This window comes from Myotis nattereri (genome assembly GCF_964212035.1).
Source record: "Myotis nattereri genome assembly, chromosome: 12".
NCBI lineage: Eukaryota > Metazoa > Chordata > Mammalia > Chiroptera > Vespertilionidae > Myotis > Myotis nattereri.
In genome coordinates this window covers 53,240,147-53,369,537 of record NC_138087.1, presented here as the reverse complement: position 1 = coordinate 53,369,537, position 129,391 = coordinate 53,240,147, and the positions used below count along the sequence as shown (strand labels likewise).

The following is a 129,391-nucleotide window of genomic DNA, read 5'->3' as shown; positions in this document are numbered from 1 at the left end:
TTGAGAGCCTGGGTCAACCCTGACCCACCAGCCGCCCACCCAGGGCTTGGGCATCAGCAATCTGGCCTCCATTAGCAACATGGGAAAGCAATTATGTGGGGCCTGGGGAGGAGGAGGAGGGGAGAGGGCCTGCTGGAGCCTGGGAGGCTGATGGAAAGGAGGACTGGGGCATCTCCCTGCCCCCCGCCCCGCGAGAGACCAGCCCCTTCTCACGCCTCAAGGTGGCTGGAAGGCCAGTGCCATGCCTCTAACCAGACCTGGCCTGGGCCTGGAGGATCCCTCCTTGGGGGTCCTGCCCTTGACCTCCCAGAGGCTGCTGGCCTTGGAGGGGCTGGACTGCTATCTGCTGCTGCCTGAGTGCTCTTCCTTCACGCCCAGTATTTCCCATGTGGTTCTGGGGAGCTGGGGTAAGTGCAGACGTCGTTTTTTGGGAGTAAGTCTGAGTGTGAAGAGGGCTGCTGGGGGAGGGTTGGATCCCAGGCCCAACGTGCGTAGCAGCCCAGCCTCTCAGCTCGCTAGTTCTGTTTTCCCTCGGTGCTCTGGGAATGGGGACCCCCACCCTTCTGTGCCCCATTCCTATAATGCTAGTTTGCCTCTGCCCCTATCCTACCTCGCTGAATCCATTCCTTTCTCTGTCTCTGTCTCTCCCATCCCTACCTCTGAATATGTCTTTTTCCGGTCCCTATGGCGGCGTTTCTCTCCTATCTCTCTATCCCATCTCTATCTCGATGTCTGCATCTCCTACCTCAGCTGCCCTCTGCCTCTCTCTAGCCATCTCCATCCCTGTCTTTGCCTGTTTCTCCTCTTTGTCTCTCAGTCTTCCCTTTTTCTGCCTCTCTCCCTGCCTCTGTGCCCATCACCATCCCAGAGTCTCTGCGTCTCTGTCTCTTGCTGTATCTCCATCTCCATCTCTGTAACTCTGTCAGTCCCTCCCTCCGTCTTTGCCTTCCTCTGTGGGTTCCTGCGCCGGTCCAGACCCCAGCCTGTGGCCACTGTGCCTCTCTGACCTGAACTGGGGGCTGTACTGGCTTCTGCTGCCCCCTCTCGGCCACCTGCCTGCCCTTCATTCCTGCTCCTGGACAGGCGTCTATCCGCAGCCCCCCCCCCCCCCCCACACACACATCTGCCTCCCAGCAGCAGCCCGGAGGGAGGGAGAGGGAGGGAGGTGGTCGGGAGACACTAGGCAGGAATCCCTCCTGAGTAGCCTCCGGCCCTGAGAACACCCCAGAGCTGCTGAGCTCACTAACTCCCTGGGCTGGGACTCGGAGGAAGTGCTCTCTCACAGGGAGAGATGGAATGTTTGGCGCCAGTCCCCAGCTCTGCACCCTGCACCTGTGCCTCTCCGTTTTGAGGCCCACATGTTCACTGTGCCCACAGCCCAGAGCTACTGAACCTGACCCTCGGGTGGTAGCACTTGTTTGGGGGTGCGGGGCTAAAGCCCTGGGGGCAGAAACGGGGGGGGGGGCGATCTTTACATGCTTCCCGCTCCTGGAGGAGGGCAGAGGCGGGGAGGAAACTGGCGAGGGGGGAGAGAGCCAGTCTGAGGAGAGAGGCCGGAGGGGACCCTCTCGGACAGGGTCACTGATGAGGAAGGCTAATGTGAAGGTGAGCGGGTCTGAGAGGGCCTGTGTGACACGACACTCTGAAGCGAGGCTGGTCTGGGACGTGCTGCTGAAGGGCTCTTGTTCGGGAGGGCCAGGCTGAGGGCCAGGCCACTCTGGAGAGGGTCAGAAGGCTCCAGTCTGAGGAGAGGCCACTCTGAAGGCACGTGGGTCTGAGAATAGGATCACCAACTAGCCCTAGGTTGCCTGGACTTTCTCGGTTTTAGCACTGAATTCTCAAGTCTTGGAAAGCCCCTCAGTCTCAAGCAAACCGGGAGAGTGGCCACCCTATTTGAGAAGGCCTGGCCTCACAGCGCCGTCTGATGGGGGAGGCCGGTCTACTCCATTCAAGGGGGCCTGGTCTGACAATGCCAGTCGGAGGGAAGAGGCTGTTCAAAGGTAGAAGTTCCTTTGGGCAGAATCAGGCCCAGAAGCGGGTGGATAGTTAGGGTCCTTCCAGAAGGGCAGTGGCCTGGGGAGTGGCCACCAGGGGGCAGGGCAAGCTCTCAGGAGAATCAGAGGCCACGGCCCCAGAGCAGGAGCCCGACAGTGTGCCACGTGCGCCTGCAATCGCGTGTGTCACTGTGCTGTCGCGTGCTAGTGTGTGGTGATGGTATACAACTGTGTAATTATGTTTTTTGCGTGACTGGGTGGCCAGGGGCACACCTGTGGTGTGTTAGTATGTAGCCTCTGATGGAGAGTATACCTAGTGTGGTCACGGCAGAGGCCTTACCTGTGATTCTTTTTTGTTGTTAATCCTTACCCAAGAATATTTTTCCATTGATTTTTAGAGAGAGTGGAAGGGAGGGGGAGAGACAGAGAAAGAGAAACTTCGATGAGAGACACATCAACTGGTTGCCTCCTGCATGTGCCCCAATCAGGCCGGGTATTGAGCCTGCAACTGGGGTGCGTACCATTGACCGGAATCAAACCCAAGACCCTTCCATCTATGGGCCACTGAGCCAAACCAGCCAGTGCTTCTTTTTAAAAAAATTTTTTTAAAAATTGATTTCTGAGAGGGAGGGAGAGAGAGATAGAAACATCAATGATAAGAGAGAATCATTGATTGGCTGCCTCCTGCACACTCCACACCGGGGATGGAACCCGCGACCTGCGCATGTGTCCTGACCAGGAATCGAACCGTGGCCTTCTGTTCATAGATCGACGCTCACCACTGAGCATCTTGGGAAACCAGGACAGGGAGGCAGTGGGAGTGAGGCAGTCAGAGAAGGTTCCCTAGGAGAGGGGCTGAGATGGAGAGGAGACAGGATCCCGGCTTCCCTACCTGTGCCTGCCCCTGCACTCTCCCTGAGAGTCCAGACACAAGAGCTAAGTGCTTGCTCACACAAGGGGCAGCCCCAGGCCAGTCTCCATGCCTAGGCCCGGCTTCCTTCCTCTCCAGCTTCTCTCCTCCCTTCAGCTGGCGCTCTGCCAGCTGAACTTCCTCCTCCCCGCCTTGTTCCTGTCTCTCCTACTTCCACACCTCGGTGCCCTGCCCTCCCTGTGAAGCGTTTGAGTCCCTCTGATATTGCCTTCATGAAACACTCCCTGCGCATTCCCGCTTTGCCACGGACTGAACACCCGCCATGTGCTGGGGCCTAGTCCTGTGGGCCTCTCTCCCCCCAGGGACTTGAAAGGGCTGGGGGCTGGGAGCTGCTAAGCTCCTGCCCAGTGGAGGGCCAGAGAGGAGAGGTGTGGGCCAGCCCAGGCCAGGGATCTTTGGGTTAGGACAGCAAAGTGAGCCAACACAGAATCACTCCACCCCAACCTACCCCCACTAACAAAATGAACAAGAGCCAAACAAAACAAAACAAAAATGTCCACCCAAACAAGAAAATTCTTTTTATAAACCTTAAAAATGTGATAGCCAACCCTGGTCAGGTGGCTCAGTTGGTTGGAGCATCGTCCCGTATACCAAAAAGTTGTGGGTTTAATTCCAGTCAGGGGACATACCTAGGTTTTGGGTTTGATCCCTGGAAAGGATCTCTCTCTCTCTCTCTCTCTCTCTCTCTCTCTCTCTCTCCCTCTCTCTAAACATATCTTCAGGTGAGGATTTTAAATAAAGCCCGGCTGGCATGGCTCACTGGCTGAGCATCAACCTATGAACCAGGAGATCATGGTTCGATTCCCGGTCAGGGCATGTGCCTGGGTTGTGGGCTTGATCCCCAGTGGGGAGCATGCAGGAAGCAGCCAATCAATGATTCTTTCTCATCATTGCTGTTTCTATCTCTCTCTCCATTTTCCTTCCTCTCTGAAATCAATAAAAATATATATATATATATTTTAAAAGACACACTGCCCTAACCGGTTTGGCTCAGTGGATAGAACATTGACCCGGCAGACTGAAGGGTCCTGGGTTCTCTTCTGGTCCAGGGCATGTACCTTGGTTGTGGGCTCGATCCCCAGTAGGGGGCGTGCAGGAGGCAGCTGGTCAATGTTTCTCATGGATGTTTTTAACTCTCCCTTCCTCTCTGTAAAATCAATAAAAATATATTTTAAAAAATAAAAAAGACACACTGATTTCATTACCAAACTTTGAGGATAAAATAAGAATTTGTTTTTATGCCTAGGTTTAGGAACCTAGGCATAAAATGCAAGTCACATACAGGGGGAAATTCAGTCTGATCTCAGATTTCTCCAAGGTAACATTCAACAAAGATAATGAAGAAGATATATCTATCTATCTGTCTATCTATCTATCTATCTATCTATCTATCTATTTCTTTTGGTTTAAGGCAAGATCACTTTACCTCCACAAGCCTCAGATTCCTAATCTTCATTCTGGGGGTAACAAGATTTACTTTAGAGGATGATTTGAAGATGGTGAGATAATATGCCATCCCCCCTTGTGGTAGGCTAAGTAATGGCCCCCAAATATGTCAGCGTACTAATTCCCAGAACTTGTGAATGTTAATTTACATGGCAAAGGGATTTTGCAGCTGGGATTAAGTTAAGGATCTTGACATAGGAAGATTAGTCTGGATTATCAGGTGATCCCAATGTAATCACAACCAATCTAATAGAAAAGAGGCTGGAGGAGATGATGAGATGATGGAAGCAGCAACTGGAAGATGGAAGGAGGGTCCGCAAGCCAAGTGCTAGAAGCTGAAAAGGCAAGGAAATTGACTCTCTGCTCAGAGCCTCCAGAAGGAACGAGCCCCGCCCACACCTTGACTCTGGAACCCAATGAAACTGGGCTTCAGACTGTAAGAGAAGAAATCTGTGTTGTCTGAAGCCAATAAATGTATGGTAACTTGTTAAAACAGCAATGGGAAACTAATACACCTTCCTAGGAGCTGTTCCCTTGGCCCAAGTTGACCTCCCCATGCACCTCTTTCATTCCAACTCCTACTTGTTCAACATTTGATTCAAGTTTCCCTGACACCACCTCCCTTCCAAGGTTGCCCAGGGGTGGGTCCCCCAACACAGCGCTCACCACCCTGTGTTAGAGTTGCTGATGGATAGGTCTCTTCCTCTCCGTCTACCTAGCCCAGCAGAGGACCCAGCTTCTTGACTATTAAATGAACAGATGAGCCGAAACCGGTTTGGCTCAGTGGATAGAGCGTCGGCCTGCGGACTGAAAGGTCCCAGGTTCAATTCCGGTCAAGGGCATGTGCCTGGGTTGCGGGCACATCCCCGGTGGGGGATGTGCAGGAGGCGGCTGATCAATGTTTCTCTCTCATCGATGTTTCTGACTCTCTGTCTCTCTCCCTTCCTCTCTGTAAAAAATCAATAAAAATATATTTAAAATAAAATAAATGAACAGATGAGTAAATGAGGGCTGGGTAAGTAGTTGCTACAGTATAAAAACTATTACTCTCTCCTTGCCATCAGGATCTCTCCCTTCTCTCTCTCTCTCTCTCTCTCTCTCTCTCTCTCTCTCTCTCTCTCTCTCTCTCTCTCTCTCCAGCCTGTCTTCCACATATACACACTCCCCTATCTCAGAAAACTGACCTGTGTTTTTATCTCTGACTTCTTTCTTCAGTCATTGGTCCAAAATATTCACTGTTGTGTAAGTCTGTCAGTAGGTTCCCGTGTGTGTGTGTTTGTGTGTGTGTGTGTGTGTGTGTGTGTGTGCGCGCGCGCGCGCGCGCGCGCGCGCGCTATGGAGACCTATGAACTCCTGTATGTGTATTTTCCTGGATATGTGACATGGGTGTAGTGAGTGTTAGACATGTGTATCTCTATGTGTGTCTTTTCATTTGCATGCCTGTGTCTGTGGGCAGACTTGTTGTTCCTGTATACATGTATCTTTGCTTGTGTGTATGTGGGTCCTTGCCTTGTGGCCTGTGTGTATGCAGGGTAGTTTGTGTCTATATATTCAGTGAAGGATACCTTTTGATTTCTGCCCCCAGAGATTTGACCGCCTGAGGCAGGAGTTGGTGTGCTGGGATAACTTCCTGCCTGTCTTCCCTTTCCTGTCTCAGTTAGAAGGCTGGGCCTTTTTGTCCCTCTTGGGATGAGGGTCTCAGGCCCAAGGCAGAATCAGCCACAGACATCTTTCTGATTCTGGCCCCTAGAAGCCTAAGCTTCTTGAGGGGATTATGCTACGGATAGGGGACATGTGGCAAAGCAACCAACAGAGTCCCCCCAAATGAAGAGGGGGTGTGTTTGCATGGACAGGTGGGATCCACAAGCATTCCCTCATGGTGTGCTAGGAGTGGGGTCAGGGTGGGCTTGGTAGGGAGGATCCTGGACATTGAACTCCCAATCCGGGCATCTGAGCAGGGATCACGTGAATCACAGCATAAAATATCCAGGACTTCTGCACATCTGGGGAAGATGGGGTGAGGAGGAGCCCACAGAAATGACCTTCCTGCTGGCTCCGGGAACTGGGGCGTGGGAGAGGAATTATACCTAGTTTTGTTTTACTATTTTAACCATTTCTTTTTTAAATATATTTTATTGATTTTTTACAGAGAGGAAGGGAGAGGGATAGAGAGTTAGAAACATCGAAGAGAGAGAAACATCGATCAGCTGCCTCCTGCACATCTCCTACTGGGGATATGCCTGCAACCAAGGTACATGCCCTTGACCGGAATCGAACCTGGGACCTTTCAGTCTGCAGGCCGATGCTCTATCCACTGAGCCAAACCGGTTTTGGCTATTTTAACCATTTTTAAGTGTACAATTCTATGGTACTATTTATATTGTTGTGCAATATATATTTATCTAGCGTATATATTTTTTATAAAACAGAGAAGCCTGAGCACACCCACCACTGGGCTCAGTGTCACTGGAAAAACACATACCAGTGGGTGAGGGGGGCGCTGTGGAGAGGCAGAAGACACCTGCCCGCTGGGGGAAGAGCAGGGAAAGGATGGGAGGTGAGGGCTTTCCTGTGGCCAGTCCTACAGAGTGGCTGCAGAGGAGGTGGGGCCAGGCAGTCTGGGCTTTGCAAATCAAGGGCTTCTGCCCAGTGCCAGGGGGCCCTGGGGGCTGGGGACACCTGGTCAGATTTGTGTTTGGAAAGATGGTTCTGGGGGCTGTGCAGAGGAGGGTAAGGAGGGAAAAGAATGTGGAACGCTTGGTGGCTGAGAGCACGAGCAGGCCTGAATGAGGTGCTTTTTAATGGGCAATGTGGGAGGCCTGAGAACTAGGGCCCGGGCAGTGAAAATAATGCTTTTTCAAGCACACAGTCACCAAGTCTTGATGAATGTGGGGTCGGGAGAGAAGAGAATTGTACAGCCCTGTTGACTGAGAGGTGGTAGGACTGTTTATTGATCTCGTTAGCACAGGAGGACGACAGGTTTTGCAGAAGTTTATAATAACCATGGCTCAGACATTCAGTCACTGGCCTACAATCACAGAGCAAATAAGGCGCAGATGATCTCAGAGGTAGATGTGTCAAGTGTACCTCTTGGGGTGCCTCTTGGTGGAAGTCATCTGGTCAGTAGTTAAAGGAACGGATGCTGAGGTCAGACAAACCTGGGCTCCTGTTGACTTTGGATAAGTTAATTAATCTAAGGTTTAGTTTCCTTAAGTGAAAAATTGGAAGACAGTACCTACCTCATAGAGTCATTGCAAGGATTAATGAAATGATATATATAAAGAAATTAGAGTGGTGCCTGCCATGTTGAAAACACTCCATAAATCTTAGCTCTTCCAATAACCATAGTAGCAGCAGCAGCAACAGCAAATACCAGCCTGGGACTTGGGAGTGAGGTCTGGGTTGGTGTGAAAGCGTTGTCAGCACAAAAATGGGCACTGCAGCCACAATGCAGAGGAGATCACTTAAGGAGATGAGAAGAAGGTGGGTGCAGAGAGCACAGCCACCAAAGAAGCTGAGGAGGAACCAGAGAGGCAGAGACAGACAGCGTGCTTGAGTTAAGGGCAATGCAGCAAATTTGGGTTTTAATCCAGATTCTATTGTGGCTGCTCTGGGCACCTTAGAAAAACGCCTTGAGCCCAGCTTGTGTGGCTCAGTGGTTGAGCATCGACCCATGATCCAGGAGGTCACAGCTCAATTCCAGTCAGGGCACATGCCCAGATTGAGGGCTTGATCCTCATTAGGGGGCGTGCAGAAGGCAGCCAATCAATGATTCTCTCTCATTATTGATGTTTCTATCACTCTCTCCCTTTCCCATCCTCTGAAATGAATAAAAACTTTTCCTTTCTTTCTTTTCTTTTCTTTTCTTTTTTTTTTTTTTTTTTAAGAAAAACGCCTTGATTGCCTTGAGCCCAGATTCCTTCATCTGTTCCATGGACCTGTCTTACATGCAGATGAGAAATATCTATGGTGATGTAAAACTCTGACAGGCAGCTAATAAACAATAGTTGCTTTAGAAGGAGAAATAAATGTTCCCAGAGAGGGTGGAAAGCAAGGGAAGATAGAATTTCAAAAAGAGATCAGCAGCCTCAATGCTACCAAGACGTCAACAAAGATAAGGCTTAAGAAGTATTCATGGGATGTGACACGGAGGTGAAAGTGACCTTGGTTATCCAGCTTCAGGAATGGTGAGAGCAGCGGGCGGGGGCAACGGCTGAGGAGCGATGGGCGGTGAAGAAGTAGAAAAAGGAGGTGACAGCTTTGCAGGGGTGAGGAGGAGTGGGCACGTGGGCTGGGGCAGGGATAGGCACAGTTTTGAGATGGGGAAACTGACATGGCAAGTTTGCCTGTGCCAGAGTGTAGCTGCTTTGTGTCCACCCTGGCCCCACCTGCCGAAGATTGGCTCCAGCCCTGGGACTCTGTTCTCCACACAAGGCCTTTCTGTCTAGGGATAGACCGTGGTGCAGGCCCAGAGCCCTGGGTCACCCAATGCCGAGGCCGGCACCTCCTCTCTCTGCCCTACTTTCTAGTGTGGCCTGGGAAAAGTTGAAACGTTTCACACCTTCTGCTGAGATCTTAGCTTCTGTCCCTCTCCTTGCCTGCCTATGTCTGCACAGCTCAGGAGAGATGGGCAGTCATATTAAAAGGAGCTATCCATTATATTCTTTCTCCTGGTTCCTTCCCGCCAGTACTTAAACATGGCTACATAAGAAACATACAAGAATTTTTAGAAATGAAAAAACTTCCTCTGACTCCATATTCTTCCAATCCTTCCATATTTATTCTCCTTCCTCCTAATAAAAAATATTTTTATTGATTTCAGAGAGGAAGGGAGAGGGAGAGAGATAGAAACATCAATGATGAGAGAGAATCATTGATCGGCTGCCTCCTGCACACCCCTATTGGGAACCGAGTCCACAACCCGGGCATGTGCCCTTGACCGGAATGGAGCCCGGGACCCTTCAGTGTGCAGGTCAACCCTCTAGCCACTGAGCCAAATCAGCTAGGGCGGTATATTACATCTACTTTTTACTTGCTCTTGAAACTACTAAAATCTGGCATCTACCACAATCCCACCTCCACTGCCCACTGCAACTACTACTTGCCAAGACAATCGAGAAGCTCCTTGCTCTTAAGTCCGGTGGTCCCTTTTATATGGAACTACTGGACCTCTCTTTGACATCTTGGATTGCTGACTCCTCCCCCCTTGAACCCCTGTCCTTTCTTGGCTTCCCTGAAACTATGTTGCCTCCCGGTTTTCCTTCTGCCTCTCTGACAGCTCCTTCCTTATTTACCTCGCAGATTTATCTTTTCCCCTGTGTCCATGAGGTTAGTATGGTAGACTACTTTATGTCTGGTTTGAATTGCCCTCCCTTCTGGTGGGAACTACTTTTCATGCATATGATTATCATGGGAACCACCATCTTATGACCCTCCCCTCCCAACAGGGATCATTGGTGCAGGGAATGGCATCTGACCAAAGTCAGGCTGCTGAGAGCAAGTCCCTAGGAATTTTGGAACTGGAACTGAGAAGGATGAGCTGGAACTAGAACTGAAAGAGATGAGCCAACACCTTGTTGGGCATCTGGTTTAAGCTGTAAAGTTAAGGATCATCAGAAACTGGGTTAATTAGTGGAAGGACTGGAGAAGCTTAGGAAGCTTGTCTGGAGAGAAGAAAAGCAGAGAGAGGAGGCAGGGTGAGGACAACAAGCAGGGCTTCCTCATCAGGCCATCAACAGAGAGCAGCCAATAAACTCAGCTTCTGCCAGTCAGCAAGGCACCTATCAGGACTGAAACACATTTCCTTATCCAAGTTAAATATTTACTCTGTTGTGGCCATGCTTACAGACCACCCATTTGGATGGCCTACCCTGCCAGGCGAATGTGATGGTGTCTCCCACCGTAAAGCGAGCTGACTGGAACGTGAGTGAGGCAAGGGCACCATTCCAGGGCAGGTTGAAGAAAAGCTACCAGCCCTGTCACTCCAGCCAGTGATTCCCTATGAAGCCAGAAGCTATCGTCAGAGGGATTGGAAAAGCCCCTAGACATAGCGCTTGAAAAGAAAAATCACTCCTCTGAGAGCTTGGGCAGGCCCTGTATCTTCTTGGCAAATCTGGAAATTCAGAGAGCATGGTTCTACAAAATTCTAGTATTGATTACGGTCATAGAAATATACTGTATTCATGGATGTCCTTCACCTTTTAAATAGTTTTCCTATAAGGGGAAATTCTCATTTTAAAATACAGCCTCCTCAAGCCTGGCTGGTGTGGCTCAGTTGGTTGAAGTGTAGTCCCAGGCACGGAAGGATCATGGGTTCCATTCCCGGTCAGGGCACAACCCCAGGTTGTGGGTTTGATCCTTGGTTGGGGTGTGTACAGCAGACAAATGATTGATGTTTCTCTCCTTTCCTGTCTCTCTAAAATCAATAAAAACAGATCCTTGGGTATAGATTTTTTTAAAAAAAAATTAAGAAAAAATAATCCAGCCTCCTCAGTACAGAAGTCAGAACTAAAGTTCCTGGCATCCCTTGCAGCTCGTTTACAGGCATACTACTTCCCCCGTGCGAAACTTGGATGCAGAAGTGAGTAAACATCGCCAAAGTTCTCTAGTAAGGTCTGTAACTGCTGTTACCTAGCTAATCCTGACTGATATAGGAAGGAAGCAGGTTGGACATAGGGCTTTGATTTCTGCTCTTGCTGGTAGTACCACAAGTGTCCTGCTGTTGGGCGTGGTCGTGGTAACAGCGGTAGTTTCCCAGTGGTTGCAATATTGAGTTCCTACCACAGACGTGCCGTAGAGCTTGTAAAGTTGGCAAATTGAACTCTTGGTGCTTATTTGGAATGTCAGTGGTGTGGTTTCCTCATCAGGTTGTGTGGTATGGTTTGGGTATTGTTCCTAGAAATTTAGCCTCAAGTCCATTTTCCCAGCCCTCCTAAAAATTCTGAGCTAAGTAATATCTTTTAACAAATCCCTTTTAAGCTTCAACTACCCAGAGTTGATTCTATTATTTGTGAAAAAGAACTCTGACGGGTAAAATTACTATATTTAAAAAAATCTCATGTTCCATCAATTATAAGAGTCAAGTTATTTTATGAACTACTAAGAAAAAACAGGCTAAAAAACCATTATATGCCATTCATTGAAAGACATATTCTGATTTCAGAGTTGTTTAAACTAGGGAAAAAATGTGCTTTAGGGCCAATGAAATATGTTATTAGCAAAAGGAATTCTCCCCAAGATGAAAATGACAGCTGATTATGGCTTCTTTCTTTTCTTTTTTCTTTTCTTTCTTTTTTTTTTTTTTTTACTATGGTTTTAGAAGAACTGTATCATCTGGGAGGAAAAATAAAACCACACCCAATCCTCATAAATGCAGAGATCTATGTTGCTCAACCCCAGAACAATCTCTAAAACACCATCAGGAAGTGTAGTACTAATCAGTACAGTGCCCCACAGAGAACTTCTCCACAATGGAGCTCTCAGAACACTGGAGAGGGGATCTCATCCTTGCAGGCAAGACCCTGGGGCAGCCAATCAGACACTCCATCGCCAAAGAAGTATGTCAACAAACAGATGCCAGGAGAGTTCCTAGTCCCATCATTTTCATTGTTATTTGTGGCGAAAAGAATATACATGCTGCTTGGGATCAGTGACCACTGTACAATGCTTTCTTTTTACTCCATTTTATTCTCTATTTCTTCCATCTCTAAAAATTAGGAGGTTTGGGGTTTTTTGGGGGGTGTGGTTTAAAGGTAGTTCAAAGACAGTTTAAACAAAGGTAATAGGGTTATTAGAAGCCATGTTCACACCTTGTAGAGCTTAAATTATAACTAGAGCACAAATGGACATTACCCAGAAAACCTATATTTGAAGAACAGTGTCCTATGAGATAACTTCCAGAAGCAATAGCTGGATGTGTCACTGAGCTGCCCTCGTTAGGAGAGGAGGTGAATTTACTGGCATATGTATGTAGGATAGTTGGATCATGTATGTAGGTGAAGGCATTTTTGGAGATTTTATATATATATATAACAATATTTGTGTTGGGCAAAGGGTGAACACCTGCCATTCTGCTTTTTGAGGATCTCTCTTCTCCTGGGAACCCCACCACCATCCCAATGTTCCATGGGGTTATCTTGTGGGCCCTGTTAGGCAATTTGATCCTCATACATTCCTTGACCACAGTTGTTTGGTCCCAAGTTGGCCTAATTAAGCTGAGCCAATCAGAGGAATTTGCAAACTGCAACCAAGAAAAAGAAGTTAGTGAGTGTCTGGTTGGATACCTCAACAATAAAATTTTAAGCTTTGGGATTGTTTGAAGTCAAGACTTTCAGAAGAGCATTGGAAACCAGTCTGTGGGTAGGGATGACAGGGGCTGGGGTGGGGGCAGGGGAGGGAAATGAAGGCGACAAAAAATAATAGAGATGACAGGTGGAGAGAAAACCTAGTGGCTTTCAAGTCTATTAGTTCCACGCCTTCCTGAGGCATCCCTGTCTTTAGGTTTCAGTATGTGATCACAAATGTATCATTTTTGCTTAAACCAGTTCTTAATTTTCCTGGGTGAGCTCATCCACTTTTCTGGTTTGACTACTACCCTTTGCTGTTAACTCACAAAATGTTAAATTCAGCCTGGATCGCTCTCCTGAATCTCAGACCTGTTTATCCAAATATCGAATGAACATCTGAACTTGGGTGTCCAATTGGTACCACAAATGCATCATATCTAAAACCGAACTCATCTTCCCTCCTCCCCCAGCCCCTGCTGAAACTCACCCCTTCTCATGTGTTCCCTGTCTCAATAAATGGCATCACAGGACCTCTAGTCATCAACCTGGGAGTTATCCCACATTTCCCCATCCTCTTACCCCCATATCCTATAGGTGTAGGTCTCTAAGTTCTGCCAATTGTTTTTTTTTTTGTTTGTTTGTTTGTTTTTAGTCCTGCCAATTGTAACTCCCAAATCTCCACAATGCTCTCCTGTTCTCTCCATTCCTACTCCCCTACATCATTTCAGTCCCTGTCATTACTCATTGCCTTCACTCTCAAGCGCTTTCAATCCTTCCTTCCACAGAGCGGCTCAAATCATCCTTCTAATTTCTGTATATGATCACATTACTTCTCTGCTCAAAATTCTTCAGTGCTTCCCCACTGCTTTCAGTATAAAATCTGAACTCCTGTAGCTGGGTCGCAGTTTCACTCACATTACACTCAGATGCACAATGATCTAAGTCCCCTGTTTCCTAGAACTGGTTTGATCTTGCTCACAATGCCCCCACCCTGCTGGGTAACAGGGGCAGCAGAACTAAAATTAATCCACTCTAGTGAACTCAGTAGGGTAAAAAAAAAATTTTTTTTTAGACAGCCTCTAAGTAATTCAGGTTTGGATGACTCCATATTTCAGATTAGTTCACCCTTCCCATTCTCATTTTCAAGGTAGCATTTGGATTTATAGGAATCTCATGGCATTTGGGGAAGGGGTTCCTTAGCCATGTAGTCCTTGGGGTTGTGTCAGTTGGCATTTACTGAAAAGTGGTTGGTCTGGTGAATATGAATTAGTGAATTACAACCCTGATAGGAGCTATTATTACAACCGTTTTACAGACGAGGAAGCTGAGTCCAAAAGAGGTTAACAGCCCTGGCCAGATACCTGTTGGTCAGAGCATAGTCCCCATGTGCCAAGGTTGCAGGTTCCATTCCCGGTCAGGAAGCAACCAATGAATGCATTAACAAGTGGAATAACAATTCAATGTGTTTCTCTCTCTCTCTCTCTCTCCCTCCCTCCTTCCTCTTTCTAAAATTATCATTATTTTTAAAAGGTTAATAACTTGTCCAAAGTCACAAAGTTGGGCAAGTGGCAGAACCAGGAATCAGTGCCCCCCTGAGTCTGGCAGGCACTTGCATCTGAGCTGGATCTGAGGGCACTATCTTCACGGTAGCTCAGGGGTTTGCTCATCCATGAAGAGCACGCAGAATGGGGTGAGAAGACGGTCCAGTTCACAACACTTAGGGTTGTAGGCAGGGGAGGCAGGCATGCCTGGTAGCGCCTAAGCTGATCTCTCGCTCAGGACAGCCTCTAGGATGCAGTCATGCCCGCCCCCGCCGGCGCTGAGCCACCGCCCAGGGTACTCCATCCCTCTCTGGGCCCGGCTCCCCCACGGCAGCGCAAAGCACAGACCTCACCGGTACTGGGTGGGAATTCAGTAAATGTGTCCGAGAACTTTGGCTGGACTTGAGCTGCTCACCTCTCCTGGGCACAGACCCTCTGGAGTGGGGAAGCGGACCCCACGCCCAGGTGGGAGTGGACGTGAGGGACCATAGGGAGCCGTGGGGAGGCAGAGACCCCTACCGAACGTGGAGGGCGGTCTCCTCGGATCCGGGGCCGCAGAAGCTTTGGCCTTTTCCCGATGCTGGGCGTGGAAGGTGCAAGAAGTCCTGGCAAACCGGTGGGCCTCGCCGCCCCGCCCGCCCCCTGGGGAGAGGATGGGGGGGGCAGAATCGCCCTCGGCACCCCCTCCTTCCCGCCCCCACCGCCCCCCCACGCGCCCCCCGCCCGCACCAGGCCAGTCCCGCCCCAGCGCAGGGCCAATGGCACGTGGGCCTGGCGCCGCCAGCCAATTGAATGGCGGCAGCGGCTGGGGATGGCGGCGTCCCCCGCAGGCCGCCGGCCGCCAGCCTCCCGGGAGGCGGGGCTCTCGCGGCTTTCGCCGTCCGCCGAGCCGGGCCGAGCCCGTCCGAGCGCCGCGGAGCCCGGCCGGACCGCGTGCCCGAGTCGCCGCCGCCGCCGCCCCGCGAGCGAGCGGCCCCGCGGAGGAGGCGGCGCCCCGGGGGAGGAGGCGCCCGCTCGCCGCAGACCGCCCGCGGCAGAGGCCACCGGGTCGCGCCGCGGCGGGAGCGGCCGGCGGAGGCGGCGTGGCCGAGGGGGAGGGTCGGGGGAGGAAAACGTCGCCCCGACCCGCCTCCCCCACCGCCCGCCCGCGGGCTCTGAGCCCCGGTCGGCGCCCAGCATCTCGCTGCCCCGGACCCTGCGGCGGGCGCGCACCGGGCTCCGCTCAGGTAAGGGGGCCCCTCTCCCGCGGCCGCGGGGGCCCAGACCGGAGACCCAGAGACGGAGATCGAAAGGCAGACCCTCGCAGAGCGCGGAGGCACGGCCGGGGAGACAGACACAAAGACGCACGAGAGACGCACGGAACCACAGAGACGGACCCCGCAGAGAAGGGGAGAGAGACACGTCTGCAGGGGCAGAGGGACACACAGCCATACAGGAGACCCACACACACAGAGACAGGGAGAAAGACACCCAGAGTCTGGTGCAGAGACACACAGAGAGACAGAGACAGCCGGGAGAGAACCGAGACATGCAACAGACACTCACAGATGAGCACACAGACACACACAGATAGAGGTGGGTCTGCAGAGGCCGAGACACAGACACACACACCTGACCTCAGAGACAGCCCCACACAGAGGTCACACCTCGGCGCACAGCCGTGGATGCACAGACCCACGCACGCCTGCCAGGGCCTCCACCAAGTTCCCTCTGTGTGAGCCGGCGCCTCCGCAGGTCTCCTGGGCGGGCCGGCCGGCTGGCTGGGGTCCGGGGAGTGGGGAGGTGGCTAGGCCCCACTGAAGCTGGTCACCATCCCCATCCTCCCAGGCCTGGGCTACCTGGGCACACCCACTCACCCAGTGCTTTAGAGGGTCGGTCGCTGGGTGGGCAGGGCCGGAACATGCCCACCTGTTCTAAGGGGAATGATACAGGCTGCTGCTCCAGCTGCCCCCTGCGGCTACACCCCCCACTCCAGGTGCCCAGAGCCAGGCCTGAGCATGGGGTATCGGCTCTGTGGAGTACTGGGGCCTACTGGGACCCAGTCCTCTGCCAGGGAGCTGGAGATGTGGGAGGGGGCTCTTTTGTCTCCTCTCTTAGGCATCACCCTGTCCCTTCTCACCACCCTTTCTTTTACTCTGCACCCCCCACAGGCTCGGGACTGTAGGTGGACATCTCTACTGCCCAGGAATCACTCAGAGTGTGGACAGGACAGCCTCCCCAGAAGACCGGCTCTACCAGAGTCCCACCTCGGCATGGACCTTGCCATTGAGTCAACCCCGCTTCTGGCTCCGCTGTCTGTGCTGGTCTGAGGGTGCTGCCCATCATGGGGGCAGCCATATCCCAGGGCGCCCTCATCGCCATCGTCTGCAACGGCCTGGTAGGCTTCTTGCTACTGCTCCTCTGGGTCATTCTCTGCTGGGCCTGCCACTCCCGCTCTGCCGACATCGACTCGCTCTCTGAATCCAGTCCCAACTCCAGCCCTGGTCCCTGCCCCGAGAAGGCACCCCCGCCCCAGAAACCCAGCCATGAAGGCAGCTACCTACTGCAGCCCTGAAGGCCCCTGGCCTAGCCTGGAGTCTGGGACCTAAGTCCACCTCACCCAGAGCCTGGAATCAGGATCCCAGGATCCAGCCAGCCTGGGGTCCAGAACTCAGAGTCCAGCCTGTCCGGAGCTGGACCTAGCAACCCAGAGTCTAGCCAGCCTGGCTCTAAGAGGGGCTCTGGTGGCTGTGGGTAAACAGGCCCAGGGTGGGGGTTCATGAGTTGGTGCTAGGGCCTGGGCCATCTGGACTCTGCTCCATCTCAAGGGCCAGGGGCTGGGTCCACTCTCTCCTTAGGCCTAGCGCCTCTAGGACCTCTCAGTTGGGAAAGCAAACTGGAATCCTTGGCAATAATGGGAGGGCGTCCAGGCTGGGCCCCTCCTCTGGTCCTCCCACTGTTTGCTGGATAATAAACGGAACCATGGTTCTACCCTGAGATTTTTCTCCTCTTCCTGAGGGCCCTGCAGTAGCAAAATTAAAGGTGGGGGTGGGTTTCCAGACAGGTTTATTTGTGCAAAGTAGGAGTGGATATTGGTGATTGAGGGCCAAGTGATGGGATGAGGTGCTGGGACCAGGGCTGAAGTGGGGACCCGATCCGGGGTGGGGTCACATATTAGGAGCCAAGGCTGGACTTTGGTACCAGGGTCAGGGGCTACAAGCACTGGGTTCAAGAAATAGGACAGGGACCTCAGGTTTTGGGTTTCACTTCCCTCACCAGGTTCAGCAATTTGTCCAATTTTGCGATCTCCACAGCTGGACCCTTCTGCACTTCCTGCCCTTTCTTTTCCTGGAGAGAAGGGAAGTACATGGGGAGGAACGGTGAGGGATGGGCCACCTCTGTCTGGTCCTAGCAGTGCCTTGCCCCTCCCCTGCCCAGTTAGGTTCCAGATCCTGCCTTCCCCACCCCTACCTGATCCCCACCCCTACCTGATCCTTCCCCAACTCAAGATAGGTGACACAATGGCCGGCTGAGGCATGCAAGAAGCATCCAGATCTGGCTCTGAGCCTCACCTGGACATAGGGTCTCAATGTCGGGGGCAGTGGGGGAGGGTGTCCACCCACTGGCCCTCAGGGGAACAAGCCCTTAAGCCAGGGGGAGCTGAAAACCTGGGAAGAGGTAGAGCTTCTGACCCTTGGGACCACCCTTCCCATAGGAAGGTCCCTGACTGAGTTCTGACAAGGAGCTAAGCGGTGTGTGTTTTTGAGGGAGAGGGGTGTGAGAAAACCACAGGCACCCTTCACCTAGTACCCTAAGCCAATGCTTTAGGTCAGGTTCGGAGTGGGGTGCTATTTGGAGCCAGGCCTGCTGTGTTAGACATACCCAGGATCGGGGGAAGGGGTCAGGAGACCCAGGAGGGCAGTTGGGATATGCCATATTGAATCTAGATGTCCTTCCGCTGCAACTGTTCCCCAGAGAAGCAGACCCGGGCTTATGACCCCTCGCCCCTCCTACAGAGCACTCTAATGCTTTCGCTGGTAAGCTGAGCCCCGAGAAAAGAGTGGGACACTGGGGTGTGTGTCACTCACAGGCCTCGAGAGGTCCTTGGCAGACCAGCACCAGTCCTGTCCTCCTTTCTGTCCAGAAAGTGGGGTGTGGGCTAGGCTGGGGCTGCCACTTCCTGCCTTCCCTCTGCTCCAAGCCCCTGCCCTCAGCCACCTGTGCTCACTGGCACCTGCCCCGGCCTTGCCTGCTGAGAGCCCGCCTGGATCTGGCCTGGGCTGTGAGGTGGGAGAGAGTGCAAGGCCAGCAGCCCCCTTCCTGGCCCCATCCTGGCTGCTGACACCATTTGGAGCTCTGATTTCCTCCTGGTGTGACCCCTGCACCTGTTCCCAAACCTGTCTCCCCTCCCCTGGCGGGCCCCTGCCTTTGGTACGACCCAGCTTACCTCTGTACTCTCAAGGCAGAGGACAAAGATGTCTTTCTCTCTCCTTCCCACACTCCCAAATTAAGTTCATGTTCTCTTCTTGGCCTCATCCCATCCCCTGGGAGGTAGGGGACCTGGCTTTAGTTCCAGCTTTGTCATTAACCCCCTGTATGACTTGGGCAAGTCCCTTGCCTTTCTAAACTTCAATTTCCCACCTATATACACAGTAGTTAGGGCAAGGTGGTCCTTGGCCTTTGACACGCTTCCCATGGGAAGCTCCCTGGGCCAGGAGTTGGGCCTGTGTGGCCAGTCCTGCTTGGGAAGGGCAGGGGGCTGCAGCCCCAGAGGAGAGTCAGGAACGATGACCAGGATACTTCTGTCTGCACCAATCACTTGGCTGCTGATAGGATGGCCATTTCACAGGAACCTCCAGTCCACCCAAGTATCAGCTCTCAGTTGGCACATACTCAGGTCCTCTAATCCCAAAGTGCACATGTTCTCAGGTCACCAGATACACAGAACCCAGCTCTCCCAGGCATGATGCCCTTGCTCTGAGAGGAGTTGGATCTGACTGGGAGATCCTGGCCTCTCTGGGTCAGAGTGGGCAGAGCAGGTCCCACCCAATCTACCACCCTCATCGCCTGAGGGCTGTCCCCCACCCCAAGAGATGACCATCATCTCTCTCACAGGCTGTCCAGCTCTGCCAGCTCAAGCCTGGGTCTCTCTCCTCACTAAATTAAGAGCAGATTTTATCTGTTCCACTAATTGTGCTGCCTCCTTCCCCCTCCTTGAGGCCAACTAGCTTGGGCTCAGCAGAGAACTTGGCCACACCCGACCACCCCACCCCCAGCCCCAGCCCACCACAGCCTCTGGGCCACAGCTGCAGGCGCTTAGCAGCCTTCTGAGTATTTATAGCCAAGTCCAGCCCCTCCCCCAGCTGGCTACAATTACAGGCCTGGCCAAACTTCCAGCCCTTGCCTCCCTGGCCTTGGAAGGGAAGAGAACAGGCCAGCACCAGAGGGATGGCGCAGTGGCCTCTGCCTTGGTAGGGGTGCAGAGGGGCCGGTGTCAGTTGTTAAAAATGACAGGCCCCTGCCCTCGCCTCAGACTGCAGTAAATGCCTCAAATTGCAACTACAAAGTATAGTCATCAGGGCAGCTTGGCCCAGCCCTGGCTCACCTCTGATCCTGGCCCAGAAAACACGTTCCATTTCCTCTCTTAGCAACCAAGTGGGCAGGACTGAACGAGCTTTGGTTTTTAAGTTGGGCCCTTGGGCTCTGGATTCTACGCCTGGGTTCTTCAGTCTGAATCTGGACTTTTGAGATCTACCGTTGACTTGGAGATCAGGGCTCTGGGCAGCGTGGCTTGTATTTGGGGCCCTTGGGCTCTGAGGAGGGTCTCCAGGTCATTAGACATCTCGGAAAAGAACCAGCACTCAAAAGGAGGACTGTCTGGCTGCTGACCTAGTTCTCCTCCTCATGGCTCATTTCCTTCTTCCCTGTGTGGTCCCACAGTTCCCAGCACAGGGACCGCTGGAGCTGAAGCCTGCGTAAGCCCAGCCAATGACTAAGCCCCAAGCACCCTGGTCTACACCAGATAAGCCAGTGGTGCCCATGTGCTTCCTCCAGGCTTCAGACCCATATGGTCACCTACTCACTGGATATGCACCTGGGGGCCCCGCAGGAAACTCAAGTTCAGCATGTCCAGTCATTGTCTCCCCACAAACCTGTTTCTCTTATGCTCCTCATTTGGGCCGTGGCATCACCCTTACCCTGGGTCTCTCAAGCCACAAACCTGGGGGTCACCCCCTGGCTCCTCCCATTTCTCCCATTCCCCCACTGCCCTGGAGACTATTTCCTTTGGTAGCCCACACTTCCCAAGCATACCTTTGGCATCTTGCGCAGGTTGGGTGAGAGTTTGAGGCAGGTGACGTGCCCACGGTCATCGCCCACAATGATGATGGGGTGGACGGGATTGAACTGAACGTGGGTGATCTTGTTCTTCTTTTTGGCCACCACGGGCTGATTGCAGATGGCCTCGTACTTGTTGATGGATAAGTCAAACACGTGGGTCTGTGGAGAGGTGGGTGTCAGCACACTTGGGGCTAATGGGGCTGCAGGGGCTAATGGGCCTGTGTGGCCAATCCTGCTTGGAGAGGGGAGGGAGGCCACCCCTGGCCTTTCTGGGGAAACAGGATAGAAGCCTAGCACACTGGAGCTAGAAGCTATAGAGAGGGGATTTGTGTCTCTATTTATGTTTTTTCCTGTGGTTGAGGAAGTGGAAATAAAAAGTTTAGGAGAAAATGTAAGTCTATGCAGAATTAACAATAACAGCAGCTACCATTTATTGAACACTTACTATGTACTAGACTCTGGGTAAGCATGGTACATGGTTTGTATTATCTAATAATCCTCACAGCCACTCTGTAAGGCAGATTCTGATATCTCCATTTTATAAATGAGTGGATAGAGGCTCTTAAGGCTAACTTGCTAGTAAGTAGCAGAGTCAGGGTTCATACCAGTTAACATATGTAGGTATTCAGATAGTGCTTGTCAGGTAAGTGCTCAACAAATGTTTGCTCTTGTGTTTTCCAGGCCCTATGTCCAAACCATTAGCACCTTTTGCCTGGACAGCTGTGTCAGTGTCCTGACGGGACTCCCTGCTTGCACTCTTGCCCTCCTGCTACCATCCCCTCCTCCCTGCAGCTGCCAGGCTTGCCTTTATAAACAATCTAAAATCCTCCAATAGTCTCCCTTGGCACCATACATAACATCCAGATTCCTTACTCGAGATTCTCCATGCTCATCTCATGCTCTTTCCCCTTTGTTCCCGAGACCCCAGCCACACTTGCCTGCCTATTCCTTAAACCCCTCAAACTCATTCTCACCTCAGGGCATTTGCACTAGCTCTTCCCACGCGTGGAATACGCTGCTCCTCCCTTCCCGCATCTGCATGGCTGGCGCTTTCTTGTTATTCACCTCTCAGCTTGAGTATCACCTCGTGGGAGAAGCTTTCCCCGACCACTCTATTTAAGAGACCACCCTGTCCTTTCCTTTTGCATCACTCTCTTTCGAAAACGTAACGGCTTTATTGAGATATAATTCACCCATTTAAAGTACAGAATTCTTGGTTTTTAGTATATTCAGTTATGCAACCATCACCACAACCAATGTTAGAACGTATTCATCACCCCAGAAGGAACCCTTGTGCCCATTAGCAGTCATTCCCCATTTTCTCCCATCACCACCCCAGCCCTAGGCTACCACAAATCTACTTCCTGTCTCTATAGATTTGCCTATTTAGACAAATATAAATAAAATCATATAATGTGTGGTCTTTCGTGACTGGATTCTTACATTAAGCATATTTCTAAGGTTCACCCAATGTTGTAGCCTGTCTTGCTATTGCTGAATAATCATCCTTTTGGATATACATTTTGTTTATCCAGTCATCGCTGATGGACATCTGGGTTCTTTCCACCTTTGACCATTAGGAATAATGCTGCTGTGAACATCTGCATGCACATCATCCTCTTTAATTTCTGCCTAGCACTTAGGGCCATGGGAGTTCAGTGTTGCTTTTTGTCTCTTTCCTTTTTTAGAATATATGCTCCCTGAGAGCAGGGACCTGATTCAGCAGGCCCTGGCCTGGAGTGGGACGACAGGTTGACGCTTGGTAAACGTCTGGTCGGCAAACAGATGACCGACAGACTGCAACAGGATGCCTGAATCACTATGTTCTTTCCTTGGGCGGGTGCCTCTCAGTTTCATTCCACAGGAGAATGGGCTTGCATCTCAGAATTTTCTTACACAATATTTTTTTGCTGAGCTCTTACCAGTTCTCATGTTGAACTCCCATCTCCCCTTCTCAGACCCAACTTGCACACTTTCAGGGATGGGGACTTACCACCTTTTAGACACTATTTTAATCACAGGTCAACTCTGACTCAAGTTTTTCCTTACGCCAAGCTGGTACTTGCCATCTGTAGCTCCCACCCAGGGGCCCCAGAGAAGATAACTGCTCCTCATGGCATCGCAGTCCCCAGAGTGCTCTCGCCTTCAGGATGAACAGACGCATTTCCTGCTCGAGGCCTCGGGGGATGAAGTTTCCCTTCCGACAGGGCCCTGGGTAGCCTGGCCCTTGAGAATACACAGACAGTCCTTCCATCCCGTCTTCCCGACCTGGGCTGGGCACAGAGTGTGCTCCCGGGAGGAAAGGCACAGGATACTTCATCCGGTCTCCAGGCGCGGCTCAGCAAGGTCGGAAAGACGACACTCACCTTCCCATTGGTGCTGACTGCTGCAAACACAGTAGAAGAGTATGGTGCCCAGGCCACATCACCCACGGCTGAATTTAGGTCATAGATGAACATTGGGGTCCTGCAGTGGTGGAGGGGTGGAAAGTCCATGACACAGAAGGTTCCCAGTGCCGGAACCCATAGGCCCCAGCCTGCCCAGGGTGGAGCCTGAGGACGAGCAGGGCCAGGGGCAGGCCCCTCACTTGACGGTGTGGTCCCAGATCTTCACTGTCCAGTCGGAGCTGCAGGATATGAAGACCTTGCTGTGGTATGGGTTCCAGGACACAGCATCCACTGCCATGTTGTGGGCATCATAGGTATCCAGGAACTGGCTGGAGTAGGATTTAGAGCACTGGGGGTTGAGTAAGGAAGGGGTCAGGGGTCAGGTATGAAAGAGAGGTCAGCAGCCATACTTCCTTAGGGTCCCTGAAACTCCTCTCCTGTCCTTACCCCACATCACTGTCATAGAGAAGCTGGGGCTAAGCCCTAGCTGCTCTTCTCACCCACAACACATCCCAGAGAAAGAAGGGGCCTGGGGGTTGGGGGCAGGGGGTGGGGGCTGAGGGAGAGCCTTCCTGGAGGGTGTGGGAAAGTGCTGTAGTCTGCCCAGCAGATTCCAGGCCAGGTGGAAAAAAGGCCTTTTTCTCTGAGCCAAGGCAGAGTAGGTCTGGGGGTCCTGTGTCCAGGCGAAGGCCTGTGGACAGACAGAGCCCTGGGTTCATCCGCAGCCCACAGACAGAATCCTTGCAACAGTGACAAACCTCCCACCTTGCCCAGGTAAGAGCAGGTGCAGAGACAGAAATCCCAATTTTGTGATTTCCTATTCCGTTTCTTGCCCTGACCCTCCCTCCTGGACTTGGTGACTGACTAGTCATTCCCTTCTGAGCTGCCGCTGGGAGGGGTGGAGAGGGGGTGGGAACCTCTTTTGCATTCAGACCAACTCTGGCTGGGCCTCAGGGACTCCTGGGAGGCTGCCTGTAATTAACATTCTGGTCTCTAAGCCTAAGAAAAGCTTGCAGTAGAGCTATTTCTGGATGGATGGAGAGGTTCAAAGGATGTTCACCTACTAACACAGACCTTGTGGAAACTGGCCGTGAAGTTTCATCCTGCCGACTGGGACGCACCCGATATTCAGAGATAAATTTTCTCGTTACTTGGCCTTCAAAGCTCAGCTCAAGTTCAGATCTATGCCAGGAAATCTTCCCAGAATGTTCCTACTCCCACTCCCACCTCTATCCCTCCAGGAAGGGTGGGCGGGCCCTGAGGGAAAGACGCTGAGCTGGGCTACAGTCACCCTCTAGGACCTAGAGTCTAGGTTCTTCCTCCCCTTTCCTGCAGCCAGTCCTTCCTGCCACCCAATCAGCTCAAGAAATACATTCTCGTCCCCCAAGAAGCCTCTAGAACTGATGGGCACTAAGATCTGTCAGAACAGGGCCTGTTGAGAATGCTCAGCTCCTGGAGCATTCAGGCTTAAGCCACCCTGGAAGGAGCTGGCACAGGGACCAGAATGCCTCACCTTGTAGATTTTTCCCTCCTCTGTGCCCACTAGGAACATGTAGTCGATCTCTCTGTGGAAGTCAAAAGCGGTGCCACAGCCTTGGGAGAAGAGGAGCGACTTTAGCCGGGGCCCGGGCAGGAGGCTCCCAGCACCTCCCTCCCACAGCAGGCTCCCAGGACAGCCTGAGCCAGCGCCTGTGAGGCTGTGGCCAGCACGGCAAACAGAAACCGGCCCTCTGGCCTGCTGCTGGTCCCAGGCAGTTGGGACTCCGCAAACGGCCAGGGTTTCTGCAGACAGGAATGGGGCCTGGGTAAACAAGGCAGGGATTGAGTTTAACAGGGTCAGGGTCAGGGTAAACAGGGACAGGGTCTGCAAACAAGGACGTTGTCTGTGCAAACAGGGATGTAGTCTGCATAAACAGGGTGGGGATTGAGTAAACAGAGACAGAATCTGGGAAAACAGGGGCCTGATCTGCATAAACAGGGTTGGATCTGCATAACAGCACCTGATCTGCATAAACAGGACCAGGGGCTGCAAGCAGGGATGGGACCTGCATGAACAGGACGGTCTGCAAACAGCCCAGGCCAGGCTTTCCCGTTACCTCCAGTCCTACCTCCAGCACAAGTGGAGGAGGGAGTACTCAGTACTGGGGAGGGCCCCGACCACTGACCAGCATGGGCGTGAGTGCTGTGGCCAGGCCTGGATGTGAGTGAGCTGAGGCTCCTACCCACTGTGTATAGCTGTAGCCCCTCTGGGCCTTCCAGGGTGCTGCCCTCCACCTTCAGCTTGATGACATCTGTGTGAACCAGCTCACTCTGCAGTCACAGAGCGGATGGGGAGGGCACATGGACAGGAATGGATCAGCAGGGTTGGGGGGTATCCCTTTTTCAATCAGCTCCCCCACCCCCACTCCCCATCCACCCCCGCGTTACCCCTTCTGGGAAACAGGCACCTTCACGAGCGTCCAAGACACGATCCTGCCATCAGATGACACAGAGAAGAAGTTAAGGTTGTGGTCCATGTCGTCCTTCTGCCACTTGACCTGAAACATCCGGACTGTGAGCCCTGGGACTCCGAGTGAGTGTTGTGTTAGGCCTGTGAGCTGAGCAGGGCTCCCTCAAGAACGTGTCTGAGCTTCAGAAGCAAGTTCTGGAAGCCCATTTCCCAGCGCCCCGTGATTGGCCCAGCGCCCCACAATTGGCCCACCCTCCCTCCTACCCATCCCTGCCTCTCTTATCCCTCTTGCCCTGACTATCCTGGGGCAACAGTGCCAAGTGGGGGCACTGGCTTGTCGGTGGAGGTGCCGGATTCCTCCCTGGGTTGGTTCAACCTCCTCCCGCAGACAGGGCCGGAAAGGACAGGGCCCACCACCAGTTTCTTCATTTATGAAACAGGAACCGTAACCGCACAGGTTTGTTGTGAGGAAACGTGAGGTAATAAATGTGAAGCCCTTAGGTCAGAACATGGCATATATTAAGTGTTTGACAAATGTTAGCTGATGTCCTCATTATCATTATCATCCTAGGAATTGGGGTGCAAATGTTCTGCAGCTGGCTTTCCCCGTGTGCCCCCTCCCCGATCTCCTCTTCCAGGCTCAGCCTTTCTCTAGGCAGTCTTTCCTGTCTTCTCACCTTCACTTCACCACTCGCTCCTGCTCCCAGAATCTTTCTCTCAAAGCTCAATTTGAGCTGCATTTCTCCATCTGCAAATTGGGGTTAATAATCCTGCCCCACCCATCTTCTCAGGGCCAGAAGCAAACATATGGGAAAGTGTTTTGGAGACAGAGCTGTTGTCTTATGAAGATGACACGCTTGAGGCTCAAGTTTCTGTTGCCAGATGTGGAGGCTGGGCTAAGCCATGTCCCAGAGGGCTGGGGAGGGGCCGGGTGCCTGGAGCTTTCCATCCTCCTGCTCCCTCCAGACCTCCCATGCCGGGACCATGGTCCCTTCCCTTGTCTCAAGCAGAGGCCCAGTGAGGGAGGGCAGGAACCCAGTGCCATGCTTGTAACCACAGCTGTCACCATGACTGTGGAGGGGCACTGACAGGGAGAAGGAAGGGACTGCGCCTCCACAGCCACTACCCAGGCCTGCCTGATCGGAGCTGCAGAAGGGCAGCCCTCTTTTGCGCTTTCACTGGGGGGGTTGGGAGTGGGGGCCTAGAACACCACAGAGCCTGTGAGACACAAGTCAGAGCTAGCCCTGACACTGAGACAACTTCCCCTCTGTGTAAAGGTAGTCCCTTTAAAGAGGGGAGGGGATGGGGGTGTCAAAGGCCAGGCTGTAATAGGCGCTAGGGAGCTGCAAAAGGAAGTGTTTAATGAGCAGCCGCCAGCATGCATGGAAATTGTATTTCACACCCCACTTAGCAGCCTGATGCCCAATGAGGGGTGGTGTGTGCATTTGCCAGTGAGTGTGTATGTGTGTAAGTGTGTGCAAGTCACACACATACTCCTGGGGTAGAGGTGGGAGGGTAGGAATAAAGTGTGGGGGGGTACAGGTAGTAAGTGGGGTTAAGGGAGTGGATGAGTCCAGCCAGCGTGGCTCAGTGGTTGAGCATCGACCTATGAACCAGGAGGTCACAGTTCTATTCCCGGTCAGGGAACATGCCTGTGTTTCGGGCTCGATCCAGTGGTGGGGAGGGGGGGGGGGAGGCTGGGGGAGAAGGGAGTGCTGGAGGCAGCCAATCAATGATTCTCTCTCATCATTGATGTTTCTATCTCTCTCTCCCTCTCCCTTCCTCTCTGAAATCAACAAAAATGTATTTAAAAAAGAAAGAGAGAGAATGAATGAATGCCCAGCAAGCAGGTGGTAGGGAGGAGATGGAGGCTGCTTACCAGCTTCTTTCTCTTCTGCCTTATCTGGTTAGGGCAGGCCTGCTTGACCCCAATTTGTGCTCATTTATCCTTCTTACCAACTTCCCCGGTGTTGTACAGATCACACACACACACACCCTGAGCAAAGTGTGGCTAGTCGAGGCCTCACAGTGGGGCATGAGCAGGGCTGGGCTACTCAGGCGGGCTCCCTGGGGAAGTAGTCTGTGTCATGAGACAGGAACCCAGTCCTCTGTGAATGGACAGTTTTCTTCCTGGCTCTAAAACCTTCCATGGCTCCCTGCTGCCAACAGAACAAAGTCCATCTGCCCCAGCCTGGCATTTGAGATCCAAAATAACCTCCTTAGTATCCCTGAGACACAGTCCCTTTGAGAAAGACCTAAGGTTTGATGTCTCTTCTATCTCACTCACCAGCCTGGCTCTCCTTCAAGCTCCAGGCTATATGGCCAACTGGCTGCAGGACCCCTCCTCCGGCACCTTGTATTAACCTCTGGCCAAACCTGTTCCTCTTCTGCATTTCCCACTTCTACAGATGCCTGGGCTCCCCAAACCGAGTCCTGGGCACCACAAATCAGAGCTCCAGGCAGCATCACCAATTCTTCCCTTTCTCATATGAAATCAGTTGTTTCCTTCTATTGCTTTTACTGCTTCTCATTTCTCTCTGCATTGCCTCTGTCCTAGCTCGGGCTTCAGGATTTCTCATGCTACAGCCAGAGGAAAGCTCCCAGACACAAACATAACTGCATTACTCCTCTGCCCAAAACCCTCTGACGGCTGGGCAGTGACTTTCAAACTATGCTGGGGGAAATCTCAGGAGTCTGGGGAAAGCACCTCAGGGGACAGGGAGTGATAACAAGGGGCCCTCAAACAAGTAGGACCCTGATCCTACCAGCAGCTCCACTCCCATCTTTTTAACATGTTGGGCTTCCATACAAACACTTCATTTGCAACCACCAACCTACAAATTCCAAGCTTCTGACCTGCTAGAGAAGCACACTCGTGAATGGGTACCTGTGCTTGTCCAGGTCCTGCTCCCCGTCCCTCTCTCCCGCACGTGTGTCAAATGATGTGCTGTCCGGCAGGCCACTCTGCTTGATGCCCTGTGTCATTGCACCTGTGACCCCTTTGTATCCTTCTTCATCTCACTACTACTTTCTCATCCCTCACAATTCAGCTCAGGTGTTGCTTCCTCTAGAAAGACCTCCCTGGCTCTCCCTGCCCTGCTCCCCATCCCGGACAATCTGAGTGCCCCTCCTCAGGGCCCCCATGAGCCCTGTGTACCCACAGCATACACCCTGTCCTGCTCAGCCTGTGGCTGTGGTTATCTGCCCACTAGGAACTCTAGAGAACAAGCCCTTAAGCATCCTCAGCTCCCAGAGGAGCAAGCAGAGAGGAGTTACCAAATGGATGAATGAGGAAGAGGGGGGGGGGGGGGTGGGAAATGAGGGAAAGAAGGAAGCAGGAAGTGAGTAAACTAGTGAGAGACAGGCAGGCCCCTCCCATGTCCCAAGCCATGATTCCAGCCAAGAACTCTGAGTCTTCAGTTTTGCAAAGGCAGCAGCCCTGTTTTCCTGACAGGATGGTGGGAGAGCTGAAGGCCACCCTCTCCAGATGGGTTCCAGTCTCCCTGGCATCTGCCCAGTGAGAGGGAGAGTGTGGCTTCTGCATGCCCCATTTCTTTCCCCAACCTGCTATTTGATTTAGAGAACATAGCAGAGTGGGAGCAGGGTGGTTGGCCTTGGCCCCTGGCCTTCTCCTGGGCTTGAAGAGGGTGGTCAGGCCAACCAGAGATGCTCCATGCTTAGCCCTGGACTATCTGAGAGCATAAAAACCCTGCAGACATCTCTGGATGGAGACAATTGTTTCCCTCCCTCTGCCCCTGCTCCGGGTGAAGGATGAAGCTGAAAGAGCACCATGCCCCGTGCCTGGACAGTCCTCCCTCCGCTCAGGCCTGAGAGCTGAGAGCCAGTACCTGGAGCAGGTAGGTGTCCACAGGACTCAGGGAGCTCAGGGCCAGAAGAGGTAGGGGCGCAGAGCCTGACTGCAGACTGTCAGGGCAGGGGGCAGAAGAACATGAGAAGACAGAGTCCCAGTACTGTCTGATGAGCCCAGAGGCCTTGGGCAACTGGAGGCAAAAATCTATCCCTAGATTCTCCCAGACCTGCCCATGAGGTCAGGGTACACAGCCTCAGAAGGAAGGGGACCTTTGGAAAACAGTAGGAAGGGCCTGTAAAGCCAGAGCCATGAGAGCGAAACCATGAAATGAAATCCACTCCCAGAGTAATAAGATGGGAGACAGGGTGAAATCTAGACCCCATGTCTGGGTAACAGTCCCATTCTATGTCTGTCTGGAGAAGTGGGGAGCTACAGAGAAGCCTCAGGGTCAGACCTTGCCTACCAGGCCTTATGGTCCCACTCAGAGGGTGGGAATGGGCAGCACCCACCCCTGTCTGGGAATTCCCCCAAATCTAGCCCAGATGGCAGGGGAGAGCCTTGTGGGGAGTGGAGGAACCCCACAGACAGGGAGCTGGAGCCCTTGACCCAGCAGAGGCCTGTCAGGCCCTGGAGGCTTCTAGCCACAGGCTCTGGTCACTAATCCCCATACCTAAGAGAACCTTAGCAGACAGATGGGCCCTTTTCTCTTTAAATCCTCACCCGAGGATATTTTTTCCATTGATTTCTAGAGAGTGAAAGGGAGGGAAGAGAGGGAGATAGATAAACATCAGGTGAGACAGACATATCGATTGGTTGCCTCCCACACTTGCCCCTATCAGGAACCTGCAACCATGACCGGGAATCGCACCCATGACCAGGAACCTGCGCCCGTGACCGGGAGCCCATGACCCTTTCGTCCATGGGCTCTTACTGCAGACCCTCCTACCTTGTGACTCTCACTTCTGCCCTCCTCTGCCCCTTCTCACTCCCTTGGCCTCTGTTATCCCCACCCCCTTGTCTGTGGCCCCCTCCTCCCCAAAGTCCCTTCTTCAGTGGCTCCCAGGCCCACACACTACTCATCCGTACCCATGTCTCCCCTCCTGGTCTGAGGCTGACCTGCCACACGGGGTCCGTGTGCTTGCCAGACTTGGCCGAGCTGCGGAAGATGGGCTGGGAGTGGGGCTTCTTGAGGTTGTAAATGGCCACGTTGCCGTCATAGTGGCCCACCACCACCAGGTAGGGGTGGTCCATGTGCATGTCGAGACACATGATGCCGCTGTCACTGCTGAAGGCGTACTCCGGGAAGCTGGGGTTCTTCATGCTGTAGAGCAGCAGCATGCCCCGGCTCTGCTTCATGAAGTCATCTGTCCCGGGGAAGATGGGCCTCTGTGGTTGGAGCATCCAGCTGCCCTGCCAGGAAGCCCCGTGCCCCTTCCCCACCAGATGGACAAGCCTCGCCCTGCTCTGCCTCTCCAGAGAGTGGGCTTCCTCTCTGGCTCCATCTTCTCTGTCTGTGAAATGGCATCATAAGACTTGGTCTACCCTTTCTCAGGGTTCCTGGGAGGATCTAACGACCAGTAAAGGTGACCAGGTTTATCTGAGTGACTGACCGTCATTCTCTTTATTGTCCCTTTGGGGTACAGGAAAGGATGCAGCTCAAAAAATTACTACGTGAAGAATGTGTGTGGGCTTGGGAAGGAGCAGTATCTTCAGAGAGGGTTCAGATGCCTTAGGCAAGGGGCAGGCTGCTGTCCTTAGGTGCCTGCATGATGCCCCTCAGCCAAGGACAGGGGTTCAGTTTGGACTAACATGGAATTGTCTATAGAAGTCTCCAACTAGCCACCTCTGGCCATTTCCCCATCCCCCCTGGCCCCCAAATCCCCACTTGCAGCCTGAGCCCTAGCTCTGGGCATGCCCCCAGAATCAAGAAGTCCCAGACCAGCCAATTTGGCTCCCACAGGCCACTGTGCCATCCTTCTGGCCTGTGCACAGCTTTTGGTGGGCAACCATGGACCCCTCTGCAGAGCTCCTCCTCCCTGGTGGCCCCATGTCAAGGGAGAGCTTCCCACTCTTTCTTTCATTCTCTGCACACTTGGTGCCCATCCTGACAGTGCCGTCACTGAACAGAATCCTGTCCCAAGCCCTCAAGTCCAGCTCTCCTGCCACCAGCCCAGGACCCTTCCCAAGCTCAGAGGAGCCAGAGCTGGGCAGGGGGGAGGCTAGAGCCACCCTCCATCTTGGGGGCCCTGTGCTAAGGCAGCCTTGGTTGAGAAGAGGGCCCTCCCCCAAAAGGACGGAGTAAACATGGCCTGACAGGGCCCAGCAGGCTTGCTCTCTCCAGGGGCAGGGCTGCCTCCTGCTAACCCTGCTCTGCTGGATAATCTCTAAGGCCTCCCTGACTTGGTCATCAATGATTCACAGGTTTGGGAGAGGAGAGCCAACCACCTTCTAGCACCTCATCTGGCAGTTCTCAGAAAGCCATAGCCTCAGGGGAGGGATAGCTTCATTCCACTGTAGACCTCTCACTGCCCTCAGTTCCCTCTGCTCGGGCCCAGTGAGGAGCAGGGATGGATGACTTCCGGAACTGGCAATCACCAGTGGGAGCCTCAGCCCCCCCAGCTCTATCTTTGCCCAGCAAGTAACTGTTCTACATTGTTGGGGGGTCTCTCTAGAGAGTTCTGGCTGTCAGGAGAAGCCTGGGCTCCTGCTCAGGATTCAGGGAGAGCTGGACAGGCAGAGGGCATGTTGGAGCACCAGGCTAAAGCCAGGTCAGTGAGCACAGGGAAGTAGATGACAAGTTGTAAAGATAAGTATACTGAGCCAGCCTCGGACAGCAAGCCCCCTCTCCTCTCTTACGTGGCATCCCAAATGAGTCCAGTTCAGGGCTGACTCTAAAGCAGCAGCTGTTTAATGACTCCCTTTAAAGTCATACAAGGGGCCCATGGAGGGGGGCTGTGGTAGGCTGCATAATGTCCCCCAAAGATATCCATGCTCTAATCCCCAGAACCCATAAATACGTTACTTTGTGCAGTAAGAGGTTTTACAGACGTGATTAAGTTAAAGACCTTGAGATGGGAGATTACCCTGGATTATCTGGGTGGACCCAGCGTAATCACAGGGGCTCTTATAAGGGAAAGAGGGAGGCAGGAGAGTCAGAGAAGGAGATGTAACAACAGAAGCAAATGTCAGAATGATGCAATTGCTAGCTGGAAGGGAGCCACAAGCCATGGAATGTGGGCAGCCTCGAGAAGCAGGAAAAGGCAAGGAAACGGATGTTCCCCTAGAGCCTTCAATAATGAATCCCTGCCAATCCCTGATTCTTGTCCAGTGAAATCCATTTGAGACCTCTGACCTGCAGAATTGTAAGATAATAAGTTCGTGTTGTTTTAAGCCATTAGGTTTGTGGCCATTTGTTATAGCAGCAATAGGACACTAATTTTGTAGGCATTTGGGGAAGGCTGACCCAAACCCCACTTTTAAGAATCAGAAGAAGACGCCTGCATAGATGGCACCTTTTCCTGGGGTGGCTTGGAAGCTGTCCCTCCAGAAGTCAGGAGAGTGGATGCAATGATCCTCAGCACTTCCGATGACAATAATGAAATCCTCCCTCGGTTTCCTACACCCCAGCCCTGCCACCTTAGACTTCAGGAACAGAAATGCCCCTTGGATTTCGTAGCCCCCAAAGGCAGGGTACCACCCCAAGGCTGCCCCCAAGAAAGGGCATCGGTGCTAGAGGGTTCCAAACCCCCAGCATGGCCCAGAGGCCATGGTGCCAGGCTGAGCTCAGCCTCCCAGGCAGCTGGGCTTCTCCAAGCACTCTCATCCAATTAGAATTCATATTTAAACAGTGTGGGAAGTAAGAGCAAAGCCTTGGAGACAGAATACATCAAGCGGGACATTTAATTTGATTTAGGGAAAATGAGGCAAACATTTGAGAACCTAAATAACTAACCAGTAATTAAACTAACAACAGCAATGCCCTTGCACTACAACCCAGCAAGCATAGTGGCCTTTATGGACTGTATTTACAAAGAGACCTGACAGCATAATTAGTCCTGTAAATTTTACGCAGCCTGCAGCCGAGGAGTGATGGATTTTGTGTGTGGAGGATGAACAGGGAGAAATGAGGTGGATGAATTTCCATTTTCAGTAAATGAAATTAACATTGCTTAATTAGTGAAGCTGACAAATAAATGATCGGGCAAGATTTAAATCCCTACAAGTGTATCTTTGGCCTGGGCAGGCACAGGGACAGGCTGGGTGCGATGTGACTGAGTGGGAATGGGTTTAGTGCTGGGACTCAGGGCCTGGCTTTAGCTCCTTTTGATGGTGCGGCCCCCAGAGGGAGGCTGGGCTAAGGGACAGCTGGGAAGTCAGGACCACGCAGAGTTCCTAAGATCTGTTCCATCGTCCCTGCCTGACAGACCATAAGGAGTCCCCATTCCCGTGCCATGAACTGGCTAATGAGCTGGAAAGGACCCCATCAGTGCAGCAGGCTGACATAATTGCAACCCAGCTTTGCCCCTCTTCCTGGACTAGCTTCCTTTGCCCTCCAGTGTTCCTCCATCTGCTTTCACTTGCTGATGCCTCTTTCTCCCCTCTGCTTGGAACATGGAGCCTGGCCCTAGGAGGCACCCAGTCTCTGCCCTGTACACAGCCTGGCATGACCTTCACCTGGCACCCAGCAGCGCCAGAGCGGAGGCAGGTGCGGATGCTTCTGTGCTGCTGCAGGCAACCCCTTTCCCCACCAGCTTACTCCTGGCCTGGCTCCAGGCAACCTGCCCTGTCCCCAAATAGGGGCTTGGCCTCCATCCTTTCTTGGGTACATGGTTACCCTGCCAAAGTCTTATCTGGCTGGGTCAGAGAATAAATGTCTAGGAATTCCAGGCAAAAGGAGGCCTGGGCTGAGCTCCTCAGGTTCAAAGCAATTGACACACCCTAATGTTTACTCCAGTGTCTGTTCACATGAGGCAGTCTGATGGCGGAAGGCCGGCATCGGGGAGCCTCCAAAGACAGTGTGGTGGATGCTGGGGAGCCAGTTGCTCCTCACAATGACCCTGTCCAGGAACTGGGGTGCCTTTGGCCTGCCTCAGCTTTGCCCTCTTTCTTCCAGGGAAGCACCTGGGCACTCAAGAGCATGGGACTCCCAGAGGCAACCTGAGGAGTGAATGCGGGGGCCCTCCTGATGCCAGCCCAGCGTGGCTCTGCTCAGGCCTCTGCAGAGTGGTCCTAAGATATGCGGGCTCTGGAGAAGAGATGCCTGTCTGACAGCTGGTCAACAACGGTGCCAGCAGCACCGACAGCAGACGCCAGGCTGCCACCAGGCCCTGCTCTCTAAACGAGAGGCAGGGGCCGTCTGGTCCCCCTCTGCCCCCACGGCCTTCTTTCTCCTGAGGGTCCTAAAGGAACGCTGAGGGAAAGACCAAGAGACAAATCAACGATGATGGTCCTGTGCCTGTGGGTGGTCCCGCAGCTTACAGGGCACATCTGCCCCCTTTTTACAAGTGTGCCTCACAGCAGCCCTGGGTGGGAGGCCGGCAGGTGTCAGGCTCTCCCTGTCACCAGTGAGAAAACCAAGCCTCAGAGAGGCTGCTGGTTCCAGGTCAGTCCACTGGAAAGTGATCCTCCCGCAGCGGAGTGGCACCTCCCGGGCCTGTGGATGTGGCTGAAAGGACCAACAAAGGACAGAGAGGCCCTCCCTGGTGAGTGCCTGTCCAACGGAGGCTGCTGGGCCTGTCGGACTTTAGGTCATCCATTCCTGGGGGCTGGGTTACGCTTCTCCTCCAGAGGCTGCCTCCATGGACAGTCTCCACAGGACTCTGAGCAGCCGACCCTGCTTCTGGCCCTGGGTGGGAGGAGGATGGGGCTAGAGCCCAAGCAGCTTCTCCTCCCACCTGCTGGGGAGCCCCCCACACCCCCACCTCAGGCCTGGGCAGAGAGCCTGGGCTGAAAGCAGCCTCATACCCATTCACGTCCACACCCACTCCTGGGAGGGCCTGCCCAGCCCCCCAGCCCTGTTCCAGGCCCAGTAGCTGCAGCAGAGAGGGAGGAATGTGCTAGTTCCCTGCCAGAGGGGGAGGGTGCTTCCAGCTTGGCAGCAGCCCACCCGCAGGAGCAGGGACACAAAGCGGGCATTTAGGGCATCCTCAAAGGCAGCTCCAACCACGAGACTGGGAGCTGCTCCAAGAGCTCCTCCCCGAGAGGAATGACAAACACCGGCTCCTCCTTGCTCTGCCCCCCCACCCCCCAACTCCCCACCCTGGTCAAAGAATGGGCAGACAGGCGGTCCGAGGGGCAGAGACCAGGAACTTGTACGCCTGCCAGCCAACAGCAGCCTGGAGAATGGAAAGGTTTTCCTGTTCACAGAAGCTGATCCTCCCAGCTAGAGGACAAGCTGTGAGCCTGGGAAGCTGCCGCTAACACGAAGTGTGGGGCCCTCTCCTGTTGGGAAGGGGGAACGTCCAGTCCAGCAAGGAGGTAGGGGCTTCCGCAGCGACCCAGGAGCAAATTACCAAACAATTACCAGACAATGCAGTCTCCTGCCGAGGGGGGAGGGGGAGGGAGGGGCAGGAGCACCTTGGAACACAGTGGTCTCCTAAACATTGCCCCACCCCTGCCTGCTCCATGTCTGGTCAGGAACACTCCCCTCCCCCAGCTCCCCTATCCTAGCCTTCCTGTCCATCCCATCCTTCCCCAGGTCCGGTCCAGTATGCCTTCTCATGCTTCTCAAGCCCGCTTCTCCATCCCCACCCCGTGGTCATGGTTCAGATCCTGTACCAGTCTCTTAACTGGTCTCCCAAGTCCAGTGTCACACCTGCAACTCCACCTACACCAGCCGTGTCCCTGCCCTTCTCCGATTCCTTCAGGGGCTTCCCCTTGGGAGAAGGGCAGAAGCCTGTCCTCAGGACAAGAGCCAAGCCTCTGGGAATGGCTTACCAAGCCCTTTCCCCCAAGCTGACCCTGGCCCCCTCAACAGCTTCATTTCCTGCCATATCTCTTGTGCCTCCAGACCTTTGCACATGCTGGTCCCTCTGCCAAAAGTGATCTCCCCTTCTTTCTTCACTATAACAACTCCTTCAAGGCTCACTTGGCATAATTCTTCACCCGGCGGCACAAAGTGCTGGTGTGGACTGTCAGCCTTGAGACAACTGACTATGAGCCCAAGGGCAGTGACTGTATCCTAGTCATCTCTGCATCTCTCACACTTGGCAAAGAACTCTGCACTGATTAGGCACTTAGTGTTTGCCGGTTAAGTGAGCAAATAAATAAATAGCCAGATTACTTACAGGAGCCGTGCCCCACTGCAAACAGATCCTTGTACTTTGGATTCCTGCAAAAGAAATAGGAACCCATTGACCCAGGAAATGGACATGACTCTCACATGGACACAAGATTTCCCATGAACACTGGTACCTATCTACACTGCAGACATCTACTGTTGAGCTTAGAGACCTGGGCTTATCCTACAATCCCATAAGAGTCCCAATTCCATTTTTTCTCATAATGCTACATGTCACCTTCAAGATGGCTAAGCACAGCCGTGACCTGTTTAGGGCCTGGCAACAGGAGGCACTCAGGGGCTCTAGGTTTGCTGCAATGCCTACACTTACCAGGAGAGGGCGGTGACGGCCAGGCGCTTGGCTTTGTCAGTTTGGAACTTCCAGAGAGGCAGCAGCGTACCCTCCTGGTCCCGGTATTCATCAGCAGCATCCTCATAGTACTTAAAATCTTAAACATACACAAGTTGTCAGCCCTGGGACTGCCACTTTATGGCAAATCCAGGCCCACCACCTTCTATCTGTACCTCCTTGGACAAGCAATTAACCTCTGTTTTGACTGGGAATGGTAATAGTACCTATCTCAAAGGACTCGCCTGAGAATTAACAGAGTTAATATATGTAAAATGCTTAGAAAAATACCCTGTTGTTGGAGGTAAATTAGAATAAAGTGGCCAGGTCTACACAGGTAAAATCCCAGGTTTGTCCATCTTAATAGCCACGGCCAAGGCCCACTGTAGTGAAACTGCCCGATCCCTCAGGGGCTCTCTGCACTGAATTTCATCTCCTGCCCTAACTTATCCTGCCTTGCATTTCCTCTAACTTATGCAGAAGTCCCATCCATCCTTCTACTTGTCTAAACCAGAAGCCTGGGTAACCCTTGACTGACCTCTTTAATCGCTCTGATTATCTTTTAATCCATTCACTTCTCTCCAAACCCTTAGCCACTGTCCACATTCAGGCCCCAATAGCCATCACCTGGATCATCACACCGTTTTCCTACCTGGTCTCCCCGCCTCCAGTAACTCCTCCTCCAGCCCATGTTCTGCAGAGCTACCAGGGTGAGAGAACGAATAAATCACCTCACCATACACCTCCCTCAGCCCACTGAGAACTCCTCCATGGCTCCCCTGGCACAGGGACTCCTAGTCAAACCAAGGCTCCAGCCACTACTTCCATGTCATTTCTGGCCCGCTACTCACGTCTCCTCTACATATCAAATCGTGTCTAGAATGTCCTACACTTCTGTCTTCCTGGCACATTCCTACTCACTCCAGATCCAGCTCAAACTGCTCCTCTGCTGTGAGGCCTTCATGTTCTTGTTGAGAAGGTTCATTTCTGCCTCCGTTCTAGCCCTGTGCTTCTCTACTGAAACGTCTGTCACACTGTGCTGCCTCTGTTATCCTTTGCCTGTCTCCCCAGCAGACAGCTTCTAGAGAGCAGGAAGCACGCGATAATCAACTCTGGACCCACAGTGCCTCACACAGGGCCAGCCACAGAGCAAACAACCAAGGGCTGTTCACAGAATGCAATGAAATAAATCAACAGGAGCGAAGGATACTCATTCTTCTCTCCAACCAAGGGTGACCTATGAGAAAAGGAATCCTTTCACTCAACTCATGGCCCAGGCATGACACCAACCTCTTTCACAATGTCCACACCTTGAGACTGTGGGACTACATTCAAACCTCAAAAAATGTCTTAGAACAAAAAAAACATTGGCGTGGCCAGAAGCATGAGCCTCTATCACAGCAGAGATCGCTGAGCTTAGACTCTCTTTGAAAATGCCTCCTTTCAGAGAGGCTAATTGGTAACACTTCTTTGTTTTCACTTCTCCTTCATGATTACACTTTCCCAGAGGGAAAAGAGTATGCAATTAAAAAAATCAAAGTTCAGTGCATTGTGATGTCACTGTGTTCTCATAAATGAAAAGGGTTCACCAAGACCAATTTCTCCATGGATATCAGTCATGTTTGCTGCCCTTTGGTGGGCTAGTTGCAGAGACTGGGTTTCAGGAAGCCAAGCTGGGTGAGTGACAAACTCATTCAGAGCTGCTGTGTACTTCGACAGCTTTGAAAAGCACTCAAGGTCATTTTCCGGCCTGAATGATAACAAGGGGGCTTGTTTAGGCTTCTGGTCTTGGCAGCCCTGGTCTCTATGTCCCATGGGTGAGCAATGAGCATCAAGTCACCAAGAGGAGCCCTGGGCTGTCAGCAAAGGAGACCAGCCAGCAGCAAGAAGCTGCCAACTCTGGGGACGCAGCTGCTCCAAATAAATGCACAACCTCTTAGGGAAATACAAGCCACTTGGGAATGTGCTGTGCATGCCCTGGGAAGGACTCCGTTTTCCTGGCTCTGTCAAAGACACGAGAATTTCCCAGGCCCCCAGGATTTAGGCGTTTCTGAATCAATCTCTTTCTTCACCTCATCACTAATTAATCACCAGCATAGACCTATTGAATGTTTATTTGAAATGTCTCTTCCAGCTCAGTGGCTCTGTAGTCTCGTGCTGAAGTGCTTAGGCTATGGATCCAAGGGGCCAGTGTTTAAGTCCTGATTGCACGACTCATACTTCACACTAGCTGTGGTTTTGAACAAGTGCCAGTAATACAGCCTGAATTTCTCATTTATAACATGGAGATAATATAATGGTATTAACCTGAGAGTCTGACTGTCAGGATTAAATAAAATAATACATGTAAATAGCATAGCATCATGTGTGGCACACAGGCCATTCCCAGGGAATGCTGGTGCTTGCTTTTTGTTATTATAACTGCTCCGTTTTCTCCATCCCCTTGATGCAGTCTGGGCAAGGTGTGGCGAGGCCCACTCCACCCCACACCTGAACCTCACCTTAACCTCTGTCTCTCTATCCTGCCCAATCACTTTCTCCCCCAGCCCTGCTTTCACCGGGCTGCATCCCTGCCTGGATAATATCTTTGAACTATCTGCAGAGAAAGCTCAGGTTTCCTGTGTGACATTCAAGGCCCTCCATTAACTGGCTCCAACCACCTCTCCAGCCTGAACTCTCATCACTTTCCAACAAAGCCCCTGTTTGGGTCACTGAGCCTGCTGCCCATTGTCCCCAGAGTCCATTGCAATTCATTTTCACTACCAAGTCACTGTTCGTGCTGTCCCCTGCCCAGAACCTCCACCTTTCTGCTGACCTGCTACTCAAACTCTGCTGATCCCTGGGCATCTAGCTCAGCCCTCCCAGAAGCCTGCCTTGACTGCTGCCATTCATCCTTTACTTCCCTTCCTCCATTCTCGAGGATCCCCAGAGAAGTTTCTGTCTGCATCCTAGCATTTATATTGTCCCCAAGCAGGACAGAGTAGAGAACAGAGCACAGAATTAGGAATTTCAAGACCTACTTTTGGGACCTCTCTGCCATTCACTAGTCAGGTGGCCTTGGCTTGAAGTCCCTTGTGTATGAAGTAGGGTTAATAATCTTGGCCCTGCCTGCCTCCCAGGAATTCTTGGAAGATGAGATTGATTCACTAATGTGCAAGTATTTTTTGCTGCACCATTGTCAGATCTCATAACTACACACATTTTTTTTTCTTATGCCATTTTCATGATTGACCTGTGTAAGTCTTGTCTTCCTAGTCATATCCAGAGAAAAGAGGGGTTATTTGTTCTCCTCTTGCAATGATGGGACCTACCATAGGACACTCAAATACTGACCTTGTATGAGGGATTTTTAATGCAGGCTATAACAGTAGTTGCCAGAACTTCAAATCTTACCCTGGGCAACATCATCATATGTGTTCTGGTTGACCATCCGCTCTACGATTTTAGCAGCTTGCATCACTTTGGTGATATCATCACTCTGTGGAGAGGCGGAGGCGACAGGTTCTCTCATAAGCCAGCACACGAAAGGTCATGCCCTGAGCCATGGCCCAGACTAGTAGTTGGGTCAGCAATGCCTTTCTGACACCACTTAGCCCAGTTAGCTCTGTAAAGGTATCTCTTCATGCCGTAAGGCCCAGCTCACCCCATCACACCCTTCTGGAAATGCCTAGCTCACAAGTAGCACAAGGAGTCTACACGGCCACACCTGGCTCCCGGGCGGAGCCTGCTCTGTGCGCTTTCATTCTGAGCTCATTCTGGAGAAGGAATATATTTGAGCACAAGACATGGCCTTGAAGAAAGCCCAAGAAGGCTACTAAAGCGGATAGTGGACAAGGGCAGGTAGAAGACTTCTTTGGTGGGGAGAGAGATATTTCACCAGCTCAGGCAACGACAAAGACTCCCATTAAAGGCCTCAGAGATTTAGTCAGAGTTGAGGAAGACACAGAGGTCAAGAAAGGGAAGAGAGACATGCTTGTACATAGGGAGTATCAGGCAGAACTGACTCCCAACCCAGGGCCTTGTCCACTGCCCACACCAAGAAAGCAGGAAGTTTCATGTCAGAAAAAAATGACTCATTCTGAACCAAAGGACAAGATCATCATTCTGTGGAATTCCATAAATCCACAAGGTGAACCACCTAGCAGGTCATTAGAGGATCAAAGACTTTGGGGCTGGAAGAAAAACCCAAGAGTTTAGGGCGAGTGGCAGGAGTGAGCCAGCGGAGGGGGCAGCCCTCCAGAGTGGCCCAGGAGGGTCAGCCCCTCTCGAGGAAGAGGTTTCCCAGGAGTGGCAGTATCAGGAAGTGGTTATTAAGAGAATGGGTTCTGGAGACACTCAGACCTATATTCCCATCCCATTCCATGAATTAAAAAAACAACAACCAGCTAATAAGTGGTAAAGCCAGGATATACACTCAAGTCTGTGGAATCCAGGGCCCATACTCTCAGCCCCACACAGAGAGCCAGTTCCTCTGCAAACTGACCACCTTCCAGTTACGGCTTCTGTAACCATGGTCCCAGCACAGAGCCCATAGCCAAACCCCTGATGGATCTTCAAGTAAACCCTGACCCAGGCCAACAGGCCCTCTGAAGCCCCTAACCTCCAAGGGAATGGTGCAGGGGAAGTCAAGGGTCTGGACAGGGAAACCTGAAGGACAGGGACTTCATCTTTCACCTCCAGTATCCAGCCAGCATGGTCATGATCACCAAGCACTTGGTCTATGGTTGAATGAAACGGAATTGGGACAGTTTATATTGAGCCAAGGCAAGGAATCCTCAAACTTCTCCTAAAATGCGGTTTTTTATCAGGATCAGAGACTTGAAGTGGAAGTGGGCATACATCAGACAAAGGAAGCAGAACTTCCGTTAACCAATCTGGCTTTTCTATTCTGGGGTGGAGCAGAGCAACTTTTTCCTGTGTTTTCTGGGAGCTCTCCAAGGTGCTGAAAGCAGATCAACCAGATCCTAGTTTCCTGTGAACCTTATTCTTCTCACCCTATTGAAGGCCAAACTCATCCTGATTTCCATACTGGTCCCTGTAGTGGTGAAACTCCTTGCAGTGACCTCTTACTGTAACTCCCAGGATGATGGCTAAACCTATGCTGGCTACATCCACAGTGAGCCCCCTAACCATGACCTCTGTAACAACTCCTACATGGCTCTTCATGGTAAATCCATCCCAGAGTGGCCACACCCATTGGCCTGGATTTGCTGGTACTTTCAGGCCCTCTGACTGGCATCTTGTCCTGAAGACTCACCTAATAATTGAGTGCAAATATACCCAAGGACCAAAAGTCAAAGAGCAAATCACTGTCCCAAATCCCATGAGCCCCTGACCATGGAGAAGATCCCCTATTCTCACATCCCACCTTACCCTGGGAAAATTCCCCAGCTCTTCCAGGGTGTACCTCAGGTTTTCAATAGCATTCCTATCTTCTGTTGTCCCTCAGCCCAACAATACTGAATCTCTCCTAGCCTCCAGATCTATATAAAATTTGGGGGAGGTGTGGAATGCCAGACGCAGTTGTAGCTCTCCTCACGTCTTTTTACAAAGAAAGAACTATTCATACTTCAACATTAGTCCCACCTCTTTGCCTGTCTGTGAAGTCCTCCCAGATAGCCAGGCTTATGTCTACCTAGGGGCCAAGGTCCAACTCAATCATTCTCTAACAGAGCCATGGTAACCCTCATGAAACCTGGGACTCCAGAGATGTCATCTTCCTCATGGCCATCTTCCCCATTTTCTTAGCCACTGGTGTCTTTGTCTTCTCCTTCTCTTTGGTCTTTTCCTGCTTCTCAAGTTCCTCCATGTAGGCATCATAGATCTCCCACTAGGCAAGGGCAAAATGAGAAAGATCAATGCAGGGCAAAAACTTCAGCCAGTCAGGTCCTCTTCAGCCTTTAGGTCTTGAGAAGCTGATTACACCAACCCCTGTCACATGCCTCCACATGGTGGGTCCCTGTGCTTGGCCCACTGTGATTATATATTCAACATCTGTCTCCCCGTCCAGCCTAAGACAGGAATGAAGGAGTTCTCAGGACATCTCTGGGCTGGGCTTTCCATCTTGCAGCCCAGGGACTTGGTTTTCAGCTGGAGATCAGTATTGTCCCAGCCTACAATCCCCACCAGGCAAAACAAATGGGCAAATATCAGGCTAGCTCACATTTTTCTTGTTGATTTATACAACTATGAACTAGGAAAATTTTTTTAAAAATTCCCCCATGGAGATGGGATAAACTTATTGGCTCAGGCTGGTTGTCCACAGCACTGACCATACCTTCTCAGCATAAAAAATATAAAAAGTTAGGGAACTCCTGCTAACTGTATCTGATAGGAAGAGAAGCCCAAGGAGAGTAGCAGAGGAAGCAGCAAGGGCCTGAGGCTGGGCAAAGGGCCTAGATCACACTGTGCGCTCTCCAGAGTTGGGCCATCACTGCCACCTGGAGGCCAGATAGGCACACCTTACATTTAATAATTCACCTGCGGGCCAGTGCTCTGCCCTGCAATGTACTTCAGTGATATCTCAGTCTGAGCCCTCCAACAACCCTGTCAGGCTGCTTGTGGTCCTCATTTGACAAGAAAGAAGCAGGCATTGAGGATGGCATGGTTTGGTCAGGATGTTACAGTATGAGAGCAAAGTTGGGGCCTGAACTCAGGTCTCTCGGCACCATGTCCTGCCCAGATCAGCATGCCTATCCAGTAGAACTTGGGGGAGGTGCGGGGGAGGGTCAGCAGGAACACTGAAGTTTGTTGGAAGGGCAGGGTTAGACTGTTAATGCTCAGTCAGCCATGGGGTGCCATGGGTTACAGAGCCCATGGGAACACGTTTCCCCCTGGTCTTAGAGGAACTTTCCGGAAGCCATGCCTCTTTCCCCCTTGGTCAGCCTTGCCCTGGGGGGCATGTGACTGATCCAGGCTCACTGGGTAGGGAGGGATCTACTGTCTGATCTAGAGATTGCTGGGTGGGAGCCTAGTGTCTCGTGTGCATGGTGTTCAGAGACTGAAAAAGGAGCAGGGAGGTGGATGGATGAGGAGGGCAGACTGTCAGGAATCTCTGACCACACCAGGCTCCTTTGTTGCCAAGCCAGACAAGTATGCGGGGCGGGGGGTGGGGGGTGGGGGGTGGGGGGTAGGGGGGGATAGGGGAAGGTGATGATTTTTAGACTGGTTCAGGGTCTCACCTGATTGGCTGTGGCTGAAAAGTTTGCCCTGGGAGGAGGTTCCATCTGGCATTCTCGGTCCTAGAGAACAATGACAACAGGAAACCTACAAGAAGCCCCTAGCTCCTTCTCACTTATTTAAATGAGACCCAAGTGTCCATGGGCGAAGCATTTCTGCTGGGGCTGAGGGCAGGGTGGGACACAGGACAGGGGAAGTAAAGAGTACCAGATGGTGCAGTGAAAGCCTACATTTCCCACCCAAGCCTCCTTCAGAAGAAGCCTACGCTAGAAAGCAGGGGTAGTGAAGCCTGATTGTGCCAGTTTCAACCAATAAGAACTCCAAGTGGGTATGGACAGACCTGCAAGAAATCAGGCCCATGGCAGCTCCAGACCAGAACAAAGAGGTCTGCCTCTGGCATGCCATTGGGCTAATAACCCTCACCCTGAGAAGGCTTCTCCCTAACACTGGGGTCTCTGGCTCCACCAGAAAATATACTCCCTCCCATTGTGTACCACCTCGATTTCCAAATGTCAGCATAGGGACTACAGAGGGCGATTAAGAGCTGCCAAAACCCACCCTGTAGACCTCTGCCCTCCACTCACAGAGTCATTTCTGTAGAACACAGCCTTGCACATGTGAGTCTCTCGCCTGAAATCCTGAGAGGCTCTTTCAGCCTGGTGCTCAGGGTCCTCCATGCTTACGAGCCAGGAAACTTGTCTAGTCCCTTTCAGCTAGTCTATCACAAAGACTGTCTGTCACCTTTGGTCAAACTGGCACCTAGCCTCACCTCCTGGCACATTCTGGCCTCCTGTCTCTTCCCCAGATTCTGATCTCTTCAAGGCCAATTCAAGTTTCACTATCTTAGTGGAGGGCTTCAGTCTCCTTGTGACTCCTGCCTGGATGACTTACAGACACCTAAACACATGCTCCCAGCTCTTCTTGGAGAGAGTAACCATGGTGCCTACCCCGTCACCCTGCCAGGCTGAAGTTGAGGCTGGGGCCAGGCACAGTGCAGAGTTGTGAGATAAAGGGGCCGGGGTGGGGGCCGTACCCGGAGAGGGTTGTTGATGGTCTGTGAGGCTCTCTCACTGAAGTTGAACTGGTTGGTGAGCTTACTCTCCTTGGGCTGCTTAGGAGTCATCAATTCTTCTTCAATCACTTTTTCAGATGCCTGGTGGGGGTGGGGGGAGGGAGAGACCCACAGGATCAGGACTTGGCCATGAGAAAAAGGTGGCAGGGAATTGGGAGTGGGGAGAAGTCATATCCTGGAATAGGAAGGTAGTGGGACAGGGTGATGATGCCAGAGGCACGGGTACATGCAGCCTCTGACTTCTCACTTTCAGCCCCCACCCGCAATAAGTCAGCCCTGAAGCCTCCATCTACAGCTGGAGCGGGAAGGGGTAGGTAGGTTGGAGAGCAATACCATAGTGTACCTCAGCTGCAGGTATATCTATTTGACTCTCAACTTCAGCGTCTCCTTCCTTGATCTCTTCTTCTTCCTCAAGGTTTTCTGTGTCTGAAAACACCAACCTGGCAGACTCCTGAGAACCTTGGTAGGATAGTGCTAATGAGCTCCAAGTTCAGGCCCACTACCCCATCCCCTGGCAGGGCAGGCCTTCTGGGTTCCTGCCTTTCAGACCCCACCTGCCCCAGGGTTCTTCTCGGCTTGAGCCTCATGGGTTAGCTTCCAGACCTATCCAGGGCAGCCAGCTGTTGGATTTTACATACGTAGATACTCTGAAGATTTCTGATGTAGCAATGTACTCCCTAGAGTAACCAGATAAAGGGGACCAGGCTGCAGCCTCAGGCTGCCCAGAGGCCTACCTGTTACTAACTCATCCTGGTAGTGCTGCCGCCGTCCTTCATCTGAGTCTTTGGGGATCAGGTTCCCGATGTGGCTGTAATGAACTGCTAGTTGGTTCACAAAACCAATAAGCTTATAAGTGCCTTCCTATGAAGAGATGGGGCTGAGTCAGACCAGGGGTCCTCACAAGGGCTGGAGTCAGAATGTAGTCTGCCTTCATTCTCTAAGGCCTAAAACAGTTTGTCTGTTAACAGAAATGTAACTCACCAAATCCTCAGTTGGCCTGAAGTTTTCACTGCATTTCAGTTTAAAAAAGAGGAGGAAAATGGAATAAGGTTTGCTTATTTTCTTTTTAGTTCTCATTAAAGATATATTTTTAACTACCTCTCTTTCCAACTTTGAGCACTTCTGGACTTACCTATCACTGGCTCCTACTTCTATGCCAAGAGATCTGGCTCACCTGCTTCACCACACACCTCAGGTCACTCAGCCATCAAACACACCTGGCCTGGCCTTCTTTCCACTGTATTTAGTGGATGCCTGGGCTGGAAAGGTCCTCTAAGACGCCAAATCCCTAATTCTCCTTTTCCATAAAAGAGGACCACAAAAATTATAGAAAAAGTTGGGGTTTGGCACTTGTTCAGGTCACACAGCAAATCAGAAGCAGAGCTAAGTTTAAAGCTCAGACAACCTGGTTCATTCCTTTTTCAACAAATAATTTTTGGATAGATACAATGTACCAGTAGTTTCTAGGTTCCAGGGATAAAAAACTTAGCAAAAACAGATGTAACCCCTGCTTTCATAGAGCCTTTAGTCTCGTTCCTCTAGATCAGCGATTTTCAACCTTTATCATCTATGGCACACATAAACTAATTACTAAAATTCTGCCGCACACCAAAATTGGTTGCACAATTTGAGAATATCCTAAAATTCGTTGAATTGTACACTTTAAATGGGTGATTGTATTGTATATGAATTATATCTCAATAAAACTGGGATTTTTTTTAGAGAAAGAAACTATTAATAGTAGTGGTTTCTAGGGAAAGGGACAGGATTTGGGGAAAGTTTAGTTTTCATTGTACTTTTGAATCTTTTGAAATTCATACCATGGGTTTCTATTATATATTCAAAATAATTATATTTAAAGAAGGAGTGTAATGTTGCTTTAGAGTCAGACAAATTAGTTCAAATCTTGCTTTGAATTCTGGTCATATGACTTTTGTAATTTGTTTTACCTAGATTAACCTCAGTTTCCATAAAATAAAGATAAAAAATAGTTCCTGCCCTGGCCGGTGTTTCACAGTGGTTATAGCGTTGGCCTGCACACCAAAGGGTCTCAGGTTCAATTCTCGGTCAAGGGCATGTACCTGGGTTGCAGGTTCCATTACCAGTCCATATAGGAGAGCGCATATAGGAAGAAATCAAGAAATCAATTGATGTATCTCTCACATCAATGTTTCTCTCTCTCTCTCTCTCTCTCTCTCTCTCTCTCTCTCTCTCTCTCTCCCACCCCCTTTCCTTCCTCCCTTCCATTCTCTGGTGAGGATTAATAACAATGACAAAAAGTTCTTATATTAAAGAAACCTGAGGATTACTTGAGATATAAGTAAAAGGTCTAATATAGGACCTGTCACTAGCACACAGTAAGTATGGAACAGATGGATCTTAAGATAATAAAACACATACACACACTTCCACCTTAGCTCAGATTGTGCTTGGAAGTTTTCTTCGGACAGTACTCACAGGAGCTGACTTTGCTGTGGCTGAAAACAGTGTTGTCCCCCTTAAGGATGTGCCACATAAGTGTCTACTCAGTGAGACTGTGCCCCTACCACATGCACCGAGGGAAGGCCCTGATGGAGTCAGCTGCCTGCCTGGATGAGATGTGAGGAGACACTGAGAACACAGCCTACTGGGGCTTTCTCCCGAGCAGGAATGCGGGGCGGGGGGGGGGGGGAGGCCAGCTCCTTGTCCAGAGGGGAGCTTGTACTCCACCCAGGGGTCCGGCTGGAGGACGACTCAGCTTCCAAAGACCCACTCGTTGATTTGGTGGAAAATGCACTGTACACGTTAGAAACATACTTTTTAACCAAATGATTGACTTCAGGCTCCTTGAAAAGAGGGGCTCTACAAGGCGCTGAAGACAATGCAGTTAGTGAGGCTGCAAGGGAGATTCAGAAAGAAATTGCAAACATCTCTGGAAAACTCCACGTAAAATCTCAGAGCTCCGGTTTAAAGCCAGTCTCTCTGATAGCTGAGAGGCTTCTGCAATGCAGCAAGTCACTGCCAACCGAGGGGCACCTAGAGGTGCCTGGCCCGGAAGGGATGACTTACTTTAAAGCTGAACCTGACGATGTTGTGGGGTGCATGTGGGTTGTTGGCTGTCAGGATTCGGGTAATCTCCTCCTTTAGCTCCTAAAGAAAAACACCAAGAGGGTCATACATGGAGGGCCCCCACCCCTCTCTGAGGCTTGGGAGGACGACCCCCCCTCCCGCCCCCCGGCCAGGTGCCAGCAGACATCTCACACCCAGGTTGTGTGCAGGCTCATAATCAGTATTATGGAAGAACGCACGCTGAGGAGGCGGAAGGAACAGGAGTAGGATGCTACTAACTCACCGCATCAGTCAAATCCAGCTGGTCAGGGGGTCTGATCGTGGCTTTGGACTGGGCCCAGTCATCTGCCCCTTCTCCCACGTCAGTTCCTGAATCTTCATCCTGGACAAAAGGCTCATGAGGATCAGGAATGCCCGATCTGCTTGGAAAAGCGAGCATGCTGCAGGAAGCCCCTCACTCAGAAACCCCAGGAGCCAAGCTCTGCCCTGATACAGAGAATACAAAATATACAACAGACCACGAAAGAGCCCAAAGCAAATGCTCAGGCCAGAGTTCTCATTGCCTTAAAGGTCATGGCCACCTCAGCCCGAGGAGTCAGGGCTTAGCGGGAACACTGTGGTAGGCCCTTGGACCAGAAGAACTGGCTCCTCCCTACTGTCTCCCACACAGCCCAGAAGCTGATGGCCGGGATCAGCTGCCAAAGACAGGGCTCTATGCAGTGTGAAAGGAAACCCAGCTGTTGTTTTCTTTTTTCTTTTAATATATTTTATTGATTTTTTACAGAGAGGAAGGGAGAGGGATAGAGAGTTAGAAACATCGATGAGAGAGAAACATCGATCAGCTGCCTCCTGCACACTCCCCACTGGGGATGTGCCCGCAACCAAGATACATGCTCTTGACTGGAATTGAACCCGGGACCCTTGAGTCCACAGGCTGACACTCTATCTACTGAGCCAAACCGGTTAGGGCCCCGCCTGTTCTTTAAGCTACTTCAACTTTAATTCCTATTTTACCTCCCAATTTGCCACCTTAAGGTTACTCTTACAGCAATACTTTCAGTACTTGGTAACTTTAAGCCTCATCAGATCCGTGGAGCAAAAAATAAAAAAATAAAGCAAGGACTCGAAGTTTTTCCTTTCCCTGATAGACAGTTGAACACCTTGCCAAGCTTTTCCACGATATAATAAAAAATATTCACTGTCACAAGCAATTAAAGATGTACAAAATAAGGATGCAGTTTTTAACTATAAAACTGGTGAAAACTAAAAATGAACACCAACTGAAAAAAAAAAAGAAAAAAGAAAAGAAAACCAAACAAATAAAACTAATATCCAGTGTTGGTGAGGCTGTGGGAATATGAGCACCCATAAATTATCACGCCCATAAAAGAGCAATTTGGAACTATTTATCAGAAGCCCAATAAGTGTTTATACTCTTTAAGTCAGATTTCTATGCATAGAAATGCATATTCAATAAATAACCAAATATATGCCCAAAGACTTAAATGCATGAATGTTTGTTGAAGGATTGATTGTAATAGTGAAAAAGGGGAACATCACATGAATGAACTGATTATGGTATGGCCTTAAGGAATATATAATGAAATACTATGCCGTAATTTTAAATGATGCCATACTAGTAAAAGTATATTTATTGGCAATGAAAGGCACTCTAATATATCATGTAAAAGGAAGATTATAAAATAACATATACAGTTTGAAATTCTATTTAAAAATAAACACATGTAATTTTATATATGCATGGAAATATCTGGGAGAATATAATATCATGTATTAACTAAGAGGTTCCCAGGGTGGTAGGTTTAAGAGTGATGTTAATGGGTTTTTTTTGCTCATTTGAATTTTCTAAAAAATATATAGCGTTATTCGCTTCTTGTTGAGAGATTGTGGTGGTTTCAGCACTTACTCTCTTCCTGGATCCTCTGCCCGTAGTGACGCTCTGAAAGAAAGGAAACAGAAAGTAAGTCAATAAGTGAATCTCCCAGGGGGTATCAGAGACAGTATCACAGGGAGGCTTCTGCCCAGGGACCTTGCAGAGGGGGCACTGAGCTTTTCCAAATCTCAAAAATAGTCCTCTCAGGGCAACATGTGCTTCTTAGCCCAGCCAAGGAAGCCTTGTAGCTCAGGCAACCCCATTCCACTATCAGTGGGACTGCCCCATGGAGAGCAGCCAGGTAACTCAGCACTGGGCACATCTTATTTGTCCTTTTTAAAGCCTATTTTAAGTGCTCGGCTCTGTTCTAAGCATTAAGGGGATTTTTAAGGGGAGACGAGATTCCTAAACGCTTGTTTGGGATGATTGTAAGTTCTTTACGAGCATGGGCTTCGTTTTGTGCACTGCTGGCTCATAATATAGGAGGTGTTCAAAAATACTTGTTAAGTAAATGAACGAATGCCATCAGACCCATTAGTAATCTTGACCCTGAAAACAAATGTTTTTCCTCTCTGGGCCTAAGTTTCCTTATCAGTAAAGTGCATGGGCTGGGATGTATGACCTTCCGGTTCTAGCGTGCTCAATGTTTATGTTCCCGAGAGCAGCACAGTCAATTCAACTTGCTAAACAATTGGTTCGCATCTATTTATGTGTCAGGCACTAAGCGAAGCAGTGGGACAAAGACGAAGAGAGATGATGTGCCTATCCCAGTTTGCTCAGGGTCCGTGGAAGGCAGAGTATGATCAGTGCTCATCATTTACTCACTCACTCACTCACTCATTCACTCACTCACTCACTCAGCATATGTTCCTTTGGAAGCCTGCTCTGTGCCAGTAACAGAGATACGTATGCACAGCGTGCTGGAGGAATGCATGGAGGCACCTACCCAGCCTTAGGTGCACAAGAAAGGCTTCTAGAGGTGGAAGTTTCTTAGCTGGGTATCAAAGAACAAGCAGGGATGTCCAAGTGGAGAAAATGTTTTTCAGAAGAATACAGCATGTAAAAAGTCAAGAGGACTACAGAGATAGTAAAAACAAACAGCACCCTGCAGTAGCGATACAGAACAATAGGTGTTTCAGATGATCCAACAAGAGGGAGATCAGTGAAGGCTGGAAATGTGAGGGAGGGGCTCTTGGGAAAAGCCAGCCGGGAGCACTGGACAAGGGGGCAAGGTAGCAGAGAAGCCAAAGGCACATGTTGGTGGCAGCAGGGAAAGAGACCTTTGCTCCCAGCTCTCGCTGACTACCTGTCTGATCTTGGGGAAGTCTTTGGGCCTCAGTTTCCCAAATTATAAACTGTGGGAGTTTGACTAGATGGGCTCTTACAGCCCTTACATGATAGGGTCTGTGGGAGAGGTTTTGGTGGTGGAGGGGAGAAAAAGGATTCCTTGGCAGGGCGGGCGGGGCGGGGGGGGGGCAGAGAGGGAGGGGGGCTGTAGAGTATGTCTCAGCTTGGGCTGAGATTGCTGCTGCTAAGGCAGGCAGCAGGATTCAGATGTCTGCCAGGTTACCAAGGTTTCCAACGATGGGAACCCTTCTCTGAGGCTAAGCTGCATGAGCCAGAAAGCTGCTTTCCCTTGAAGGGCCTCTGATCCCTACGGTAACGAGATGGAAGCGCCACAATGCCCAACAGCTTTCTGGCCCACATCAGAGCACTGGAGGGCCAATCCCAACCCAACTGCCAGCTTTAAATAGAAAACGAGATCCAGTTACCACTGCCCCCATAAATATGTCTGTAAAACATTTATCTGGCAATAAAAGAACTGACAAGGCAATTTGAGTGTAATTGTTTTTGGCAGTTGGACATATTTCAATTAACACACTATAAAAGCCACACTATAATAAATGCAAAACAGGCCAATGAAATCAGCTACAGCCCTGACTTCCCAACCATGGCGGAGATTGAATGTCAGGCTGCCACTATGGGCCCTTGGTCTTCAGAAGGAGAAGCCTGAGACAGACAAGCCTGAATTCCTGAGAAGTTTTTGATGATTCCTCCAAACAGCCATCAAACCACGGAAGAAGGAAGCCCCAAGTCCCCGCCCTGGCCCTCAGAACTCTACCATCTGGCCACAAGTCTCCGTTCCAGCCTGCTCTCACCCTGCATGTGCTAGGACTTGAAGATGCCCAGTGAGGCTACTCACATTTCCTGAGCTTGGCCTGTGCTTTCCCACCTCTACACTTTGCTTTGACCATTCCTCCTTCCTAGGAACGCTGTCTTCCTCCTTCCCCCTCCCTGCCCACTGTCTCTGCCTAACAAAACCCTACCCAACTAGCCTCTACTGTCCTTCATCTAACCCTGACATATTATCACCTTCCTCCTACCCCCCTCTACTCTTCCCTTCTCACTTTGAGCAAAGCTCTGCCCCACCTTCCGTTACTACCACACGAACTGGTCAAATAGACATTCTGTCGTCTTTGGGTTTTGGTCTGTAAACGGGGACCATATTACAAAACGGAACACAATACTGCAGTATTATGTATAGATGGAAACTTGGAAATTCCAGCAAGGGAGGGCCACTATTCTATACTATTAACCAAAGAAGGTCCTCTACTGTTGGAGAAATCATTCTATTTGGCCAAGGAGTGATGCAGGAAGAGGAACCATTCCCTCCCTCGCCCTGTGCCCCCCATGGCAGTCAAATTAACCCAGGCAATCAATGGGACAACAGATGTCCCAGCCTGAATTCCTTCATAGTAGAGCATTTTTCTATCCTAGTGTGAGCATCATAAGGGCAGCAATTGGTAACAACACAGCTGCCTAGAAGTCACTTCTCAATTCTCTTACAGGACCTGACATTGCTGAGTGCTCCCTCACTCCTTGAAACTTCTCCAACTTTATTTTCATGTCACTAACCTCTCCAACAGTTCTTCTCAACATCCTTGACCCCTCTAGGAATATGTGCTTGACCCTAATGTCTTCTTTTTCTACACTCTCCTCTCTTGGGCAGTGTGTAGAATATTCCCACCCATAGCTTCATCTTCTACCTTATGGTAAAGCTCAAATCTATTTCTGTAGCATGGATTTCCCAGAACCTCGCATTAAATTGATGACAGAGTATTCAAACGCAAATCTTAAAAACTGACCTTATTATGTTCTTTATTCATGCCAATCTTTATATTCTTTTTCACCCCAAACTTCTATTTTGTCTAGTATTTCCCATCTCACTCAGCACACCACCATCCATTCAGTCACCCAGGTTGGAAATTGGGAGCCATCAAAGAAACCTGCCTTTTCCTCACCTCCCATTAGCATCAGATTTCAAAGTCTAACAACTCTCTTTTATATCTTTCCTAACTATCTTTTCCAGTTATACCCCTCTTAATTTAGGCCCTTACTATCTCTTGCCTAACTACATTTGATTTCCCCAACTTTAATGAAAATTATATCATTAACATCATGTTGAGCTATTGGGTACTTATTCTGGGACAGTTACTTACTAATTTATATTTTTAAATTATCTCATTTAATCTTCACAAACATCCTATGGGGTAGGAGCCATCATTACTCATATTTTACAGATGAGGAAACTGAGGCATAGAGAGATCAGGTAACTGACCAACAATAACCAGGATTTGAAACCAAACTAATCACTATTTATAAGTGATCTTTCTAAAACAAATCTGATCATGTCACTCTCCTGATTTAAAGCCTCCAAAGGCACCCTCAGTCATGAGATGAATCCCAAGCTCCCTAAAGCATCCACTTCATCTCTGACTCTTTTCTTCCCACAGTAGTGGGAGGAAGCTATGAAAATAAAAGTTTTGGTCAATGTAACATGATTATTGTTGCCACCCATTGGGCATTTACCTGCACTTAGAGCTGTTTTGGTATATGACTGAGAGAATAGTATAAGCAACCCATTTTTCCCTGAGCATATTTTAGGGGTAAGGAAATAAAAAATTCTTAAGCTGTTCTTAATCATGAAGACTTATTTTTTTAAAGTAGGTGCACCCATGAAGCTCAAATGTGGGCTTTGAAGGCAACTATACCAGGGTTTGAATCCCCACTCTGCTAGTTCTATGACTCTAGACTTGCCTTCTCTGAACCTCAGTATTTTTACCTTTAAAATAAGCATCATAATGACACCCTTTCAGACCACCATATGCTTGTTAGAAGGATTAAATGAGTTGATGCACAAAAAGTTCTGAGTGTTGGCTGACCAGAGTTTGTGTCCAATACACGATAGATGACAGCATTATATTTCCATTTTAGGCCCTCCCTGCTCTGCCCTCAGCCACGCAGGATCTATGTGGCCCTTTGTCTACTAGGAAGCACCCACCACAGGGATGACTAGACCCTTCAACAGTTCACATCTCCATGGAAGAGTTCAATGCTGAAACATGATTGTTCCTGGAAAGAGGGGCTCTTCGAAGCATGTAAACCCACAGACACTGCATCCTCCTGCCTGGGACCCAAGAGACTTCCTTTATCATTTCAGTTGTCTTGGTCCTTATTTTAAAACTCACTAACAGGTTTCCATTAAGCTAATTTGAAACTAAATACCTCACCAGCTTGCAGTTTCCTGTTTCTAAAAGGGTAAAAGCTCTTAGTCCCAAAGGAGCAGTAATTCACCAACAGATCTTCCTCTTAGTAAACAGACTGCATTTCAAATTTCTGAGCCTAGTACAGTGTCTAAAGCACACAGAAGGCACTTAATAAGTGTAGTGGAAAGAGATCTCTAAATTTTGAAACACTTGATAAAGGGTAACAGGCACTATCATACACTATTTTGGAAGCGCCAACTGACACAAACTTTCTATAGGGTTATTTGAATACCTACCAAACTTTTAAATGCAGATACCCTTGAACTCAGTAATTCCACCTTCTTGAATTTTCCCTGTAGAAATATTCATACACATGCGAAAGATATATGTACATAATTGCTCACTGCAGAATAAGAGCTTGGAAGGGTAGAGTAATCTTTGTTGTAGGTCCTTACCATTCATCACTTTGAATGTTTCTTGCCACTCTCTTCTGGCCTGCAAAGTTTCTGTTGAGAAATCAGTTGACAGTCGTATGGGTGCTCCCTTGTAGGTAACTAACTGCTTTTCTCTTTCTGCTTTTAAGATTCTCTCTTTGTGAGAGAAACCAAGATGGTGGCATAGGTAGACACCTGAAATTGTTGCCTCACACAACCACTTCAAAAATACAACTAAAAGACAAAACAGACATCATCCAGAACCACAGGAAGGCTGGCTGAGTGGAAATTCTACAACTAGAAGGAAAGAGAAAAGCACACTGAGACTCAGAGGAGGTGCGGAAGTAAAGTGCAGAGGTATGGAGGCGCACGCGAAAAGGGCTGGCAACTAAGGATGCAGTTGTCTTTTTCAATTGGGAGGGAGTCTCAAGCTCCTGACTGATCTAAACTCCAGTTCTGGATGAGTCTCTGGGCACCCAGACTCATACAGGGAGAAACTGGACTGTTTGGCAGCGGGCGGAACTCAAGGGCGGCTTTCTCTCAGAGGTGCTTGCAGTGATTACCGCGGGACACTGAGACCCGGGCCCTCTTAGGGCAGGGCTGAGGATCAGCCATAGCTGTTTGCTCCACCCTGTTGATTCCTTGAGACCCCGCCCCACTCAAGCTGTGAGCAGAGGCTTTTGCATATAAATGCCTTGGCCCTTTGCAATCTAAAATTACCTAACAAACTGCAGCTGGGTCAGAGAGACCCAGAACATCCAAAAGAAGGCCAAGGCCCCGCAGCAGCTTGCATTGCTTCACAGCTGTGCTTCATCTGGGCATCTCCAAACCCCAAACAAGGAAGAGGAATCTGCAGATCTCTCCGTAGCTCCTGCTGGGTAGCATCAGGCAGAGGCTAAATTAGCACCTCCTTACAGATCCAAGAGCCAGTATACCCAGTGGTCAGAGTGGGACCTTCCAGATTACAACTCCCCAGATCCATAAGGGACACACTCAGGGGGCAGACTCAGTGAGCACCAAAACCCCACTGAAGCAAGTCTTGCCCCATAAGGGTGTCTCCAGCACAGAAGTTCTCCCACCATAGACACAGCTGATTCTCACAGCCAATTGGCCTGGAGGTCAATTCCTCTCAGTGATACCAACAACAATCAAGGCTTAACTACAACAAGACTGTGCACACAGCCCACAAAGGGGTGCACCAAGAGTGTTCAATTCAGGTAATTGGGGAGAATGAGCCACTGGGCCCTATAGGACACCTAGCACACAAAGCCACTCTATCAACACAGGGAAGCATAAAAAATGTGGAGACAAACAAACAGGTCACAAATGACAGAAATGGAGGAAAGCAAACTACTGGATATAGAGTTCAAAACCACGGTTATAAGGTTTTTCAAGAATTTTCTAGAAACTGCTGATAAATTTAGTAAGACTCTTGAGGATATGAAAAAGGACCAACTAGAAATTAAACATACACTAACTGAAATAAGGAATAATATTCAGAAATCCAACAGCAGACTAGAGGATCACAAGAATCAAGTCAAAGATTTGAAATATGAAGAAGCAAAAAACACCCAACTGGAAAAGCAAAAAGAAAAAAGAATCCAAAAATATGAAGATAGTGTAAGGAGCCTCTGGGACAACTTCAAGCGTACCAACATCAGAATTATGGAGGTGCCAGAAGAAGAGAGAGAGCAAGATATTGAAAACCTATTTGAAAAAATAATGACAGAAAACTTCCCCTACCTGGTGAAAGAAATAGACTTACAAGTCCAGGAAGCGCAGAGAACCCCAAACAAAAGGAATCCAAAGAGGACCACACCAAGACACATCATAATTAAAATGCCAAGAGCAAAAGACAAAGAGAATCTTAAAAGCAGCAAGAGAAAAACAGTTAGTTACCTACAAGGGAGTACCCATATGATTGTCAGCTGATTTCTCAACAGAAACTTTGCAGGCCAGAAGGGAGTGCCAAGAAATATTCAAAGTGATGAATAGCAAGAATCTACAACCAAGATTACTTTATCCAGCAAAGCTATCATTCAGAATCGAAGGTCAGATAAAGAGCTTCACAGCTAAGAAAAAGTTAAGGAGTTCATCACCACCAAACCAGTATTATATGAAATGCTGAAAGGTATTCTTTAAGAAGAGGAAGAAGAAGAAAAAGGTAAAGATAAAAGCTATGAACAACAAATACACATCTATCAACAAGTGAATCTAAAAATCAAGTGAATAAAAAATCTTATGAATAGAATAAACTGGTGAATATAATAGAATCAGGGCATAGAAAGGGAGTGGACTAACAATTCTTGGGGGGAAAAGGGTGAGGGGGTTCCGGAAGAGACTGGACAAAAATCGTACACATATGGGTGAGGACAGTGGGGGGGGGGGGGTAAGGGCAGAGGGTGGGGTGGGACTGGGTGGAGGGGAGCTATGGGGGGAAAATAGAGGAACAACTGTAATAATCTGAACAATAAAGATTTAATTTTTTAAAAAAAGTTTCTCTTTGTCTTTTGCCCTTGACATTTTAATTATGATGTGTCTTGGTGTGGGCCTCTTTGGGTTCCTCTTGTTTGGTACTCTCTGTGCTTCCTGAACTTGTAAGTCTATTTTTTCACCAGGTAGGAAAAGTTTTCTGACATTATCTTTTCAAATAGGTTTTCAATATCTTGCTCTCTCTCATCTCCTTCTGGCACCCCATAATATGAATGTTGGTATGCTTGAAGTTGTCCCAGAAGCTCCTTACACTTTCTTCATTTTTTTTTTTTTTGCTCTTCTAATTGGGTGTTTTTTGCTTCCTCATATTCCAAATTGTTAACTTGATTCTTGGAATTCTCTACTCCACTGTTGAATCCCTGTAAATTGTTCTTTATTTCAGTTGGTGTATGCTTAATTTCTCATTGGTCTTTTTTCACGTCATTGAAATTTTCACATAGCCTGGCCGGCATGGCTCAGTGGTTGAGCATTGACCTATGAACCAAGAGGTCACGGTTCAATTCCTGGTCAGGACACATGCCCGAGTTGCAGGTTCGATCCCCAGTAGGGGTCATGCAGGAGGAAGCCAATCAATGACTCCCTCATTGTTGATGTCTCTGTCTCTGTCTCTGTCTCTCTCTCTCTCCCTCTCCCTTCCTCTCTCTCTAAAATAAATAAAAACATATTTTTAAAAAACATAAAAAGACACATTATGTTTAAAAAAAAATCTCACTAAGATCCTTAAAAGCCTCACTAAGTCCCTTGAAGCTCTCACGAAGGTCCTCTCCAGTCACCTGAGCTGAGCACTCTAGGTGTGCCCCTGTGTGGACTGTGTAGTTGAGCCTTGAATGTTGTTGGCATCTCTGGGAGGGGTTGATCTCCAGGCCAATTGGCTGTGCGGACCAGTTGCAACTACAGTGGGAGAGCTGCTGTGCAGGAGGTGAGGACCAGCTGTGAAGCAAGGCAGGCTGGTGCTAGAGCCTGGTCTTGGGCCTTTTATTGATAGGTTTGGGGCACACTGTCACTGGCTATAGCTTGAGATTTTAGCAGTCTGAAGCTGGAGCCAGGACAGGCTATTCATATGGAAAAGCTGCTGCAAACAGCTTGGGCAGGGCTGCAATTTGGATGGGGTGGGGTCTCAGGGAATCCCCAGGGTGGAGCTAACAGTGTCCTCCATGCAGATTGAGACTCTGATATGGCTGCCAGTTGGCCCTTTGATAGGGGAGATCCCAGCAGAGGAACCATGACCCTTGGGAGCACCCTTGTCTGGGAGAAAGCCACTCCTGAGTTCCTGCCCCGATGCCAGGCAGTCCAGTTCCTCTCCCAGAGCCGCCTGGTGCTGGAGCTCAGAGGTATCAAGTCTGAGTAAGTTTGTGTGCTGGCCCTTAAAATGGAACGCCTGGGTCTCCAGCAGCCTTGTGTCAGTCAGCCACAGTCCCTGCTGGTTTTTACAGCCCATACTTGCAGGGACTTCTCTTCCCAGTTCTGGAACCCTGGGCTGGGTGTCTGGTGTGGGGCTGGGACCCTTTGCTCCTCACGTGCAACCTTTGCAGAGATGATCTCCCTCCTGATTAAAAAAGCAGCACACATGGGTGTCCAGCCCATTCCGCACCTCCCACTAGTCTCAATGTGCTTTCTTCTTTACTTCTCCAGCTGTGGGACTTCCATTCAGTCAGCTTTCAGGTGGTTCTGAATGATAGTTGTTCTGTATTTTAGTTGTAATTTTGATGTGATTGTGGGAGACAGCGAGTACGCCGCCATCTTGGTTCTTTGTCCTATTTGTAATATTTTAAAATGTAAAAGCACAAATATTCATCAATGGAAATCTAGTTAAATAAATTATGGCATAGAATGGATTATTATGCATATTTTTAATTTTTTCTTTATCCTCACCTGAGGATATGTTTTTATTGATTGATTTTAGAGAGAGAGGAAGGAAGAGAGAGGGAAAGAGAAACATCCATCACTTGTCTCCTGTACATGCTCCGACCAGGGATCAGGGAATTAACCCATAACCTTTGTGTGTATGGGACCACTGAACCACCCGGCCAGGGCTTTTATGCATATTTTTAAAAGAATGACGTAAACTTGCATGTATTGTATGGAAAGCTCGCCAAGATGTATTATTAACATTTTTAAGTGACAGGCATAGACCCATCTGCTTACTTTAAGAATGTGTGTATGCCTGTTGAAATGGCTATCTTCAGTTAATCAACTAACAAGGGTTGGCAAGGATGTAAACTTTTGGTGGGAATTCAGATTGGTGCTGGGAAAACTGGGCACAACAGGGGAACGACAATAGAAATACTTTCCAGTTATATAGCATCTTTCAGTTTACTAAACATCTGCCAAGTATATCATCTTATTTGACTCACTAATATTTTGTGGATTAATATTGAATTTTGTCAAAATTTTTTCCTGAATCTATTGAGATGTCATCCTTTCTTTCTGTTAATGTGAAGTAGTACCTTGATTTTTTTTTTTTTTTAATGTTGAGCTAAGTCTGTGTTATTCAAATAAACCCTACTTGGTCTGATATATTATTCTCTTTATATATTGCTGGAAAAGACTCGCTAATATTTTCTTGGATGTTTTACATCTATGTTCATGAGGAATATTGGCCTGTCATTTTCTTTGCTTATAATAGCTTTCATTTTGTCATCATCAAATGAGTTGGGTCTTGTTTAGTTCTCCTCCACTTTCTGTGAGACTTCGTGTAAGATTGGTGCTATTTATTTCTTACATATTTGATACAATGAAACAATTTGGGCCTGGAGTTTCTTTGTGGGGAGGTTTTAAATTATGAATTCAATTTATTTAAATAGGTATGGTGTTTTCATATTTTCCATTTCTTCCTGTGTCACTTAAGGTAAATTGTGTTTTTTTTAAAGAAATTTTTTCATTCCATCTAAATTTTAAATGTATTGACATAAAGTTGCTGATAATATTTCCTATTGAGGATATTAATCCTTTTTAATGCCTGGGGATTTATAGTGATATCTCATTTTTCATCCCTAATATTGGCTGTTGTGCTTTCTTTTTTATCTTGATAAACCTTGCTAGGTTTTACCAATTTTATTAATCTTTTCAAAGAACCAACTTCTGGCTTTGTTAATTTTCTCTATTATTTTTCTCATTGTTTCTATGAAATAATAAAATAAATGAATAAGTCAATAAAATAAATGGAATAGATGAAATAAATCTTGCTTTTATTACTTTGAATTTAATTTGCTCATCTTTTCCTATTTTCTTAAGGTAGAAACTTAGAACATTAATTTTAAATATTTCTTCTTTTCTAAAATAGGCATTTAAGCACAACTTTGTAGCTCCCCACAATTTGTGATGTTATATATTCACTAGAGGCCCAGTGCATGAAATTCGTACATGGGTAGGGTCCCTAGGCCTGGCCGGTGATCAGGGCCGATTGGGGCCTTCAGGCTGCCGGCCAGAGCCTCCCTTCCCCAGCTGCCGGCTGCCAGCCGAGGCCTTCCTTCATTCCACACTTCCCCCTGGTGGTCAACGCACATCATAGCAAGTGATAGAACTCCCAGTCTCCTGGTTGAACTCCTGTGGGGACACTTTGCATGTTAGCTTTTATATATATAGATTACCATTCAATCAAAAATGTTTTCTACTTTCTCATGTGTGTTTTTTGACAGGTGTTATTTAGAAGTATGTTCATTAATCTCTAAATATTTAGGGATTTAAAACATATTGCTATTTATTTTGAATTTAATTCTATTTTAGTCAAACTATTCCTAGTATGCTGAGATTATTTCTTTTGTGGAGGGATGTTTAAATTGAGTTAAAATCTGTCAGATTTTAATCTTTTCAAATGTATTGAGATTTATTTCATGTTCTAATATATGGTCTATTTTTATGAACATTCTGTAGTTCTTAGGAGTAATACTCATTCTACATTTCTTGTAGTGTTCTATAAATGTTAAGTAGGTCAAGCTGGTTACCAGATCTTCTGTATCTTTCAATTGCTGAGAAAGGAGTGTTGAAACACACAACCATCATTGTGTATTTCTCTATTTCTTCCTTTAGCTTTGTTTTTATTCAGATATCTTGAAGTTCTATTAATAAGCATACACATTTGTGATTACATGTCTCCTCTTAAATTAACCCTTTATCATTATAAAACTAGAGGCCCGATGCATGAAATTCATGCAAGAGTAGACCTTCCTTCCCTCGGCTGCCAGCCCTGGCTTCGTCCGGAAGGATGTCTGGTCTAATTAGCATATTATGCTTTTATTATTATAGATGTCCTTATGTATCTTTGGAAATACTTCTTGTCTTGAAGCCTGCTTAGTTCTGATAATACTATAACCGCACAGCTTTCCATTTGATGGTATATTTTTTCCATTCTTTTATTTTCTACTTTCTATGTCTTTACATTTAATTCTACCTCTTAGAAGCAGCATATAGTTTAGTCTTGCTTTTTTCTTTCCTCACTTTTGTTTCTCTGTTCATTTTGTCTTCTTTTGTGTTGACTGTTTTTGTGTGTGTGTGTGTTTTTTTAGTATTTTATTTTCTCTATTGCTTTTTTCTTTAGCTGTACCTTTTTGTGGTTGCTCTAAGGTTTGCAATATGCACCCTAAACTTACCATAGTCTACTAAGAATAAATAAATATCATACCACTTCCTATTTCATAATGTAATAGCCTTATAACATCTTTATTCCATTTACCATCACCACCTTACCCTTTGCCCTATTGTTGTCATGTATTTTATTTCTATGTACAGTATAAGCTCCACCTTACAATGGTATTATTTTTACTTTAAGCAGTCTTTTACTTTAATACGTCTTTTAAGAAAAGCAACAGAAGATAAAAAGCTAGTCCTTTATCTTTAGCCACATATTTACCATTTCCAGTATTTTTTTGGTTCTTCCTATAGATAGAGCTTCCATTAGGTATTATGTTCCTTCAGCCTAAATAACTTCCTTTAGTACTTCTTATAGTAAATGTCTACTGATGACAAATTCTCTCAGCTTTAGTTTATCTGAAAATATATTTATTTTGCCCTCATTTTTAGGGGTATTTTTGCTGGACATAAAATTCTGGGTTGACAGTAATTTTCTTTCAGTGCTTTAAATATGTCATTTCATTGTTTTCTGACCTCCATTATTTATAGTGAGATGTCAGCCATAATCATATCATTATTCTCCTATATGAAATGTTTCACTTTTTTCTGGCTATTTTCAAGATTTTATTTTTATCTTTGTTTTTCAATATTTTGACTATGAGGAACCTAGGTGTGGTTTTCTGTGTATTTCTCCTTCTTGGGGCTTATTGCACTTCTGATAGTACTGTATGTTTTCCATCAAATTTAGGAATTTTTTTTATCATTATATCTTTAAATATTTTGCCCCCTTCTCTTTTTCCTCCTGGGATCCAACTATACACATGTCCCAAATTACAATATATGACATATTCCCACTGGTCACTAAGGTTCTTTTTTATTATTATTGATTTTTAGAGAGAGAGAGGAAGGGAGAGGGAGAAAGAGAAACATTGATTCCAGAGTGGAACAATGATCAGCAGCCTCCTGCCTGCCCCCCAATGGGAATCAAACCAGCAACCCTTTGGTGCATGGGATGACACCCAACCAACGGAGTCACACCAGCCAGGGCTCTTTTTAGTTTTTTTAAAATCTTGTTTCTCTGTTCTTCAGATTGAATAATTTCAATGGATCCACCTTCACATTAAGCTATTAGGCCTATCCAATACATTTTTCATTTCTGATAGGTATTTTTTCATCATTTCTATTTTTCTGCTTAGATTCTCATTCATTAACTCATTATTTCCTTTAAGTCTATAAATGTATCTGTAACAGCTGCTTCAAAGTCACTGTTTGCTAATTCCAATACCTGGGTTGTAACACTGGTGTCATCATACTCTCCTTTAGCTCTATCTCCCTGAACCATGATCAAGAAATTGTCCCAGACAGAAAGTGAAGATAAACACATAACTCACGTTGGGTATTTCCTTCCTCAAAAATCACTGTTGGGAGGGAATGCCTAAAAGAGTTTCCTCATACACTGTGTCCAGGATTAGAGTTGTTTACAGTGGGAGGGCAAGTTCAGTATGAATTGCTCCAGTATGGCCAGAATATAAGTCCCATATGTCAAGGTCTTTAAAAGTTATATATAAAGTGTGCTGTATTTTAAAGTTCATTGCAGAAACATGCTATTTAAAAACACATACACCTACAGACGTGTGTAAAGGATAGAACCATTTGTAATCTATACAATAAAAGCCTAAGCGACCATTATGGCAGAACAACCAGAATGATGGGTCACTATGATGTGCACTGACCACCAGGGTAGACGCTCAACACAAGAGCTGCCCCCTGGTGGTCAGTGCACTCCCATAGGGGTAGCGCCACTCAGCCAGAAGCAGGGCTCACAGCTGTCAAGCACAGCGATGGTGGCGAGAGCCTCTCCTGTCTTCGTGGCAGCGCTAAGGAGCAGTGAGCAGGCGGGCGGTAAGAAGCGAGGGGTCCCAGACTGTGAGAGGGATGTCTGACTGCTGGCTTAGAACTGCTCCCCATGGGAAGCAGGCCTATACCCGCACGTGGACATCCCCCAAGGGGTCCCTGGCTGCAAGAGGGCACAGGCCCGGCTGAGGGACACCCTCCCACCCCCGCATGAATTTTGTGCACTGTGCCTCTAGTGTAAATATAAGTTCTGAATGAAGGCATTAGGCTGGAAAAAAATCTTAGGCCCTTTTTGTACAATGTATGAGAAACAGATTTATCAGAAACAAAGTATAAGTTACTTTGGAGTAAAGCAGGTTATACCTTGCACTGGAAAAACCAAGGAAAGATCACTTCTCCTCCAAAGGGAAACTGCCCTGCTCACAGCTTTGGTGCTAAGAGAGCCATAGGATCGTGTTCCTCCTGGATACAGCCTAGCATAAACAGACAAGCTGGGATCAACCAGATTCCTGCTCCAAAAGTGTGAATTGGGACTACAGGGAGAACTGGTGGTTGGATGGCGATATTGATGAAAATGCTTGTGAGGTAGAGAGGCCAGAGTAACCATGATAAGCTGGAAACACACTGAAGTGTGTTTAGCAGAAACCATATAAAACTTGGCTGGTTGGGAAATGAAAATAGGGAATGAAACATACTTGCTAAGAAAAGTAGAGAGACCATGAGATATGAAGAAGGTAATTACTACTTTCAGAACCAAGAGTTTTCCAATTCCAATTCTAGGCTATCTATGTATTTACTAGGGACCCAGTGCACAAATTTGTGCACCTTGAAAGGAACTGTGGGCCACGAGGCTGCAGTGGGCATAGGGGCAGGTCTCAGCCCATCCTCTGCACCCCAGCCCGGCCCCTCCTGCCGCGACCCCCAGCGCTGTCTGCTGGCAGCTCTGCTCCCGCTGCCGCTGCTCCCACGCACTGATGGCACTGGCCCCACTCACACCCTCTGACAGCGCAAAACGATTGGGACCGGTGCCAGCATTGGGTGCGAGCAGCAGCTCTGGCGCTGGCTGTGGGTGTGAGCGGGGCCAGCGCCAGCAATGGGTGCAAGTGGCAGCTCCGGCACTGGCAGCAGGTGCAAGTGGGGCCTTCGCCTGCAGCGGGTGCAAGAGGCGGCTGCCGGCCCCAATCACCCCTTAGGAGCAGGGGGTGGTGGAGAAGCCCTGAGGGGTGATCGGGGCCAGCAGCCACTGTTCATACCCGTTGATGGTGCTGAGCGATCGGGGCCAGCACTGGGCGCCAGCAGCAGGTGTGAGCACCGGGCGGGACCATGGCACGCAGGAGCAAAGAATTTTCAGTAATCACCAGAGGCTTGCCCCAATGACAGCAACCAGTGCCCCGCCTTGGTCTGGCATCCCCCCTCACCTGCTCCACCATCCCACCACGGCCGACGCCCACATTGTTTCGTGCGCAACCCCTGGTGGTCAGCACACATCATAGCGACCGGTTGTTCGGGTTCTGCCGTTTGGTCTATTTGCATATTAGGGTTTTATTATATAGCTAATGCCCACCCACAACCCCGACATATACATCTTCTCCCTTCATCCACCTCCCTCCTTTACATGAGTGAGCCTCTGTTCTTTGCAACTTAAAGAGCTTAACTAGTATGTATGTGCGTTGGAGTTTTCTAAGCCCATAAAGGGCAGGAGAAGTAGGAAAGACTTGGGCATTCTAGGCAGAGGGAACAAAATCATTAATAAAGATATAGGGCCCGGCCAGCTGGGCTCAGTGATTGAGCATCAACCTATAAACCAGGAGGTCACATGGTTCAATTCCTGGTCAGGGCACATGCGTGGGTTGTGAGCTCGATTCCCAATGTGGGGCATGCAGGAGATGGCCAATCAATGATTCTCCCTCATCATTGATGTTTCTACCATATCTCTTTCTCCCTCTCCCTTCCTCTCTGAAATCAATAAAAATATATTTTAAAAAAAGATATAGAGGCTTGAACCATATGTCTGCCCAGGGATCAGCAGATTTTTTTTTCTTACCCATTTATATTCCAATTTGTTTCAAATCAAGATTTAAGGCTGAATATGTGACACGTGGAAAATAAGTAAATGAGAAAATGGACATAAGGTAAAAATAAAAGTAGAAAAATAAGCTTAGCATCAGGAGTGGGGGCCCCACATAGTTAACAGAATTAGGCTGCTCTGACTGGGGTGAAGAAAACCTGAACTGCTTCTGCAAGCCTAAAAAAGTTAGTGTTCAGTATATTGTAGTATGTATATTTTCATACTTCTTTCTTCCTTTCTTTCTTTCTTTCTTTCTTTCTTTCTTTCTTTCTTTCTTTCTTCCTTTCTTTCTTTCTCTTCATCCAAGGATATTTTTCCTATTAATTTTTTTTTTAGAGAAAATGAAAGGGAGGGAGAGAGAGAAACTTCAATGTCAGAGAGACGACACATTGATTAGTTGTGTCCTGCTTGCGCCCCATCTGGGGCCAGGGATTGAACCTGCAACCGAGGTACGTGTCCTTGGCTGGGAATCAAACTCACAGCCCTTCAGTCTGTGGGCCAAGGCTCTAACCACTGAAGAAAACTCTCCTAGACTGTAGTATGTATCTTTTCATCATTCATTTATTTGCTCAATAAGTTCATTCAGTCATTACTCATTCACCCAGTATTTATGAGCACTGACTATGTGCCAGATCCCAGGATAATAGCTAAAGAAGAGCCAAGGTTGAGTTGGTCCCACTTCAAGGGTTCTCAGCCTAGGAGGTGAGATAAATGGAGCACATAAGCCCACCATACAAACCAGAATCCAGTGACTGCACAGTAGGGCAGAGCGTTGCGAGACACAAAGCTGTGAAACCAAAGTTTGATCAGTAATTGAGTCCTTTGCTTGCTTCTTCTGTACAACTCGGTCTTGGCAATTGGGAAGACTGAATACTCCCTACAAATTCCTAAGCAACAGAAAACAATTTCATGTAGCTTGCTCACAGCTGGAGCCAGAGAATCAAAATTAGTCTTCAGCATCAGCTTGCAGGCTGCAAATCCCAGGGATAAGCACAAGAGCTCTCTGCCTTTATTATTTGAGTACCTGGCATGCTCTGAGTACTAACAATGTCCTAGGCTCCACAGCAAACAGGGGATGAGACCAAGTTCTGGCCTCAGATGCTCACAGCTGTTTTGTAATCTGATAATTGTGCATGACAAACCTCAGACTGTAAATCTGAAAATAGCGTGACTGTAATCATAACAAAATGGAACAGCCATTGGCAAAATTTGTTTTCTAGTTATCACTTCCATAAGGAATTCCATAACACTACTAGAGGAAGAGAAAACTCTCCACTTCCTGCCATTAAACCTCTGAATTGGCATCATTTGCATGCAAACCTTTTTCCTTTCTCCTCTCCTGCTACACTGTTCCACCTTCTGTCTGTAACTCATCCACTCCCACCTCCTCAGAGACTTGGCTCTACCCATTATTTTATCTGACTCCTTCATCTTCAACATCTCCTATCTGTGCCAGGGTCCTTCCCCTTGGCATTTAACATATTCAAGTTTCACTTTCTTCTCTAAAATAATCCTGCCTACGTGGTCTTTACTGCCTTTTTAGCTCTATTCAGTTTGGCTTTTACCTCTGAAATTGTTCTTTCCAAGGTCCCCAATAACTTACTAATTATTCTATGTCTAGCTGTTAGCTTCATTGACCTCATACTGACCACATACTCTATAAACACTATAAACTCATAGACATGCTCTTCCTTAGGCTTCTGGGACATTATTTCTTCCTTTGTCTTCTAACTTCTATGCTTAATCCTTATCCTACATTTTGGACTCCTTCGTCTTTCCAAACCTTCCATCATGTCATTCCTCCTAGAAGTATTCCCTGATTCCCCCAGAATCAGTGTTAGGACCTCCTACCACATGCTTCCATAGCACCCTATGCTACTTCCCCACCCACGGTCCATCATCCATTCAATAAGCATTCATGGAGGTGAATGTGATGGCCACTGTGCTAGGAACTGAGACTACAGATGTGAGCAAAAACATCCACAGGCCTGCTCTCAAGGAGCTCCAGTCTAATAAGAGACACATACAGTAATAATTACACAAACAAGTGAATAATTACACACTGTGATGCATGCTATAGAAGAAAGGATTAAGAGCAATTAGACTATATAATAGAGGAGCCTTAACCCTATCATCATTAACAAGGCAGAAGGCACTGGAGTGGGTTGTAGGGATTGATGTTTGGGCTGAAATCTTGGGAGTGAGTACCTGTGTAAGGGAAGGTGTGAAGAGTGTTCCAGAAAGAGGGAACAGCACATAAAACTGAAGTACAGCAATCACAGGGGAAAAGTGGTACAAGTGAAGGCTTAGAGATCCAAGTAGGCCTTGGCCCATATAGGTACCTGAAGAGTTACCTAAAAAGTTGGTCCCTGTCATAAGGGCAATGGGGAGATACTGAAGGGTTCTGAGTGGAGGATGACATAATCAGGTTGATAGTTTGAAAATATCACTTGATGCAGTGTAGAGAACAGATTGTAAGGGGCGTGAGTGGGTGAGGGGAATGCCAGTTACAAGGCTTTCACAGCACTCTGGGTGAGAGATGATTATAGGTTGGGCTAGAGGGGTGGCAATGAGTATGAAAAAAAATGGTTTAATTCAAGAGATATTTAGGAGGTTCAGGGGCAAAGGTTTCTATTTAGGACTTGAGAAAGGAGAGAGGTATAAGGATAATACTAAAGAGAAAGGTAACGAGAGTGAGGATATCATTCATACTTTGGACATATAGAAACATATCAATTTCCCTTAGATTCTGCTCACCCTCTCCTGTCCTCTCTTCTATGGATCCCAGGCCCAGTCACCAGATTCAAAATCTCTGAATTATCTAGTACTCTCTTTTGGCCTTGTACCCAATCTTGGCCACTCACCCCTACCTAGTCAACCCTCATCAAGACCAATAGTACTACAAGTATTGTCTCAGAGGGGCCTCTGGAGGGACAAAATGATCCAAAAATGTGAGTCTTTTCTTTAGCTCTTACAGGCAAGTAATGCAAAATGCTAGACTTTCAAATTTTTTATGGTAACCAACTGAGTTATAAAGGAGTACTAAACTTTGTTAGTCACAAACTAAAATTAGCTTCTCACTGGAGTTCACAGAAGACTCTAATTCAGTTCTCTACTAAGAAGTCTGGCTGCCAGGCACTATTTGGCAACTTTGCAAAGCTCCTCCTGCACATACACACATGCAGCTAGTTAGAATTCTCGCAATTTTCAGGAAGGACACTTTGTTATTGGGGCATTACTAGCGATGTTTTGAGCTGGTCATGGTTTATGGTGCTTGACATTCATGCATTTTAATGACACATTATTATTCATGGAGCTTCATCATGATCGATTTAATATGCCACGAGTTATTTGATTAACCCTCTGGGGTAGAGGGATACACTTCTCTGAACTTATTTCCTGCCACTTCCCTCCTCCCATTTCCTTGCTGATGCAGAACATGTGTAGCAAGCTCCTATCTCAGGTTCTTTACACTTGCCCCTCGTCTGGGATGCTTTCCCCCCAGATATCACATCGCTAACGCTTCAATTTCCTTCCGTTCTTTCTCAAATGTCACATGTATGAGGCCTTCCCTGACCACTATATTTAAATCATAATCTTCCGAATCCCTGAACTTCCTAGTCTATTTTCCTGTTTTATTTTTCTTCTTGACACCTACCATACCATCTGACAAACTTTATATTTTACTTATTTGTTTATTGACAACTTACCTCCTAAAAGTTAAGATCCATGAAAGCAGGGGTTTTTGATTCTTTTGTTTGTTGCTCTATTACCTAGAACAGTACCTTGTACATAGCAGCACTCAACAAATAATTGTTAAAGGAGAATGGCTATGTATCATCAGAATTTCTGATCTCTTAATCTCCAACACCCAGCTTAAGGCATGGGTATATGTGGTTCAAATATGAATCATTCATAGCCCTGTCAAAGCAGATATTAACATGAACCTGGAAAAACATGCTTCTACTGTGACATTTCCTTGTTATCCCTCCCACTTGTCTCCCCATCCCAGGCTCATCCCTTCCTATCCTTCAAACACTCAGAGCAAAATTTCCAAAGAACGGTTTCCAAATTTTCTAAATTAACTCATTTTCAGAAGTTAATATATTCCAGACATTGTGTTAGGTTCAGGAGAATCAACATGAACAAGACAAACATGATCCTTGTCATCAAAGAGTTTATATTCTAGGGGGGATATTACCCAATCCTGCCTCCTGAAAGGGTACTTAATCCTTTGTAGGGGAATATGGTGGCAAACCTGAGACCTGATCTGTGAAGAGGAGATAAAGGAGAGATTTGGGGCACGGTGGCATGGAGCAGGTGGTAACAGACAGAAAAGATGGTACCAGGCAGGCAGGCAGGCAGGCAGGCAGAGGAAACAGCATTTTCAAAGGCCTAGAGGAGAAAGAGTGTGGATGGCACTTTCCAGGAAGTGAGGGCAATTCAGTGTGCTGTGGCTGTGGAATTTTCACAGAGCAATGGTGAGATCTGAAGTAGGGTAGGTAGCAAAGGCTAAACCGTGCAAGGTCTTGCAGACCATACAAAGCAAGTTGGACTTTTGGGACTTTTTCCTAAGAGCAAGAGGGAGCTACTGCAAGGTCTGCTCAGTGGAGCAACAAGAACAGTGTAGTCTGAACACTTCTTATCCCCTAACAAACCCAACACTGATCTTCCCTCTCCACTGCAGGCATCCAAGTCATAGCTGCCTCCTCTCTGAAGCTTTTCTGCTGCTCCAACCTGCCTGTCTCCCTCCTCAGTGAAACAAGAAGGTGATGAATACAACCTTGCAACCTAGCCTTTTCTCACGCCCCACCCACCAATATTTACATTGCACTAAAACAATCCTTGGGGGGTGGGGGGAGGGGGAAGCACTGGTGTGTGCAGGGCCAGGTAACCTAGGTTTCTCTGCTTCCTGTCTGCAGCCACCTCTCTCTGCTCTCAGTGTAATTAGCCTCTAATGTCTTCCCTAATGGGCTTTTATAAAAACTCATCCCAAGCTTGTTCGAACCGCAAGTGCTAGAAAAGACAAATCTAACCTGTAGTGACAGAAAGCAGATCAGTGGTTATCTGGGGTGGGGGGTTCAGGAGAACTGACTGGGATGAGGCACCGGGGAACTTATCTGGGTAGAGGAAGTGTCCTATATCTTTATTGTAGTGGTGGTTCACAAATGTACAAATTTGTCAAACCTTGTCAACATGGACAACTAAAATGGTCCATTTTATTGTATGTAAACCAGACCTCAGTAATGCTGAACTTAAAACAATCTGGACCCAGAAAATAGTGTGGGGAAGGCCTGGAGTAGGGTGAAGGCTGGGTGGAGGGGGGGAAGGGGGAATGATGCAGGATATCTATAATACTGTCAATAAATAAATAAATTAAAAAACAATAAGTAGGCCCAAACACAATACATATATGAGCTTTGAAACAAAAGTTCAGCCCTAACCGGTTTGGTTCAGTGGATAGAGCATTGGCCTGTGGACTGAAGGGTCCTGGGGTTCAATCCCAATCAAGGGCACATGCCCAGGTTGCAGGCTCGATCCCCAGTAGGAGGCATGCAGGATGCAGTCAATCGATGATTTTCTATCATCATTGATGTTTCTATCTCTCTCCCCCTCTCCCTTCCTCTCTGAAATCAATAAAAATACATTTTTTTAAAAAAGTTCAACCCCAACTTAAAACTAGGGCATGGCCATATGGGAAAACCAACCTCCTCATGGTTGCAGAAATCTAAGAAATATGAGTCCACCTGCTATGCAAGCCCAGGTGAAAGGAACAAAGACTAATATGGAGGAGGCCAGACCAAAATACAGTATGGACAAATATTTTCTCTCCAAACCTCAAAATACCTAGGAATGAGTGAGGGAAATTTAGAATAAGTAAATAAATAGAAGTCCTGCCTCACAGAGCCAGAAACTGCATATTAGTCCCAGGGTGTTAATTCATAAAAGGCTTGGGAAAAGTGATTTTTAAAAATATATTTTATTGATTTCAGAGAGGAAGGGAGATGGAGTGAGAGATAGAAACATCAATGATGAAAGAGAATCATCAACTGGCTGCGCCCCGCACTGCGGATCAAACCCACAACCCAGGCAGATGGCCTGAGGCTCAAACCCACAACCCAGGCAGATGGCCTGACCGGGAATCGAACCGTGTCCTCCTGGCTCATAGTTCAATGCTCAACCACTGAGCTATGCTGGCCAGGTGGGAAAAGTGATTCTTAAAGGAGTGAGTACCTTCACCACAGAGGGCTCCTGGAGAAGCGGGGCCTTACCTTACCTTCTAGACCAGGGGTGGGCAAACTTTTTGACTCGAGGGCCACAATGGGTTCTTAAACTGGACCGGAGGGCCGGAACAAAAGCATGGATGGAGTGTTTGTGTGAACTAATATAAATTCAAAGTAAACATCATTACATAAAAGGGTATGGTCTTTTTTTTCAATAGTTTTATTCATTTCAAATGGGCCGGATACGGCCTGTGGGCCGTAGTTTGCCCACGGCTGTTCTAGGTGATGCTGGGGAGGAAAGCTCTCTGTGCTGAGTGGGTAAGGGGGGTGACTCTTGGGTTTCTTGTGAGAAGGGATGACATCTGGCCAGGTGGCAACAAGAACACAAAGTTCACACGGCTGGAGGAGTCACAGGAGTAGACCAGGGGCTCACAGGGAAGAGAGACACATGAGGCTCCAGAAATAGTTGGGGGGAAATGTTTGGGGTGTGCAATGTGTGAATGGGGGCAGGGATGGGAAAGAGGTCTCTCTCCTCTTCCTCTTTACCTGACCTGTCTCTCTTCACAAGTCTCCCGGCACAGAAAATCTAAACCAAACTCTGGCGCATAATCCGTCCTGTGTCTCCTGTACAGTTCTCCTGTACTCCCTTTGTGGGCTCCTAAAGGTCTGTGTCCACACTTAGCCCAGCACTGGTTCACGCAGCAAAGTGCTGGAAAAATAATTTCTTTGGGACACGAATGTGAGGGCAATAGTTGTACATGCTGACCCGGTAGTGGGAGTGGGGGTGGGGAGTTAAGGAGCATGGGCTGGTCAGGATGGGTCAGTGGAGTGGCGTGAGGTAATGGAATGGTGAGGGAGGACAAGTGAAATGCAGGAAACAGTGGGTCAGAGGCGGTGTGGGAGAGAAGGCTAGGATTAGCAGGAGAGAACAGGAAAGGGTCAGGGACCCTGTGGGGACACAGGCCAGGGGTCACAAGGAGAGAGAAGGTCAGGGGTCAAGAGGGAAAGGAAGATGAAGGATCAGTAGGAGAGGTATGATCAGTAGTCATTGGCGGTGAAGGTCAGAGTTCTTCTCTAGAGGGCAAGTTGGAGTGTTACCTGCTTACGTGGCTGCGGTTTGTAGGGCATCTTCAAAGAAGCAGGTGGCACCTGAACACTTGGAGCGTCTAAAAAACGCTCCCTTTCCTGAAGACAAGAAGCTTGTCCGTCCCCTCGATCACGCACGGGAAATCCGGATTCTCTTTCACTTCAATTCCCAGTCCCAGGGGTTCTTTGGGGGACAGCCTGTCGTTGTGGGGTCTCCGCACCTTTGCCGGAGGGAATCGGCTCCTCCCGGACGCGGTTACCTAGCAACCAACCGGCAGCCAGCGCGCAGGCGCTTCTGACGCCCCCTAACGGCTTCAGGGGGTAGCGGGGCAGGGCGAGCGAGGAAACTCAGCTCCACTAAGTCCCGCCCCCCCAGAATGACAGGACCCGCGGCCGCGCGCATTAGTAACCCCTGCATGTGGGCGGGGCTGGGGCGCCCCGGTACCGCCCCTTCATGAATAATGCACATTCGGGCGGTGCCCGGACCCGGAAGTGGAGTTGCCGAGTCACCGCAGTGGCTGAGCTGTTGACAGGAGGCGGTGGCGGAGGAGGAGGCGAGGCCGGACCCGCGGCTCTGCCCCGCCACCGCCGCGGTAGTGCTAGGCAAGCCCACGGAGCCACGCGGGCCTCAACCCGCCAGCGAAACTCCCGCCCCGCTCCCACCCGTCGATCTGCTCGGCCGCCCGCCCGCCCTACTCGTCCAGGGCGGCCTAGTCGGCACCACCCGACCGGCTCCTGGGGCTGCCGCCCCGCGCGGTCCCGTTGGCGTCCCTGGCCGCGCCCGGCCTGGGTTCGCTCGCTCGCCGGCACCATGATGGAGGAGATCGACCGGTTCCAGGTGCCCACCGCGCACTCGGAGATGCAGCCGCTGGTGAGGGGGCGGGCGGCGGGCAGGCCAGGGCCGGGAGGGGGCGCCGCCTGCGGAGGAGGAAGGGAATCAGGCCTCGGGAGCTAAGGGAGCGCCTTCTAGGAGGCAAAGAGAGCCTTGAAATCACATCACTGGGGAGGGCGACCTGCAGGACCTGAGGACCGTGGGAGAATCCGCGAGGTGACAGCGAAGGAGCCTGTAAGGGCGGGGGCGCAGTCGGAGGAGGCAGGCCGAGGGAGCTACGGGGAGCACTGTCGGGTGGAACCGAGAGGGGCACAATGGTGCCCACCAGCGGAGGCCCGCAGCTGGGAAGGAAAGGGGATTGTCATGGAGCACCGTGGGCGGCAGGCCCGGAAGGCTGGCGTGAGCGACACGGGAAGGCGTTTCGCCCTGGAGGCCTGTGATGTTCAGGGCGGGGGAGGGGACTGGAGAGCAGTCGGCTGCGAGGTACCGGGAATAGGCTTGTAGAGGAGGGGCCCGGCCCGCCAGTGTGCTGATGTGGATGCGAACGCGGGGGCAGGGATCCGTGGGGGCAGAGGTCGGTGCAGGACCCGGGGATTCCCTTTTCCGGAGGAGAGCGCAGGTAGTCTAAGCCGGCGGCACGGGCACCGAGAAGGAGAGCGCGCAGAGGCGGGATGGAGAATCTGAGGTGCGGACGGGCGAGGGGGCAGGGCTGCGCCGGGGCCGTGGGGAAGAGCCCCCATCCTCCGAGGCCTAGGTGTTTGGAGCCCTTGCTGGGCGCCGATCCGACCGCCTGTCCGCGGTCCCGGAGTCTGGGAGGCATGATGTCATCGCTGCCGGCGCAGAGGGGATGGAAGGGGGAGGGCGACGCGGGCGCACCGCGGCCAGGCCTAGGGCAGACCGAACCCGCTGCCCACCGCGGCGGGGGGAGAGGGGGAGCACCTGACTGTCTTGCCCGCCGCCTAGTGGAAGAGAGGCCGAGAGAGAGAGAGAGAGAGAGAGAGAGAGAGAGAGAGAGAGAATCCAGGGAGCGCCCTGGCTCTGTTCTCAGTTCGCTTTTCCTTCTCCTTCCCACCCCCCCACCCCCCCCCACCCCAGCCTTAGGGGGAGCTGGAAGGAGTCAGGGTAGGCCAGAAACCTAAAGGTTGGGTCCCCTATTCTCTGAGTTCTGCTGGAACCTAGCAGAGCTCTCCAAGACTTGCAGATATTGGGCTCCCTATGGCTCTTCCCTCTGTGTTAGGCCAAGAGGTGAGAAACAGCTTCTACCCTTGGGCCTCCAGGCCTCTGGCTTACAGATGTGCTTTGTGGCTTCCCGAGCAACCTGCCCATCACAGCAGCCAAGACAGACCTTGGTAGGAAGCCATGACCTACTCTAAGCCACACTTTTTGGGAGATGGTAGAGAGAATCATTGGAGGCTACCTGGCAGGAGATAAAAGTCATTTTCCCCCTTTTGTGACTACTTAGTTCCAGAAGCCAAAAAAGAAGCTGCACAGAAGTGTACCATGTTACACTGGGGAGAGAGCTGCTGGCCTGATGCCATCATTGGATTATTTAGGGGGTCAGAAAAACTTGGTGACAAGTTTGTCCCATAATATTGAAGAACTTTGGGCTGGGTTAAGAGGACTCTCCTTTCTGGATTATTTTTCCACCCAACCTGGTTTGTCCAACTAGATTGCCCTTCCAATTCTAAGCATCTAATCAAGAACCCAAAAGGAGGGTGGATGAAGGAGGAGGAGGACGTCCAAGTGAGTCAGAAGAGCGCAATGAGTTGGTTCTTGCCTCCCATGTGGGGTTCCTGAAAAGGGAGGCAATAACTGTCCAGGGAAAGGGGGTAAGGAATTGAATCACTAGGCTCTCTCCGTTGTCCTTGGTGCCTCCATCATTGCCTAAAGTTTTTAATGATGGTTTGAGTGAGTACTGGTCCCGGAAGACTCCCAAGCTGTGGCTCTGGAGGAGAAGTGCAAGGAGACATTTATCAGAAAAACCAATTGCCTTCAGACCTTTTTCTTGAAGCCTAAAGGAGTCCTTCTCCGCTAGGGGCTGCTTTGTTGCATTTGAGTGAGAGCCTTATGGAAGTAGCAATACAGCCATCCCCCATTTGAGGACCATAGACACTGACCTGCAGATTTCTCTTACTTGATGGTTGTTCCCAGGTTGAAGCCCAAAGGACTCCCAAAACTCCTTAAATGCTCTGTATGTTGTTGAGACCAGCAGAATTTTGTGTGGCATTTCCCCAAGAGCCTTCATTTCAGGGTATAAGGAATCAAGGTGGGATAGCATAGAAGAGAAGGCAAAATGGCTCGTTAGGAGTATCTGGGTGGACCGTAACAACTAGGGTCCCAGGCTTGAACTCAGCTGTGACCAATCTTATTTCTTGCCATTATTTATTGAGACCTCTATTCTAGAAGGTCTCTCCTCTTCTCCGGACTTATTTTCCCCATTTATTAAATGAAGATAAGCTATCTCTTTAAAGGTTAAACAATAGCTCCTCACTCTCTCTTCCAAAGAATATCATAGGGACTTGATATTACTGATTCTGAAAATTCATTCACCTTATATTTATTGAGCATCTGCTCTGTTCTAAATACTACACTAGGGGTTAGGAACACTGTGGTTAACAACATAGATGCAAATATGGCCCTACCCTCCGGAAGCTCACAGTTCAACAGAAGTTTATTGTTCTTGCTCACTCCCTCAGGGTGAGCCTCTCTGAGGGCAGAATGGGGGCTGTCTCCTTAAACCCTAAAGGAAATGAGGCAATCATTTCCAGCATCATTCCCTCTTTCTGGACTAAGCTGTACTTGTACAGGCCTGTCATATGGGCTCGATCATCAAATAAACCTCCCCTACTCATAGTAGTGGGAAGAATCCAGAGGCCATCCCTCACTTGGAAAAATGAGCTCTGAGGGGAGAGTATCTTTATTATTATTATTTTTTTTATCATTTACTTGAAAGAGAAACTCGAGCTTGAAAAGGAGGCCTAGAGGAGTGGCATGAGCTGGAAGAGAAGGCACAGCCAGCAGATCCGGGTGTTTCCAAGGTGCTAATTTAAGCATTAGTTCTCAGTTTAGTGGGAAGAAGCCATCCCTGCCCTGTTCCTGCTGCTGCTGTGCGGCAGCTGCAAGGAGCCTTCCTCTGGGGTGGGAGTTGGCCTGAGGGCGTGGCCTCCCTCTTTCTCCCATCACACCAATTATTTAATTGGCCTGGCGGCATCTCAGCAGCTGAACCAGGCCTGGGCTTATCCCTGAGAGCTCCCCAGGGTCTCTTCCTGTCTCCTTATGAAAGGAATGAGAGCTCCTCTTGGAGCCCTAGTCCCTGGGCTCCACTCCTGCTCTCTCCTAGATAATCCTTAGCGTTTTTGAGCACAGATTTCCCCAAAGAAACTGCCAGGGATAGGCACATCTTGTATGTCAGTTCTGTGTCCAAGCCACATAACTCACTGATCTGGGGACACACCCATCTGTCCAAGGCTCTCTGTTGAGCAATTGAGTTGAATTTGGGCTATTGTTTGTGGCTCTGTTGTCTGTCTGCTGGGCTGGTTGGTGCAGTCTCACAGTCTGTCTTCTACTTGGCTACAATTGGAGAGGAAGAGATTTGTGGAAAACAAAGCACACAAATGGAGCTTTTAAGCACTTAATTGTGTCGGGCAAAACCCTGCCTCCTGTGCTTTCAGAGACCAAAAAATAGCATATGGCACCAGACAGGGTAGGGTCTCTGTACACTTGACCAAAATGCTAGCCGGGGCTCCCTGAAACCTAGGTTGTGTGTTAACTCATTTGTTTAATTCATGAGCATATGCTCAGGTCCAGGTACTTTAAGGACTAAGACAATGAGACCTCTCCAGTGGTTGGCCGGAAGGATGGGCTCAAATGGCTATAGCAGCGGTTCTCAACCTGTGGGTCGCGACCCCTTTGGGGGTTGAACGACCCTTTCACAGAGGTCGCCTAAGACCATCGGAAAACACATATATAATTACATATTGTTTTGTGATTAATCACTATGCTTTAATTATGTTCAGTTTGTAACAATGAAATTGGGGGTCACCACAACATGAGGAACTGTATTAAAGGGTCGCGGCATTAGGAAGGTTGAGGGCCACTGGGCTATAGGAAGGTTTTAGATACATGCCAGGAAAGAGCAGAGATCAATGGAGGGTGCTCCTGAGAAAGGGTGACACCTCCCTTGGGAGAAGATGAAAAATGCTGAAGTTCTGACCCTTTGACCACCTGAGTCTTAAAGTAGTTTCACACTCCTCCTGCCTCCTGACACTCAGGGATGGGGATGGTCAGGACATTAATTCAGTGAATGGACCACAACAGCTCCTGAAAAGTGGCAAGAGTCACTATGGAAAATTATGTGGTCAGGGAGCCTTAAGTTGTCTCCTGGTAGTCAGATGACTTTTCAATTTAAGGATGGACTCTGCTAATGGGTCCATATGGCCCTATGACCTAGTATTTCTCAGGTTCTGGAATGAGCCCTTTTCTCTTTTTCTATATTACAAAGTGAGGATCAGGTTTACTTAGGCCTCTACCTTACCCCTTACTGCTTTACTCATCGCCTCAGTCAACAAATACTAAGAACCTACCTTCTGCCCTCTAGATGTTGTGCTGGAATCCATAACATAGAATTTTCTCCAGGGATAGGCATAATCAAGATGGATTGAGGTACAACAGAGTAATGAGCACTGCAAAAGGAAGAACCAGGTCCACCAGGACCAAAGGAAAACAGGAAGGACTTCCATTAAGTGGTCAGAGAAGGCTTCACAGAGGAGTCATTGCTGAACTGACTTTTAGAAGAGGTGTAGACTGTTGGCAGATGAGACGAGGTCAAGAGTTCCAGGCAAAGGACATGGAGGAAAAAACAAAAAGGTGCATTTGAATGATTGAAGGGTTTTTCTTAAGGGAATAACATCATCAAATTTGATTTTAGGATTAAACTTCAGTATCGGATAAGAGATTAGACAAGGTAAGATTGGAGGTCAGAAAACAAATATGAAGGTGGGTACAATAATAATCCAGGAAGAAATTATTTTGGCCTAGAGCTAAAAAAGAGGAAAGAATATATATATATATATATATATATATAACCATCCAACCGTCGGACCCGTAGCTATGATGCTCAATGACCACCAGGGGGCAGATGCTCAACATAGGAGCTACCGAGCTGTAGTGACTTGGCAGCTGCAGTTCTCAGGTGACGCACCCAGAACCAGAGAGGAGGGAGCCCAATTCCAAGGTGCGTCCCCTGAGACCTGCCCTCTCACTATCCAGGACCCCTCGGGAGATTTCGGGGAGCCAGTTTCGCCTGATCCCTGCAGGCCCGGCCGGGGGACCCCACCAATGCACGAATCTGTGCCCCAGGCCTCTAGTATACAGATATTAATTAAGTGGAATAGGCAGGATGTAGTACCTATTTGGAGGTGGGATGGAGAGTTTGGTAGTGAAGGATGCATCCCAGGTTTCTGGCATGATATCGTATGCCAAGAGACACCATCACCACCTCCAGAAAACTCAGAGGTTTGTGTATCTATTGGCTTCAGGGACTGCTTACATGGGAGAAGGTTGCTGTTTTCCTTTGCTCTGTGGTTGGAGCTGCATTCTTGGGGTTATGGGGGACTCAGAGTCCTAGAAATCCCAGGAGCAGAGTGAGACTGGTCCCACAGCTTCAAAAAGGGATACAGAGAAATGCCTGCCAATGAATACTTTTCCCCTGTGGTGAATGCAAGTGAATTGTTGGCAGCAAGGAGCCATGGTGTTTTATTTTGTTTTTGTTTTGTTTTGTTTTTCTGGCAGCACGTTGGTAAAGAAAAATACAATCATTTCTTGGCTAAGAGAATGTTTTATGTTGTAGCCTTTTATCATCATTCTGGTCAAATCTACGGTTTTCTGGTTGATTGGCTGAGCTGATCAGCCTTTTACTGATTTCTTCTAGAACAGTGGTTCTCAACCTTCTGGCCCTTTAAATACAGTTCATGTTGTGACCCAACCATAAAATTATTTTCATTGCTACTTCATAACTGTAATGTTGCTACTGTTATGAATCGTAATGTAAATATCTGATATGCAGGATGGTCTTAGGCGACCCCTGTGAAAGGGTCATTCGACCGCCAAAGGGGTCTCGACCCACAGGTTGAGGACCGCTGTTCTAGAATGAGTATGAATTACTGCTTCACCTGCAAGAGTCAGAATGGAAAGGGACACATATCCCCTTTCTCTAAGACCAGCCTGGAAAGCTTCAATTGGGATAGAAGTAGTGCCCAAGCTGCTGTCTTCAGGCAAAGTGTGCTAAGGGAGCAGACTTCTGGAATAGATTGCTCAGAGGTGACTTGGCTATTTAAAAGCCCCAAGTGTAGCCTCTGTAGTCAGGCACTTCCATGGTAGCTGGGAGTCAGGCTGAGTCATTTCCATCCCGGAGTTGGCTGCTGCCTGCCTGACTGCAGCCCAGAGTGAACAGAAATGTAAATCAGAGCTTTCTTCAGTTGAACCTGATTAGCCCCAGGGACTCTCTCCCCTCCTTGAAAGGGCAAATGGAGCCTTGTGTCTGGAAAGGGAACATGGGAGACTCAGCTTCTTGGGCTCAGCAGGCTCTCAAGGCGTTGTTTCCTAAGGAGACTCTGGTGGGAATCTGGCCATCAGGGCGCGAGAAAGGAAGGAAGGAAGCAGGCGGGGCTGGAACCAGCTCTGATCTGACACTGCTCTGGAATTCAGAAGCTGGAACTTGACCAGAGGCCTGACTGTGGAGCAGCATGGTGAACTCCTGGGCTTTAGGGAGGGACTCTGGAGTAGTAAAGTAGTGGAGGAAGGAGGCTTAGAGAGTCTGGCCTGGGGGAAGGGAAGATGGGGATATGTAGGAGTTCCCCCTTTACATTCTTAGAAGCCAGTTCAAGCAAATATGTACTTGGATTTGTTGTTATTCAAAGATATCATATTGAGGATCAGATGGTTAAACTTCTCTCTCTCTCTCTTTCTCTCTCTTTTTTTAATCCTCACCTGCCGATATTTTCCCATTGTTTCAGATAGAGTAGAAGGGAGGTGGGGGTGAGGGAGAGAGAGAAACATCAATGTGAGGAGACACATCAATTGGTAGCCTTTTGATCTACCAGGCCAGGCTGGGGATCAAACCTGCAACCAAGGTATGAGTTACTTGCCTTTGATCAGGAATTGAAACCACCACCTTTTGGTGTACTGGCCGATGCTCTAACCCAGCGGTTCTCAACCTGTGGTTTGCGACCCCTTTGGGGGTCGAACGACCCTTTCACAGGGGTCGCCTAAGACCGTTGGAAAACACATATATAATTACATATTGTTTTTGTGATTAATCACTATGCTTTAATTATGTTTAATTTGTAACAATGAAATTGGGGGTCACCACAACATGAGGAACTGTATTAAAGGGTCGCGGCATTAGGAAGGTTGAGAACCACTGCTCTAACCACTTAATAAACTGGCCAGGGCTAGTTGTACTTCTTGAGGGTCAATTTTAAGTTTCTGTGATGATGATGATGATGATGATGATGATGTAGATGATGTAGATGCATGAGCGTGCGTGCACCAATAAGAGGTCAATAATGGCCATAAAGGTTGTTCTCTGAGTGACCATTCTAGCCCTGAAAAGTGTAACTATGACAAGAGGCCACATCCAGGCAGAATGAGTCCAGCTACTGTGGTTCCTGGCCTGATTTTGCCTGTTTTCACCACCAGACTCTTGGCCGTCATAACCAGAGTCCACCCCATCTATCTATTTGGAATAATACCTGAAGGGGCACTTTAAAATTTATTGAATTAACTGCACCCAAACTGTGCAATGGGAACCATATATATTTTACTATGTAGTTAACTTAAACATAATTATGTACACGCTATAAATTATTTATAGTTCCCATATTAACTTCCAATTTTATCTTTATAAAGGAATTGGTGAAGCCCTCAGCCAAGCATGGCTTAGACCAGCATTTCCTATATTATATCTTAGGAATATTGGTCCTTTGAGATACTTTATGGGAGAAAAAAAGAATCTGTGGGCAAATTCCTTTGAGGAACACTACACACTATCCCATCACAATGTTTACTAGCATTTTAAAGGCTCTGAGAAGTTCTGCAGTAAAGAAACCTTTCCAGCTTCATTTAACCCAGCCGTGGGCAAACTACGGCCCGCGGGCCGGATCCGGCCCATTTGAAATGAATAAAACTAAAAAAAAAAAAGACCGTACCCTTTTATGTAATGATGTTTACTTTGAATTTATATTAGTTCACACAAACACTCCATCCATGCTTTTGTTCCGGCCCTCTGGTCCAGTTTAAGAACCCATTGTGGCCCTCGAGTCAAAAAGTTTGCCCACCCCTGATTTAACCCAATGTTTCCCAAGATTCTGTAACCATGGAAACTTTTTCATGTTACATCTATTAATATCTTACAGAACCAATGTGTTTTGGGGAAACTCTGTCTTAGAAATTAGTGTTTCTTCTGATTCAGTCTGGAATTATATTCTTTTAAATTCTTTTGAGCCTCTTTTATAACCCACACCATTTTTCCCATGCTAGTCTCTCATGTGATGTTGCTGCTTTGCATCAGGGTCTGAACTTATTGCCATCAGTAGGAAGATTTTAGTGAACTTTGATCAGGTGCGGAAGCCAATACTAAGTGCCTAGTTTTTCTCAAGATATTTTTTAAGGGGGTTTATTTCCCTTCAAGTCCCTCTACTAATTGTTGATGTAGCAACATTTTCACCATTAACTTTTTTTGACAGTTTCATTGAGATATTATTCATATACTGTACACTTTACCCATTTAGTACTTTACTTTGAGTTCTAGAGTGGCTGCTGCATGCCTCAGTCCTGTTTCTCCTTTTTACCTATGGGCTATGCTCTGCCCTTTTGTGTTCTGCTAAGGGGAGAGAATATAAAGATTATAGTCCAAAGCTCTCATCAGGAAGAATCCATCTCAGTTGGGATTTAAACTGAAAAATGGATTCCCTGATTAAGGTTTCTCAGTACTTCCTCTGCAGTACTATTAAATGTCCCCGCTGATCACAGCAGCCCAAGAGGCATTCCTGCATAATCATTTTACATATGTAAAACATGGCCTACTTCATGGGCTACAAAAAGAATGGGTGATAAGCAGATTTCATTCCTTATGCCAATGCCCATTGACCAGTAGTGGCTGCCTGGAGCATGTATTAAGGTGGATTCTGAGGCAGAGTCCTGGTTCAGTGAGGAAGAATGACATGTTTGGTCTTTCATGTCTTCATGGTCTTCAGCAGGGGAAACATCACTTCTAGTACTCTGCTTGCCACCCTGGTAGCCCTGAATCATCATAGTTATCCTAGGCAAAGAACACAGGAAAGAAAGACTCTAGGACATTGGTTCTCAACCTTCCTAATGCCACAACCCTTTAATACAGTTCCTCATGTTGTGGTGACCCCCAACCATAAAATTATTTTCGTTGCTACTTCATAACTGTAATTTTGCTACTGTAAACAATATGTAATTATATATGTGTTTTCCGATGGTCTTAGGCAACACCTGTGAAAGGGTCGTTCAACCCCCAAAGGGGTCGAGACCCACAGGTTGAGAACTGCTGCTCTAGGAGATGTTAGCTAGCTCAGCTTCACTGAGGGGCTCAACTCTTATGATGTGGCTCTTTAAGAAACGAATGGAGAAAAATGATCTTTCCTGCTCTGACATTCAGCATGGGTTTTTGAAATATTGACTTGATACAAAGTTAATAATCCTATATAATAAAAGGCTAATATGCAAATCAACCAAACTGCAGAATGACCTGTCGCTATGATGCGCACTGACCACCAGGGCTTATTATGTATGTGTAATTTAAACATGTCAAAACATCCACTCTGGAACTTAGTATTGGCACCAAAGGGAACCAGTCAGGAACTAAGGTTTGGCCACCTATCAGCCTCCTTAAAAACTTCCTGATGGAATCTCATGTTTCAGATCCTTCATTTAGTCAGGAGCTGAACTACAGGAGTGAGGCAATCTCTGGAAACTCCAATGAGAGGAATTGATTTGAGTATCTTTGAAGGGGTGTGGAGATCAGGGTGAACTAATGAGGGGCATGGGCCTCAGGGCAGGAAGGAGCTGTGTTTGTGGTTGTAGGAAGTTGGCTAGTACATTCTAGGTCTACCACTTTTGTTCTGACCTTCGTCCAGGCTCCTAACCTCTTTCAGGCTATTTATAAAATAAATAAGATCATTAAGTGAAAATTAACTGCAAATTGCTGTATCATTTCTGATCTAAGGATTGATGGTGATTAAGGGGATAGTGATTTCCATTTTTGTTTGTTTTTATTGTCTAAAGTTTTACATATGTCTCCTTTTTCCCCCAATTGAGCCCCCCCCCCCCCCGATTTCCATTTTTTGTCAATGTTTCCCAATGGAGCTTTTATGGAGAGAGGGTAAGAAGATGGTTTATTCTTCTCATTACCAAATGAGAAGAGTCCTTAGCCTACTTGATAGCACCATGATGAGGCTGGGCTAGACATGGAAGTGCGTTGTGTTCCCACTGATTCCCAGAGGGGGTTCCATTGAGTGGGCCTGGATTGGAGGAGGCCTTGTCCTTGCCCCTTTGTGCCATGGCTGTTTCAGGGTCCTGTTGGAGTGGAGTCTTCCTGAAGCACCCCACTCCTGATGCCAGTGGAATATGTCCTTCCGCTGTTTCTGCTCCCAAAGGCCAACTCTCATGGCTCAAGAAACATTGGAAAAAGTCCACATTGCTACTATGGCTACTACTCTCCCCACAGAACAGTAGGCTAGAGAAGGAGGCCGTTTCCAGTTTACAGACCTTCTTCAAAATTTTAAAATATTTTGTCATGGAAAGTTCTAATGTATACAAAGTAAAGAAAAGGTGAAGTGAACCCCCTAGTATTCATCACCCAACTTAGACAATTATCAGCCCAGGACTAATCTTGTTTCACCTATACCCCACCCACTGGACTACTGTGAATAATTGCTTCATCTATAGTCCTCTGTCTACTGTATTTATGCAAACTGTTAATTAAAACTCAGGGTGTGATCAGATTCAGTTTTAATTTTTGTGTGAAGAATACTTCTGAGTGTGTCCTGTGTACTTCCTATTGCATCACATCACATCAATCTGTTGTTCAGATTGATTAGTGGTGTAGTTAGCCTGATCTCTTTATCACAAAGATTCCCCTTCCGTCTTTTCTAATGTTTTAGCAGCGAAGGATAGTCATTGCCTCAGTCTGTTATTTCATCAGGAGTTCCCTTCACATTCAGACAACAAAGAGCCCCTGTCAATTCTCTGCCTTCATCCCTCAAGGTAGTACATATATCTCTAGCACTTTCTCCTTTGAGTCTCCTTTTTCTATCACTTCTTTTATCCTATACCCATGGTCGGCAAACTGCGGCTCTCGAGCCACATGCGGCTCTTTGGGCCCTTGAATGTGGCTCTTCCTAAGCCTTAGGAGTACCCTAATTAAGTTAATAACAATGTACCTACCTATATAGTTTAAGTTTAAAAAATTTGGCTCTCAAAAGAAATTCCAATCGTTGTACTGTTGATATTTGTCTCTGTTGACTAATGAGTTTGCCGACCACTGTCCTATACTATCATTTGCTTCCTTATCAACCCAAGATGGCCCTAGGACAGTGATGGCGAACCTTTTGAGCTCGGTGTGTCAGCATTTTGAAAAATCCTAACTTAACTCTGGTGCCGTGTCACATATAAAAATTTTTTGATATTTGCAACCATAGTAAAACAAAGATTTATATTTTTGATATTTATTTTATATATTTAAATGTCATTTAACAAAGAAAAATCAACCAAAAAAATGAGTTCGCCATCACTGCCCTAGGAAGGCTTCAGGCCACATGTACCCACCCTGCTTCACCGCAGACCTGTGTTTTTGAGGGGGGGAAGGGTGTCCTTACTTGGAGCCTTTTGTCACTGAGACAGCATTATGCCCTCCGTGAAGCTCTTGGTTCTGCTCTGTGAATTCTGCTAGCGCCGTACATGACCATACTGGAGAGTAGTGGCAGCTCTACTGGGAAAGAGTAGAGGTTTTTCTCTTGTGGGAGAAAGTGCAATAGGGCCAGGGTTTATTTTACCTTCCCAGGGATTTCTGAGCAGCCTTCTTCTATGCTGAAGAGGGGCTTTCTCACTTGTTTCCTGAACTTCCTGCCCGAGCAGGAGCCCTGGCAGGTAGCCAAGCCAGTTTCCTGTGTAGCGGGACTGTGGTCTGGGAGAGGTTGGAGGAGAGGTGGGGTGGGCAGCTCTAGCACTCTTAGGTCCTTTTCTCCTCCAGCCAACTTCAAAAACCTATGAGGACTAGGAAACAGCTACCACCTTCTGGTACTTTAGCATTCCTGTGCTGCCCAGGATCTCCACTCCTAGTTTCTTTCTCCACATAGGAGAGAATATGGAAACTATGCCTTTCTGTGTGTGCATATGCCCCCAAGCAACCAGTGCATGCACCAAGGGCACTGTGAACCAGCTCACCAGGAAGGCACCGAGGCTGAGGGCTGTGCTTCCTGCAAACCTGAAGCCTCCCTGCCATCTTCCCTCCGGGCTCTGTGTCTGCCCACAAAAGTGTTGCACCTCCATCACCCCAGGCTAATAGCTGTTTGTCCCCTTAATAAGGGGTCGCCTAAGACCATCCTGAATATAAGACATTTACATTACGATTCATAACAGTAGCAACATTAAGGTTATGAAGTAGCAACGAAAATAATTTTATGGTTGGGTCACAACATGAGGAACTGTATTTAAAGGGCCAGAAGGTTGAGAACCACTGCCTTAGTTATTTTGTCCAATGCACTGAAGCATCTGAAGGGGCAGGAAGTCTGAGATGTGGAGGCTGACTAGGGACTGGTGCCGCACCTAAAAAACATTAGGAGTTTTATAGTGACAGCCCATCACCCAGGATAGGATTTCTGATCAGAGCCTCACAGCCCTGGATGCCCCACTTGCATCCCTCCATATATCTAATTCTTCTTTGGGAAATGAGGATGCCGAGGGACTCATTCTGTTTGGGGAAGAGACCTGTTGTAGAGTACTTCTCTATTCCCCTCTCTTGGATGGCCACAGCAGAAATTGTGTGAAACCCTCTCCCATTCCTTCCCATGAAAGGAGATATCAAAGCAATGTATTGCCAAGTAGCAGGGATGCCCAGTGCATCCCTTTACATTTCAACAGCTTCCCCCTTGCTCTTGTTCTAAAAATTCTAATCCTTAACATGGCCTGCAAGACTTTATGTGGTCCAGCTCCTGCCTGCCTGCCTCTCCAACTCATTTCATATCACTTTAACCCCCATCAGTGCATCCAACCTTACTGGCTTTTCCTCCACTTCTCTGATGTTCCAGGTTCCCTTCTGCTTTAGGGCCTTTGCACATATTGTTTCTTCTGCCTGGAATGCTTTCTCTACCCTTTTTTCAGTTGACTCTTACCCATCTTTCAGACCTTAGCTTAGCTAGAATTTCATCACAGAAGGATTCCCTTAAACTCTAGACTTTGTCAGTAGCCTTATTCCTATTGCACTTTTATATTTATAATTTTACATATGCTTGTATGATTATTCTACTCACATGGGTACTTCTGAAGGCCAAGTTTCATGAAGGCAGAGACCATATCTATTTTTACTTCCTATTATGTCTCCTGTGCCTTATAAGGTGCCCTGTGCATAGCAAACATTCACTAGACATCTATTGAATGAGTGAATGAATTAGCTGAATAAATTCAATCTTTTATCTCCTTTACTTGGTAACCCTATGTCATATCTATCATATTCAACCATACACCCTACAGGTGTATGCCCTGCTGTTTATGAGCACTTACTGTGTATCTGCCACCAGACACACATTTCATTTAATCCTTTCAACAATATGAAGATGGCATACCCTTAATCAACAGAGAAGGCAAGTGACACCCAAGGTCATGCAGCTAATAAGCGGCAAAGCCCAGTTTCAAGTCCAGGTGTGTGGAGTCTAGACTCTAGACTCAAGTTCTTAACCATAACACTACACTGCCCCCTTTTGGCAGTTTGGAGAGTTGTCCCTGGGAGCCTTCTGTCACAGCCTTGATTAATTTCATCCCTAAATCAATACTTTTTGGAATTTAAAGCTCCAAGAAGCCATGATCCAGTTTCAGCCCTCCTGGTTTTAGGCGGGACTGTGGAAAGACACAGGAAGGGAATGTAACCGGGACTCCCCAAGGTCCCAGGGTGCATGCGTCTCAGGGTCTGCCTCCCATCTGTTTTCCATGGGCCCTTTGTTGCCTTCAGGGCTTAATGAAATGTCCTGTTTTAAAGACCAGAACATTTCACTGTTGAAATGGCCAGATCAGCAGTGGACTGGAGAGTAAGAATGACCTGATTAAGATCCTAAGAAAGATCATTAAGAGTGGGAGAGTTTGTCTCTGTGATTTAGTCACTAAAGATAGAGCTCTGGAAATTGGCTTCAGTGCTTTCCTGGGAAATTCAGACTCAATAAGGGCAATATCTCTTGCTGTTGATTAGAAAAGCTCCTTTTGGTGGCCAGAGAATTTGGGACTGATGGATACTTTAGACTGGATGGGAACAAAGGAAATGCGGAGAGAGCAACATGAAACAAAAAGCAGCTCCCATTTTGTTGTGTCAGGCATGCTGCAAAACATTCTACATACATTATTTTATTTAATTCTAACACTAGCCCTGAAAAGTAGATAATGTTACACCTATGGAAAGGCAAGAGACATTAACAAAGGTAAACTGCCAAAGGTCAGACAACCAGCCGGCCTTTAGAACTAATCCAGGTCTTCCTGACTTCAAACTTTGAATAACCCCTCCCCTTCCCAATTTGTGAGAAATACATAGAATGTCGTCCTCCCCCCCCCCCCCACGCCCAAAATGTATATATACACTTTGAATGATTATAAAGGCAGTATTTATTAAAATACATTTCATTTTCAAAATTGAACTATCAGCTGTTAAAGTGTGTATACATTTTTTTGGGGCGGGGGACACCTGTACATTGCCACATCCTTTCTGGAAAGAAAACTGGCAACATAATGTGTGCATGCCCATTGATCCCCTCAATGATTCCACTTCTAAGAATTTATTGATCTAAAGAAATTGTCAAACAAGTGTATAAAAACTTTTTAAACAAAACATAATAGTTATAAATAAATATGCTATAGTGTTATAACATTATAATAGTTGCAGCATTATGATAGTGGGGGGGGGCAAATAATATACAGTCCATCAGTGGGGACTGATTAAATAGGAAGCCTTTTTTCAAAAGTCCTCATCCAAGGATATGTTTATTGATTTTAGAGAGAAGGAGAGAGAGAGAGAGAGAGAGAGAGAGAGAGAGAGAGAGAGAGAGAGAAACATTAATCAATTGCCTCCCATACATGTCCAACCAGGGATCGAACCTACAAGCTGGGTATGTGCCCTGGTCAGGAATTGAACCTGCCCCCTTTTGGTGTATGGGACAACGCTCCAAACTAACTGAGCCACACTGGCCAGGGCCATATAGGAAGCCTTTTATAAGGAGGAGGTAAGATCTAATATAGATATAGAAAAGGTGTTCAAGATATATATTTGTTTTTTTGTGGTAAAATGTATGTAACATAAAAGTTATTGTTTTCACATATACTTCTGATTCATCTATGCTTAAATTTGTGTATATAAATATACATTTTAAAAGTCTGCCGAAACCGGTTTGGCTCAGTGGATAGAGCGTCGGCCTGAGGACTGAAAGGTCCCAGGTTCGATTCCGGTCAAGGGCATGTACCTGGGTTGCGGGCATATCCCCAGTAGGAGATGTGTAGGAGGCGGCTGATCGATGTTTCTCTCTCATCGATGTTTCTGACTCTCTGTCTCTCTCCCTTCTTCTCTGTAAAAAATCAATAAAATATATTTTTTTTAAAAAATTCTCTTAAAAGTCTGATTCAGCCCTAGCCGGTTTGGCTCAGTGGATAGAGCGTCAGCCTGAGGGCTCAAGGGTCCTGGGTTCAATTCCGGTCAAGGGCATATACCTTGGTTGCGGACACATCCCCTGTGGGGAGTGTACAGGAGGCAGCTGATCGATGTTTCTTGCTCATCTATGTTTCTAACTTTCTATCCCTCTCCCTTCCTCTCTGTAAAAAATCAATAAAATATATATTTTTTAAAAAGTCTGATTCATCTGTGCTTAAATTTGTATATATAAATACTCATTTTAAAAGTCTGAGAAGATATAATTAAACTGGTCATCATTCTGACTTACAGGAGAACTTTCATGTTATTTTTTTATATTTGAATTTGTTTACCTCAAAGTGTTTGAATTTATGACAAACCAATATTATGTTTTCTCTAATCATTTTTTTCCATTTTAGGAAACAAATGATCAAAAATCATGCTCTTTCTACTATATCGTGCCTACCCAGGAGATAGCTTTTGCCTCATAATTCCCATATTTTTCAATCAGGTATTCACACCAACAAATTGGCGTGATGAATTGGCTATGGAAGTGCTGCCAAATACCTGTATGCCACTTGTCTGGCCAATCTTATTCCTGCTGGGCACCACCAGTGGTGACTGGCCACATCTGACTCAATTCTATTCGCTTCCTTCTCACGTCTGCAGAACCCTGTAGCTTTGGGGAGGCAGGACATTTCTTTGCAAATAGAAAGCCTCCACACTGATCAGATACATTCCTGTCTCTTATTTCCTATTTAGAGATCTCCTGCAGTCTCACCTTCACCATAAAAGAGAAGCACAGGGACAACATTATTCTCACATTCCCTGAGGCAAAGCCATGGCCACTGATGTGTCAACGGTCTGAGTGGCTCTCTTTGGCTCCGACCTCTCTGCTGTTAGTGCTGCTGCTCACTGCGTTGTGGTTTTCAGTATGGCCTTTTTCTGTGGTAAAGTAGGAAAGGGATCAGGACACTTGGAACCAAGACCTGGCTGGTGAGGGAGCTGCTCCGCTTTATAGGGCATCAGCTTTTTACTCTGTAAAACTGGGGTAAATAATACATGCTGATTTTTAGGACAGTGAAAATACTCTGTATGATATCACAGTGATGGACGCATGTCATTTTACATTTGTCCAAACCCATAGAATGTACAACAAACACAAAGAGTGCATCGTAATGTAAACTGTGGACTTCGGGTGATTGTAATGTGGCACTAGGTTCACCGGTTGTAACAATGTTCCACTCTGGTGGGGAATATTAATAATGGGGGAGGCTGGCTATGCATATGTGGCTCTGGGGGGTATTAGGTAAATCTCTGTACCTTCCGCTCAATTTTGCTGTAAACCTGAAACTGCTCTTTAAAAAGTTTTAATTGAAAAAGAAGATACTATTTCTCTCTCTTAGGATTGTCAGGGATTAAATGAGAAAATAATAAGGAAAAGGCTTTGAAAATGTAAGCTACAAACATAAAGATCTGTTTTTCTGAACTTAACCTTTTATAAGGTTATGGTTTTATAAGGTCCTTTGTAATGATTTGCATTACAAATTCTTAAGTCAAAAAACATGTCTCAAAATCTGTCCCTATGATGTAGTAACTTAACAGGAGTTAGGAAAGATGCTGAAAAATCTAAAAAGATCACTTCATTCATTTTTTTTTTAATTTATTGCTTAAAGTATTACAAAGGGTATTACATATGTGTCCATTTTATCCCTCCGCCCTAGACAGTCCCCTAGCCTCCCCTATCCCCCAATGTCTTATGTCCACTGGTTATGCTTATATGCATGCATACAAATCCTTTAGTTGATCTCTTACCCCCCTACCTCCTGCCCCCCAACCCTCCCCGGCCTTCCTGCTGCAGTTTGACAATCTGTTTGAGGCAGCTCTGCCTCTGTATCTATTATTGTTCAAAAGTTTATAATGGTCTCTATTATCCATGAATGAGTGAGATCATGTGGTATTTTTCCTTCATTGACTGGCTTATTTCACTTAGCATAATGCTCTCCAGTTCCATCCATGACGTTGCAAATGGTAAGAGTTCCTTCCTTTTTAGAGCAGCATAGTATTCCATCGTGTAGATGTACCACAGTTTTCTAATCCACTCATCTGCTGATGGGCACTTAGGCTGTTTCCAGATCTTAGCTATGGTGAATTGTGCTGCTATGAACATAGGGGTGCATATATCCTTTCTGATTGGTGTTTCTGGTTTCTTGGGATATATTCCTAGAAGTGGGATCACAGGGTCAAATGGGAGTTCCATTTTCAGTTTTTTAAGGAAACTCCATACTGTCTTCCATAGTGGCTGCACCAGTCTGCATTCCCACCAGCAGTGCACAAGTGTTCCTTAAAAAGATCACTTCATTCTTAAAACCAACCTGAGGAAGGCAAGAAGAGGAGAGTCAGAGACTCATTTTCTGTATTATTTTAATTTATCCCATCAAATATGTATTACTTTTGTAATTTAAAAAAATCAATAAAGATTTTTTGCAATATAGTCAAAACTAGAGATAGAAATTGGAAGTTATCTGCATATAAGGCTGAAAGCTGGAGCAAAGAGAACAAAGATTATAGAAAAATGATCAATTGAAGAAGCAGCCAGATTGGCAAATTGGAGCCATATTGTTAAAACTATTGAGTGTCAGATTGAGTTTTAAGTGGTGCGAGCCATTGAAAGGTCTGGAGCAAGGGATACTGTAATCAGAGTAGTGAGTGTTTAATTCCCAGGAGAGTGATTTAAGAATAATGTACAGGATGAGTTGGGGGAAGAAGAGGCAAATTGGAGAGATGAGTGAGTTACCACTGCAGGGGTCCTAGAACAAGTTACTAAGGACATGAAGCAGGATGTTGGCTGAGAATATGCAAAAAAAAATTAAACTAAATTATAAAAAGATGAGTATCAGATATTTTGAAGAAAGTGCTCCCATAGGCTCATGATTAGTTTACCTGAGGAATAAAGGGAAAAGAGGTGAGTCAATAGGAAACAGAAGCCAACTTGAAATGGCTCCCAGAGGCCAAAGCTAGAACAAGTTGAGCAATTTGTTATCAGTATGATGATATTGGATTATAGCCCTGAAAGAAAATAAATATACATTAATCCATACTGATATAAATAAATGACTGGATAAGTGAATAAATAAACTGGAAAGAAGGGACAAATTATTCATTTAGAATATAATTTTTATGTATGAAAAGTTATTTATTAAAATGTATTAAAAAGTTTTATTTGTAGAAAGAATAAGATAAATTTTAAAATAGCTTTAGAATATCCTTTATAATAAAAGGGTGATATGCAAATTGACCCTAATGGCAGAACAACCAGAATGACCACTGAACCAGTCACTATGAGGTACACTGACCACTTCTTGGTCCCTTTCCCCGGCCAGCAGGCTATGATTTACCTACTGGCCACCCGAGGCAGGGGCAGGGCCGGTGAGCAGGTAGGAACAGCCGACCTCTTGGTCCCTTCCCCTGGCCGTCAGGCACCAATCACCCAATGGCGAATGGGGAACCAGGAGTGGGTGGCAGTGTATGGGGGGTGGTGGTCAGCTGCAGGCAGCTGGGGAAGATGGCCCTGATCACAGGCCAGGCATAGGGACCATACCCACACATGAATTTCGTGCGCCAGGCCTCTAGTCATAGTAATAATTGCTGCCGGCAAGATCCACTGAAAGCCAAAGGGCTGAGACCCAAAACTCAAGAAGTAAAGAGAACCTTGACCAAAAAGAAGGCCCTGCCGTTTTCTGGCTGCAGAGTCAGCTAGACGTCCTAGGTCAAATATTACTTTTTTTCTTTCTGATCTAGGAAGACATTCTGTTTCCCAAATCCCACTGTGGCCCAGAAAGTTAAGCCACACAGAAAATGAAATAATCTGAATGTATTTATCCTGTTTTCAACTTTTATCTGAGATAGAGAGTAATTTGTGTATTAAAGTTAGGTATTAAACAGTATTACAGAATGATTTCTACAGGGTGTATGTGTAATAAAGCTACCCTTTATTGACTACTTACCATGTGTCAGGGACTATGTATATATTATCCCATTTAATCCTTTCAACAACACTATGAGATGAGTAGTATTATTTTCCTCATGTTAAAGATTACAAAACAGACCCAAAGAGATTAGAAATTTGATCAGGATCACACAGATAAAGGGGGAAATAAGGGATTTCAGTAATACTGACCAAAAATATCACACAGATAAATGGCATAGTTAGGACTTACTCCAAAACTCACTTTTTATATTCATACATATATTTTTATTGACCTCAGAGAGGAAGGGAGAGGGAGATAGAAACATCAATGATAAGAGAGAATCATAGATTGGCTGCCTCCTGCACACCCCCACTAGGGATCAAGCCCACAACCCAGTCCAGGAATCAAACCATGACCTCCTGGTTCATAGGTCAATGCTCAACCATTGAGCCATGCCAGTCAGACCAAAACACACTTTTAACCACTGCTATACTACCTCTTACAAACACTCACATACGTGTGTGCACATGGACACATGAGAACGTGGCTGTGTGCCAGGAGGTTAACATGGGATATAACTCTGGATGGTATGACTAAGGGTGTTTTTTAAAATATTCTTTTGTTCTTATCTTGATTTTTTAAAAATATATTTTATTGATTTTTTTTACAGAGAGGAAGGGAGAAGGATAGAGAATTAGAAACATCGATGAGAGAGAAACATCGATCAGCTGCCTCCTGCACACCTCCTACTGGGGATGTGCCCACAGCCAAGGTACATGCTCTTGACTGGAATCGAACCTGGGACCTTTCAGTCCGCAGGCTGATGCTCTATTCACTGAGCCAAACCAGTTAGGGCTTATCTTGATTTTTATAGTAAATGTATTCTTCTTGAATTCATAAAAATAAATCAGTATTTTATTTCATTTATGTAAGTTTTAAATTTGGGTGCTCTTTGCCAAAATTCTGTAATACCCATGATGGGGACAAAGTGGGTGCATTGTGCTCAACTGCAGACAAAGGAGACTCTACCTTCTCTGCAGCAGTACAGGCTCTGCAGTGACCGGACGGAGAATCTGGCATGTATGTGTGCGTGCATGCGGGTGTGTGTGAGTGCAGCGGCTGCGGAGGTGAGGGAGGAGCTCTCTGAGGATGTGCCAGAGGATGTGAGGAAAACTCTTTCCTTCCCCTACAGCCACTTTGTCCCTGAGCCAGGCCCATTTAGTCCTGAGCATCCAGGGGTACTGGAGATATTTTTTGCACATACCAAGATCCTCAACTTTACCCTTTGTTGAAAATCTGGCTAGGGAGCCAGGCTGCTGGCATGAAGCACAGGCTGCAGCCATAGAGAGTGATTGGAGTCATTATGGAGCTACTTCAGGCCATGCAGGATGTGATCCAAGCAGGCAGTTGGTATGAAGAACGGGCAGAGAGGAAACAGCAGCATTTAAGGTTGGCGTTAACCAACAGGTGAAGCCCTTGTCCAAAGCTTCAGGTGGAGACGATTCAGGACCCTGGATAGCTCCTGGAGAGGCGTCCAGTCCTCGCCAGGCCTGAAAAGCCTGTCTGAATTCTTAAGGCCCTTGCTTATTTAATTTTAAACAGCCGTCCTGCACATGTCTCTAGCTGTGACATGGCCTGCCCTCTTCTCTTTTGAAGTTAAGCCCTATGGATCCAGGGACTTCCCCTTACTCCCTCTAGCCCCGTCTCACCTTCCCTCACAAATATCTAGTCTGACTGAGCTCTCTGTTGAGGTTACCATCACTCTGAAGGTGAAATAAGCTTTCAAGACAACTGTCAACTCCTGAGGTGCGCTTAGCCAGGGCCTGACACCTTGATACCTCAAAGCTGTAAGACTCTGCGGGGAGGGTAAGAGTAGCGGAACAAGGGAATGGGAAATGGCCTTTGTCTTTAGTGCCCCTGCACTGCCCTCTTCAGTGTGAGAGTGAGGCGTATGAGGCAGGGGAAACCAAAGGGAAATACTGAGCAAGTTTCAAGGCCTGGAGCTACAACTTTGCATCACTGTACCTTTCGCCTGTCATTGGGAATACACTTGATTTAAAGACATCATTTTTAGGGGAAGGACATTGAAAATAAGGTGGAAGGTGGTAGATGTAGCAAGTAGAAGCAGGAATGAAACTGGTGAGCCTGGAGCCTCACAACCTGCCACCTCCTCCCTAGCCATACGCATGGCCCCTAGAGAGAGGGGAGTTAAATTACCACAGTAGAGGGGTCCTCCCCAATTCCCCCAAATCATCTAGAGGAGAAGTATGTGTGTGAGGAGTCTGGAAGGGCAGAGGAATCATAATCATTTACCAGGGATTTGATTTTCTAGTTGAAATTTCCTCCTCTACCTCCAGGCCTCTTCCATGGCTAAATGAATCGGAACCAGCAAATGAAATTACTATGCTCTCACTTTGATTGACTGCCTGGTGAGTGAGGAGGAAGGTAAGTCTGCCTAAATTGAAGCTGAGTGAAAACACTCAGGATCCCATCCCTGCCAAGCAGCCCTGCTCTGGGCCTTGTGCAAGGCTCTCTTCCATTGCTTTCTTCACCTTTTAGAGGCTCAGGGATCATTGAAGGCAATCTCTGAGCCCAAAGGCCATTTGACATGCCTTATACCTCAAAGAACTTCCTGGCCAAAGAAATGGGTGTTAAAGCAATAGCGAAACTGCAGGCACGCTCCCTGTCTTAGCACCAGCCAGTCATAGTGGGACAGGAAAGAGCAGGGAGGAGAAAAGAATATCTGGTGTTTCCTAAGCTATGAGTGGACCTATCAGAGTTTGGGCTGGAAGGACTAGGGTTGCCCTTACCCCTGACACTCCTGGAGATGGGAACATTGTAATAATTAATAACAATGTGATAATTAATTTATTGATGGAAAAATGCTCAGAGGATCTGGATCCAGACTGTATCTCAACCTAGCCCCTCTCTTGCCTCTAGAAATAGTGTATTCCAGCTTCCAGGAGAGGCCCTTACTATGGAATCAAGCACAGGCTTTTGATACACAAGGAAGCCTAGAGAAAAAAAAAAAAAGAGAGAGAGAGCAGATGAGGACTCTGTCAGATTCCCAAGAGAGTTGTTTGTGTTGGTTTTTGTTAAAGTAGAAGAGGCCTAACCTGATCCACAGTTTGCTTTTGGCCTGTTCTCTCAGGGGCAAAGGTGCCCACCCGCTCCACATCCCCCACGTTTGCCTTCCTTACAGCGGATGCTCTGCAATCATTGTTTTACTTAGGAGCAGTGATTATGTGACCACAAACCTTACTAAATTGAACACAATCCTGAGCATTCAAGAGAAGAAACATTTCAGGACTCAGGGGAGGGAACAGCTGGCTGGAAAGAAGGGCCCATGAATTCTAATCCCAGGACTGCCATCTGGCATTGACCTGGGACAACTCATTTACTTTCTGCCCTGGAGGCTCTTTTAGAATCTCAGGGTCTGAATAAAAACAAACCTGTGAGCTCAGAGAGTGAAATGATCTGTCTAGACCAGGGGTCCTCAAACTTTTTAAACAGGGGGCCAGTTCACTATCCCTCAGACCGTTGGAGGGCCGGACTATAGTTTAAAAAAAAACTATGAACAAATTCCTATGCACACTGCACATATCTTATTTTGAAGTAAAAAAACAAAACAGGAACAAATACTATATTTGTATTTGCATGTGGCCCGCGGGCCGTAGTTTGAGAACCCCTGGTCTAGACCAGCGGTTCTCAACCTGTGGGTCACGACCCCTTTGGGGGTCGAACGACCCTTTCACAGGTGTCGCCTAAGACCATCGGAAAACACATATATAATTACATATTGTTTTTGTGATTAATCACTATGCTTTAATTAGGCTCAATTTGTAACAATGAAATTGGGGGTCACCACAACATGAGGAACTGTATTAAAGGGTCGCGGCATTAGGAAGGTTGAGAACCACTAGTCTAGACTCTCAAAGTCAGTGCCGTTCACAGGCAAAACCAGAATACACAGGCCCACTCTCTAGCCAGAGGTTTTGTTTACTGTTCAGGGAGGTTTCTTGTGTTTTCCTTTGCCATCACCTTACCCTTATATCTGAACTCCCAAGAGCTTCCCTGCTTCATAAACATGGTTGCACATCCCACACTGTCAAAGCTCTTTGAACAAAGGATCGGAGCAGCCCTATTTCTCTATCCCTCCAAAGGATTTGCTGATTGTTTAGCTTCTAAGCTGGCTGCCCACTCCTCTAATACTCAACAATGAGTGAGACCTTACTCATATAAAGGCCCAAGTAGGAGTCCATATCTGATCTGCAAGCAAAATCAGAGCTTGGCCTTTGAGTCACAGAGAAAGCTCTGTCTGCTCAGCTGGTGATTAGTCCCCAGAAGAAGTTGACCTGGGGCTGAGCTGCTGCTTTGGCCATGGACCTTAAGTGGGGTTTAAACTAGGCCAAACCTTCAAGTAAGCAAGTGAGTGAAGGTTTTGAGGACTCCTGTGTTGGCTGTTCTCCAGAATAATTTCCTGGAAGGTAATCTTTCAGCCGCTGGCCAGAGGCTTACATAGATGAAGTGGCACTACCAGAAGTACACAATGCAACATCTATCTGGGACACCATTGGACAAACCCTGGCACAGCCTGGCAGGCCACCGGCCTTTCACCACCTCTCTGTTACAGGAATATCATTGCTGTGGCTTCAAAGTAGAAGGAAATCTGTTTATCTGTTATAAGATTATGGCCCTTCATTCTCTATGCTAGGCACTGGGAGGATACAGTGGGGAAAGGCATGGTCCCTGCCTTTATGAAGATTTATGAAACAAATAATTATACAAGTAATCATTTAAGTAAAACTTGATACATGTATGAAAGAAATGTATGGGAGGGAGGGACTGTGAGAGTATATTATAGAGGGGCCTGGTATTGGTGGGAAACTTCTTTTAAGGGGTGACGTGTCACCCAAGGCCTGAAGGATGAGTAAGATCTAGCCATGAGGTGGGAAGGTAATCTACCAGGAGCAAAGAAGACTGGTGATACAAAGCATACTGAGGTGGGGGAAGAGTGCAGGAGATGAGGTTGGAGAAACAGAGGGGAAGGCGAGTGACTGCTTCTTTGCCACCATTCTTAGCTTAGTTTGAATGACTCCTTTCAAAAAAAGGGCTAGTTGAGACCCACTTAAAGTGCCATGGCATGCCCTTGGGGGAGGCTGGTACTTGTTCCATCTCCATAGCACAGGGGACTCTCACAGGAATGCCCATGAGCGACACTTCTAGCCCCCGCCTGGGGTTCACACCAATGGAGTGGTGCTCACCTGGCAGCACAGCTCAGAGGAGGGGCAGGAGGAGGCAAGAAAAACTAAGCTCTTATTCCCCTACAATCCTCTCTGTGTGTTTTTCCATTGCTTTGAACTGTTTATTAATACATGACATAGCCACTTCCCTATTTAGATGGTTCCACTGGGAATTCCAAACCATCACACCCCTCCTGAGGTAGATAGAAAATGTCAGCTTTCAAGATTTTATACTTGGATTTCAGAAACTAAATTACATTACTGCGTCCGGTGAGACGGCGCCATTGCCTGTTCCTATCTGCATGCTCCAGGCACTGTGAGTCCGATAACATCAGTGTGTCGAAGCAGCTCGATCCAGACAATCTGCAGCTGGCTGGAGCCAGGCCAGGGAGGGGAGGGGGTGGCAAAATTCTTTCAGAATCCAGAGCAGCCCAGGGTTGACTGTAGACTGGGACCCATGGATTTTCAGGTTCTTTCCATAGACCATCAGTTCTCTCCTGTCTGTAGAGAAAGAACTGGTCTAAGTCCTACCTAGATGAACAAGGAGTTGAAAATTACTCTCCTAAACACTGGAATAAGATAAAATCACTGAGGCTCCAATGCTCAGGTGTTCATTGAAGTGAAAGACAGGAGGGAATAGGAGGGGAAAGTGGAAGTCATCATGTGAACAGGCAGGTTTCTACTTCCTGTGAAATTAGGTGTTCATATAAAAGCCAAAATATGCCTGGAAATGGTTATTCTGTGCTTCTTTGAAGCCCAGATGTGAGGCCTTGTAACTAACCTTCTGACTGCTACAAGGCTGTGGGGTGAAGAGAAAGCATTGTTCCCCTGCCAGGAAACACAGGAACTTTTGAAGTTTTCTTTCTAATTGTAACCAAGATTTAACCCTACAGAACGAGCATCCTTTCACAGCAAAATTTAAAAAATAAAATAAATGGGCTTGTTTCAGGTGCATCAAATAGCATAAAACATTCAACTCTGGCAGCATTTTCAGACCTATTTTTGTAAATAGCCAAACACAGTCTTTCCATCCCCAAGACATGTTTTAAAAAAGCAGTAAGCCCGCAAGGTCAAGATTTTGGGAGCAGTCAGTCTGACCTCATTGAGGATTCCAGTCCTCTGCCCTAATGCAAACCTGGCTTTAATATACCTCAGTGTCCTGCCTGCTCACCTGTAGGTTCCAGTGTTTGGATGCAGGAGACAGAAAAGAAACAATTTTAACTGCATGGTTCTTAACTTTTCTCACAGTGGAGTAATACAGTTACTGACTCCATTACTGTACCTGAGGGGTGGATTCATAATGAAGTCAAGTGTTTCTTCAGTTTTACTTTGTTTTTACAGAAAAATATTATTGAAGCTTTTTAAAGTGAGAAAGCATAATCATCACATAATCATAATCACTTGGAGTATAGTTTCCCAGGTTGAGCCTTTGCTGGATAGTCATAATTGGTGGGATAGGTATTCAGGATTCTAGAAAAATCTCAATGCAGCCTGCTCTACTCTGTCCTGGATTCCCAGGCTGCTCCTGCTAGGTCTGTGCAGACCTTCTGCCCCAAAAATGAGAAGCCCAGGTTCTTTGCTGCTTTTTGCCATTGTCTGGGGTGGATGATCCATGGCTGAGTCAGGGGACTGTGATGCACCCAGAATTTGGGGCAATTACTCACCTCTCTTCTTGCTGTTACTTCAAGGTTGGCCAGGCCCTGGTCACCCTCCCTTGCCATCAGCCCACCCTTGTGTGTGTATATATATATATATATATATATATATATATATTGATTTCAGAGAGGAAGGGAGAGGGAGAGATAGAAACATCAATGATGAGAAAGAATCATTGATTGGCTGCCTCCTGCATGCCCTCTATTGGGGATTGAGCTCACAACACAGGCATGTGCCCTTGACCAGAATCGAACCTGGGACACTTCAGTCCACAGGCCAATGCTCTATCCACTGAGCCAAACCAGCTAGGGCTTGCCCACACCTTTTAAGAAATAGCAGACCTGCCATGATCTCTGGACCATGCCTGGACTTCTCTACTGAATGGCTTCTCTCTGTGGGGAGTCTCAAGCTTCCCAAGGATCAGACCCATAACTCTTAAGAACAAAATAAAATTCTTGCTGAAACCTCAGCAAACTGGAGAACAGTGTGTCTTGAGTTATCTTACTTAATATCTTCACACATCTGGTCCTTCTCTGTTGGTTCTTTCCCTTATGCCAGTGATGGCGAACCTTTTGAGCTCGGAGTGTCAGCATTTTGAAAAACCCTAACTTAACTCTGGTGCCGTGTCACATATAGAAATTTTTTGATATTTGCAACCATAGTAAAACAAAGACTTATATTTTTGATATTTATTTTATATATTTAAATGCCATATAACAAAGAAAAATCAACCCAAAAAAATGAGTTCACGTGTCACCTCTGACACGCATGTCATAGGTTCGCCATCACTGCCCTATACTCAACCATCCTCTAGTTTCTCCCATCATGTAAGTGCTCCTCCAGGAGTCCTTTCCTCTGACCCTTCATATCTATAGACATACACATACCCCTGCACAAAACAAAATCATTAGAACTTGCTCTTACGCCTTTTTCTCTCTCTTGTTTGGTGGCATCACAATTCACCCAGTCACCTGAGCCAGGAGGAAACCTGGGAGTCATCTTTGCCTGGGTCTTTACCCTCAAACAGAGATCTAATCAGCCACTGAGGGCTGGCAGTGTGACCTCTCCTTTTTCCAAGTCCACTGACTCTGACTTTTTTAAACTTTTATCACCTCTTGCAATGCCTCTTATTTGGTCTCCTGCCTACAGTTTAATCATTCCTTCCCATTCTCTCCACATGGCTCCCAGAGTGATCTGTCTATAAAAAACTGACAATGAAAAAATATCTGACAATGGGCTGAAAATCCTTCAATAGCTCCCCATTATTTACAGTTAAAGTCCAAAGCCTCAAACATGACTTATAAAGCCCTTCATGATATTAAGCCTTCCTCCTGTTCTAGTCTCATCACCTTGCCACTTCACCCCCTACCACTCCAGCAAAATTGAGCTCTTCCCTTTGCCTGCTATACAGTCTGCACGTCTTCCTCCTCACTTCTTTCCTTTTTCCTCCCTATTCCTTTCTTCTTCGTCCGGTTCACTGCTACCTTCTACGCATCCTTCATGCCTCAGCTTTCTTTGAAGAAGCCTTCCCTAATTTCCCAGGGTAGGATAGGTGTTTCTGTCCTGCGTACTTACAACACTCTATACAAACCTCTGTTCTAGCACTTGGCATATTATTAAAATTATCTGCTTATTCATTTGCCCTAATCACTGGTCTATGAGCTCTTCATGGACAGAGATCATATTACCTTTGTATCCATACCACCCCTTATAGTGCCTAAAATATAAGTGCCCCTGAAATGTGAGACCAGAACTGAATTTTGGTGGCTGAGACTTTTTATCTCTCCTTTTCTTATACTGCTCTCTCTCTCTCTCTCTCTCTCTCTCTCTCTCTCTCTCCCTCTCCCTCTCCCTCTCCCTCTCCCTCTCCCTCTCCCTCTCCCTCTCCCTCTCACCTTCTTGAGTTATTGATTACTTCAATGGCTTCAATATTTCCTTCCTATGGAGAATTCTTTGAGCAGAAAGTTGGTGAACAGAAAGCATCCATGCCATTTTCTAAAGAGGAGCTGCATGTGTGTGTTGAGCACTAAAGACATAATTAGACTAGTAGCAGCCTTCAAGTACCTGCTTAACAAAACAACAGTTCTATAGTTGTGTCGTTCTGATATGCTATTAAGCTCATGACTTTATTTGATGTCTCTGAGGAGGGTACAAGAGATGAGCAAATTAGATTCAAATCCTAGTGTTACTACCTTCAAGGTGTGACTTTGAATATATTACTTTATACAACCTGGTTCTTCACTTTTAAAATGGAAATGACATTTACCTTACTTAGTCTTTTAGGAGGATTGAATGAGAAAAAATATCTAAAGCACCCAGCACCATAGCTGTACATATAGCAGGTATTCCAGCAAGCAATATTATCTAAATGATTTGATAAATTCCAGAAGAATCACACTGGGGCTAAGTTGTTTTGAACTACTCCCTTCCTGGGCCCAGCCAGAGCTCTTAGCAGAGCTGCCTCCCCAATATGAGCTTTGGGTGGTCTTCCTACCTCCTCCCCTACCAAACCATGTCCTCTTTTCACAATAAGGATATACCCAAGTTAAGGTTGGGGAAGAGAGGTCTTTGAGGGACTTGTCTGGGATGGTGTGGTTGTAGAGGCTGGCCTAGAGCCCTGCCATTCAAAGCGTGGTCCCAGTGCTAAGAGCATTGGTCTCACCTGGGAGCGCCTATGAAATGCAGACACTCAGGCTCCACTCCAGACTTACCGAATCAGAATCTGCATTTAAACAATTTCCCCAGGTGACTTGTATGCACATTAATGTTTAACAAGCACTATCCTAGAGATGCATAGATGGGCTTAGCAGGTGTGGAGTGATGCAGGCTGTGAGGGTTTGTCAGAGCTGTCTAGAAGGGAAGGCAGCACAGGTGGGGAGGACCTGCGTGGGGATGTAGTCAGAGCAAAGGCGGTATTCCTCAGAGGTGTGGGCTGCTGAGCAGTAGGGGACTTTTCGGGTAGGTGTTGGTTATTGGTTGTTCCAGGGCCTCTTCCTATGGATTCCTCAGGAATGAGGTTGTACCCTTGAGTTAGCCAGTCAGTGTCACTGCACCAGACAGAAAGTGACAGGTGCAGGGAAAGGCTCTATCACCCTGAGTCAGGGACCCCAGGACTTAGGGACCCCATCTAGCTTAACAGATGAGTATGCTTGGAGAGATGCATAGCTTCATGGTTAAAAACTTGCCTTGAGCTTGTGCTAGGTTAGAATCTCCCTTCCCCCTACTCTTCCACCACCAACTGGCTACTCCTGTCCCCCGACACCCCCCCCCCCCGCCCTCTCTCTCTCTCTCTCTCACACACACACACACACACACACATAAACACACACCCTCACAAACTGACCTCTTGGTTAACCCTCTCCAACCTCCTTTACTTTTGGACTGAGCTTCCAGGCGCCCTTAATATTGACTTCCTTGCTGAGCAAAGCAGGCCCTGGTGACAGTGATTGCTGGCCCTAGATTTAGCTGGATGCAGTGAGAATTTGTTTCAACAGAGCCACATACCTCTCTGTTAAACACTGTAGTACTGAATCCCTATTTGCCTTCCCAATAAAAACACTTCCCCAGCCACCCACCTAGAGCCTCTTAACCCTTCTCTGTGGGAGGCTTGTTTGTGTATCTCAGTGGTAAAGAAAAGCCCCTGCTGTACTCAGCCCACCCTTGTGGCAGAGAGGGGTTGTAGCAGCAGCAGCAGCAACTAAAAGTAGGAAAAGTAGAGTCCGAGCCCCAGAGCTGAGCCAGTCATTTCTCTAAATCCTCTTGCCAAAGTACCCAGTTACCTAATGCCCACATTCTGGTTTAATGGGCAGGCCTGACCACCCTTCATGCCTTCCTGCCTCTCACGCTCCTTTCTCCACCTTAAATATGCTAGTTTGTGTGCTTATCAGCTCCCACCTTTAGACTGAAGTCTCCTTGGCAAGAATCAGGTCTTGATGTTTTTCTCTCCCCAAAATACATTGTGCCCAGCCTGTCCCTTATTGGTATTCATGAATATGAAGCATTTTTAACACGTGGCAAGCTCACCAATGTTTAATTATTAGGATGACAAAAAGGAAAGAATAGGAAGCTGCTCTGGCCAGAGAACTGAGCTTTAGAGCTGTCTTTGTGAGCAAAAAGTGGGGCTTGCCAGGCATGATGGAGGTTAGAAAGTTAGAACAGACTGAAAAGGAGAGGAGGAGCAGGAGCAGGAAGTGCCACAGGGGAGAAGCTGTTCAATACCAGCCCTCCAAGCCCATGGTTCATTGAAGACAAGTAGCTCTTTACTCTTCCAAGGCCAAAGGAAAGGGATCAGAGATGGCAGCTCTGCAAAAGCATCCCATAGACTGCCTGACTATTACTTTGCTTTCTTGGGAAATCAAGGAATCTAAAAGATTAATGAACCAGGGCAGACCAGGCATAGTTCCGTAAGTAATCAAAATTACCAAAATTCTCTGGTGAAATGTGGGACCAAGATCTAGATGAGGATCTATAAGTCAGTCTAGCCCAGATGAAACATCATTGTCTACTGACATTTCTCCTGCTTCAGCTCAGTGCCTTGCACAGGGCTGGGCACCAGTCTCCAGGACTCTCCAGCCAAGGGCCCTTTATTGATTTCTGCGTAGCATCTCCCCTCAGTGCCCTATGTCTCCTTTCTTACCTTAGGGAAATGGATTCCACATCTTGGAAGGAAATGGAAAGGTCCTCTGGACAATGCTCCCTAAAGCTCTGTTAGCCCTAAACATCTGGTTCCTTCTTCCCTTCCTCTGGGCCCTACTGAGTAAAAGGCCTCCAGAAACTCAACCCAGAATTCCCCAGACCCTCCAGCCCTCTTGATTTTAGGATCATTTCCCCTCTCCTATGAAAGCCCTCATCCCCAAAATCTGTGTTAGCTGAACCTGAATAAAAAAGAGGAAAATGAACTGCTTTCTCCCCACCACTCACCCTCACACTATTTTCTCTTTCTTCAGGCCCTGCCAATCAATCTTTTTTTCTTTTATTTTTTTATTGTGGTAAAGTATACACAAAATAAAAATTACCATTTTAACCATTGTTGATTTATTTTTTGAAAAGTTTACCTAGTCGTTTGGCTCAATGGATAGAGTATTGGCCTATGGACCAAAGGGTCCCAGGTTTGATTCTGGTCAAGGGCACATACCTTGGTTACAGGCTCCTCCCTGCCCTGGGCCCTGATTGGAGCAAGTGCAGGAGGCAACCAATCAATGTGTTTCTCTCCCATCCATGTTTCTCTCTGTGCTTCCCTGTCTCTTCCACTCTCTCTAAAAGATCAATGGAAAAATATCCTTGGGTGAGGATTAGCAAAACAAAAAAAAGAAGAAGTTTATACCTTCATCCCTTTGTCCATTAAGTGAAATGGTCTTTTCCTAAAGAGGCTGAAATGGGAGGAGGGGGCTGAGCGGCAGGATGTGGGGCTCAAAAACCTTTTAGGTCACGGGACTGTATAGGCCAACACCTGTCTCTAGCTGGTCTAAGGTAAGGCAGGAGCCTCCTCAACATCTGGCTCAGGAGATGAGCTTAAGGGTGGGAATGGAGGGGTGAGGTCAAGCCAGGCCTCTCTGAGGAACCAAGGTTTTGCAATTTCTTGCTCTGGCTCCTGCCACTTGGGTCATAAGACTTGTCTCCTAGGCCTTTATGCACAGGCTTCCTTCAAGCCACAGCTGCTACAGTGGGTATTCCTGAATTGAAGTATGTGTCCTATATCCCAAACGAAGGCTTCTTGGTTATAGGGATTCCCTGTAGTGGGAACAGGAATGAATAGCAGAACATCAATCTAGAAAAGCAGCCCTACCCATGAAGAAGGCAGAACAGGATTCTAAATCTCCTTTTTAAAAACTCACTGGTATCTTGTCTCCCCATTTCAAAAATGAATCTAGTTCTTTGACATCCTAGCTAGCTTCATATATTTGATTATCCTGTGTTTCTGAATAGCTTTTTTTTTTCCCCCAAAATAAATAATGGGAAAGGGAGTAGGAGCTGACACTCCCACTGGAATAACTCCAGAGCCATTTTGGCTAATTCTCCCATGCCAAGTCTGAAAGCAAGGGAGGCTCACTCTGTGAAGTTTGCCTCCTGGCAATTACAGCTCCTACGGCTGATGTGCTGGCATAGGCCAAGTGCCAGCTGAAGCACAGTAACCAGCTACCAGGTAGCACTGGTGCTCCATTTGGAGCCATTCCCAAGCTTCAGTGCAGCAAAGTCTTCCCGCCTTTTGTTTTTAATCAGTAGCCTCCAGTCAGGAGTATTTTGTCTGGCAGGTGATGCTCAGAGGAAGTTATATCCTTTGAAAGAAGATTCCCCAGAGGGAACCAGGTAAATAAGGATTGGAGCAGAGCTCTCTTGGAAAATGATGGATAGATGTGATGACCTGAAATTCCCTGACAAACAGTCAAAAGTAAAATATTAAAAACCAGCTGTAGCTCTCAGACATGATTCAAGGCATTATAAATGGGAATAATCCTTTGGGAAAGCAGTTTGGCAATATGTATGAAGAATCTTAAAAATGCTCGTGTTTTTTGCTTAGTAATTCTACTTGATGTAGGAAATGATCCTAAATGTATGTGTGGGTATATATATATATATATATATATATATATATATATATATACACATATATATATATATATTTCAGTGTAGCATTATTTCTTCTTTTTTTTTAAATCTATTTTATTGATTTTTTACAGAGAGGAAGGGAGAGAGATAGAGAGTTAGAAACATTGATGAGAGAGAAACATCGATCAGCTGCCTCCTGCACATCTCCCACTGGGGATGTGCCCGCAACCCTGGTACGTGCCCTTGACCGGAATTGAACCCGGGACCCTTCAGTCCGCAGGCCAACGCTCTATCCACTGAGCCAAACCGGTTTCGGCAGCATTATTTCTTATAGTGAAATTTGCAAACAATCTGAATATCCCAAATAAGTGAATGGTTAAAAAGTTATTGTATATCCCCTCCATGGATATTATACAGCCATTATACTGATGCTTACAAAATTATAGAGAGTTGATTATTTTCTAATACTAATTTTTAAAAATGCATAATATAAGATAGAGTGTGGTATATTTTTTAAATGTTGTTCTGTGTACATGTATTAGTTGATACTCTCTAGTTACTGGAACAAAATCCAACTCAAGATAGTTTCAGCAACAAAGGAGACTAACTATAAAGACACGGGTTTCTCGTAGTGTCTAAGGTCAGGCTTGTAGGCAAACCTTGGAAGGATAGGGCAAGCTCTAGAACCAGAGCCTAAACCCAGTCTGGAGACTGATTGGCTCCACCTCATCCAAGCTGGGCTGGGACCACAGAGAACCAACATGGTACCGGAAGTCCACCTCTGCAACCATGAGGCCCACCACTAGCTCCTAGAGAAGGGAAACCCTAGAGTATACACACAAGACTCAAATACACTAAAACATTAACAGAGGTTATGTCAAGGTGGTGAAACTAAAAGTGACTTTTTAAAAGTTTTAGCATGTATTACTTTATAATAGATCTATTAGACTTACTGTGTCTAGAGTTGATGGTTAGTAGACCTGGGGTGAGCAGCACCTTCCTCCATTTTGGTTTTCCCAATAACAACAGTCACCACAAAAATACTAAAGCTTGGTGGTGAAGGGGAGGTGGGAAAATAATAGTGGGAGTTGCCCAACAGTTAGACTCAGAAAATGGGACTCAGGACTTCAGGTCATACTACAGAGTAAAAGCTATCATTGTCCAAATGATTCTCATGTTGAGGTGTGGAGTCAGAGACAGATGGGAATGCCGGCTTAGAGGCTGAATGAACAGCCATCTTCAGGAAAGTAAAGAGGTCTAACCAATGCCTACATTGCTACTGAATATTCTTGGACAGGAGATTAAGATTCTGCCTAGACCTGACCAGTTTGGCTCAGTGGATAGAGTGTTGGCTTGCAGACTGAAGAGTCCCAGGTTCGATTCCGGTCAAGGGCATGTACCTTGGTTGCGGGCACATCCCCAGTGGGGAGTGTGCAGGAGGCAGCTAATCGATGTTTCTCTCTCATCGATGTTTCTAACTCTCTATCCCTCTCCCTTCCTCTCTGTAAAAAATCAATAAAATATATTTTTAAAAAAAGATTCTTCCCAGCCATGGACATTGGACATAAAGGCATTGTATATCTCTCTAAAATATGATATCTAAATATGCTCATCCCTATCCACTGCCAAAAGATATTTTGGGAGGGTGACATAACCCTGAACAGGAGAACCACAGCATGGGTAGTTTCTGAGCTGACCTCTGGACAAACTGTGACAGAAACAGAATCAGACTTTGATGCCAATATCATGCTGTGCTCACCTGTCAAAGAGTGTTCTGAGTTCCTCGTCTTACCTGCTTTTCTGGTTCCTTATCAGCACTATCTGTCTTCCTGGCCCTGGTTATGCTCTAAGTTTGTCCTACTTCCTGCTTGTGCCCAGGGGAACTGAACAGGCTATAGACATGATTCTATTCTAGAGGTAGCCTTCCAGCATTTCACAACTCGGAACTGCCCCTGCTCCTAAAACTAGAGGAAAAGTCATGTGTATTCAGCAAAGAAAGGTTAGATGATGTTTGTGCAATTGCTCTGCCTCTTCATACCTCATTTTAAATCCATTTCAATTTCCATCATCCTGAGAATTAGTGCTTGGAGGCTAGGACAGAGGTTGCTTTTCCTGTGGGAAAGCTAAAATTGAGTCATGTCTCTACCCTGAATCATTCATGGGCACTCCACAAAACAAAGGCAGAATTGTTCAGCACCACGGAGAGCATCTCTCATCCCGTCGAAGATCAAGGGTGGGTGAAAGATGAGTTTGTAGCTGGGAGCCCAGCCAGTCTGATCTTCCATTCCTGGCCAGCCACCAAGTATCCCTCTTTTTCCATTCCTGCAGTATTCAACTCCTTCCTTTACCTAACTAGGCTTTGAGAATGGACCTCCTTAGCCTTCTACCCACCCATCTTTCCGCCTCCATATTATCTGCAACCACCCTCCCGCCCCCCCCATCTTCACCTCCCTTCCATTTCAGTGAAGAGCCTTCCTCCTCTGATCCATCTCCTCTTGTTCTTGTTCCATCTCCTCTTGACTCTCCAAAGATCACTTCTCATCAAACATCTTTTCTACCCACTCAGCCCAGCACAGTGGTGTTCCATAGCTCCAAAGAAATCCTTCAACTCCAAAACCTTCTCTGGCTGTTATTCATTCTCATTTCTTCACTTCTCAGTCTGGCTCTTTGAAAGAATAGTCTGTGCTCCATTTCTACTTCTTTATCTCCCATTTCCTCGTAAATCCCCTGTAATCTGGACTCTGTTCCTACCCTTTAATTAAAACTGTGCTTGCTGAGACCATCTATGACTTTCTTATTTCTAAATATTGTCTTTATCTTCTAGGTCCATCTGTTTATTTGACACTGTCAATTTCTTCCACCTTGAAACTCTACTTAAATGGTTTCCTAGCTATTTTCCCACATCTCATCTTTCTGCTTCTACTCAGCCTCCTTCTTGCACTCATTCCCTAAAGTTGGATATTCTCCAGTGTCCCATCCTTGATTCTTGTCTTTAATCACTCTCCGCAGTCTCTCTGAGGTGGCTCGTTCTCCTTTGTGGCTTCCATCACCAGCAGCCCATATCTCTTTCCTGAGATCCCAAGTTTTAAATGCTGATGTCCAAAAGACACTTTTAAAAAGAATCCTCACCTGAGGATATGTTTTTTAAATTGAAGAGAGAGAGAGAGAGAACAAAAGACACTTTAGAAATCAACATGTTCCAGTCCTAGCCAGTTTGGTTCAGTGAAAAGAGCATCAGCCTGTGGACTGAGGGCCCTGGGTTTGATTCCGGTCACGGGCATGTCCCTCAGTTGCAGACTCAATCCAGCCCTGGTTGGGGGCATGTATGAAGGCAACCAATCAACGTGTCTCTATCACATTGCTGTTTCGCACTCTCTTTGTCTCTCTCCCTTCCACCCTCTCTAAAAATCAATGGAAAAATAGCTCAGCCCATGTGGCTCAGTGGTTGAGCATGGACCTATGAACCAGGAGGTCACACAGTTCGATTCCCAGTCAGGGCACATGCCCGGGCTGTGAGCTCGATCCCCAGTGTGAGGCATGTGGGAGGCAGCCAATCAATGATTCTCTCTCATCATTGATGTTTCTATCTCTCCCTCTCCCTTCCTCTCCGAAATAAATAAATAAATAAATATAAAAAAAAATCCTCAGGTGAGAATTAACAAAAAAATTAAAAAAAAAAACTCAACATGTCCCAAACTGAATTCATCTGACTTTTCCTGGCAGAGTAGCTGTGCTTTCCCCTTCATTGTCTGTCTTACTAATTAGTATCCTTTTCCCAATTACTCCAGGCAGAAAACTAGGAATGTCTGGACTCCTCTTTCTACCTTTTATCTTGAAAGTCCACCAATTCTACCCTGTTTAACATCCTCCTTTCTGTCCTTTTATCTTCTGCTTCTGCTCAGTGCAAGTCCCTGCCATCTTTTGTTAGCACTGTTGCAATAGTTTCCTAATTATCCTTACCTCCAGTCTCATCCCCCTGCCATCTATCTTCTGCATGGCTATTAGAGAATCCTTCTACATCTCAATTCTGATCATGTTACTTTCCTGTTTAAGGCTTTGTTGGTTTCCCATTATATTCTGAGTAAAGAACGAAGTCAAGGCCCATCTTCTCCTACCATCTGAGCCCTCCTGACACCATGACTTTATTTCCTGCCACTTTTCAGCATACCTCTAGGTTTCAACTGTAACGAAATACTGACTTTCCTGTGAATATGCAATGTTAGTTCTATGCTTCAGAGCCTTTGCAGATGTTTCCTGAATGTCCTTTCTCCTTCCTCTTAAGCTAACTGGTGAACTAATGTTTTGAGAACTATTAAAGTGGCTTCCTCTGTGAGGTTTTCTCTTTGTTACTTTCCTCTACTTTTATGCCTCCTGTTGCCTTTATTGATAATTACTGGGAGCTCCTTAAGAATGGGCCTATTTTCTATTTATCTTTATGAGCCCTGGGCCTGCCATTGTTAAATAAGCGAGAGGCAATTGCAGCATAGTGGAGTAAGGAGAGAACTGAGTCAGCATGCCCCCTGGTTCAGGCCCCTCCTCACCCTGTGGAGAGAACACCTTTCCACAGATACCTTCCCGCATAAGCCAGGCCCCAATCTATGTGGTGCCAGGGCTGCAGCTGTGGGCAAGTCACTCCCAGGGCACACTGTCCAGGATTGTGTGGGCCAGCACAGATAGAGTGCTCGGTGTGTACTATACTGAGTGCTATTCTAAGTGCTTGCATATATTAACTCATGTTAGCCTCACAAGAACCTTTGGGATAGGCATTAGTATTAGTACCATTTTAAAGATGAAGAAACTGACACCCAGATCACACAGCTAGTAAATGGAGGAGCTGGGATTTATAAAAAGAATTGGTTAAGTTGATATTTGTGAAGCTAAGGATAGTTAACCAGGATCTCACTATACAATATTGTTTTCTCTACTTTTGTGTAAGTTTAATACATTTCTATAATAAAATATTTTTTAAAAACTAGATTGGATTAAATCAGTGGGTTTTAACTTTTTTAAAAAAAATACCTTTTATTGATTTTTTACAGAGAGACGGGAGAGGGATAGAGAGTTAGAAACATCAATGAGAGAGAAACATTGATCAGCTGCCTCCTGCACACCTCCCTCTGGAAATGTGCCAGCGACCAAGGTGCATGCCCTTGACCAGAATCGAACCCGGGACCTTTCAGTCCACAGGCCCATGCTCAATCCACTGAGCCAAACCAGTCAGGGCAACTTTTTTTTTTTTTAAGCAACAGAACCCTTTCTCCAACTAAAATCCTGTGGAAAGGCTGATATGTAAATGAAATAAAAGCAGATCTACTCTGGTTTAAGAGAAGCCAGACCACCTCCTATTGGTCCCTTCTTGTACTCAGCCCCTCCCAGTGCACAGGGTTAGGGAACATAGTTTAATGAAAATCACTGGACTGGACTAAGTCTAAGAATTCTTCTGGCACTTTTGCCTTCCTGTAGTTATATTGGCTCTGCACTGGCCATTAGCCTATATATATCCTGTTCCAGAAACAGTAAGACAGGGCTATTAATCATTTCTATAGTCGGTGGAGAATTTGAAGGGTTGCAGAAACATGGGTTGCTATTAGAGATGAATTTCAATGTCTGTCTCTGCTGAGTGTTTATTAATAATCTTGCTAATCCCCACTCTAGTTCCCGGATCTAACTCCTGTCAGATGTCCTTGGGGACATTTTAAATTCTCCCTGACTTCTTGGAGCCAGATGCTTCCTTCTGCCTGGGTTCCTCTCTGATACTTATATTCATGAATATTTCACATTTAATCTCCCTGATTACATTTCCATGTGATGATCATAGTGCATTGGCTACATCTCTCAGGAAAGACATACAGGAAGCCCACAAAAAAGGCTTGAGTTTGCAGGCACAGTGCCCGAGGTCTTTGTTCTTGCCACTCAGATGGCCTTCCATCATGGACAGTGACTGGGAGATGCTGCCTGGTGGGCTTTGCATGTGGCCTCTTGGTCTAGGGCTTTGCACCCTGGCTCATGACCAAAAGGGACTGGCATTTTCACTCAGGGATCAAATGGCACCAGGACCCGCCCAGTGTCCTGGAGGACCACATGTGGGTCCTTGTGACCAGAGTTGCTCAATAGCTTCCCAGCCCCCAGACAGGCCCCATCCTTCCTGCAATGTCATCATTGCTGCCAAGTACCTCCAGTCTGAGAGAAGAAATTGATGAACTTATCTGGACCGGGGAGGAAAAAATTAGCCCCAAATGCCCAAGGGCTTGTGCTTTAAAAGTCAGCCCAGGGAAATGACAGTGAGGCTTAACACTCCCATGGGATGGATGGGGTGGAGGGTTATGGAGAAGATGCATGATTGGAAGGCTATAGATTTAGAAGTCATCAGTGTAAACATGTTAATCCAAGCTGTAGGAGATATCAGGGTTCCCCAGAGAGATAGGAGGAGGAGTGAGGTCAGGACTCTGCAGAGGAAGCAAAGGACTGCGGGATGAGATAGAAATGAGTGTCCTGAAGGCCAGTGAAGGAAACTACTTCCAAATGGATGTGGGATGTGTGACATGTGACAAATGCTACAGAAAAAGTAATGTGACTAGGACCTTGTAAAGGTGCCAATGCTTCCCTGGTAGGGTCCCACAGGCACCTCTGAGAAGCCTCCTCAGGTTGCTTTGGGAGTGAGCCCCCCCTGTGGCCTGAAGGGAAAGCCAGAGCCCAAACTGTCAGGTCTCCATGTTTCCTACCGGTAGCCACTGCCAGGATGTTTTGGCTGAAGAGAGGCATGTAAGGGCCACTAGAGCCTGCTTCTCCAAGGCTTAGGGAACAGGTGCTGTCAGTGAGAAGTCTCCCACGGAGGAGCTGAGCCAGGGAGGCAGCGGATAAGGATTGGAAAGGTTTGCGGCCTGGGAAGTTGCTTGAGGTGCAGCCACGGCGGCACACAACCTTTCCAGCACAGAGCCTCCTGCCGGGTCCACCTCAACCACAGCTAAGGGTTGGGGGTCCGAGCAGAGGACAGAAGCCCAGGTTCTGCCCTCAGGAACTTGCGAACACAGCCCATGCAGGGCCTTGTGCTCTAGGTGTCTCTAAGGAACACAGATAAGGTCAGGATTTCCCTCCAAATATTCTAGACTTTTCCCTTTCCCGTTGGTGACAAGCATGTTTTCGTTCCCACTGCCTCATTCTAAAGGGAACAAAAGCTACCATAATGAGTATACTAGGTGTACCTGTTAATAATGCAGGTTTTTTCAATAGGTGGAGTTACCCATATGTTGATATATATATATATGCGATTTGACATGTATGCTATTTTGTTGTATTGACAACAAGCTTCAAAACTTCATATGTCAAATTTTCTGATATTTTTATACCTAAAAATGTCGAATTTCGTGCCAAAAAGCATTTGCAGGAAATTTTAATTCATTATTTTGAAGAAAAGTGCTGCTGAAAGTTATCGTATACTTCGGGAAGCTTATGGTGAACATGCTCCATCTCAAGATACTGGTGAACACTGGTTTAAATGCTTTAGCCCTAACCGGTTTGGCTCAGTGAATAGAGCAGTGATGGCGAACCTTTTGAGCTCAGCGTGTCAGCATTTTGAAAAACCCTAACTTAACTCTGGTGCCGTGTCACATATAGAAATTTTTTGACATTTGCAACCATAGTAAAACAAAGACTTATATTTCCAATATTTATTTTATATACTTAAATGCCATTTAACAAAGAAAAATCAACCAAAAAAATAAGTTCGCGTGTCACCTCTGACACGCGTGTCATAGGTTCGCCATCACTGGAATAGAGCGTCAGCCTGTGGACTGAAAGGTCTCAGGTTCGATTCTGCTCAAGGGCATGTACCTTAGTTGTGGGCAATTCCCAGTAGAGTGTGTGCAGGAGGCAACTGATCGATGTTTCTCTCTCATCGATGTTTCTAACTCTCTATCCCTCTCCCTTCCTCTCTGTACAAAAAAAAAGTCAATAATATATATATTTTTAAATAAATAAATAAATAAATAAATAAATAAATGCTTTAAAAGTGATGATTTCTATGTTAAAGACAAATAACGTCCAGGTCAACCGAAAAAGTTTGAAGACCACCCACATGACTTAGAGATCAGATGTAAAAAAAAAAAAAAAAAAGTTTGAAGACCAACAACTACAAGCATTATTGGATGAAGATGCATATCAAACTCAAAAACAACTTGCAGAAAGATTAAACATTGCTCAGCAAACTATTTCCGATCGTTTACAAGCAATGGGAAAGATTTTAAAGGAAGGAAATGGGTGCCACATCAACTGAACGAAACACAAATGAAAAACCGAAAAGTCATCAGTAAAATGTTGCTTCAACAGCACGAAAGAAAGTCTTTTTTGCATCAAATTGTGACTGGCGATGAAAAGTGGATTTATTTTGAGACTCCCAAATGCACAAAATCGTGGGTTGATCCAGGTCATCCATCAACATCGACTGTGAGGCCAAATAGCTTCAGAAAGAAGACAATGCTCTGCGTTTGGTGGGATCAGGAAGGTGTGGTACTATGAGCTTCTAAAACCAGGAGAAACTGTTAATACTGATCGCTACTGACAACAAATAATCAATTTGAACCATGCTTTGATCATGAAACAACCAGAATGGGCCAGAAGACACGGCAAAGTAATTTTGCTTCATGATGACACACCATCACACACTTCAAAACCAGTTAAAGACATGTTAAAAGATCTTGCCTGGGAAGTATTAACCCACCCGCTATATTCACCAGACCTCGCTCCTTCAAATTACCATTTGGTCCCATCGATGGCACACATATTTTCTGAACAACACTTCAAAACATATGAAGAAATGGAAAATTGGGTCCCTGAATGGTCTGCCTCAAAACAAGAAAAGATCTATTGGGACGGTATTCACAAATTACCTGAAAGATGTGGGAAATGTGTAGCTAGGGGAGGGACATTACTTTGAATAAAGCACTTTTGATGTTTCTCTTGAAATTACCATGTTTTCTTTGATTACAAATTCCACATTTTTAACCGGTAAAGGGTCAATCCGCATTTTTAACCGGTACCTATGATATTAACATCTTCAGAAAATTTGACATATGAAGTTTTGAAGCTTGTTGTCAATACAACAAAATAGCATACATATAAAATCGCATATATATCAACATATGTGTAACTCCAGCTATTGAAAAAATCCGCATTATTAATGGTACACCTGTAGCCACGCAGATCTCTGGGCCTGACACTGTGGGGCCAGTCCTGCAGCATTCTACCTGCCTCTCTGTCTGCTCTCTACATCCCCAGAGACAGAACAGGCACAGCCTTGGATCCACTCTGCAGTCCTCAGACTCTGTCGTTCTAGGCCAGTGGTGGCGAACCTATGACACGCGTTTCAGAGGTGACACGTGAACTCATTTTTTTTGGTTGATTTTTCTTTGTTAAATGGCATTTAAATATATAAAATAAATATCAAAAATATACATCTTTGTTTTACTATGGTTGCAAACATCAAAAAATTTCTATATGTGACACAGCACCACAGTTAAGTTAGGGTTTTTCAAAATGCTGGCACGCCGAGCTCGAAAGGTTCGCCATCACTGTTCTAGGCAGATACCTTGGATCAATAGGTATCAATAGGTACTAGTATCAATAGGTCATCAGTATCTCATGGAGAATGTGAATGACCTTCCAACTGACTGAGGCAGGGTTGGCCAGGGCCCTGGATCCTGTAGCAGAGGTTTGTGGTGTTTTCGAAGGAAGAGTGAGGCTAGAATAGATTAATGAGCAAGCAGCACAGGACTAACTCACCACTAGCTGATTTGTCAGTATTTGTCTTCTCACCTACCATACACAGCCAACCTTTTAGGCTTTCGAGAAGACATTCTTTAGGACTCATCTGTAAAGTTCTCGTGAGAACTCTTTTTTGTATGGCCTGGTTGGCCAGTCAGTTCTCTGGGTCCTGTGAAGGGACCTGTCTAGTGCTAGAGGAAATGGAGAGGGGAGGGGGTGGGAAGGCCTGTCGTAGGGAGCAGCTACTCTGACCTTAATGCAGACTTAAACTCACAGGAACCTAGAAAGACCTTTCCAAACAAGTACACAGGAAGGGCCCTGGGGAGCAAGCAACTAGTATGGGAGGTTGGAGAAGGAGAGCCTGTGGGCTTCAAGAATTGCGGTGGGCCTTCTACAGGAGGCCAGATGACCCAGGACTGAGAAGATAGGCACCCAGGTGAGTGTAAGTGAGGCCGGGATCCTTGGCTCTTCTACCCAGTTCAGGATCTTCCTCTCAAGGTGGACGGGTCTGCCTCTCCCTCCCTGAATATCCTGCCTGCTGTCAGGGGCGGATGCTCTCAGAGGTCCAGGGGTCAGGCGGGAAGGCCAGCTTCAGGGCTGAGAGCAGCAGCCTCCTGTGTTCACGTCCTTAAACTTCCTGTCTCTCTGCTTTCTCCCTGCCAGGACCCAGCCGCCGCCTCCATCTCAGACGGAGACTGCGATGCCCGGGAGGGTGAGTCAGTAGCCATGAATTACAAACCATCCCCGCTCCAAGCAAAGCTGGGTGAGTGGGTCTGGGAGGCGAGAGAGATGCGGGGAATGGACCAGGTGCTCTGGGCTGGGTCTGCAACATGGTGCCACAAATTAAACCACCTAGGGCCAGATGGTTCCAAGACTCAAGCCACCAAGTCACTGTCACTGCCAGGTACCTTATTTCTTGCAAGGCAAAGAGGGACGTTACAGTGCTCTGCAGGACCCAAAACTCTAGGAGGCGTCCCTGAGGCCAAGATGGCTCCAGTTATTCCAGGGGAGAGCGGCAGGGATAAAGGCGTGGCAGTCCCATTCAACACTGAACCGGGCTGCGAAGCTGCCTTCGAGGTGGGTGGCAGTTGCTATGTCTGAGGGTTAGAAAGAATGAGGATTCCAAAGCCTAGAAGCTGAGCCCCTCTCCCCATTCCATCCTCAGCCCATCTGGACATCTCAGGGCCTAGTGGGCTCCAGTTTCGGGGAGCTTTCTCTTAGTATTTTTTAGTAAACTCAAATCTCTCTCCCCCTTTCCAGGGTCACCTTTCCCTTGGGGTTTTTCTCATGTCCATTCTGAAGTCAGTTGACGCTACAGCCTGCTCTTTGAGGTCACTTGGCTCCCAGCCACTGCCCATAGCTCCAGCAGCTGCTGTTCTCACTTCACCCTAGGCCCAACCCTGCCCCTGCCTCTTCAGGGACCAAGGCTGCTTCATATAATAGGCTTTTATTAAAAATTTGGGCCGAAACCGGTTTGGCTCAGTGGATAGAGCGTCGGCCTGCGTACTGAAGGGTCCCGGGTTCGATTCCGGTCAGGGGCATGTACCTGGGTTGCGGGCACATCCCCAGTGGGAGATGTGCAGGAGGCAGCTGATCGATGTTTCTCTCTCATCGATGTTTCTAACTCTCTATCTCTCTCCCTTCCTCTCTGTAAAAAATCAATAAAAATATATTAAAAAAAAAATTTTGGTTTGTGAAGAGAAATTACAACACAGTACATCCAGGAGAGTTTACAGTCACATACAGGTGATCACCAGCCTTCAAACTCCTCTGCCATCCCGTCTCCTCAGGCTCCAGCTGCCCACTGAACAGTGGGCCCCTCAGCAGTCCTAAGAGCCTAAACCTTCTCCCGCTGAAGCTGCCAGGACTCCCTTTTCACAGAGTTCTGTGCTTTTATTTTTTTGAAAAAAGGTTGTTGTTTTTTTACCTTGCTTTTCTCCTTCCAGACCATAGCTAGAGAACCCCTCAGGCTGTTCTTCTAAACAGGAGAGCAGCTCTCTCGGTGGAATTTGTTCCTCTTCCAAAGATATCAGACTCAAAGTACAGCGAGTTTGGTATATTATTGTTCAATTTAACAATACAAGTGTCCTAACAAGTATAACTTCTTTTATTCTCCCTATCACATCTTCTCCCAAGATAATCATTCCAAGTTTTTGTTTTTTACTTTTTAAAAATATATATATATACTTTTATTGATTTCAGAGAGGAAGGGAGAGGGAAAGAAACATGAATGATGAAAGAGAATCACACCCCCCACTGGGGACGGAATATGCTCTGACTGGAAATCCACCCATGACATCCTGGTTCATAGGTCAATGCCTAACCACTGAGCCACACCCGTCAGACCGACTTTTACTTTTTGTTGTATTTAACATAAGTGGTAACATACTGTGCACATTTTCTGAAACTTCTTTGGTTTTTGTTTTCCACTTAATGTCTTGGAACTTCTTCCAATGCCAGTATATAGAGAATGATTTCATTCTTTTAAGTAGTTGCATAGTAGACTGTAGTTTGGTTTTGCCAGTTTATTCTTTGCATTTTTTCACTTTCAAACATGCTTTTAAAATAACAATTTTTTCCTTTTCCGTTACATTACCACCGAACTCCTCATTAAAATTCAAAACCTTGCCCAGTAGCACTAAGGGGAAAAATCACCACCACCACCTCCAGGAATTTTAAGGCAAATTGCACCCCCTAGAGGCTTGGAGTGGTAATGGCAGCTGCTGCCTGCTGAAAAGAGGCTGGGGGAAAACTGAAGGAGCCAGATGAGCAGTGCCAAAGTAAAGAGGGTCAGCCACCTGGAGATGAGAGAAGCAGAGACAGGGCAGTCAGAGGAAATTCCAGAGTCACGGTTGCCGGAAATGCCCACCCATCCTTCCTCTCCGGAGCTGTGGTTATTTTATGAGTACTTTCCCCCAGCATCCCTCTCCACCCAACAGTCCCTTTCCCCACATCTAAGCTCTACTTGAGATGAGTAGGAAGGGTAGACAGGCCTCTTCCAGGGCCTGGCAGATTACTGGTTCCTGGTAACAGTGCCACACACCAGACAGTAGGTCACCTGGTGGCCAGCCCCACGACTCTGGTGGGCTCTGGAGCCTCAGAGAACTCCAGAGGCTAGCAGAGAGTCAGAAGTACAGCCAGAGGGGCTGGGCTCCCCCAGCCTCATGCCCCTGACCCTGCCAGCCCCATTCTGCCTCTCCTACTCCATAACCCTTGGTGGCTCCTTTTCCTCCCACATTAATCCCAAACCCCTCTATCTGGCACTCAAGGTCATGCCCTGAGTTTGTCATCAGAGGGAGTCCCTAGCCCCTTAGCACAGGTTCTGGGATTGGTGACATAGATGTTGTTAATAAACAAATGACTGAATAAATGTATCTTACTTTTTCAACCTGTCCTCCATCTTCACCCTCCATTCCATCCAGATCCACACTTACTATGCTCACTTCTAAATGCATTTCTGTATACACTATCCCTCCTTCCTAGAATGCCCTGCTCTCTCCAGTTCAAGATGTGGTCTGTAGGAGGCCCTGATGGCCCCATCCTTCTGCTCCATCTCTCCCTCTCTAACCCTTCTCTGCCATCGAGCACACACTAACTGCTCCACATGGGAGTACAGCTCCTGGAAGACAGGGGTCAGCTTTCCCGTTGCCCCTCACTATCTGTCTCAGGTTGTGCAGGGCCAAGTACTGTCTCCACCGAGCAGCAGAGCCTGGAATTAGGATCCCTCCACAGTTCCTACAGAAGCAAAGAGTTTCCCAATGGAGGCCCAGCCTAGGCTGCCCTGAGCAGTAAGGTAGGGTGGTCCTGGGGGCAGGACACAGCTTCCTTCCCATATTCCCCTGCAGAGAAGCAACGGGAGCTGGCCCGGAAGGGCTCCCTGAAGAATGGAAGTATGGGTAGCCCTGTAATCCAACAACCCAAGAAGAACACTGTCATGGCCCGGACAAGGTAGACACCCCCACACACACACCCCACCTGGACCCTGCCAGTCAGCACTGTCCTGATGCTGGTCCTGAGCCTCCCCCTCTTCCCTCCTCCCTCAGGCCTCGCCCCTCTCTGAGAGCAGAGAATCTCAACAGAATCCAAGCGGGGGGGGGTGGGGGGAAGGGAAGTGGTGGGGTGGGGCCCAACCCAATTCCTCACCAGACTTGTGTGCTCCCATTGCCAATCCAATCCCCCCAAATTCTCCACCCAGGCTGGTCGTTCCCAATAAAGGCTACTCCTCGCTTGACCAGAGCCCAGACGAGAAGCCACTGGTAGCCCTTGACACTGACAGGTGTGTACGGGGATGTTGGGGCAGCTGGGCAAGCCACAGGACCCTGTGTGAGCATACAGGTGGGCTGTACAGGCCATACCTGTTATAGTGTCAGAATTGAGATATTCCTCAGACAGCCAGGAACTCTCCAAGGATGAAGCCCCAGGGACTGGAATTTTTACCCGGAGGTGGGGAAGAGCAGAGAGAGGACAATGGGACTGGTACAATCTATTGCTATTCTGGGACAACTGATCCAATGGCTGCCCTGAGAATGGGCACTGATTCAATGCTTAATACCTTGCCCCCTGCAAGGGAGCAGCCCTACTGCTGGGAACACACCTGGCTAGACCTGGACTTTGGGAAAACTCAACAAGCCAGGGTGATTTGAGCCTAGATAAAAAGGGGAAGGGGAGGGGGAAAAGGAATAGCATCTCTACTCAGAAAGAGGTTAAGGGTGGCAATTTATTTAGAAAGGTGGGGCTAGGGAACCTGTCTTAAAACTTCATTGGTACAGCAAGCAGTTTTCATTTAGATTGAGCTGTTTATTTGGAAGTGTGGGAGAAGGGTGGGGTATTGACTGGTGGGGGTCAGGGGGTGGTGCAGGGAGTTTTCTATTTAATTTCCAGGAATCACTTCCCTCTGTCTCCTTTTCTCCATGGCCAGCGATGATGACTTTGACATGTCCAGATACTCCTCTTCTGGCTACTCCTCTGCTGAGGTGAGGCCCCACCCTTCCTACCCTGGACACACCCCTCCAAGCAGGGATGGGCCAATGCCAAATCACACCTGAGCGGTGCTATGGGCCAAGCCAGGCAGAGCCGCTGTGGGGGTGGGTCCTAAATGGGGCAGGGCTGAATAAAGGTGAGGCTGTTAGACCCTGGCCTCAACCTAGGGGATCCTGGGATTAGGATGGGACTTGAACCCAGGATTGTCACTTACATAGAATGCAACGTGAAAAACAGATGACACCAAACGGGGATGTGCCTCAAGTAGGAGCAGGGCCCCAATAGAGACAGGACCTGAGGTGGGAAGTTACCTGTAGAATGGGGTGGGGTCTGTCATGGGGCAGAGCCTCACAAGGAAGTGCCTGTAAACAAAGTGAGGCCAGAACTGCATTAGGGGTGAAGCCAGGGGTTTCTGGAGAGACCTGGGATGGGACAGCTCTGGGGAAGGCCTGGTGGTTGGTGCCCCTGGATCCCTGGAGCCTGACCTCCCTCCCCTTTGTCTACAGCAGATCAACCAAGATTTGAACATCCAGCTGCTGAAGGATGGCTACCGGTTAGATGAGATCCCCGACGACGAGGACCTGGACCTCATTCCCCCCAAGTCCGTGAATCCCACTTGCATGTGCTGCCAGGCCACGTCCTCCACTGCCTGCCACATTCAGTAGTGGGTGGGGCCGCCGCAGCCAATGGAGCCGGGCCACTGGGGGCCAGGTTAGACAGGGCAGGGGCAGACCCCTCCCCAGCTCTTCTGCCAGCCCCCCGGCCCCGCGTCCCCTACAGCCGCCAACCTCGTAAAAGTCATTGCTTCCTCCTATGGTAGGACGTGTACCTCTGTGTGTTCATGGAGCCGGAGAAACCAAAACCGGGTCTCTCTCTACCCCAGAAACTGAGGAGGGGAAGGGGCTGTTTGTCCAGTTACTTGGGGGACTTTGCCCAGCACCTTTTTGCTCTCCCCAAAGCTACAGTCCAGTGGGAGAGTGGGGGACTGGACAGCAGGGAGGCCAACAGTAATGAGTGGGAGGGATCACAAAGCCAGGGGCTTGGCCCCAGCCCATGAAGCCATGAACCCCCAGCCCAGTAAGGAAAGGGACTCTGAGGTAGAAAGGCCCAGTGGAGTGGGGGCAAGGCCTAGCACCTTGGAGCCCCTCCAGCAGCCCCTGTTGGCCATGTACCTATTTGCATTTCTCCCCTCATCTCCAGATGGGAAGCCTGGCAAAGTTGCCCAGTGGAATATTGTCCCCCACCTATCGGATCACTGCCTACTTCCTCCTCTTTGCCCCATTCACCCCTCCCTTCCTTCCTTCCTTCCTTCCTTCCTTCCTTCCTTCCTTGTTCTCTGAGTTGAGGGTAAGAGGCCTTAGAGACAGGCCAGAGTTTGGGATGGTTGGGATGGTATGATCTGTCCTCGCCTGCCCCTAACCAATGTATCTCTCTGCCAACCCCCTCTCCACCCCCCCACCCCACACACACACACATACACACGCACTCACACACACACAAACGCTTCTGTTCGTTGGTCTCTGTCCCAGGCTAGAAGCAGGAGGTAACACTAGCCTCAAATGCCCCATTCCCATCTCACTCCAGCCCAAGATTTCAAATCCTTCTTCCCAGTAAGAACCTTCAAGGGAGCATGCTTAGGAGAATGCTATGGCTGCCTGTGTATGGCAGGGAGCGCTTGATAGGATGCGTGTGTGCCTGTGGCTGTCAGGGTGTGCGTCTGTCTCTGTGCGGGCCTGTCTTTTTAGATGTCTGCTTCTGTCCTAGATGGTGAGGAAGTGACTGTGTGGTCTGTTAACAGTGTGAGGGGCTGTTGAGCAGTGCAGTGGACTGAGAACCCTGGACTGGGACTCGGAGCCTGGCTCTGGCCCCAGCTCTGGCTCTGTGCCGGTGGTCTTCAACAAGCCGCTGCGTTCCCTGGGCTTCAGCTGTCAAATGAGCAGCGTCTGAACGTTCTGAAGAAACTTTGTCAGAGGAATTTCTGTGGAGGGGTATGGGGAGGTCTCTGTGTGTCTTTGAGTACCTAGGAGGCTTCCTGAGTTGTATGTCTGTGTGAAAAGGAGAAGGGGGAGTTCCTATGGGACCTGTGTATGTGTGAGTGCATGCAGATCTATTTGGGAATACATGTGTGTGTGTCTATGAATGTGTATGTGTGTGAGTACATATTGTGTATGTGGGTATATGGGGTGTCTGTGAGTCAGAATGTGTGTACTGCTATCTCTGCTGCAGTTGCTGGGGTGGGGAAGATGCCAGAGAAGCTGATGATGAAAGTCAAGGTCCTCCCCTGGGACTGGGCAGTATAGACCTGCCCCATGTAAAGAAAAATGAAAGCACAGTTAGCCTAAGACTGCTCTGGTCTATGCCCCCACAGATCCCATATCCCAGGGCCAGGGTGTATACCCTCCATTCTTCCATGCTGCCACCTCACAGCCCATTCCCTGGGAGGTGGAGCTGGAAGGGGGAGAGGGTGATGAGAGAATAAGGCTGCTACTTAGGAAGGGTAGCAGCTCTCCCTGTACTACACCCAGGGGTCGCCAGCTCCAGAGTACTAAGGTGAAGCTCTCCAACCGCTAACCCAGCCCTACCTCCTCTTGTACAGGAACCCTGGTTAGATGATGAGAAAATGCCAAAGGGAGACAAGACAGAGACGGTATCTGCAGGGCCCACAAGGCCCATACCAGCCCCCAACTGTGCCCATCTCTCCCACCAAGGTCAGATCCCTACACCCTGTCATCTGGGCCCCAGAGCCAAGCCTCCTACTACTCTCACCACCACCCTGGGTTTCTTGACTCACTCTTCGAGAACATGGGTACTTCCTCTTTTCTAAGTAGGGCCCCACCAGGGCTCATTTAGACTGCTACCTTTGCTGCTGATTTGCTGTGTGACTACGGCCCACTGCTGAACCCCTCTGTCCCTGAGGAACCAGGGAACACTCCCTCCACGCAGGACATACCTATTTCCCTGGCAGGCAAGGACTTCCAACTGAGGCAGTGTACAAGTGGTGGGGAGAGGTAGGAGGCTGGCAGCCAGCACCTCTGGGTCTAGGAAGTGTGTGGTTCCCTCCTCCCCTGTCTGGGAGGATGGAGGGGAGGAATTGAGGCCTTAGCTTGCCCCCTGTCATTCTTCCCCCTTGTAGATACTGCCTTAACACTCCCTCAACCCTCAGCTCTGGCTGCCACCCAGCCAGGTTTCTCCGTGCTCACTAATTTATTTCCAGGAAGGTGTGTGGAAGACATGAGCCGTGTATAATATTTTTTTTAACATTTCCATCGCAGTATTGACCATCATCCTTGATTGTGTATCGTGTAACACAAATAATGATATTAAAGGCATCAAACAAGTCAGCCTCAGCTCCCTACCTGGGGTGTGGGCCAGGGCCAGGTGGGCTGGAAAGGGGAGAAAATGGATCCTCTGAATGCACATTTCACTCTACCTCCACTCATGGGTTCCCAAGCCAAGCCTGCCACTGACCTGCTGCATCACCCCGGTGAGTCACTTGACCCCTTGGAACTTCCACTTAACTTCATCAAAGTGAGAAGGTTGGCCTCGAAGATCTCCAGGGACCCTCTGAACTCTTGGAAATTGGGTTCTTTTGAGAGACTTGAGGGAAGAAAAGGCTGGAACAGGAAGAGAATTGGACCTCCTCACTTCCTCAGGGCTGGGACTAAGCCAAGTGATATCATAATGGGCAGTGCCCATCCTGGAGGGGGTAGCAGGGTGGGGTAGGAGCAGGAAAGCTGTGAGAGGGAAGTTGAGAGTTCCTCCATAGAAGGGAATCACAGCAGCTAAGGGCACCTGCCGGGCTGGAGGTGTGGGCAATCTGGAAGGGGGGGGAATCACTGATGGTTTGCAGGAGCCGTTGGTAGGTAGGGCCCACCTGGGCATTCCCTAGACCCCACTATGTTCCTCTTCTCCCGAAAGACCAGGACCCCCATCAGCACCTACACTGACTCCTACAGGGCTCCTAACTCCATCAAGAAGGTCTATAACGACCCACCTCTGTGGGCCTGGGAACCCAACAAGTTTGTGAGCCGGGTAAGTAGAGGTTGGGGTGGGGGACAGGGGCAGGCTAATGCGTATGGCCATGCATGTCTGGATGGACTGGCAGTGTGCGGTTATAGTTACTTTTGTAATTATTTGTAGCTTTGCATGTGTGTTTTTTATTCTTTTGCCTAGATGTGGAATTTATAATGATATATAAAATAATGCAAGATCCTGCTTTCATAGCGCTCTGCTACACCAAGTTAGGAGATGTAAGGAGTTAGATAAGTCAAGAAATAAACAAGACTTTTATAAATTATCCAAAATGCTATAAAGGAAGTAAACAGGGTAGTGGAAATGGAAAGTAACCAGAGAGAGTTACTCAAATAGAGGTCATAGAAGACCTAGATGAGAGCCAGGTGAAGAGCTAAAAGAATAGGGTTCCCGGCAGAATGATCAGAACGTGCAAAGGTCCTGAGTCTGCCTGAGGGATATGCCAGAAAATGTCCAATAGTCATGTTTTTGTGCATGCATATCAGGCTCCTTGTATCTGTCTATGCCACTTGCACAAAATGGAGAGATCTGTGAGTCTAATGGTGACTGTCTAAGGCAGCGGTTCTCAACCTGTGGGTCGCAACCCCTTTGGCGGTCGAACGACCCTTTCACAGGGGTCGCCTAAGACCATCCTGCATATCGGATATTTACGTTACGATTCATAACAGTAGCAACATTACAGTTATGAAGTAGCAACAAAAATAATTTTATGGTTTGGTCACAACATGAGGAACTCTACTTAAAGGGCCAGAAGGGTGAGAACCACTGCTCTAAGGGAAATTAGCTGTATGCACCATCCAACAAACTTTGTTGGGGATCTACATGTGCCAGGCTGTCTTTCAGGAGCTCTCAGCAAACAAGTGAATGAAGTAGGGCTGTGCTGTGCGGAACATGCCCCAGCAAAGGCATGTTCCAAGAGCTGCCAATGGGCAATGGTCCAAGAGCTGGAAAGAGGAGAGCACTCCTGGGACTTTAGGGCAGGTCTACTAAGAGATTCAGGGGGAGGAGGCTTCCACAGGTCAACCTGGGGGCAGGGGCCCACCAGGGACAGAGAACTATTAGTGCAAGGGAGAGGAGCCTGCAGACCATGAAGAGCCTCAGGCTGTGATAAGAAATAAGAACATAATGCTCCAGGTTTTTTAATCTGTGAGTGTCATGATTAGATTGTGAGTTATGCCACTCTGGCTACAGTGGCAGGAGATTGAAGGGGTTGGAGCTGAGGGCAGGAAGCAGAGTGAGATGGCAGAGGATGAGGGAGGAGGATGTATGTGGGAGATAAGGATAGACTGTGGCAGAGAAAAGGAGAATTTGTTGCTTAATGCAGAAAATGGGGATAACTCAAAGAGGCACAAAGAAAAAAAGGCCCAAATAACCACTGTTAATTTATTATTATATGCCCATTTAGGAAGCAAATATATTTTATGAAAATTGTATCATGTTGTATACTAATATTTTAAATCTTGCTTTTTTTGTATAGTCATATGGCAGGTCATTTTCCTTGTGAAACATATTTTATAATTTTAATGACTCTATACTATTTTATTTTATGAATGTACCAAGATACTAATATATTTAAGAAATCATATGTTATTGGAAGTTTAGATTATTTATAAAATTTTGCTAATATTATTCTTATATATATCTATCTTTTTATGCATCAACTGTTCCCTAAAGATAAATTCCTAGACATGAAATTGTTAGGAGAAAGGACATGCACATTTTAAAAATGTTTTATATACACTTCAAATTTCTGTAATAAGGTTTGTAATAATTTACATGCTGACCAGCAAAATATGAGCGCGCCTGCCTGCTTTTCCACACTCAATAGAAAAAAATTTAAAAAAATAGATCAACATGTCTTGGTCACCATCAGTATATAAAGAAGAGGGGAGAGATTAGGATGATTCCTGGATTGGGAGCTCTGGCAACTGGAGGAATGGACAGTGCTACAAATTGAGATTTGGAATCATAGAGATTTGGAATGGATTTGGGGGCAAAAATATTCAAGGACTTTCAGGAAAATATGTCTGGTGGATAGTTGGATATACTTAGCTCTGAAGCAAAGGAAAGAGGTTTGGGCTACAGATATATATTTTTAAATCATCAATATATCAGTAGTAGCTGAAGTCATAGGAGTGAATAGGATTGTGAAGGAAGAATAAGAAAATGACCAATCCCAGAACTGTGGAGAATATCAATATTTAAAGGGTAGCTAGAGGAAGGAGAGCTATAAAAGGAGACGGAGTGATAGGAAGGCAGTCAGAGAAGCCAACCAAGATAGCATTGTTAGACAAAGGTCGGTATCAAATGTCGACACAGAAAGGAATCTCTTGGATGTAGTAACCCTTAGTAACCTGGCCCGACCTTCAGTGAGTAGCAGTGGGATTAAGAATGAAAGCCCGGCGGCGAGGCTCAGTGGTTGAGTGCCTCGGTTCCACTCCCGGTCAGGGCACATGCTTGGGTTGTGGGCTCGATCCGATCAATGATTATCTCTCATTATTGATGTTTCTCTCTCCCTTCCTCTCTGAAATCAACAAAAACATATTTTTTTAAAACGGAATGAAGGAAAGGCTTTTGCTTCTGGCAGTACAGTGTGGTCTAGAAAACTCTGAAAACCCTCCTGCTTCAAAACAACTAGGTCCTGCATAGAATTTTTTATTTTGTTGTGTACGCTCATGGAGGTGAGTGGTAAGTGTACTTAGAAGACAGGGTTGTCCTGAAGACAGATGTCAGCACTACAAGCAGGACTTTAAGCCTTCAGCTAGCTAAAAGGCGGAGGAACTAAACCTGCAAATTCCAAACTGAACCAGAAAGTTCAGTGATCTCTAGCTCCCTGCCCCCAACACACACACACACACACACACACACACACACACACACACACACACGATTAATGTATGTATCCCTTCTATGGTGAAAAATATTCTCAGTGTATGTTTCCAGGTATCCTTTAGAATAGGGCCAATCAAATCTGAGCTCACAAGAAAAGCTATAAGGAAACAAACCACCATGTGACAGTCAGCAGAAACAGCCAACTTAAACCTCCAAGGACTTCAGATATTGAAATTAATAGTTAATGACTACAAAATAATAATGAATTTTTAAAATAAAATGTGAAATTATTAAAATGAGCAAACAATAGGAGATTGTATTTTTAAAATATCAGACAAATGTAAGAAAAGAACTGAATAGGAATTTTAGAAATGG

The 129,391-nt window shown here is 47.4% G+C and overlaps 3 protein-coding genes across 9 annotated transcripts; 2 read left to right on the top strand and 1 right to left on the bottom strand.

Annotated features, from left to right (window-relative positions):
* Positions 1-16,371: 16,371 nt before the first annotated feature.
* ENHO (energy homeostasis associated) lies at positions 16,372-16,901 on the top strand. Its single transcript, XM_081104061.1, has one exon. The coding sequence runs from the start codon at positions 16,521-16,523 to the stop codon at positions 16,749-16,751; it is 231 nt and encodes a 76-aa protein (XP_080960187.1). The 5' UTR covers positions 16,372-16,520; the 3' UTR covers positions 16,752-16,901.
* A 325-nt stretch (positions 16,902-17,226) lies between these two features.
* On the bottom strand, positions 17,227-73,527 carry DNAI1 (dynein axonemal intermediate chain 1). Its single transcript, XM_081104060.1, has 20 exons — positions 73,271-73,527; positions 50,017-50,049; positions 48,373-48,471; positions 48,090-48,170; positions 45,776-45,902; positions 45,385-45,500; positions 45,003-45,122; positions 43,972-44,031; positions 42,486-42,620; positions 40,184-40,268; positions 36,773-36,890; positions 36,449-36,492; positions 30,279-30,526; positions 25,350-25,439; positions 25,125-25,212; positions 24,416-24,495; positions 23,103-23,251; positions 22,882-22,981; positions 20,489-20,674; positions 17,227-17,524 (listed from the first exon to the last, which is right to left on the bottom strand). Exons 1-20 carry the CDS (start codon positions 73,298-73,300, stop codon positions 17,426-17,428), a joined length of 2,088 nt encoding a protein of 695 aa, XP_080960186.1. The 5' UTR covers positions 73,301-73,527; the 3' UTR covers positions 17,227-17,425.
* Positions 73,528-73,772: 245 nt separating this feature from the next.
* Positions 73,773-125,489, top strand: FAM219A (family with sequence similarity 219 member A). Of its 7 annotated transcripts, none has more exons than XM_081103688.1 (7): positions 73,781-74,129; positions 117,836-117,884; positions 121,018-121,120; positions 121,368-121,448; positions 122,091-122,145; positions 122,662-122,753; positions 124,749-125,489. In XM_081103688.1, exons 1-7 carry the CDS (start codon positions 74,070-74,072, stop codon positions 124,759-124,761), a joined length of 453 nt encoding a protein of 150 aa, XP_080959814.1. In that variant the 5' UTR covers positions 73,781-74,069; the 3' UTR covers positions 124,762-125,489. The 7 variants fall into 7 exon arrangements, with proteins under 7 accessions (XP_080959808.1, XP_080959814.1, XP_080959813.1 ...); XM_081103687.1 differs by having other exon boundaries at positions 122,659-122,753; XM_081103686.1 differs by having other exon boundaries at positions 117,836-117,935.
* Positions 125,490-129,391: the final 3,902 nt, after the last annotated feature.

Bases quoted from the DNA above. Each gene is read 5' to 3' on its own strand.
- FAM219A (XM_081103682.1), top strand. From the start codon at position 74,070: ATGATGGAGGAGATCGACCGGTTCCAGGTGCCCACCGCGCACTCGGAG. The intron at 74,130-117,835 runs GTGAGGGGGCGG...TCTCCCTGCCAG, and splicing joins ACTCGGAGATGCAGCCGCTG to GACCCAGCCGCCGCCTCCAT. The intron at 121,121-121,367 runs GTAGACACCCCC...TTCTCCACCCAG, and splicing joins ACTGTCATGGCCCGGACAAG to GCTGGTCGTTCCCAATAAAG.
- ENHO (XM_081104061.1), top strand. From the start codon at position 16,521: ATGGGGGCAGCCATATCCCAGGGCGCCCTCATCGCCATCGTCTGCAAC.
- DNAI1 (XM_081104060.1), bottom strand. From the start codon at position 73,300: ATGCCCTACAAACCGCAGCCACGTAAGCAG. The intron at 48,171-48,372 runs GTGAGTTAGTAG...GTTTTTCTTTAG, and splicing joins AGCTGGATTTGACTGATGCG to GAGCTAAAGGAGGAGATTAC. The intron at 20,675-22,881 runs GTGAGTGTCGTC...ACCTCTCCACAG, and splicing joins CAGTCAGCACCAATGGGAAG to ACCCACGTGTTTGACTTATC.